The sequence below is a fragment of the Oncorhynchus tshawytscha genome, linkage group LG31 (genome assembly GCF_018296145.1).
Source record: "Oncorhynchus tshawytscha isolate Ot180627B linkage group LG31, Otsh_v2.0, whole genome shotgun sequence".
In the NCBI taxonomy this organism is placed as follows: Eukaryota; Metazoa; Chordata; class Actinopteri; order Salmoniformes; family Salmonidae; genus Oncorhynchus; species Oncorhynchus tshawytscha.
Genome location: NC_056459.1, coordinates 4,705,140 through 4,848,894, shown reverse-complemented (window position 1 = coordinate 4,848,894; position 143,755 = coordinate 4,705,140). Strand labels below are relative to the sequence as shown.

The 143,755-nt window shown below is 42.3% G+C and overlaps 2 protein-coding genes across 6 annotated transcripts; both read left to right on the top strand.

Moving 5' to 3' along the window:
• The first annotated feature begins 29,355 nt into the window (after positions 1 to 29,355).
• On the top strand, positions 29,356 to 33,607 carry abrab (actin binding Rho activating protein b). Its single transcript, XM_024395176.2, has 3 exons — positions 29,356 to 29,360; positions 31,179 to 32,099; positions 32,328 to 33,607. Exons 1-3 carry the CDS (start codon positions 29,356 to 29,358, stop codon positions 32,809 to 32,811), a joined length of 1,410 nt encoding a protein of 469 aa, XP_024250944.2. The 3' UTR covers positions 32,812 to 33,607.
• Positions 33,608 to 40,286: 6,679 nt separating this feature from the next.
• Positions 40,287 to 142,457, top strand: LOC112229931 (sterile alpha motif domain-containing protein 12). Of its 5 annotated transcripts, XR_006080550.1 has the most exons (7): positions 40,291 to 40,536; positions 40,641 to 40,831; positions 66,252 to 66,451; positions 72,085 to 72,214; positions 84,475 to 84,615; positions 138,961 to 139,854; positions 139,895 to 142,457. XR_006080550.1 is itself a non-coding variant. In XM_024396080.2 (6 exons), the coding sequence occupies exons 2-6, from the start codon at positions 40,771 to 40,773 to the stop codon at positions 84,988 to 84,990; spliced, it is 585 nt and encodes a 194-aa protein (XP_024251848.1). In that variant the 5' UTR covers positions 40,287 to 40,536; positions 40,641 to 40,770; the 3' UTR covers positions 84,991 to 85,398. The 5 variants fall into 5 exon arrangements, 4 of the variants coding, with proteins under 4 accessions (XP_024251848.1, XP_024251850.1, XP_024251849.1 ...); XM_024396080.2 differs by lacking the exons at positions 138,961 to 139,854; positions 139,895 to 142,457 and adding an exon at positions 84,938 to 85,398 and having other exon boundaries at positions 40,287 to 40,536; XM_024396081.2 differs by having other exon boundaries at positions 138,961 to 139,911.
• Positions 142,458 to 143,755: the final 1,298 nt, after the last annotated feature.

Here is a 143,755-nt window from a genome sequence, read left to right as displayed (position 1 = left end):
GACATTCTCTCTTATGACAGTACCTTGGTCTTCCACACCAAGTCAAATAGAGGAGAAACACGGAGGAGAGAGACATGAGCGAGTCCTCCTACAGGACGTTTAGGCAAATGGTGCTGAGATTATGAGGACCCATAGGTGCGGGGCAGCTGCCTTTGTCTTCACCTCAACTCGGCCCCTCTATGCGCTGCTGTCTGCAATGACAGATGGCAGAGGTGTCAAACGATGCTGTCGGGCCCTCTGGTGTATCTTCATAGTAGACATTCCTGGGGCCTAATCAGAGGTTAAACAAATTACGTCTGCCTGCAAACTGCTACTTATCCCTCAGCTCCTGCGCTGACCTGACAGCCCTTACTGGAATGTCCTCAACACAGGGGCTAGGGTGGGGGGGAGAGGGGTTCCAGAAACACAATGAACAGGAGCATTAGGGTCGGCAGCGCCGGTGGCATACTTCACACCAATAGTGTCTTGATATTTTTTTCTTTCTGCTTTTCCATTGCAAAAATAGGATGTTGATGTCTTCAGAAGTAGACAGAAGTCCAACTAGGGGCTCACATGTTCAGGATGTTAGTTGAAGTTAAGTCTGACTCTAGGCCCCTCCTAAGCCCTCCCCACCTCCTGCCTCCATGGCCTGTTGGCTGTGCTGAAGACAGATCATTTCCTGTTTGCTGAAGGGGGGCCTTGGCTGCAGACGGTGCTGGGTGCAGGCCAAATCTGATAAGAGGAAAGACAGTACCTGCAGTGTCAACACAAAAGAGCCATCTCAACCCCCTGAGACCACCTACTCACACGGAGAATATGAAAACTAAGGGGAAAGCGGACATGCATGTGTCTTTATGAAAACAGAATGTGTCCTTTGGCCCCCTCATTAACTTTTTAGATGTAAAAAGTCCTGCTAACTTCCGACTTAGATTTAGAAGAGTATTAGAATGGATATTTCCTTGAAGGAAAAAAAACTGAAAAGTTATGATGTTCAGAATACTAAGAGCCACTGGGGTTTGGAAAGCACATTTATTTTGAGATGGTTACAGAAGTTTTTTGCAAAGTACAGAGTACTTTGCTGTCATAACTGTCAAAACAAATGTAGCCACTGGCTGTTGTTACCTGCTTACGAATAGCCTAGGCCTACATAAATGATGTGTTCACCAGTACGTTCTACGGTTTTCCCTGAAGAACCCTTATCGGTTCCAGGTTCAAACCTTTTTGGTACTTTAAGGTTTCCAAAAAGGGTTCTACCTGGAAACAAAAAAGGTTTCTACTACAAGGTCAGCCCGATAAACCATTTTTCTAAGAGTATACCTTTGCTGTAACAGTTAAATTAATTACTGTTGAATCAATCATCTGGTGAAATGAAGTTAAGATGATGACTTCATTATCCCAATGGGGAAATGTTGTGTGTTCCTCTGTGTATACATAAAAACAAAATCAAGGATAGACAAAGGATGTATGGAGCTCTAGCACTCTGACTAATGGTAAGATGAATCAGTCTGAATAACCTTGGAGAACTTGAGCCAGGTCTGGCATGCTAGCCAGTTGGATACAACAGTTGGGTGCCTTCGTGGATGAAGGGTGTGAATAACAGCTGTTTACTTTCTTGGGGGAAATCAATTTTGCTTTAAACAATTGTAAGGTGTGCGTACTGACGGTAGAGAAGTCAGGTGCAGGAGATCAAAGGTTGTGTTACAACAGCGCAGTTTAATTATAAAAATCACAGTGAACAAAACCCATATTTACAATGGGACAAAAAAAACTGACATAACGTGCACAAGCACTTACAATAATCAATACCGGATAAGGACATGTGGGGAACAGAGGGTTAAATACACAACGCATAATTGATGGGATTGAAACCAGGTGGGTGGGAAGAAAAGACAAAACAAATGGAAAAATGAAAGGTGGATCGGCGATGGCTAGAAGACTGGTGACATCGACTGCCGAACGTCGCCCGAACAAGGAGAGGGACGACTTCGCAGGAAGTAGTGACAACAATGAAAGGGGGCCTTGTATTTACATGCTAATGTGCAGACGCATTTGCTGTGTTATCTGATTTACCGAAGTTGGTTAATATGGTTATATCAGAAGACTACATTTACTTAACCAATGGCAGCTGATTTACCACTGAAAAAAACAGAGGGAAATGGTCATCTGTCAAATATTAATCCACATTATTTGTAAACGATAAAAACCAGCTTGTTCAGCGCCGTGTGCATCCAACGTGTGTCCATAAAATTCCAATTGAATAACAACTACTGCATAACAATGTCTAGGATCAACCCCAAGGGGTCCTTAACTCTCTGGGATATGTGGGACGGTAGCGTCCCACCTCACCAACAGCCAGTGAAAATGCAGGGCGCCAAATTCAAAACAACAAAAATCTCATAATTAAAATTCCTCAAGCATACAAGTATTTTAAAAGATAAAAGATTTTAAAGATAAAATTCTCATTAATCCAGCAACAGTGTCTGATTTCAAAAATGCTTCACAGCGAAAGCTCCACAAATGATTATCTTAGGTCACCACCAAGTCACAGAAAAACCCAGCCATTTTTCCAGCCAAAGAGAGGAGTCACAAAGAAGCACAAATAGATCAAATTAATCACTAACCTTTGATGATCTTCATCAGATGACACTCATAGGACTTCATGTTACACAATACATGTATGTTTTGTTCGTTAAAGTGCATATTTTTATCAAAATGTTTTACATTGGCGCGTTACGTTCAAGAGTTCTAAAACATGCGGTGATATTGCAGAGTGCCACATCAATTTACAGAAATACTCATCATAAATGTTGATGAAAATACAAGTGTTATACATGGAATTAGAGAAATACTTCTCCTTAATGCAACCGCTGTGTCAGATTTCAAGAGAACTTTACGGAAAAAGCAAACCATGCAATAATCTGAGTACAGTGTTCAGACAACAAAGCAGCCAAAAAGATATCCGCCATATTGTGTAGTCAACATTAGTCAGAAATAGCATTATAAATATTCACTTACCTTTGATGATCTTCATCAGAATGCACTCCCAGGAATCCCAGTTCCACAATAAATGTTTGATTTGTTCGATAAAGTTTATAATTTATTTCCAAATAGCTTATTTTTTTAGGGTGTTTGGTAAACAAATCCAAACGCGCGTTCAGGTCCAGCCGAACGTCAGACGAAAAGTTCTAAAATTTCTGTTACAGACTGTAGAAACTTGTCAAACTAAATATGGAATCAATCTTTAGGATGTTTTTATCATGAATCTTCAATAATGTTCCAACCGGATAATTCCTATGTCTGTAGAAAAGCAATGGAACAAGAGCTAACTCTCGTGACCGCGCGTCATGAGCCTGTGGCACTCTGCCAGACACCTGGCTCAATCCCCTCTCATTCGCCCCACCTCACAGTAGAATCCTCAAACAAAGTTCTAAAGACTTTTGACATCTAGTGGAAGCCTTAGGAAGTGCAATATGACCCCATTTACACTGTATATTGGAATGGCAAATAGTTGAAAAACTACAAACCAAACAAATTTCCCACTTCCTGGTTGGATTTTTCTCAGGTTTTTGCCTGCCATATGAGTTCTGTTATACTCACAGACATCATTCAAACAGTTTTAGAAACTTCAGAGTGATTTCTATCCAATACTAATAATAATATGCATATATTAGCATCTGGGACAGAGTAGCAGACTATGCAGCTGATACAGTTCAACCGACAATAAAAACACATTTAATCCTCAAAAAGAAAGGACATAGGCACTCTTCATATGATTAATTACAATGCTTTTCTTTGTATGGTGTATTGAATGGAACAAAAATGTTACAACTCTGTCGCATTTCATCTGCATGGCCTTCATCAGGGAGTACAAAGATATGATAATACACGGTCTTCTTTTGAACAAAGCATTTTCCCATCAACCCTGATTGAAGAGGGTGTGGTTACAGAATAGTTAATAGTCAATAGTCATTGGACATCATCAAGGTAAACAATAATATACATTCAAAGGTAAATCTTTGTTTCATTGAACATGTCAGACAAATAATAGGCATTTTAAATAATTATATGAAAAGAGCCTTGGTCCTTACTTTTTGATGGATTTTACCAAGAGCGCCATTGCTCTTGGGTCTTCAGTCTTTTTGGGCACAGTTTTCCATGACCAGACACATTCCTTTATCTCCTTCTCCACGGTTCTTCAATGGGACTATCAAAACAGATGTCCCAAAATGGATCAGTTACAGGTTTGACAAGGGTTAATCGAGCCCTGGAAACTAACTCTGGTCATAAAATTCATAACGTGCAAGTCTACTGAAAATCGCTACATCAAGTATTGACATTGACGCACACAATTCCAAGTCATTCCCTTGTTCATTGTAGCAGACTCTGAAATCCAAAACCTTCCCGGTGGTCTCTGTAGAATTGTCAAGATTAGGTGTTAGGTCATGCATTTTTGGTCGATGGCTCTTTCTTCGAAAATGAAGGAATCATTGTTTTCCTCCAAATGTGCAAAGCCATTTTTTTAAGGGGGGATGATCCATATCAACTTTATGTACTTCAGAGATTTGTTACACTTGTGTTGGACCTGTACCATTTGTAAAATAAATCTGCACCCCTCATGAAATAAACAATGTTATTTTAAAAATCCAAGATGCTATTGCGACACAGATGACTGCCTGTGAACTGGTCTGAAAACACCAAAAGGTCAACGATCCTCAATCTTACATTCTTTACTTTTGCAAAGAAAGTGGTTGCTATTGGTTGCTATTGGTTTTTAAGAGTAATATATATTCCTGTCTGGCTATGGGGAGAAAACCCACAAGAATGTTGCGCTAGAGCAATGTTGGGTTGCATCAGCTAGGAGTAAAAAAAACTCCTGTTTGGTTTAAGCAAAATAAATGGAAAGGAACTCACGTATAAACAGAGGTGAGGTTAGGGACCCAAAATACCCCCCTCCATCTTGAAGAACTCAATATATGTTCATCATGACAGATGGTTTGTGGTAGTGGAAATTACAGCTGTTTTAGAATGGTGCGTGAGCGAGGTGAGGCGTGGCTACTCTTTCCAATGCTAGCGAAGTCCAAATCAGACCCTGGGCTGCCCCTCTATAATGACCTTGAGTCAAGTTTTAGGGCTCCGCTGTGACACATTGCTGGATTTTAGCTGGGAAGGGCCTTCCTTTGTTTGTTTAATCTAATTATGACTTATTATATCCAAGATATTCTTTACATTACAAAGCATGAATTGACTGGTATGGGGAGGGGGGTGTTGTCTGTTTTCTTTGCTTTTCACTGAATATGATACATGAAGCATGAAACAATGAAAACGTCAATGTTGTTAGGTGGAAACGTTCAAGTGACTGTACATTTCAAAATCTATTACACATCGATGTTGATACAAAAATAATGGATTATGTGTTGAACTATACAGCTCCCTCCAACTCAATAAAAATAATACACTGCTCAAAAAAATAAAGGGAACACTTAAACAACACAATCTAACTCCAAGTCAATCACACTTCTGTGAAATCAAACTGCCCACTTGGGAAGCAACACTGATTGACAAATGGAATAGACAACAGGTGGAAATTATAGGCAATTAGCAAGACACCCCCAATAAAGGAGTGGTTCTGCAGGGGGTGACCACAGACCACTTCTCAGTTCCTATGCTTCCTGGCTGATGTTTTGGTCATTTTTGAATGCTGGCGGTGCTTTCACTCTAGTGGTAGCATGAGACGGAGTCTACAACCCACACAAGTGGCTCAGGTAGTGCAGCTCATCCAGGATGGCACATCAATGCGAGCTGTGGCAAGAAGGTTTGCTGTGTCTGTCAGCGTAGTGTCCAGAGCATGGAGGCGCTACCAGGAGACAGGCCAGTACATCAGGAGACGTGGAGGAGGCCGTAGGAGGGCAACAACCCAGCAGCAGGACCGCTACCTCCGCCTTTGTGCAAGATGAGCAGGAGGAGCACTGCCAGAGCCCTGCAAAATGACCTCCAGCAGGCCACAAATGTGCATGTGTCTGCTCAAACGGTCAGAAACAGACTCCATGAGGGTGGTATGAGGGCCCGACGTCCACAGGTGGGGGTTGTGCTTATAGCCCAACACCGTGCAGGACGTTTGGCATTTGCCAGAGAACACCAAGATTGGCAAATTCACCACTGGCGCCCTGTGCTCTTCACAGATGAAAGCAGGTTCACACTGAGCATATGTGACAGACGTGACAGAGTCTGGAGACGCCGTGGAGAACGTTCTGCTGCCTGCAACATCCTCCAGCATGACCGGTTTGGCGGTGGGTCAGTCATGGTGTGGGGTGGCATTTCTTTGGGGGGCCGCACAGCCCTCCATGTGCTCGCCAGAGGTAGCCTGACTGCCATTAGGTACCGAGATGAGATCCTCAGACCCCTTGTGAGACCATTTGCTGGTGCGGTTGGCCCTGGGTTCCTCCTAATGCAAGACAATGCTAGACCTCATGTGGCTGGAGTGTGTCAGCAGTTCCTGCAAGAGGAAGGCATTCATGCTATGGACTGGCCCGCCCGTTCCCCAGACCTGAATCCAATTGAGCACATCTGGGACATCATGTCTCGCTCCATTCACCAACACCACGTTGCACCACAGAATGTCCAGGAGTTTTAGGATGCTTTAGCCACCTCATCAGGAGCATGCCCAGGTGTTGTAGGGAGATCATACAGGCACGTGGAGGCCACACACACTACTGAGCCTCATTTTGACTTGTTTTAAGGACATTACATTAAAGTTGGATCAGCCTGTAGTGTGGTTTTCCATTTTAATTTTGAGTGTGACTCCAAATCCAGACGTCCATGGGTTGATAAATTTGATTTCCATTGATAATGTTTGTGTGATTTTGTTGTCAGCACATTCAACTATGTAAAGAAAAAAGTATTCAATAAGAATATTTCATTCATTCAGATCTAGGATGTGTTATTTTAGTGTTCCCTTTATTTTTTTGAGCAGTGTATATGTGCTGCACGTGGACACGAAGGATGAAAAGCGTGCGGCTGATTATGAAATGCTCTGGACCTGACAGAGACCCTGGCGTGGCCGCAGATAACGAGGTGTGATGGCTGACAAAGACACACGCCCTGAGCAACACCTCTTTACAAGACCACATATTACAAAGGAGAAGCCCCTCATCCAAAGACAACCTCATGCTTCACTTAAAAACTGATTAGGCTGTTATGCACACAATAACATCACCACAGGAATAAACTGGGCTTCAATGATATGATACTCCCCCACTTAACACACTGCTTGACTAGTTGGGCCCAAGCTTGCTGTACAACATTAAAACCCATTCAGTCTGTCTACAAACAGGCTCTCAAAGTGCTTTATAGAAAGCCCAATAGCTATTCTCACTGTTACATCCTCAGAAAGCATGAGCTCCTGAGTTAGGAAAATCTTGTGCAATACACTGACGCATGTCTTGTATTCAAGATCCTAAATGGCCTAATCCACCCCATTAAGTACTTTTGTCAAACAGAAAAAAAACCTCTGTGAGAGCTTCCCATGTCTGAAACACACTGCAAACAGACACACATAACTGAACCACCTATCACCCCTTCACAGAAAAGGGCAATCAGATTGAACATAACGTGTTATCTGTTGTCTGTAGCTTGTGAGGTGTGGGAACACTGTTGGTTTTATGTACACTGAACAAAAATATAAACGCAACATGTGTTGGTTCCATGTCTCAGTTTCTGAAATAAAAAATTCCAGAAATGTTCCATTTGTACAATATTCTTATTACTCTCAAATTTTCTGCACACATTTATTTACATCCCTGTTAGTGAGCATTTCTCATTTGCCAAGATAATCCATCCACCTGCCAGGTGTGGCATATCAACAAGCTGATTAAACAGCATGATCATTACACAGATGCACCTTGTGCTGGGAACAATAAAAGGCCACGTTAAAATATGCAGTTTTCTCACACAACACAATGCCACAGATGTCTCAAGTTTTGATTGAGCGTGCAATTGGCATGCTGACTGCAGGAATGTCCACCAGAGCTGTTGTTCATTTCCCTACCATGAGCCACCTCCAACGTCGTTTTTGAGTATTTGGCAGTATGTCCAACCGGCCTCACATCTGCCGGGCCTGAATGCCAAGCGTCATGTCTGGAGGAAACCTGGCACATCCCTATTGTGAAGCCTGGTGGTGGCCGCATCATGCTGTGGGGATGTTTTTCAGCGGCAGGGACTGGGAGACTAGTCAGGATCGAGGGAAAGATGAACGGAGCAAAGAACAGACAGATCCTTGATGAAAACCTGCTCCAGAAAACTCAGGTTCTCAGACAGGGGCGAAGGTTCACCTTCCAACAGGACAACAATTCTAAGCACGCAGCCAACACAATGCAGGAGTGGCTTTGGGACAGGTCTCTGAATGTCCTTGAGTGGCCCAGCCTGAGCCCAGGCGTGAACCTGATCTAACATCTCTGGAGAGACCTGAAAATCGCTGTGCAGTGACACTCCCCATCCAACCTGACAGAACTTGAGTGGATCTGCAGAGAAGAATGGGAGAAAATCCCCAAATACAGGTGTGCCAAACAAGCATCATACCCAAGAAGACTTGAGGCTGTAACTGCTTCCAAAGGTGCTTCAACAAAGTACTGAGTAAAGGGTCTGAATACTTGTGATATGTGATATTTGTTTATTATTATTTATTAACTAGCAAACATTTCTAAAAACCCTTTGCTTTGTCATTATAGGATAGGGGGGGAGTGAGGGGGGAACAATTTAATACATTTTAGAATACGCTGTAACGTAACAAATGTGGAAAAAGTCAAGACTCTGAATACTTTCCGAATGCACTGTATGTCCATGAAGGCAGGATAAACTGACTAGGCATTAGGATAGAAAATAATAAGATATTTGAGGTAGATATGTACATGAAGGCAGGGTAAAGTGACTAGGCATTAGGATAGAAAATAATAAGATATTTGAGGTAGATATGTACATGAAGGCAGGGTAAAGTGACTAGGCATCAGGATAGATAATAATAAGGTATTTGAGGTAGATATGTACATGAAGGCAGGGTAAAGTGACTAGGCATCAGGATAGATAATAATAAGGTATTTGTGGTAGATATGTACATGAAGGTAGGGTAAAGTGACTAGACATCAGGATAGATAATAATAAGGTATGTGAGGTAGATATGTACATGAAGGCAGGGTAAAGTGACTAGGCATCAGGATAGATACTAATAAGGTATTAGAGGTAGATATGTAAATGAAGGCAGGGTAAAGTGACTAGGCATCAGGATAGATACTAATAAGGTATTAGAGGTAGATATGTAAATGAAGGCAGGGTAAAGTGACTAGGCATCAGGATAGATCATAATAAGGTATTTGAGGTAGATATTACTTTTTGAAATGATTATTATTTCACCTTTATTTAACCAGGTAGGCTAGTTGAGAACAAGTTCTCATTTGCAACTGTGACCTGGCCAAGATAAAGCAAAGCAGTGTGACACAGACAACAACACAGAGTTACACATGGAGTAAACAATAAACAAGCCAATAACACAATAAACAAGTCAATGACACAGTAGAAAAAAGAAAGTCTATATACAGTGTGTGCAAAAGGCATGAGGAGGTAGGCAATAAATAGTCCATAGGAGCGAATAATTACAATTTAGCAGATTAACACTGGAGTGATAAATGAGCAGATGATGATGTGCAAGTAGAGATACTGGTGTGCAAAAGAGCAGAAAAGTAAATCAAATAAAAACAGTATGGGGATGAGGTAGGTAGATTGGGTGGGCTATTTACAGATGGTCTATGTACAGTTGCAGCGATCGGTTAGCTGCTCAGATAGTTGATGTTTAAAGTTGGTGAGGGAAATATAAGTCTCCAACTTCAGCGATTTTTGCAATTCGTTCCAGTCACTGGCAGCAGAGAACTGGAAGGAAAGGCAGCCAAATGAGGTGTTGGCTTTGGGGATGATCAGTGAGATTTACCTGCTGGAACGGGTGCTACGGGTGGGTGTTGTTATCGTGACAGATAAGATAAGGCGGAGCTTTACCTAGCATAGACTTATAGATGACCTGGAGCCAGTGGGTCTGGCGACGAATATGTAGCGAGGGCCAGCCGACTAGAGCATACAGGTCGCAGTGGTGGGTGGTATAAGGTGATTTGGTAACAAAACGGATGGCACTGTGATAGACTGCATCCAGTTTGCTGAGTAGAGTATTGGAAGCTATTTTGTAGATGACATCGCCGAAGTCGAGGATCGGTAGGATAGTCAGTTTTACTAGGGTAAGTTTGGCGGCGTGAGTGAAGGAGGCTTTGTTTTGCGAATGAAGGCAGGGTAAAGTGAAGGCAGGGTAAATGAAGAACAGAGCAGCAGCAACAAATTATAAGTGCAAAGTGTGTGTGTGTGTGTGTGTGTGTGTGTGTGTGTGTGTGTGTGTGTGTGTGTGTGTGTGTGTGTGTGTGTGTGTGTGTGTGTGTGTGTGTGTGTGTGTGTGTGTGTGTTTGTGTGTGTGTGTGTGTGTGCTATCTAGGCCCTGAAAGAGTTATTCGGCTGTCCCATAGGAGAACCCTTTGAAGAACCATTTTTGGTTGTAGGTAGAACCCAAAAGTGTTCTACATGGAACCAAAAGTGTTCTCCAATGGGGAAAGCCAAAGAACCTATTTGGAACTCTTTGTTCTAAGACTGTGTTTTTGTGTTGTGTCGTTCTGTGTGTGTGTGTGGGGGGGGTTGTGTCAGAGTGTCAATGTAGTGTGTGTGAGTGAGTGTGTATATGGATTGTATATATATTCTAGTGAGTGTGTGTGGGGTCAGTGCAAGATAGAGTCGGTGAAGATAGTTTGGGTACTTGACTATTTGGTTTGGGGGTAGAATCTATCTTAGAGCCTGTTGGTCCGAGAACCGATGCTTTGGTACCGTTTGCTTGATGGTAGCAGAGTGAACAGTCTTTGGCTTGGATGGATGGAGTCTTTGGCAATTTATCGGGCCTTCCTTTTATTTATTATTATTTATTTTTTTCAAGCTCTATCAAGTTGATTGTTGATCGTTGTTAGACAGCCATTTTCAAGTCTTGCCATAGATTTTCAAAACAATTTAAGTAAAACAGTAACTAGGCCACTCAGGAACACTCAATTGTCGTCTTCATAAGCAACTCCAGTGTAGATTTGGCTTTTAGGGTACTGTCCTGCTGAAAGGTAAAATTGTTTCCCATTGTCTGAAAGTAGACTGAATCAGGTTTTCCTTTAGGATTTTTCCTGTGTGTATAGCTGTATTCTGTTTATTTTTATCCTTAAAAACTGATGACAAGCAGAACCATAACATGGTGCAGCCACCACCATGCTTGAAAATATGAAGAGTGTTACTCAGTGATGTGTTGTGTTGGATATGCCCCAGACATAATGCTTTGTATTCAGGACAAAAAGTTCATTTAGGCACAGTCAGCTGGTGGTTTACTAGTGTCAACGGGTTGCTGGTTCAAGCCTTGCTAGTGCTGCCCCCCCTACTTTGCTACATTGATATCATAAATGGGATAGTCCCAGGGGTCTGTCTATCTTGGGCCTTTGTTGGACATTTTCCCCTGTCGGCATTAGGATGGGAGAGTCTACTGACCTTGTATTTCAGGGGAGGATTAGTATATTGTCTGTCTCAATAGTGAATGTGAAATACCTCTGTAGGATATTGGCATGGACTGACGGACTAGTCTCCTGCCCTGTTGGCTAAGATGGTCTGCTTTGACTTATTTACATATGTTTTTGTGCAGAATGTTATAATAAGAATGGCAATAAATCAAAGATGGCAGCATGTCAAGTCATTTGTCTGTGACTAGTAGATTTTAACCTACCTACCAATAACCTATTAATTTATGGTTGAGTAAATCCCCAATTTCCTTGTTGTGTTGTGCAAACTATTTTGTTTTGCTGGTGTAAAGATTGCGGGTCTTCAACTCGGACACATTTTCTTTTTTAAATCGCTCTTTGCACTTCTTTACTTGAAGTTTATCAAAGTAACCCTATCTCTGGCTAGCCTGAGTTCTTTCTTCAGCTTTCCCTCTGCTGAGTGTCGCATACAAGCTGCTCATCTTCCCTCTCCGCCTGGCTGTCAGAGGCAGCTCAACAATCCCCAACCCATTTGTGGCATGATGTGAACAGTACGAACTCATGTTTCTACCAAAGTCTAATGGTTTTTAATGTCTGTTTTGTATTGTCTGGAAACTGACTTGTAGAATTCACTTGCAGTAGGTCTCTTGTTAAAAAAAAGAGAAGGCGTGCAAGGTTATTAAGAGTTTTAATGGCAGGCTTTCTTTCATGATTTGTTATATTTTGACTCGAGCAAGATTGATCTTATTCCTGATGTGGAAACTGCCTGGGAATTCTTTCATGATGGTTTTTCCCCAAATAGTAAACAAACATGCCCCATTCCACAGGTTCAGAGTTAAAGGGCGGGATAATCCATGGTTTTCTTCTGAGCTGTTTTGTACTATTCACAATCGTAATCTAGCCTGGGCTTAAGCAAGGAAATCATGTTCTGATGCTGATTGGCTTCTTTTTAGACAGTTATGAATCAAGTGTTCTTTTCTTCTCGGGAAGGCCAAGTCTGAATATTTTATGTCTGTTACCACTGATAACCTGAATGACCCTAGAAAGTTTTGGAAGGCTATTAAGTCTATGTCTGGAAACAGTCATGTTAATGAATTACCGTCATGTGTATTGAAGGACTTTGATGCTGTATATGACAAAAATGAACTGCTGAATTGTTTCAATGAGCACTTTCGTATCATCTGGTAGGCTGTTTCATTCAGTGCCCTCTGTCTCTGTACAGCCCTGTGTAGATGACCCAGCGAGAGCTGGTCAAACCTTTAGCTTTTTGCTATTCTCAGTGCAGGAGGTACATAAAAAACTGAAATCCTCCGATCAGAGAAAGCCTGCAGGTCCTGATCTTGATCCCTGCTTTTTAAATCTGGCAGCTGATTTCATAGCTGAACCACTTACATATCTGTTCAATCTAACCCTGTAATGTAATGACATTCCAAAGATCTGGAAATCAGCATTTGTCTGACCACTTTTAAAAGGGGGGATCCAACTCTTTTAAATAATTATAGGCCAATATCAAAGCTGTCTCCCTTGGTGAAAATACTTGAAACCCTTGTGAGTGAACAGCTAAAATAGTTTTTACATACTAACTCTATTTTATCAATGTACCAATTGGGCTTCAGGAAGAAGCATAGCACAATTACAGCAGCCATGAAGGTTTTAAATGATATCACTGAAGCACTTGACAAAAAACAGCACTGTGTCTCACTTTTTATTGATCTCTCTAAGGCTTTTGATACAGTTGATCATGCTATACTGAGGCAGAGATTGTCTAGTGTAGGTCTTTCGGAGTTTGCTAACTATCTGTCTGATAGAACTCAGGGCACTCAATTTGATGGGCTCATGTATGGTAAATTGTATGTCTGTAATGCTGTGCCCCAGGGCTCTGCACTTGGTCCCCACTTATTCACTATTTATATAAATAATTTAGACTAAAATGTGGAAAATGTGCAACTTCACTGTTATTTATTGTTGTGCCTCATGTCTCACAAAAGCTTTCCAAAACTTGCAAACTGCTTTTTATACTGTTCAACAACCCTGTCAAGGGTTATCCTCCATACTGAAGCTTATCCTCTATACTGACAAAACTAAACTAATGGTGTTTTCTAAAGCAATAAATAGATCTCTGAATCTTTCACCTATTACTACCTGTCAGGGCAATGAGATTGAGAATGTAACCTCATATAAATATCTTGGAATTTTAATTGATGATGGCCTCTATTTTAAATTGCATATTCACGACTTACAAAACAATTGAAGCTGAAGTTGGGATTTTATTTTAGGAATAAGACCTGTTTTTCTTTTGAAGCCAGAAGGAGGCTAGTATCAGGTACATTTATGTCTTTACTAGACTATGGGGATATTTTATATATGAATGCTTCCGCTCAGTGTTTGAGATCAATTGACACCCTTTACCATGGCGCATTGAGATTTATGTTGGCGGCAGGTAGCCTAGTGGCTAGAGTGTTGGACTTGTAACTGAAAGGTTGCAAGATTAAATCCCCGAGCTGACAAGGTAAAAATCGGTTGTTCTGCCCCTGAACAAGGCAGTTAACCAACTGTTCCTTGGATGTCATTGAAATTAAGAATTTGTTCTTAAAACTTATTCGGGATAGGGGGCAGCATTTTCACTTTTGAATAAATAGCGTGCCCAAATTCAACTTCCTACTACTCATCCCCAGAATACAAGATATGCATTTTATTAGTTGATTTGGATGGAAAACACTCTGAAGTTTCTAAAACTGTTTGAATCATATCTGTGAGTATAACAGAACTTATGTAGCAGGCAAAACCCCGAGGTCACTGTCTATTCAATGAGTTTTCATTGGGAAACCAGATTTCTAAGGGACTTGCTTGCAGTTCCTACCGCTTCCACTGGATGTCATAAGTCTTTAGAAACTGGTTGAGGTTATTCCTTTGTGTAATGAAGAAGTACGGCCATCTGAATGAGTGTCACGTTATGTGTACTTTTTGAGAGGCGCATGACTCGAAAAGTAGCGTCAGTTTGTTGTCTTCCTGTATTGAACACAGATAGTCCCGTCTTCAATTTGATCGATTATTAACATTTAAAAATACCTAAAGTTGTATTACAAAAGTAGTTTGAAATGTTTTGGCAAAGTTTACAGGTAACTTTTGAGATATTTTGTATTGACGTTGTGCAAATTGGAAGCTGTGTTTTTCTGGATCAAACGCGCCAAATAAATTGACATTTTGGATATATATCGACAGAATTAATCGAACAAAAGGACCACTTGTGATGTTTATGGGACATATTGGAGTGCCAACAAAAGAAGCTTGTCAAAGGTAAGGCATGAATTATATTTTATTTCTGCGTTTTGTGTCGCGCCTGCAGGGTTGAAATATGCTAATATCTCTCTTTGTTTACTGTTGTGCTATCATCAGATCAGATCATCAGCATCTTATGCTTTCGCCGAAAATACTTTTTGAAATCTGACATGTTGGCTGGATTCACAACATGTGTAGCTTTAATTTGGTATCTTACATGTGTGATTTAATGAAAGTTAGATTTTTATAGTATTTTATTTGAATTTGGCGCTCTGCATTTTCCCTGGCTATTGGCCAAGAGGGACGCAAGCGTCCCGCCTATCCCAGAGAGGTTTTAACCTCTTGAGTGTAGGGGGCAGTATTTTGATGTTTGGATGAAAAACGTACCCATATTAAACTGCCTACTTCTCAGGCCCAGAATCTAGAATATGCATATAATTGTCAGATTATGATAGAAAGTAGAACACTGGAATGGTAGATTTGCAGTGGAATAATGTGCAAAGTAGGAATAATGGGGTGCGAAGGAGCAAAATAAATGAATACAGTAGGGGGTAGTTGTTTGGGCTAAATTATAGATGGACTATGTACAGGTTCAGTAATCTGTGAGCTGCTCTGATAGCTGGTGCTTAAAGCTAGTGAGGGAGATAAGTGTTTCCAGTTTCAGAGATTTTTGTAGTTCGTTCCAGTCATTGGCAGCAGAGAACTGGAAGGAGAGGCAGCTGTAATATTTGTGTTGTGGAGAAATGACCAGGCAGGAGACAGGAGTAGTTAGTTTTCGTTTAGTCAAAACCCCTCGTGCTCTACAGTTCCCGGCACCCCAGTGCGCATGTGCATTTCCTATTAGGTGTAGTAACGTAACACTGCCATAATGCATTACTGCTTAGTAACAGCACCGTAACTAATATAAACATATGTAGATCCCAGATACTACAGCAGCCAAAGGAGGAATTGGCTTTGGGGGTGACCAGAGAGATATATGTAGTGTAGTCATATATGTAGTGTAGTCATTAGTGCACCACTAATGTAGTCATCTAGTGGTGTTGATTAACTTGGATATTCACATTACTTACTACTATTATGCATATCAGAATGTATTTGGTTGTAACAGAGCGTAAATGGTAGTTGATTCAAAAATCTTTGCCTTAATGCATATATATGCCCAGTTCATTTTCATACAAGAGTCATTTCACATCAAATATAAAGGAAAAAATACTGTTAATATAAAACAATGATGGCTTTTTTGTTTTATTTCCAATACTGAAAAGGACTGGAATAGGCCAGTTAACCACACAGTTTAATACATGCACAAAATGCTCCTCTTTCACTAAAAGCGGCAGGTAGCTGTCAAGGATTTCCTCCTCTTCTTCCGAAGAGGAGAGGCGAAACGGATCAGAGGACCAATATGCGGCGTGGTAAGTGTCCATGGTTCTTTTAATATGTAAACTTACACATGAACAACTGATACAACAAAACAAGAAACGTGTGAAACCCTAAACAGCCCTATCTGGTGCAAAACACAAAGACAGGAACAATCACCCACAAACACACAGTGACACCCAGGCTACCTAAGTATGATTCTCAATCAGAGACAACTAATGACACCTGCCTCTGATTGAGAACCATACTAGGCCGAAACATAGAAAACCCCAAATCATAGAAAATCAAACATAGACTGCCCACCCAACTCACGCCCTGACCATACTAACTAAATACAAAACACAGGAAATAAAGGTCAGAACGTGACAGTAGCCTAGGGGTTAAAGTGTTCGGCCAGTAACCTAAAGGTTACTGAATTAAAATCTCCAAGGTAAAAATCTGTCATTCTGCCCCTGAACAAGGCTGTTCCCCTGTAGGCCATCATTGTAAATCAGAATTTGTTCTTAGCTGACTTGCCAAGTTAAATAAATGATGGTTGTGATTTTCACTTTTTAAATTCACTTTTTACTTTAACTCCCATGTGTGGGCGTGGGCACAGGTGGGCGTGGGCACAGGTGGGCGTGGGCACAGATGGGCCTGGTACTGTGATGGGGAACATAAGGGTCTGAAGGCAAAGGTACAAGCCGTTGCACCACACCTAATAGTCACTCATTGTGTTATACAGAGTGAACCTCTTGCTTCCAAGGCTCTTGATAAATGAGCTTAGTAGCGTGCTTCAAATAGCAATACAAATTGTGAACTTCTTAAAAAGGCACACCTCATGAATACGAGACTGTTTGCTGTTCTGTGCAGGGTAATGGCATCTGAGCACAAAAGCAATGATCATTCATCACATCCGAGGATTTATTGGACATTTCAGGAGTCACTTTAAAGAGGAGAGACAGAAAACAACACTTCTGGATTAAACAAGCGTTCATTGCCACCACCGCTGACAGCATCCTGTCATCGGAGCTAGAGGATTCCCTCCTGGACCTATCCAGTGACAGGACCCTTCACACAGGCATTGCCTCAACCCCGCTGGATTTATTCTGCCGTTCAATTGCAGGAGAATTCCCGGGATTATCTGACATCGCATTGCATAAACTGATTCCTTTTGGATCAAGCAACCTCTGGGAACACTTTTGCCGCACTTACTTTAAAAAACAAAATGAAAATGCTGTGTTCCCAGCACCAGGCTCATTCATTGGAGTGAGTACAGATGGATTAAGAATAGGTTTATGGATAGAGAGATTCTGGAAATTACCAATGTAAATGGCCAAAGAAAATAGTATGAAGTGAAATGCAAACGAATACATCTATGGTAATCTAAGGTAATTGATCACGGCCCCTTCCTGTGTTTGTGAATGTATCAGTTTCCTCAGGGCAATGACTAGAGGTCATCATGGGGTGACACTGCCCCAGTGTCCAGGCACAAGTGGAGCAGACCGAGGGAGAGAGACCCTCACCTCGGCTCCAGCCCCAACCTCACCCGCCAGCAGCTCGTCTGCCTGAGGTAAGCAGTGTGACATCACACACACGCTGTAAGTAAAACCTCTCAAGGACACAGAGAAACTGCAAAGTGAAAACACGTGAAGACGGCAGGTGTGAAATTGTGGGTAAACTGGAGAATGTGTTTTGTGTGTGTGTATATGCCAGACATGAGCACTCACTCACGCTCCCTTGATCCGTCTCTCCGTCCCAGGCGACCAAACCTCAGCAACAGCTGCTACTGTACATGAACTCCACCCTGCAGTGTCTGTTGGCCTTGAAAGCCTTCTTCCAGGACTTCTGCAAGCTTGCATTCTCTGCAGGTGCCCTCACACACACAAACACACACACACCACACACTTGGATGTCTTGCCTCTTGCAACTTTGCAATTCTGCTTATTGCCACACGCTCTCCTTACGCACACACATTATTTAACCAACAGTTTTTGTGACAAAAACTATCGGTAGAGTTGAAACGCGAAGGAAACACATTGAACTTTAGATTTGTATTCGGTACATGACAACTTAAGCGAAAACGTATGTTTTGTGTGCACTAACGTCATCACGCACTGATTTGTATCTGCAACGTCAGTTTAGTGGAAACACCAGTGGTGGTAAAATATGCAGATTTTCTTTATGCATATTTTTGAATATTCCCATGACAATCTGTCACCAATTGGATGAAAACCTCTACCTTTTTCGAGGAAAGTGTTACTTGCAATGATATATGGTTGTTTTACCTACCTTAGCTTAGGGCTGGGCCGTATACCATATTTAACTATATACCGGTATTGATGCACGGACCGGTTTGGGTTTTTACTTTACCTTCTACAACAGTATTTGAATGTTTGGTTCGTTAAATGTGATATGCCGTGCGTAACACCCATTTTTATCATTTACTCTGCTACTTGAGTCATCTCTTTCGTCTCTCTCTCTCTCCATGCCGCTTTCCACACAGCCCCGCAACCTGTCACTCAAGGAGCGCATTTGTTGTTGCTCGACCACAAGACACTTGCGTTCAGTCTGCATAGTCAATGCAACACCTGCAACAATGTTGATGACAACGATGCTGTTTCCACTTTGCGTCTTAATATAAATCCACAAGGGTTCTATAATTACACTATTAGGTTGTGTTTCTTACATCGGCAAAGAGCTAGTTTGTGTTTCTTTAGCAAGTTTTGGCTAAATCATGTTAGCCGCTAAAGCTAATTGCTAGTTAGCTAGCTAGCTAGCTAATAAATGTATTAAGTTAGAGCAGACGTAGCTAGCTATACAGCCTGACTCCTGCCTGGCATTTTCATTTGTTGTCATGTCAAACAACATTGTATTCAAATTGCCCACTATTATATTCAAACTATAGAATTATAATAATCATTATGTTTCCATGATTCCAAAACAGTGTTTTGATCTGGGGAAATTGCAATTGCAACATTTGGTAAAAAGCAAGGCCTCAATTTGTTTTCCCATATCGTGCAGCCTATGTAGCAGTGCGGAAAGGATCTCAAATGAGTGCAGAAAATGCAGAAATTGATGATTGCAGAAATACTTTTTCGGTTCAAGTTTAATTGAACAGTATAGAACAATCACAATGGAGAAAGACCCATTGAAATCACTTAGAATGTATGTGTTGCAACCCTAGGGTCACGCTCTACTCATAAAGCAAATTTCTCATTTTTATTATTTAAAAACATCAGATACCGTCATACCGTCAATGTTTTTTTTTAAAAAATACAATGATATTGACTTGCCTAGTTAAAAATAAATAATAATGATATGATAGGATATTTTGGCCATATTGCCCCACCCTACCTTAGCTGAATGTATGTCGCTCTGGATAGAGCGGCTGCTAAATGACCAACATGTAAATGTTTAGGACACCCATGAGTTCATGAGCACCTTGCTGGGTCAGATGGCATCTCTAGCCCCGGTGCTGCAGAAGGTGACGGCAGCGATGGATGGGACCTACACCTGCCCGGTGGAAACCCACTTCGGGTTCCAAATGCTCAGCACCAGGATCTGCAGCAGGTTAAATCTACACTCACAAACAGAGGGGACAAAATAAACATAAACACACTAACACATATGCACTGTAGATCTCTTGTTTTGGTCTCTATAACTGTGTGTGATTCTCCTGTTTTTTGTATTCAGGCTGTGGAAAGCAGACGACACCCAGCTGTCTACGGAAGTTGTGCCTGGTGGCTCAGTGAAAGCCAGCCTCAAGCTCTACCAAAGAAATCAGTGGCACTCCAATACATTAAATAGTGTTAAGATAGTAGGATACAGGTCATGTCTAGTGCTTAATCTATTTTGATAGTTTGGGCCAACCCTTAACGACATTGTTTTTGAAAGAATTGCGCTTCCATTTGGTTATTTACAGTGTAATGTGAAATGTGTCAGATTAGTGTTTCATCTCTACCTACCTCCTCTGCTGTAGGAGGAAGAGCTGTCGTTTAGGTGTGACTGTAGGGGGAAGGCTTCTGGTCAGCGCTGGTGTTTCCAGTCCCTGTAACAGTGAGTGAGCTCTGCACTGTTGTCTGTCATCTTGAGATACAGTACCTGTCTGCATGTACAATACACTCAGCAAGTTAACATTCGGCCATTTGAAATCCATTAATTAACTCAGTTAGATTTTCGTGCTTGAACTCAAAATGAACAATTGTTATTATCAATCTGTTAATGTTACTGAAAAGATTACCACAATTTGCAGATAGCCTGTTTGCTATCGTAAAGGTGTAAGAAATTATAGCTAGGTAAGTTACTTACTGCAGAGTAGAGCTAGCCATGATCTAACTAAACTCAGCAAAAAAATAAACGTCCTCTCACTGTCAACTGCGTTTATTTTCAGCAAACTTAACGTGTAAATATTTGAACATAACTATGAACATAATATATGAACATAACAAGATTCAACAACTGAGACAAAAAACTGAACAAGTTCCAAAGACATGTGACCAACAGAAATGGAATAATGTGTCCCAGAACAAAGGGGGGTTCAAAATTAAAAGTAGCCGTCAGTATCTGGTGTGGCCACCAGCTGCATTAAGTACTGCTGTGCATCTCCTCCTCATGGACTGCACCAGATTTGCCAGTTCTTGCTGTGAGATGTTACCCCACTCTTCCACCAAGGCACCTGCAAGTTCCCAGACATTTCTGTGGGGAATGGCCCTAGCCCTCACCCTCCGATCCAACAGGTCCCAGACGTGCTTGAGATCCGGGCTCTTCGCTGGCCATGGCAGAACACTGGCATTCCTGTCTGGCAGGAAATCACTCACAGAACGAGCAATATGGCTGGTGGCATTGTCATGCTGGAGGGTCATGTCATGAAGAGTACCACATGAGGGAGGAGGATGTCATTGCCTGCAATGACAATAAGCTCATTCCGATGATGCTGTGACATACCGCCCCTGACCATGACGGACCCTCCACCTCCAAATCGATCCCGCTCCAGAGTACAGGCCTCTGTGTAACGCGGATAAACGCAAATCCGACCATCACCCCTGGTGAGTCAAAACCGCGACTCAGTGAAAAGATTGCCAGTCCTGTCTGGACCAACGACGGTGGGTTTGTGCCCATAGGCAACGTTGTTACCGGTGATGTCTGGTGTGGACCTGCCTTACAACAGGCCTACAAGCCCTCAGTCCAGCCTCTCTCAGCCTATTGTGGACAGTCTGAGCACTGATGGAGGGATTGTGCATTCCTGGTGTAGCTCGGGCAGTTGTTGTTGCTATCCTGTACCTGTCCCGCTGGTGTGATATTCAATTGTACCAATCCTGTGCAGGTGTTGCTATACGTGGTCTGCCACTGCGAGGACAATCAGTTGTCCATCCTGTCTCCCTGTAGTGCTGTCTTAGTCGTCTCACAGTACGGACATTGCAATTTATTGCCCTGGCCACATCCGCAGTCCTCATGCATCCTTGCAGCATGCCTAAGGCACGTTCACACAGATGAGCAGGGACCCTGGGCATATTTCTTTTGGTGTTTTTCAGAGTCAGTAGAAAGGCCTCTTTAGTGTCCTAAGTATTCATAACTGTGACTTTAATTACCTACCGCCTGTAAGCTGTTAGTGTCTTAACGACTGTTCCACAGGTGCATGTTCATTAATTGTTGATGGGTCATTGAACAAGCATGGGAAACAGAAATCCCTTATTTACATAAGTATTCAGACCCTTTGCTATGTGACTCGATATTGAGCTCAGGTGCATCCTGTTTCCATTGATCAGCCTTGAAATGTTTCTGCAGCTTGATTGGAGTTCACCTGTGCTAAATTCAATTGATTGGACATGATTTGAAAAGGCAGACACCTGTCTATATAAGGTCCCACAGTTGACAGTACATGTCACAGCAAAAATAAAGCCAGGAGGTCGAAGGAATTGTCCACAGAGCTCCGAGACAGGATTGTGTCGAGGCACAAATCTGGGGAAAATAACCCAAAAATGTCTGCAGCATTGGAGGTCCCCAATAACTCAGTGGCCTCCATCATTCTTAAATGGAAAAAGTTTGGAACCACCAAGAATCTTCCTAGAGCTGGCCACTCGGCCAAACTGAGCAATCGGGGGAGAAGGGTCTTGGTCAGGGAGGTGACCAAGAACCCAATGGTTCCTCTGTGGAGATGGGAGAACCTTCCAGAAGGACAACCATTTCTGCAGCACTCCACCAATCAGGCTTTTATGGTAGAGTGGCCAAACGGAAGCCACTCCTCAGTAAAAGGCACATGACAGCCTGCTTGGAGTTTGCCAAAAGGCACCTAAAGACTCTCAAACCATGAGAAACAAGATTCTCTGGCCTGATGAAACCATGATGGAACTCTTTGGCCTGAATGCCAACCGTAACGTCTAAAGGAAACCTGGCACCATCCCTACGGTGAAGAATGGTTGTGGCAGCATCATGCTGTGGGGATGTTTTTCAGCGGCAGGAACTAGGAGACTAGTCAGGATCGAGGCAAAGAAGAATGGAGCGAAGTACAGCGATATCCTTGATAAAAACTTGCTCCAAAGCGCTCAGCACCTCAGACTGGGGTGAAGGTTCACCTTCCAACAGGACAATGACCCAAAGCACACAGCCAAGACAACGCAGGAATGGCTTCGGGATAAGTCTCTGAATGTCCTTGAGTGGCCCAGCCAGAGCCCGAACTTGAACCTGATGGAACATTTCTGGAAAGACCTGAAAATAGCCATGCAGCAATGTTCCCCATCCAATCTGACAGAACTTGAGAGGATCTGCAGAGAAGAATGGAAGAAACTCCCCAATTACAGATATGCCAAGTTTGTAGCTTCATACCCAAGAAGACTCGAGGTTGTAATTTTTGCCAAAGGTGCATCAACAAAGTACTGGATAAAGGGTCTGAATAATAATAATAATTATTATTATTGTTAAATAAATTAGCAAAAATGTCTTAACCTGTTTTTGCTTTGTCATTATGGGGTATTGTGTGTAGTTTGATGAGGGGGGAAAAAACATTTAATACATTTTAGAATAAAGCTGTAACCTAACAAAATGTGGAAAAAGTCAAGGGTTCTGAATACTTTCCGAAGGCACTGTATATCTAGGGAAAGAGGGATACCTAGTCAGTTGCACAACTGAATCCATTCAACCAAAATGTGTCTTCCGCATTTAACACAAACCCTCTGAATCAGAGAGTTGCGGGGGGCTGTCTTAATCAGCGACCGGGAGCAATTATTGTGAGTTAACTCCTTGCTCAAGGGCAGATTTTTCTACCTTGCCGGTTCAGGAATTTGAATCGGGAACCTTTTGGTTACTGGCCCAAACGCTCTTAATCTCCAGGCTACCTGCTGCCCCTAGAGTATCAAGTATATCAGAGAATTTGCAATAACTGAAGCCGATGCTTAGGCCAGGTCTCTTTTGAAAAATAGATTTTTATCTCAATGAGAAAAACCTGTATAAACAAAGGTTACATAAAATACAAATGCACAGCACATGATACAAGACTAATTATGGCAAAATGCTATCATGTTTTTATAGCCGCTAGGCTACATACTGAGGAGGAAGGCCCTCCTAACATCTAACATCATCTAGCCTCTCAAAAACACTGAACCCGCATGTTTCTTTAAACTTTATTTCTTCTTGCTCCTTTTCTTTATTCATATTCTCTAAAACATGTCTAATAAATTCAAAATGAAGACGCCTTAGCTCTGCTCTGGACCCTTAATGAGATCATATGGCTACACAAGCCCAGTCATTCATCCTGTCAGTCTCCGTGCAGGAGACGATGTGATGTCCTCCTCTATCTGGATGGCACAAGCTGACCACAGGCCTGCACTTACAGACAATTTAACGTCCCGTCCGTCTATTTATGAGGGCTGTTTGAGACGGCCAAACAGAATTAATAACACACTTCGCCTTCGGGAAGTATTAGTGAATTACAGGGACTGGCTGACCCAGTTTACGTCTCAGGGCTAAGGCAGATGCGTAGACCTGACTGGCTCTGTCTTCGGAGTCACTGACGAGATAGGAGAAGATGTTGTTGTGGTTGTGTCGGAGAAAAGAGGAGAAATGGATGTCTGTACTTGTCAAGTTTACTTACAAAAGACACTTTGTCAACCGCAAATGTTTGACCGTTGTTGGTGTTGCAGTCTGCATTGGAAACGACACCTCATTCATCAAATTCTGAGCAGAAAAAAAGTACCGTCCAAGAGAAATAAATACGTCCAAGAGAAATAATATCCTATGATTTTGGCTTTGTTCCAATACTAAGGACAGCATACAAGATTCCGAGGCAATCAAAATAACATGGCTAAAAGCATCTATCTTTTACCAGTGCTCTGAGTTAATAAGGCATGTTAATCACAGGCAGATTAGAACAGAACATTTTATTCTGCATACGCAGCCCACTAAGGGCACCGCACAAATCAGCATCACCCGCAGGGGTCACAGAGTGCCCGAGAGGTCGCTTCTCCACCACCTTCGATCCTAATCCTGCACAATTAATCTCGATGGTCAACCAAAACAAAACCAGCTGAAGAGCTGCCGACTCTAAAGAATAAAAGGCAAATAAGACAGAGGACTAGCAGCAATCGTTTAGATACACACTAGGAAATGCAGGTGCACTCACTGTTCTGGCCCTTCCCTCTGGCCTAGATGCGGTGTCTGAACCACCAGTCCAGGTGGCCTAAAAGACCAGACCGGAATGGACTTCAAAAAGTTCAAAAATAAATGTATAGTGTTTACACCTGCAACCATCTCTTTGAATAGCAAATGTAATTAATCAGTTTATGAGCGGAGCCAGAATGAAAACCATCTGATTTGCCTGGTCCACTCTGGGTATGGGCTACCACACTCTGATGAATGGCAAGCTGGGGCAGCAGTAGGTGAGGTGATATTTATTAGTCTGTGATATACAGCACAAGCAGCATTAAGGGTTGTGTCCGGTCTGAGTACATGGTAAGCACTAGCCTGATCCACCATCCTGAAACAATGTAAGCTTGCGAGATCAGGATGGTGGATCAGGCTAGGTAACAACAGCTCTAGTTCAACATGCCTTTCTCTGTCTTTCTGTCTGTTTCTCTAACTCCTCATAAACCATATACATAATTTGTCCATCTCTGACTCACTCACCCACTCAATCCCCCTGTAGGTTATTTGACCACTGAAGACAGAACATTTTTCTCCAGCATCTTTCTCTAGCGCTTACAGAGCTTTACAGACTCAACACTGACCTTATGGGGACCTCTGCTGGTGTTTTACTGAGCTCACCGTTCTCAACAACTGCTGCTTTTTAGAGTTCTGGTGTGATGAATATAGTTGGTGAATGTGTATTTGCAACAATACCTTGACCAGGTGATCTTCCTACTTTTGTCACTAGATGTCAGCAGAAACTGTTGGATGATTTTCTTTAGTTTTTGTCAATTGCTAAAACACAATTTCTGAAACCTTGCTCCATTTCCTGAAAACATTAAACACAAAACCTCATCTTCAAGCACTATTTACATAACCTCTGACTCCTCTCCAAAATGTAAAATTCACCTCGAAACAGTTTTACCTGTGTTCAAAATCAAACACTGCTCTCAAATCATAAACAAAGCGATCAAAATTATATACACTTTCAAGCAGTCAGTAAACAATACACCGAAAAATAGAAAACACATTGTTCAAAACATACAATTCTCAGGGAGAAGTACATTTTTAATCTAAAAAAATAGTCATATTTTCCGTCATTGTCTTTTGATGAACGAAAGCATGTTCTATCATAGTAGCTCAAAATTGATCAGAAATTACTATTCTCCTTTGCAATTTTGTTTTTTGTTCTTCCTCCTCCTTATACCCCTATTTTTACAGTACTGTACCCTGCATCTCACAAACTCGTCCTTTGTCTCTGTGATACTGTAATTCTTGTTCTTTGTTGATATGAACCTGCAACCAGTCAAAATCTATTGAGCAGTCAGTACTGTTAATAAATGGAAAGCACAATGTTCAGGGCCATACAATTTGTCCATTGTACAGTATACAGCCTACAATGCACTGTACTACATTATACAATACTAAAAGGGACAAAAATCAAAGGAGTAAACATGTGATCAATGTGCTTCTTCTTGTCTTTGTGCTGGGTCAGGCCAGAGCACTTCGTCGACATCACAAGCGATATTGTCCCTCCTGAGGCAACGGGGGAAGAAGCCTCTTGTGTGCCGTATCCAGCCCTGACATGATTCCTCACCTATATCACCACAGGCTAAATCCATGGCTTGCAGCAGATTTACTCTGATGTAGGGTTGTCTATCATACACTTTCCATCTCCAAGAGGAGAAACTCTCCTCAATCGGATTCAGGAAAGGCAAGTATGGAGAGAGGTACAAGTTCATAAACTGCCCATTGAGGTTAAACCATTCCCTTACCCGAGCAGCTCGGTGGAAACTGACATTGTCCCACACTATCACATATGTGGGAATGGGATTCTCATTTAGCTTTTGACCCTGCTGCTCTTGAACCTGCTGCTCAAATAAAATATATCTTAGATTGGCAATAAATCTTAGAAGGTGCTGGGTGTTATATGGCCCGAGTGTAACAAGGTGATGTAGAACACAATGGTTGCTGATAGCAGCACAGATTGTGACATTGCCACCTCGTTGACCAGGGACTTCAACAATGGCCCGCTGTCCAATCATGTTTCGGCCTCTCCTTCTCCTCTTTGTTAGATTGAAGCCTGCTTCATCGACAAAGATGAACTCATGGGGTCTGTCCAAGGATCCCAAGTCAAATATTGTCTGTGTAGAAATACAATATACTGTATGTAGGATTTTGCAAGTCGTACAGAGACTGTGCTATACTGTAGAGTACAATTAGGCTTCTGATTCACATACATTGTATGTACTGAAGAGTAATGTCATTCACATAGTATGTTTTAGTACTGTAGACAATCTGGATTACAGTAAATGTTTCTGAATGTACACTTACTTGCACATACTGAGCTCGCAGTTCTTTCACCCTTGGTGAGTTGCGCTCAAAAGGTACTCTGTATACTTGTTTCATTCGCATCCTGTTACGATGGAGGACACGGTCAATTGTGGAAATGCTCACACTGTCGATTCCCTGGAAGTGTGTGTTGTCTTGTATCATTCGTTCCTGGATTTCTCTGAGTCGTATTGCATTATCTTGAAGGACCATGCCAACTATAACGGCCTCTTGCTCCCGAGTGAATATAGCTGTCCTTCCACCTGCATGTGGCAGCCTTGCAATTCTACAAAAAGTAGTTGTGCCGTTACAAAACATATTCATGCAGTACAATACATACAGTGATTAACTTTACAAATGTCTATTAAAACAGCTGCATATAGTGTAGCACAGTAAATTTGCAATTACAAAAATACAGTAGTATACTGTACCTGTTCTCTTCTCTGAATGTCCTTACTATGGTGGACACAGAAAATCGGCTCAAATTGGGTTGCACTCTAAGTCCTGCTTCCCTCATTGTCAGTCCATGGACAAGAACATGGTCTATAACTATGGTTCGAATTTCATCAGATATTTCCACTCTTTGTCTTCCTCTTCCTCTTCGTCCTCCTTTTCCTCTTTCTTGCCCTCCTCATCCTCTTCCTCCTCGTCGCCCACCTCGCATACGCACTCATGCTCGTCCTCTCACATTGTTTCTTCTATCTATTCTCAGACTTTCTCCTTCCCACCTTCAACAACCTGTTTGCTCTCTGAACTGGCTTATATTGGTTGTGTCGCATCATTTGAAACAGGTTAAATCAATTTTGAGTGGTTGTGTTCAATCAATGACATGTGTTCTCTATTTGTATTTGATTGTTGCCACTTGTGTTTACCAGTATGGATGACAATGTGCATTAGAGTGCAGAATGTGTTTTGAGAATGAGAATGTGTTTAGAGTTTTGCTGAAAAGTCTAAGTGAGATCTGTAAATTGTGTTTTACCATGTGAAATGGTTTAAGGTATTGACAACAGACTGCATAATTAGCTAAATGAGTCCAGGCAACTGAGAACTTTGTTCAGCCAATGGGTTTTAGTGTTTTAGCAATTGAGAAAAACTGTATGAGATGTATGTTTTAGACAAACAATCAATTTTTCCAAAAATATAATTGAATTCAAAACTCTAAACTGTCTTGACATGGGTTCTTTAAGGTGTAAACTTTACAATGACATTTGCTAAACTTTCACAGACTTCTATCTACAACTTAATCTGAGTACCCAGATATATTTTATATAGGCATTTCCCAAAAAAAACAATACCCAGGCCTAAAGTACCAATAACCGCCCAAAAATGTCACACTGCTAAATTCTTATAATTTTACAGATTTTTTTTTATAGTAAAAATAACATTATCATGATTTCATGTGATTTGAATATGAATTATATTTAGAAATCCTCTTCAAAAATGAACAATGTGACAGAGTAGACCTATCATCCACATAAATGCAATTGAGAGGTAATCCACATATTTGTCCATAAGGTGGCGCTCTAACCTGCTTAAGAGGTTATCTGGTATTCGGAATGACCTGAAGAGGTATACAGGAGCCCTCTGTTCATGCTCACTGACACACTTCCACACCGTGTGACTGACTGCCAACAGCTGCCTCTCGCCAGCTTGCTGGCCTGTGTATCTTCGGACAGATTCTATTAATATATCCCTTTCCTCTCATTGACCCATACAAATATCAAGACTAACACACACACAGATTAACATAAACATCCACACATGTACACCTTCACATTAGGTTACGTCTAGAGAGCTGTCATACACATGTATACATCTAAAACTCACATGCCCATTTTCTAACATGAAATGTAGAGTCTTGAAGCACTGGGTGCAATGCCAGAGGCAGTGCTCCTCCGACCCTCCCTGTTTCTAAACTTTGATCTCTCTACCAGGTGCATTGCAAGACTAAACCCTACATGCGTAAGCAGTAGCTCCTCGTCATCTCCAGGTATCACATTCTTTCCTGGTTAGAGTCCGTGTGCCTTTGGTCCTTGGGTCAAATGTCTCCTCCGGTCTTTGACACCCCCTCTGGTCCCTGTGACACACAACAAACTGCCAGTGCAGGTGTTGCTGCTCTCAGCTTCTTGCCTAAGCACACTCCACACAGTATATTTGCATGACATGCACGGTGTGGATATATATCATCAATCTATCTGTTCCGGTGACAATGCAGTAAGTGTTTATGCTTATGGAAATAGAACCTGGCACTGGCAGAAAACGTGCAAGCTAGAGCAGAATTTGAGCTGTGCTGTAAAGCTAATGTTCTCGTGTGTGTTTCTGCTAGGTGATCTCTTTTACCGATGCTGTCGAATCCAATTGTATCTTTCTGTATCGCACCAACCCTCACTGTCTTTCTGTCTGTCACTGACCCGTTTTGAGCCTGAACTTGACTTGATTGATTGTCCACTGGGCACCGATGTCATTTCAACATCTAGTTTTGATTTACATTTGGTTGAGTTGTCAACTAACAGGAATTCACCATGTCAATTTTTTTTAGGTTAAACGTTGGGTGAAAAAAAGACGAAATTCCCTGACGTTGATGACTTTTTGCCAGTCTAATCAGTTTTACACGTTGATTCAACGTCATCACATAGATTGTTTTATTTTATTGAAATGACGTGGAAACCACGTTGATTCAACCAGTTTTTGTCCAGTGGGTGACTTGCCCTCATTTATTTTAGTTGTCAAGTTTCTGAATTACTGTGAGTGTTTATACGTTTTTTTCCCTTCTATCAGCCCCCCCCATTTTAGATGCAGTCTTGTTCTTGAGCGCTAATGTCCCCTTTCTTAGATTCCCTTTTCCTGCAAAAGTCATTGTGATTTTGAATACATTACGTCATGCCTTCGCCAACACAAATATTGGTGACGCATGCGGCCAGACAGGCCACCCCAACTGGATTGAGACCGTTAAGCAGGATTTCCTCTATGGGATTTGCTCATTATCATTATCATTCTTATTACAAGGTCATCTGAACCACTAGCAGTATTTTGATAGCACTTTTCTAGACAGCAGCTGCTGCATTGTCATATGTCATACTGTACAGGCAGTTTGGCTTTGGGGTAGTGATTAGCAATCACCACCAGTGTCATGTAGTGACATTTGTAAGTAGTACCATCATTGAAAATGCAAATGTGGATCTCATTCATGTTTGCTCTCGCTGTGTAATATACTGATGGTGTGTTATTTTTGCAATATCATGTACAAAAGGATGCCCTTGGGCCTCCATATACAGTAACTGTATGGTCTTTGCGGTTGTCATGTCACATTGGATAATGCTCATGAACACTGCGTAGATTACGGTCTGGGAGCAGAACACAAGCATGGTTTCCTTGAGAACATAGTGCAAGTCGTGAGAGCAGGCAGTGATGCATCCCCATGTATTCCTCACACCAAACAAAGATCAGCTAGTCTTTGCAGTTAGATACACGCTTGCGCCGGTCCTTTAAGAGCTCAGCACACCTTTGCTCTGTTGCCCTGTTTACCTCCAGATATGGCCCATGGTCTGTGGGGAAATGTGAGCACACCAATCCCTCTAGGTTGGCAAGTGTCAGGGAAAGACGATCAGCGGGGAGGCGGGGTTGTCTCAAATACTTTCCAACGTCATGTAGAGTTCACACCTCCCATTTTAAGCCAGAGTTAGGGTAGAAGGCAACAGGGCAGGCAATTGGGGTCAGAGAGACAGTCCCACAGAGAAAGAGAGTGAAGCTTCATGAACATAAGCAACTAATCTGGTAAGATTAGTCGAACATTTTTTTTCTTAAAGCGTAACCTGACACTGACTGCACAGGCTGGCCAGGGGAAGTCTTCCACCAACAAGAACATCAAGAAGCTGCGCACCATCTGCATGGTGTCCAGCCTGACCTAGAGCTGGCAACACTGGGTGTCCGAGGTCAAGGACAAGCAGGCCAAGGAGCCTTTCGCCTGGGCTCCTGACTCCCTAAGAGAGCTTTGGGACGAACCACCAAAGACGCCAAGCACCACTAAATTAGGAACTTGGGAGAAGGTCCCGGTCAGGATCTCACCACTGGCACCAACATACCTGCTGATCAGAACAATCCTTCAGCTGACCAGCAGGAGTCCCAAGGCAGTTCTCCTCCTTCCCAATTGGTGGGTAAAAGGAAGACTCTGCTAGTGCTTCAAGGGGAGTCCCGGATCAAGACCAAGCAGGTGGTGAAGACTGTGACCAGCGGCATTCAGTTGAGGAGTGTGGGCAATACATTTCTGACTGAGCGGATCTGTAAGGAGGCTCCACCACCAGGGGAGGAGATAGACAGGATGCTGAGCAAGAGGGGGTCGCCCACACTCCGCAGAAAGTGCTCCAATGTGTTGGAGCTGACCTGCAGCTGGAAGGAGAAGGAGCGGAATGTACCGTCAGAGGGAGAATTTGGAGATGGGCGCACCTGTAGCGTGGACACAGAGGATAGTCGGTACTCTGAGGCAGAGGAAAGGGCCCTTGAGGCAGAGAGCGGCCAAGGTAAACCTGGACAGATAGACAGCTCTAAACCTGGACAGACAAACAGCACTGAAGCTGGACAGACAAACAGCACTGAAGCTGGACAGACAGACAGCTCTAAACCTGGACAGACAAACAGCACTGAAGCTGGACAGACAGACAGCTCTAAACCTGGACAGACAAACAGCACTGAAGCTGGACAGAAAGACAGCTCTAAACCTGGACAGAAAAACAGCTCTAAACCTGGACAGACAGACAGCTCTAAACCTGGACAGACAGACAGCTCTAAACCTGGACAGACAGGCAGCTCTAAACCTGGACAGACAGACACCTCTAAACCTGTAAAGACAGATAGCACTGGGTCATCCGGGGAGGCCAAGCAGAGGGACAATGACAGCGTCTCACCGAAAGGGAAAATTGAGTCATGGGTGAGGGTCAAAATACCCTCCATCTCAGTGTGAGTTCAATGTTCTTTCTTCGTGTTCAAGTGATGGTGCGTGACGGCCCGTCATTGAACATTGCCCCCAAATATGATAATGCTAATACACCTGCGGCATATGATTTTTGTACAGCACATTTCTTCTCAAATAAAACGGTATAGTGCAAAACCCGTTCTGAGCTTTACAGCGGAAATGTATGTGGCCATGGGTTTTTTTGTAAATATTTTTGTGATTGTCCTTCACAGGGGCAGAAAGGAGTTGGATGACGCCAACAGGATCAACGCTCTCTCAAGGAAGTACAGTGCCGTGGGCGATCTGAAGAGCCGCTGGCAGAACTGGTCCTCGACGCACACCGTCAACCAGAAGCTCAACCCCTTCAGTGAGGACTTTGACTATGAATACTCCATGTCCCTACGCCTCCGCAAGGGCGAGGAGGGTTACGGACGTCCCAAAGAAGGCACGAAAACAGCCGAACGGGCCAGGCGAGCCGAGCAACACATCCACGGTGAGATAGCCGACATGTGCTATGTGATCAGGACTATGAATGACCCAGATCCCGACGGGAAGACCCGCGTCACTTTCAGAGAACTGTTTGATAGATACGTACGCATCTCTGACAAGGTGGTGGGAATTCTTCTGAGAGCCAGGAGGCATGGGAAGGTGGCGTTCAAGGGGGAGATGCTGTGGCAAGGGCAGGATGACGGTGTTATCATCACCCTGTTGGTGTGACGTCATCTGCGGTGGAACCATACAGAACAAAGGTCATTTTTAACATTGAATGATTATGCGCTGATAGATGTGGATATGTTTCTCAATAGGAACTTAGACAATTTGCTGCTATGGTTTACTGAAGATTTGATATCAGTATCTGACTCAATATTATATGTTATTTTGTTGCTTACAGCTTTTACTAGCTTTTAAAGAACAGTTTTCTATGTCTTTATGTTATATCTGAACTCATGAATCATGTTAGAACATGTATTAATATATGCCTAATAAATAGCTTCTTTGACTTGAGGAACATTGTGTAGTTTAAACAGGGATTGAGTTTCATGATGCACAGCACAAGCCAACTCTGATGAGATTTAGGAGACATGAAATCTGAGACACACCATGCAGGGGAGGCTGGTGGGAGGAGCTATAGGAGGACTTGTCATTGTAATGGCTGGAATGGAATCAATGGAATGGTAACAAACACATGGAAACTATTTTTATTAAACTACTTTTATTTGAATAACCATACTTTCTATTTGTCAATCTATCAATCTATTCATTTGAATGTAATTGTTATGAAGGGAGTTAATAGTAGAAATAAAGAAAAACCCTTGAATGAGTAGGTGTTCTTTTGACCGGTAAAGTATTATGTTTTCATGCATTTTCAAGAGGACCATAATTGAAATAACTAACTTTTTTGTGTCATCCTTGATTATTTTAATGTCATTGTACTGTATCCACATGTGTGGTTATATTGTGTTTAAAATTGTAAAATAAATCAAATCAAATAAATATTACAGGAATGTAATAATTTAAATGTAGAGGTTTGTTCTTTATGAATGCAGAATCCACCTGACCTTCCTCCTTTGTGTTCATAGCAAATTATGTAAGAAAGGCTATCTCCAGACAGGAACTTAATATTACAGTACTTGATGCATCTTGTGGCAAACAATTTATTATTATTATTTATTCTTTTTTCTTGGTAGTCTACCACTATCCAGTTTTTGGTTGATTTGTATTCATTTATCTGCCTTTCTTTTTGCTTTGAAATTGAAAGTAGAATTGGTTACACCTGTGTCTATCACCTAAATAGTCATCCAGCACGTGATCCCAATAAGCCCAATCAGGGTCACCTGGATACTAGAACTAACCCAAGGGTGCTCTCCAGTGGCAACCTCGGGTAGTACACTCAAGGGAGAAAATCTGACCTGTGACAGGCACAAGCAGACAAATAACGGCGCAAATAACGGCGCAGTACAACAGTGGTGTGCAGATCGGCATCTCGGAATGCACAACTCATCGGTCCTTGTCATGGGTGAGGCTATTGCAGCAGACGACCACACCGGGTTCCACTCCTATCAGCTAAAAACAAGAAGAAGTGGCTCCAGTGGGCATGTGATCGCCAAGACAGGACAACTGAGGAGTGGAAAAACATTGTCTGGAACATGACAGTGAGTTCAGATTACTTGACCGGCCTGCGCAGTCCCCAGACCTCAACCCTATAGAGCATCTTTGGGATGAGATGGAAAGGGCCGACCAATCTGCAGTAACTGCGTGATGCCATCGCGGGAGCATGGACCGACAACCCTGCGGAACGTTTCCGACACGTTGTAGAATACCCCGAATAATTCAGGCTGTTCTGGAGGCAAAGGGGGTTCCGACCCAGTACTAGATAGGCGTACCTATAATGAACTGTCCAGTGAGTGTATAATAATAATAAATGCCATTCAGCAGAAACTTTTATCCAAATCGAGTTGCAGTCATACCATTTGAACGGTTCTGAAATAGTTTGACCTTTAGAATTGTGTAGTAGGCTTGCATAAATGCCATTTGCATCGGTGTAAAGTGTACTTAAGTAAAAATACTTTAAAGTATGTACTACTAGTTTTTGGGGGTATCTGTAGTTTACTTTCTAATTTTGCCAACTTTTACTCCACTACATTTCTTTCAAACAGCTTGGAAAATTCCAGAAAATAATGTCATGGCTTTAGAAGTTTCTGATAATTGGCTAATTGACATCATTTGAGTCAATTGGAGGTGTACCTGTGGGTGTATTTCAAGGCCTACCTTCAAATTCAGTGCCTCTTTGCTTGACATGATGGGAAAATCAACAGAAATCAGCCAAGACCTCAGAAAATAAATTGTAGACCTCCACAAGTCTGGTTCATCCTTGGGAGCAATTTCCAAACGCCTGAAGGTACCACGTTCACCTGTACAAACAATAGAATGCAAGTATAAACACCATGGGACCACGCAGCCGGCACACCGCTCAGGAAGGAGACGCGTTCTGTCTCCTAGAGATGAACGTACTTTGGTGCAAAAAGTGTAAATCAATCAAAGAACAACAGCAAAGGACCTTGTGAAGATGCTGGAGGAAACAGGTACAAAAGTATCTATATCCACAGTAAAACGAGTCCTATATCGACATAACCTGAAAGGCCACTCAGCAAGGAAGAAGCCACTGCTCCAAAACCGCCATAAAAAAGCCAGAATATGGTTTACAACTGCACATGGGGACAAAGATCGTACTTTTTGGAGAAATATCTTCTGGTCTGATGAAACAAAAATAGAACTGTTTGCCCATAATGACCATTGTTATGTTTAGAGGGAAAGGGGGAGGCTTGCAAGCCGAAGAACACCATCCCAACCGTGAAGCACGGAGGTGACAGTGTTGATTCACATCAATGCGCTATGTAGATATTAATAATAAATGATATCTGTATTGCCGTAGACTACAGTCGTGGCCAAAAGTTTTGAGAATGACACAAATATTAATTTCCTCACAGTTTGCTGCTTCAGTGTCTTTAGGTATTTTGGTCACATGTTACTATGCAATACTGAAGAATAATTACGCGCATTTCATAAGTGTCAAAGGCTTTTGACAGTTACATGAAGTCAGTGGTGGGCCGTCAGGGCCAGCAAGGCCTTCTCTGCTGGCCTAAACATCATCAGAATATATATATTTTTTAAATATATTTTCCCACAAATATGTATTAAATTATTCCCCAGAGTAAGAGTTATACTCTTCATTTCATAGCTGTCCTCTTGGTTGCACTGCTTCCAGCCCCAGGTTGAGATTTGGAGGGCTGGTCTTTATGTTAGATCTTTTATCCAATCATATTCAGCCATCATGTGTTGCCAGGGGTCTAAAAATCTGCCCTCAGGCCTTCAGAATCAACAGTGCGGGCACTTGTAGCTTAAAGTGAATGGAAATTAAAATGTAGTGTCAACCAATCAGCTTTAGAGTTGGCTATTGTACGCCTGCTGGCTGGCTCCAGTGTTACACAGGAGCCAGCTAGCAGGCGCAGTGCGTGCACGTCTTTTGATTGGATTACCAATATTGAGAGGCAGGTCTTATATGGGCAGGTCTGTGCAGAATCTCAGAACTAGGAAACTGAATTTGATAAACAAATTAATTAGCGTACTACTAAGCTGTTTTTTCAACCCACAATGGCGGAAGGAGAAGATATCGATTTGGTCGAGGATATAATTATAACGCCATTCTCAAGACAAACTTTTCAAGAAAAGTTAGACATTGTCAGGAGAGGCCGACGCTACAAAGCCTGTCACAGGCGGGAAAGGGGTTAGTTCGCCACTTTCAAAGTTTCAACTACGAGCGCTATCAATGGCTCATAGGCTCCGAGAAGCACTGCAAACTGTACTGCTGGGAATGCCTATTATTTGCAAGTGATCGATTTGGTGTTTGGAGCCACACTGGCTTTGCAAACTTGAGTTGTCTAACCAAGGCAGCAATGAGACACCAAAGTATGGCTGGGCACTTTACAAGCAATGGTGCTTTTGAAAACGTTTGGGGACACCCGAGTGGATCTACAGCTCAACGAACAAGCGCGCAGGGCAACGGAGCTGCACAATGAAAAGGTATTTTACTCTTCCCCCTGCAATTCTCTGAATAAAAATGTCAATTTCAAGGTGACGCAAACGCCTGGTTATACGTTTCTGTCTAAATGTATAGTGTCTAGAGCCATGGCACCATAATGATGGTAATAAGAGGTGGATTAATTCGGGTGGGACTGTGTAGGACTTCACTGAAGGCCCAGGCCCACGGCACGCCACTGCATGAAGTTGATACAAAGAGTCAATATTTGCAGTGTTGACCCTTCTTTTTCAAGACCTCTGCAATCCGCCCTGGCATGCTGTCAATTAACTTCTAGGCCACATCCTGACTGATGGCAGCTCATTCTTGCAAATTCAATGCTGGGAGTTAGTCAGAATTTGTGGGTTTTTGTTTGTCCACCCGCCTTTTTAGGATTGGCCACAAGTTCTCAATGGGATTAAGGTCTGGGGAGTTTCCTGGCCATGGACCCAAAATATCAATGTTTTGTTCCCCGAGCCACTTAGTTATCAATTTTGCCTTGTAGCAAGGTGCTCCATCATGCTGGAAAAGGCACTGTTTGTCACCAAACTGTTCCTGGATGGTTGGGAGAAGTTTCTCTCGGAGGATATGTTGGTACCGTTCTTTATTCATGGCTGTGGTCTTAGGCAAAATTGTGAGTGAGCCCACTCCCTTGGCTGAGAAGTAACCCCACACATGCATGATCTCAGGATGCTTTACTGTTGGCAAGACACAGGACTGATGGTAGCGCTCACCTCGTCTTCTCCGGACAAGCTATATTCTGGACGCCCCAAACCAATCAGAAAGGGGATTCATCAGAGAAAAGGACTTTACCCCAGTCCTCAGCAGTCCAATCCCTGTACCTTTTGCAGAAAATCAGTCTGTCCCTGATGTTTTTCCTGGAGAGAAGTGGCTTCTTTGCTGCCCTTCTTGACACCAGGCCATCCTCCAAAAGTCTTTGTCTCACTGTGCGTGAAGATGCACTCACACCTGCCTGCTGCCATTCCTGAGCAAGCTCTGTACTGCTGGTGCCCTGATCCCAAAGCTGAATCAACATTAGGAGACAGTCCTGGCGCTTGCTGGACTTTGTTGGGCGCCCTGAAGCCTTCATCACAACAATTGAACCGCTCTCCTTGAAGTTCTTGATGATCCGATAAATGTTTGATTTAGGTGCAATCTTACTAGCAGCAATATCCTTGCCTGTGAAGCCCTTTTTGTGCAAAGCAATGATGATGGCACGTGTTTCCTTGCAGGTAACCATAGTTGACAGAGGAAGAACAATAATTCCAAGCACCACTCTCCTTTTGAAGCTTCCAGTCTGTTATTCGAACTCAATCAGCATGACAGAGTGATCTCCAGCCTTGTCCTCGTCAACACTCACACCTGTGTTAACAAGAGAATCACTGACATGATGTAAAGCTGGTCCTTTTGTGGCAGGGCTGAAATGCAGTGGACATGTTTTCTGGGTATTCAGTTAATTTGTATGGCAAAGAGGGACTTTGCAATTAATTGCAATTCCTCTGTTCACTCTTCATAACATTCTGGAATATATGCAAATTGCCATCATATAAACTGAGGCAGCAGATTTTGTGAAAATGTATATTTGTGTCATTCTCAAAACTTTTGGCCATGACTGTACACCACTGCTGTCATCCTTACCTCCAAGCGATTATTCAAGTTGGATAATCTTTGGATGAAGACAGGAGAAGACATAGCTTGGACTGTAGCCTACAAAAGCCTATTCCTGCTCTTTTCCCACGATCCATCAAACACAATTTGTGTCATCATAGTGGTCTCTGACTTGTGGTCAGACTCACTCAGGTAGAACAAACTTAAACTTGAGCCTTTTTTCAATGCTGATTTGAATGTCATTGAGAAAACAAAGAAGTGTCAATTATTTTTTATCCGCAAAGATCCTTTCTGAATTTAAAAGTCATTCTCGGAGTAATCATGTTGTTTTTTCAAAAGTATCTAATATGATTACAATATTTTTGATGGTAACAGATTACAGTTACCATTTTTTTGTAATCCCTTACCGGTAATCTGTTACTCCCCAACCCTGCCGACAGGCGGGACGAAGGACACTGTCTAGCTAGCTACCGTTGTCGCCCCCGTCCTTTCTTCTGTGGAGTTTATTGGCGGCTGGCATCCAAAGTTATTGTGTATTAAAGCCACCTACTGTACTAGAGTGCCACGCCTCCTGCTTGTCCTAACTTAAAAATTGACCAATAGAAATATAAAGAGAGGTTCCTGCAGACGCAGGAACGCCCCAAATTGCGGGCCGCAATTGCACCCTTCTTGGATGCCTCCCTGGCGTGAGCCAGGTGCCCCTTTCAAAGCCCACTGCAAAGTCAGCTCAAAACAAAAGTGAAGTAGGCTAAATTAAGCATGAGGAGTAATGAGTATGATTCTGTTTACTTTTCACATGCAAAAGTGATTGCAAAAAAAAAAAAACTTTATGCCATCTCAATTAAAAATAGATTGACCGAGTGGCACAGATTACTGTTTGATTTGAGAAGGTCGCTCCTCCCTCCCTGTCTTTTCCCGTTCACGTCATGGGCCATAGATGGTGCACCATGGCTCAGGTTAATAGAACTCACTCAGCGATGGGTTTCTTGCTTTCTTGAAAGGTAGGCTTAGAAGAGTTGCCAACAACCGGATGCAGGTTTTCAGGTTTTCAGGGATACTGCTAATTCAACCTAGCTTCATTTTCCACTGAAAACCAAATAGGTTTCCACAGCCACAAAGTAAAAATGGTCTATATCGTAATAATTAATGAAAACTAAAATTAGCTTTTTGTTCTTTAATTAAGGTTAGGGTTAGGCATATGGTAAGCAGTGTTGTTAGGGTTCAAATAAAATTTTAAGAAGATTTATAAATAGACTGGGTGACAGCTACTTTAGGTTACTTTAGAGAGGAAGAGGTGAAGCAAGAGGTTTTACTCCACCCAAAAGCTTTCCATGAACATAACCCCACGAAGTGAGACATTTTTGTAAGGAGCTTAATGAGTATTGAATTTGGTCAACAAAAAATATAATTGCCAATTTTATATTTGAGGCTTATTTGATCGAATTTATGTTTTGTAATGTTTAGGCTGTTGCATATAAGTGGATGCACGTGTTATTTCGGCAATTTACCCAAAAACCCTTTATATAAGAGTTGTGCCTGGGGTCATAGAGATAGATAGACGCCACGTCACCATTTTAAAGTAGTCAACTGGGTGGCGATTCCTATGAGTTGAGAGGAATCAGACAACGAAGAAGAAGAAAATGTACTACTTTAAAATGGAGATCGTCTCAATGGCACTGCCCATGCTGTCACAGACACTAAAATGGCACTGATACAAAGATGAGTCCTCTATCTCAATGGCATGTTGTTCACAAACGTATCTGCCCTCTCATTAGCTAGAATGGTTCCTCCCGCCTGCCTTCCATCTTTGAGGACATGTATTTCCATTTTTAGAGCAGTCACTCTTGTCCATATAATAGACAATATTCGGTTACCGGTCAATTCTAAAAGCCTGTGTATTGCCGTTGCCGAGCTCCTCACATTTTTGGCCTGGTCATCTATTCCAACAGTGCAATCCGTATGGATAACACAATGGTGTTTGCGGAGACGGAAAGTCCATTCACATCACGTGCTATATAGAGCAGTATTAATGCGCAGGCGTCAGTCAGTATTTGAAACCCCATGCAGCTTTGCTTAGAAAGAGCTGTGCTGAAAATACTACAGAATAGGTCTTCTGTCTTCAATAATGATATACAGCCTATGCAGGTGGGGATACATTTTGAGCAACCATTGGCATAATTAGTCTAAATGTGTGACGTGGGCTGTTATCGTGTTGTGCTCGAGGTCTGCACCTGTTCACTAGGACACTGAAGCCCCCGGTGAGTGTTCCGTATGCGTAGGGAAACATCACTTTGTTTTGACATTTTAAACCCTTTTACTTGCATTAATTACATGGCGCGTTATTTCTACCGAATATTTACAGTGAAGGTTGGTTTAGCAGTTAACAGGAGTTATGCCATCTAGACCCGTGAACGGCTTTTGTTCAGACCAGTGATATTCGGTGAAGAAGGCAAGAAGCTGTAGCCAAGTCATAGTGTGCAGTTCCAACTGCGATGTTCGGCCAGTCACCTCACGTTCTTGGAGGCATCTTGTGGATTCAGAATCCAATGAGAGGTATGTTTGGTGGGCTCATAACCTATGGTAATGCAACCCTTCTCTGTGTCAGGTGGGATGAGAATTATTGTGGACAGGTTGCTGACATCGTGATCATTCATTTCTACCATGCACTGATGCTACCATAATTGTCGATACGAACCAGTCTCTCCTGTTCCACTTCTCAGGTGAAAATGTAACTTGGTTTAGTGTCATCAACACGCACCATTTAATCACAATTTTAAAATGCAACATTTGTTTCTATTTAAGCTGATAACATTACACACCGACTGTGTCGTCATGCGTATTATTCATGTGTTGTCCTGGGTCACCTCCGCATCTCCTGGGATATTTTATGGAGAGGTGAGGAATGAAGTCTAAAGTCCTATTTGGCAGGTATGACCAGACTGCACACGCAGGACTATTCAACATGCCTATACGTTTAAATCTTGTAAAACCATATTACATTCTCTCAAGGACCACCTTCACTGTGGTACCTTTTGCTATATTTGCAGATAAATTATTCCTTCATCTGTAGAAATTATTGACACTGCAATCAATTGCTTTGCAGATATTGTGTGTAGACATTTGAAGTGCACATCAGAGGCATTTCTAATCTCACACAAGGTCAGCTCTTATCCTGCTAAAGCTGCCCAAACATCCTTTTAATGCACTGGAGATTACATTTGTATATTTCTTACACAGAATGCTCAGCTTTTACACACTTTTAGTGAGGATGCACCTATATCTAGAAAACATTTTAATTATTACTAATACCATATAGGGCCTATGTACATAGAGACAAAATGTAGCTTGGTCCTACTCTCTAACCTGCAAACATGTCCTGTAATTAATAAAAAATTACATGTAGGATGTTCTGTGATGAGTCCTCACTGTGCTAGTATGAGTTTAAACAACCTGGATTCAGAGGTAGATGTAAGATTGTAATTGTAAATCCTGGACACTCCAATTAGTATGATATGTTACATTTCATATGGTATGTATTCATTTGTGGATGTCCATCATTCATTTTGTATGATATGTTACGAGTTGCAATTTGAACGAAATGGGTTACGAGTTGCTATTTGTTGTGGCTAATGTTAGCTAGGCTAGGGTTTAAGGTTAGGGTTAGGTTAACCTTTCTGGCGCAGGCGTTCCGCTAGCGACCCACCTCGGCAATATCCGGTGAAATTGCAATACCATGCAAAAAAAGCATACCATGCAATTATCTGGGGACAGCGCCTCGCTTACAAAAGTATACAAACATTTTACAACCAAGTAAAGTAATTACAAAAGTCAGAAATGGCTATTAAAATTAATCACTTACCTTTGAAGATCTTCATATGGTTGCAGTCACAAGAGTCCCAGCTACACAATAAATATTCATTTTGTTTGATAAAGACTCTGTGTTGTTGGCGTGTTTTGTTCAGTAATCCACTGGCTCAAAGGCGGTCAAAACATGCAGACGAATACATCCTAATAGTACCGGTGAAGTTTGTCTCAACATGTCAAGCAATGTTTATAATTAATCCTCAGGTTGTCAATTGTCAGAATAATCGATAATTTTTAAACTGGACAATAGTGTATTCAATAGAAAGAAAAAACAACGAAGTGTGCGTACTCGGTCACACGCGCAAACCAACACTGCATGATTCTACAGTCCATTCTATAAGTCTGGCTGTACATTTGACTGGCTTACTTACTGAAAATTGAGAAATTGTGACTAAACTCAACAAAAAGAAGAGAACTTTATTATGAAGCCAAGCTCAATGATATAAAGAATAACGGGAAAAAAACTTGAAGTACTTTAAATGAAATTATGGGCAGGAAGACTATTTAAACTCCATTTTTCATCAAATCAGATGGCTTATTCATCACAAAACATTTGCTGTTGCCAATTATTTAAATTATTATTTCATTGGCAAACTTGGGCAGGAAATTCCCACAACAAACAGTGAGGTATTATATTCATGCATAAGAAAAGCAGTGCAAGTTTGAATTTTGTAAAGTTAGTGTGGAAGAGGTGGAAAAATTGTTAATGATCAATAATGACAAACCTCCTGGCATTGACAATTTAGATGGAAAACTACTAAGGATGGTAGGAGTGGCTATAGAGTCAGCTATCTGTCATATTTTTAATCTGAGCCTAGAGGAATGTCTTTGTCCTCAGGCCTGGAGGGAATTCAAAGTAATTCTGCTTCCCAAGAGTGGTAAAGCAGCCTTTACTGGTTCTAACAGCAGACCTATAAGCTTGCTGCTAGCTCTTATCAAACTGTTGGAAAAACTTGTTTGACCAAATACAATGCTATTTCTCTGTAAACAAATTAACAACGGTCTTTCAGCACGCGTATAGAGAAGGGCTTTCAACATGTACTGCACTGACACAAATGACTGATGATTAGTTGAAAGAAATTGATAATAAGAAGATTGTGGGAGCTGTACTTTTAGATATCAGTGCAGCTTTTGATAGTATTGACCATAACCTGTTGAAAAAACATGTTGGCTTTTCAACCTCAGCTCTCAATCCATCTGACTGAACTCAAAGGGTTTTCTTTAATTGAAGTGTCTCTAATGTCAAACATGTAAAGTGTGGTGTACCGCAGGGCAGCTCTCTAGGCCCTCTACTCTTTTCTATTTTTACCAATGACCTGCCACTGGCAATAAAACAAAGCATGTATGCTGATGATTCAACCATATACGCATCAGCAACCACAGCTAATGAAGTTACTGAAATCCTTAACAAAGAGTTGTAGTCTGTTTTGGAATGGGTGACCAGTAATAAACTGGTCCTGTACATCTCTAAAACTAAGAGCATTGTATTTGGTACAAATCATTCCATAAGTGCTAGACCTCAGCTGAATCTGGTAATGAATGGTGTGGCTGTTGAACAAGTTGAGGAGACTAAATTACTTGGTGTTGCTTTAGATTGTAAACTGTCATGGTCAAAATCTACAGATTTAATGGTTGCAAAGATGGGGCGAGGTCTAGCCGTAATAAAGAGATGCTCTGCTTTTTTTGACACCGTGCTTTTTGGAGTGTTCTACAGGCTCTAGTTTTGTCTACTCTTGATTATTGTGTGGTCCAGTGCGGCAAGGAAATACCTAGTTAAGCTGCAGCTGGCCCAGAACAGAATGTTTTGCTCGTAATTGTAATCAGAGGGTTGATATAAATACTATGCATGCCAGTCTCTCTTAGCTAAGAGTTGACTGGCTGAATCACTACTTTTTATAAGAAACATTGTGTGGAAAATCCCAAATTGTTTGCGTAGTCAACTTACACACACTTATCCCACCAGACATGCCACCAGGGGTCTTTTCATAGTCCCCAAATCCAGAACAAATTCAAGAAAATGTACAGTATTATATAGAGCCCTTATTAGAAGTCGACTGATTAATCGGAATGGCCGATTAATTAGGGCCGATTTTCAAGTTTTCATAACAATCGGCATTTTTGGACACCGATCATGGCCGATTGCATTGCACTTCACGAGGAGACTGTGTGGCAGGCTGAATACCTGTTATGCGAGTGCAGCAAGGAGCCATGGTAAGGTGCTAGCTTGCATTAAACGTATCTGTTTTTTATAAATCTTAACATAATCAAGTTAACTACACATGGTTGATATTACAAGTTTAGCTAGCTTGTCCTGCGTTGCATATAATCGATGAGGTGCCTGTTAATTTATCATTGAATCATAGCCTACTTCGCCAAACAGGTGATTTAACAAGCGCATTCACGAAAAAAGCACTGTCGTTGCACTAATGTGTACCTAATTAACATCAATGCCTTTCTTAAAATCAATACACAAGTATATATTTTTAAACCTGCATATTTAGTTAATATTGCCTGCTAACATGAATTTCTTTTAGAGTCAGGGTATATGCAACAGTTTGGGCTGCCTGGCTCGTTGCGAACTAATTTGCCAGAATTTTACGTAATTATGACATAACATTTAAGGTTTTGCAATGTAACATGAATATTTAGACTTATGGATGCCACCCGTTAGCTAAAATACGGAACGGTTCCGTATTTCACTGAAAGAATAAATGTTTCATTTTCGAAATTATAGTTTCCAGATTTGACCATATTAATGACCTAAGGCTCGTATTTCTGTGTTATGTTATAATTAAGTCTATGATTTGATAGAGCATTCTGACTGAGCGGTGGTAATCAGCAGCAGGTTCGTAAGCATTCATTCTAACAGCACTTTTGTGCGTTTGCCAGCAGCTCTTCGCAATGCTTCAAGCATTGCGCTGTTTATGACTTCAAGCCTATCAACTCCCGAGATTAGGTTGGTGTAACCAATGTGAAATGGCTAGCTGGTTAGTGGGGTGTGCGCTAATAGCGTTTCAAAAGTCACTCGCTCTGAGACTTGTAGTAGTTGTTCCCCTTGCTCTGCAAGGGCCGCGGCTTTTGTGGAGCAATGGGTAACAATGCTTCAGAGGGTGGCTGTCGATCTGTTCCTGGTTCGAGCCCAGGTAGGGGCGAGGAGAGGGACGGAAGCTATACTGTTACACTGGTAATACTAAAGTGCTTATAAGAACATCCAATAGTCAATACCAATACTATACCATTTGTGTATGAAATACAAATTGTATAGAGACAAATATTCCTATAATAACCTAAATCTTCTTACCTGGGAATATTGAAGACTCATGTTAAAAGGAACCACCAGTTTTCTCATGTTCTGAGCAAGGAACTTAAACGTTAGCTTTCTTACATGGCACCTATTGCACTTTTACTTTCTTCTCCAACACTTTGTTTTTGCATTATTTAAACCAAATAATTATTTATTTGAGGCTAAATTGATTTGATGTATTATATTAAGTTAAAATAAGTGTTCATTCAGTATTGTTGTAATTACCATTATTACAAATAAAATTTAAAAATCAGGCAATTAATCAGTATGTCACGAGAGACTGACCAAGGCGCAGCGAATGTTGAGTTCCACATAACTTATTCATAGTAAAACTTAGCAACAACAATAAACTAAACAACGAAACGTGACTACGTGGTACACAAAACAATATCCCACAAACACGTGGGAAAAATGATACCTTAATATGATCCCCAATTAGAGACAAAGATTACCAGCTGCCTCTAATTGGGAATCATACAAATCACCAACATAAAAATTATAACCTAGAACCCCACATAGAAATAATAAACTAGAATACCCCCCAGTCATGCCCTGACCTACTACACCATAGAGAAACAAGGGCTCTCTATGGTCAGGGCGTGACCGTATCGGCTTTTTTTGGTCCTCCAATAATCGGTATTGGCGTTGAAAAATCATAATCGGTCGACCTCTAGCCCTTATTGCATGGAACTTCCTTCCATCTCATATTGCTCAAATAAACCGCAAACCTGGTTTCAATAAACAGATAAAGCAACACCTCGCAGGACAACGCCTCTCCCCTATTTGACCTAGATAGTTTGTGTATGCATTGATATGTAGGCTATGTGTGCCTTTAAAAAAAAATGTATGTAGTTTTGGCCTTGAGCTGTTCTTGTCTAATGATGTTCTGTATTATGTTTTGTGTGGACCCCAGGAAGAGTAGCTGCTGCTTTTGCAACAGCTAATGGGGATCCTAATAAAATAGCAAATGTAACAAATCATACTAATTGTGTCCTGGATTTACATTTACTATGATTTATGTTTACATGCATGTCTGTGTGAAAAAAAATAATATACATACATATATATATATACACACACACAGTTGTTTGTAGGTGATCAAATACTTATTTTCCACCATAATTTGAAAATAAATTCATAAAAAAATCCTACAATGTGATTTTCTGGATTTTGTTCCCTCATCTTGTCTGTCATAGTTGAAGTGTACCTATGATGAAAATTACAGGCTTCTCATCTTTTTAAGTGGGAGAACTTGCACAATTGGTGGCTGACTAAATACTTTTTTGCCCCACTGTATATGTATATATATATATATATATGTGTGTGTGTGTGTCTATGAAACCAGGCTGGTTTTAAAAAACAGTAGCATCCTTATGTTGGGAGTTGCACCTTGGTAGCAATGTGATGTAGCCTGGTCCAAGATGTGTGTGCTTTCATGTCAACTCATTGTCATGTTTTGATGTGAGGAAGTTGAGTAAAATGGTGATTCTGCAATGTTATAGTACGAACTGCTACCAACTCTTAGATTGGTGAATGCAGGTACAGTATTAATCATGTATAACACGTGAGACAATTATTAGCTGTTTGAAAATGCCGTTTTTAGAAGGACCTTGGTTTATTTAAATGTTTAAGTCATGAATTTATATTTTTGTTTAATTTATTCATATAGTGCCTTGCGAAAGTATTCGGCCCCCTTGAACTTTGCGACCTTTTGCCACATTTCAGGCTTCAAACATAAAGATAAAACTGTATTTTTTTTGTGAAGAATCAACAACAAGTGGGACACAATCATGAAGTGGAACGACATTTATTGGATATTTCAAACTTTTTTAACAAATCAAAAACTGAAATTGGGAGTGCAAAATTATTCAGCCCCTTTACTTTCAGTGCAGCAAACTCTCTCCAGAAGTTCAGTGAGAATCTCTGAATGATCCAATGTTGACCTAAATGACTAATGATGATAAATACATATTTCGCAAGGCACTGTATTTGATCTAAAACAAAATCTAGCGAAGTATTTTCCGCACAGTAGTGCATAACCCGCAAGTGATAAAACACAGCATTACTTCAACTGCTTGATCTCCAGTCGAGACACCTTGATCTTAGAGTTATTTAGTCGCATGAAATCTATTCTAGCAGACTCTGTCTAAAATGCTAGGAATGGCGAGGTGATGTTATTGCTGTGAGTGAAGATCCTGTGGTGAAGCAGGCATACTGTCTTGGAGATGAGGTATATCATGACCGTCTGAGACAGTTATGAATCACACACACTCGAAAGACCAATTACATCTTGTTCGTGAGAAAGCCTATGGGCAGACACCCTACCTCCCTCAATCGACACACACATACACAGCCTTGATAAAAGACCCGTGCCATTACAAATTTGCACTGAGTTCCACTGTTGTGCTTGATGATGGCTCTACGAGATGAAGGCCAACTCATCACAGCACTGAGAAACATGTAGAGGACTTAATTCTCATTAAGTTGTCTGTGATATCATAACTGGTGTCGTTCCATGACAAATGATACGTACACAGTCATGGCATAATGTCCCGTTGCATGATCTACTGTATGAGAGTGGATGCTTATCTTGCACATACTGACATAAGTTGTTATGACTGCTTATGTCATCTGTTGCATAGTACTTGGGACACTGAACAGCTTTGTGGCTGAGGGTTCCAGTGAACTGTTACAGAACATTGCTTTAGCCTACAATTGGATGCCCTGGCCGATCCATCTGACCGATGCTCTCAAACTTTGGCCGAGCCTATCCATTCCCTTCAGTCAGGCCTCTATTTCTGCTCAGCCTCTCTAATGCACCCTACACTGACCCTCCTCACTGTGCATCAGGGTTCGCACAAGGTGCTTAAAGTACTTGAATTTGGCACTCTGAAATCGAAGTACTGGAATACCTTGAAAATCAGACATTTTCTCAAGTTGCTACTTAAATTTAAATGGAGAGAACAGAAAATAATCAAATATGTTAATATGAGAAATATTAGAAACGTTTGATCTTGCAAATTCATTTCCAGGCAGTCTACCAAGTTTTATTTCCTCGTGTATCGTGCTCTGGTTGCCAGGCGAACTCGCTCATTCTACCCACACTGCCACTCAGCCAGGCAGGTACAGAACTGACTGATTATGCGCCGCCAAATCTCACATCGATCGCTAAAATACTGGGCAAATGTAGATTCAATCTTCCCTGACAGGATATTGATGTTTATGAATGGGTGAAACTCCGCCCACGACCATAGACCGAGAGGTGAAACGAACTACCTCAGCCCAGACTTAGTGGCAAGTATCAGTGGGAATTTTTAAACATCCCTCGACTCATGCCGTGTCAACAGACAATCCCCCCCAAACCAAAAAAAACTGACTCTCTGGGAATGAGTGTACAACTGGTAAATTGTTGCTGATATTTCAGTCAAATGTCTAGCTAAAGTTGAACGGCGCCTGATCTCAACAGGAGCAGTTGACCGAAATTAAGCTAGCTATAATCAAAAGATTTTCTACTATAAGTTCTCATAACAAAATAAATGTTCTTTATAGAGAGTAGTGAGCCAGACGGGGGTGAGTCAGGCTGCAATGAAGGATGCAAAGGAGAGAGAGAGAGGAAGTGTTGAAGCAAGCAGGGAGATAGTATTACAGTGGTTCCCAAACTTGGGTTCCGGGATCAATGTGGGCTCCTCTATAATGTAAATGGGTTCTCCTGAGAGAATCTTGTCAAACACATGAATAAATTTCTCTTCAAATGGGTAAGGAATACATTTTAGAGTCCTCTAAAGGCCTTTTTACACTGTCAGAATTAACTTTCGTGTTGGGACAGCCTGTTGGACCAAATATTTTGTGAAATATAAAGACCATATAAACGCAATTTAATATTTTCATGTACGCTGAACTAAATAAATGCAAAAGATTTTATTAGTTACAGGTCCTATAAGGAAATCGGTTAACATCATCAGTACTGACTTGCCACTCATGTATTAAGTAAATAAGTAATGAAACACTTACTGAGTAGAAGTGGAATGTGTTGCGGGATTCATCCAGTGGCATTGAGGAGTATACCACCTCAGTCATCTGCTTCATCAATTAGTGCACCGTGACCGTACATACATATCCCAACGAGAAGCCATGATGGCCAGATAGATTACCAGGATGTATTCACTGACATTTTCAACCGCTCCCTGACTGAAACATGTAGGTATTACAGATTCGAACAGACCACCATAGTCCCTGTGCCCAAGGAAGGGAAGGTGACCTGCCTGAATGATTACCGCCCCGTAGCACTCAAGTCGGTAGCCATGAAGTGCTTTGAAAGGCTGGTCATGGCTCACATCAACAGCATCCTCCCGGATACACTAGACCCACTCCAATTCGCATACCGCCCCAACAGATCCACAGATGATGCAATCTCAATCGCACTCCACACTGCCCTTTCCCACCTGGAAAACAACCTCTTCCCTCAATGTGAGCAAGACGAAGGATCTGATCGTGGACTACAGGAAAAGGCGGGCCGAACAGGCCCCCATTAACATCAACGGGCTGTAGTGGAGCGGGTCCAGAGTCTCAAGTTCCTTGGTGTTCACATCACCAACACTATCATGGTCCAAACACACCAAGACCGTTGTGACGAGGGCACAACAAAACCTTTTCCCTCTCAGGAGACTGAAACGATTTGGCATGGGTCCCCAGATCCTCAAAGTTCAACAGCTGCAACAGCGAGAGCATCCTGACCGGTTGCATCACCGCCTGGTATGGTAGCTGTTCGGCATCTGACCGTAAGGCACTACAGAGGGTAGTGCATACGGCCCAGTACATCACTGGGGCCCAAGCTTCCTGCCATCCAGGACCTATATAATAACCGGTGTCAGAGGAAAGCCCTTGCAATTGTCAGACTCCAGTCACCCAAGTCATGGACAGTTTATTTTTTTTTGTTTTGTTTTTTTGTTTTGTTTATTTCCCTCTCTGCTACCTCACGGCAAGCTGTACCATATTCTCGGACCAAAAGGCTCCTTAACAGCTTCTAACCCCACTGCTGATTTAATTGCTGAACAATTAATCAAATGGCCACAGGACTATTTACATTGAACGCCCCCCCATTTGTTTTCTACACTGCTGTTACTCGCTGTTTATCTATTTGTAGTCACTTCCCCCTACCTACTTGTATCTATTACCTCCACTAACCTTTACCCCTGCAACTGACTCTGTACCAGTACTAGAAGTTGACCAATAGTTGTTTTTATTTTTTTATACATGCATGCATACAGTTGAAGTTGGAATTTTACATACACTTAGGTTGGAATCATTAACTTGTTTTTCAACCTCTACAAATATCTTGTTAACTTGTTATGGCTGCAATCCCGATATTGGGATAAGTGTCATCAACAACCGCTGAATAGCATAGCGCTACATACAATAAATATTTATATTCATGAAATCCCAAGTGCAATATAGGAAAACCCAGTTTAGCCTTTTGTTAATCCACCTGTCGTGTCAGATTTTGAAATTATGCTTTACAGCAAAAGCAATCCAAGCGTTTGTGTAAGTTTATCGATCGCACGATAAAACATTAAGTACACTTAGCATCAGGTAGCTCGGTCACAAATCAGAAAAGCAATTAAATTAATCGTTTACCTTTTGATCTTTGGATGTTTTCACTCACAAGACTCTGTTACACAACAAAAGTTCCTTTTGTTCCATAAAGATTATTTTTAGATCCAAAATACCTCTGTTTGTTTGTCGCGTTATGTTCAGATATCCGGAACGAGCGGTCACGACAACGCAGACAAATTTCAAATAGTTTCCATAATGTCCACAGAAACATGTCAAATGTTTTTTATAATCAATCCTCAGGTTGTTGTTAAAAATATATAATCGATAATATATCAAATATATCAACCGCAAATGTCTTTCACAGTAGGAGAGGGAAAAGCAATACCTATCCAAACTCGCGAGCAAAACTCATGTGACCACTTGACGCAATGTTATTGTTCTGGCTCATTTTTCAAAATAAAAGCCTGAAACTATGTCTGAAGACTGACACCTTGAGGAAGCGATAAGAAAAGGAATCTGGCTCATATCCCTTTTAAATGGAGCAAAGGGAGGCTATGGAACTTGGGAGTTTTCAAAATAGAAGCCACTTCCTGCTTTGATTTTCCTCAGGGTTTCGCCTGCAATGTCAGTTCTGTCATACTCACAGAAAATATTTTGACAGTTTTGGAAACTTTAGAGTTTTCTATCCAATACTAATAATAATATGCATATATTAGCAACTGAGACTGAGGCGCTGGCCGTTTACAATGGGCACCTTTTCATCTAAGCTACTCAATACTGCCCCTGCAGCCATAAAAAGTTAACAAACTATAGTTTTGGCAATGACACAAGTAATGTTTCCAACAATTGTTTAAATTATTCAACTTTTAATTCATTATCTCAATTCCAGTGGGTCAGAAGTTTACATACACTGAGGTGAATGCCTTAAATTTCTCTGGGATATGTGGGATGCTAGCGTCCCATTTTAAAGAAACTTCTCGTTAATCCAGCCACTGTGTCAGATTTCAAAAAGGCTTTACGGCGAAAGCACACTTTGCGATTATGTTTGGTCAGCGCCAAGTTACAGAAACATACAGCCATTTTCCAAAAAAGGAGAGGTGTCACAAAACTCAGAAATAGCGTTATAAATATTCACTTACCTTTGATCTTCATCGGAATGCACTCCCAGGAGTCCCAGTTCCACAATAAATGTTTGTGTTTCGATAAAGTCCATCATATATGTCCAAATACCTCCCTTTTTGTTCGCGTTTAGCCCAGTAATCAAATGCGCGATCACTTAGTTCAGACAAAGTCAAAAAAGTTATATTACAGTTCGTAGAAACATGTCAAACAATGTATAGAATCAATCTTTAGGATGTTTTTATCACAAATCTTCAATGTTTCAACCAGACAATTCCTTAGTCTTTAGAAATGCGATGGAATGCAGCCAACTCTCACGGGCGTGCACCTGACTGAGCTCATGGCATTCTGCCAGACCTCTGACTCAAACAGCTCTTATTCTCTCCCCCTTCACAGTAGAAGCCTGAAACAAGGTTCTAAAGACCGTTGACATCTAGTGGAAGCCGTTGGAAGTGCAATATGACCCCTTAGACACTGTATATTGGATAGGCAAAGATTTGAAAAACTACAAACTCCAGGTTTGCCATATGAGTTCCGTTATACTCAGACATCATTCAAACAGTTTTAGAAACGTCAGAGTGTTTTCTATCCAAATCTACTAATTATATACATATTCTAGCTTTTGGGCCTGAGTAGCAGGCAGTTTACTCTGGGAACCTTATTCATCCAAGCTACTCAATGCTGCCCACGTTCCTAAAGAAGTTAAACAGCTTGGAAAATTCCAGAAAATGATGTCATGGCTTTAAAAGCTTCTGATAGGCTAATTGACATAATTTGAGTCAATTGGAGGTGTACCTGTGGGTGTATTTCAAGGCCTACCTTTAAACTCAGTGCCTCTTTGCTTGACATCGTGGAAAAATCAAAATAAATCAGCCAAGACCTCAGATAACAAATGGTAGACTTCAACAAGTCTGGTTCATCTTTGGGAGCAATTTCCAAATGCCTGAAGGTACCACGTTCATCTGTACAAACAATAGTACGCAAATATAAACACCATGGGACCACACAGCTGTCATACCGCTCAGGAAGAAGACGTGTTCTGTCTAGAGATTAACGTACTTTGGTGTGGAAAGTGCAAATCAATCCCAGAACATCAGCAAAGGACCTTGTAAAGATGCTGTAGGAAAAGGGGACAAAAGTATTCATGTGCACAGTAAAACCAGTCCTATATCGACGTAACCTGAAAGGCCGCTCAGCAAGGAAGAAGCCAGTGCTCCAAAACCGCCATAAAAAAGCCAGACTACGGTTTGCAACTGCATATGGGGACAAAGATTGTACTTTTTGGAGAAATGTCCTCTGGTCTGATGAAGCAAAAAAATGGAACTGTTTGGCCATAATGACCATTGTTATGTTGGGAGGAACATGGGGATGCTTGGAAGCCGAAGAACACCATCCCAACCGTGAAGCACGGGGGTGGCATTATGTTGTGGGGGTGCTTTGCTGCAGGAGTGACTGGTGCACTTTACAAAATAGATGGCATCATGAGGAGAGAAAATGATGTGGAGATATTGAAGCGACATCTCAAGACATCAGTCAGGAAGTTAAAGCTTGGTTGCAAATGGGTCTTCCAAATGGACAATGCACACTTCCAAAGTTGTGGCAAAATGGCTTAAGGACAATAAAGTCAAGGTATTGGACTGGCCATCACAAAGCCCTGATCTCAATCCTATAGAAAATGTGTTGGAAAAACGGAAAAGGCGTGTGTGAGCAAGGAGGCCTACAAACCTGACTAAATTACTCCAGCTCTGTCAGGAGGAATGGGCCAAAATTCACCCAACGTATTGTGGGAAGCTTGTGGAAGGTTACCCAGAACGTTTGACCCAAGTTAAACAATTTAAAGGCAATGCTACCAAATACTAATTGAGTGTATGTAAACTTCTGACCTACTGGGAATTTGATGAAAGAAATAAAAGCTGAAGTAACACACACAATTACAACAATACTGAATTTACACTTTTAAACATAATATAATACATAAAATCAATTTAGTCTGAAACAATTTGGTTTAAATAATGCAGAAACACTGTGCTGGAAAAGAAAGTATAAGTGCTATATGTGCCATGTAAAAAGCTAACGTTTAAGTTCCTTGCTCATAACATATGAAAGCTGGTGGTTCCTTTTAACATGAGTCTTCAATATTCCCAGGTAAGGAGTTTTAGTCCTATAATAACTACAACCTATTTCTCTCTATACCATTTTGTATTTAATTTACCTATGACTATTGACTACTTATAGGCACTATAGTATTGCCAGCCTAATCTCGGGAGTTGATAGGCTTGAAGTCATAAACAGCGCTTAGCTTCAAGTATTGCGAATAGCTGCTGGCAATCGCAGGAAATTGCTGTTTGAATGAATGCTTACAAGCCTGCTGCTGCCTACCACCGCTCAGACAGACTGCTCTATCAAATCATAGACTTAATTATAATAAACTCACAGAAATACGAGCCTTAGTTTCCAGATTTGACCATATTAATGACCTATCATTTTGAAAACACGTTCTTTATTCAAAGGAGATGGGAATCATATTCATGACAAAAATAGGTCCTACTTTCTTACGTTTCTTTACCCCCTAGTATTTCCACTTAGTTTTGCGCTATATTCAAACTGTTAGTTACATTGTTTCCCCCCACCCCATTTGGTCTGGTTGAGTTGACAAAAGTCCTAAACAAAACCACGTGTCCATGAACATTTGTTTATTAGACAAACATGCTCAAGTTAAATCCATGTATGATGATCATGAAGCGTCACTTGTGTCCAAATATTACTTTCACTTTGTTCTTCCAACAACGTGTGAGAAAAGAGCGCAATAGCCACTATAACTGCGACGTGAATAGCCTATAGCTCCCGTCTCCCTAATCTGCATCGGATGCGCTGCTACTCACACCGTTTCAGAGATCAAGTTATGATACCGTTTTTGTATTATATCAAATGCTCGCACTCAAACAACCGATAATAATGCATGACTGTTTGGTCGGGACTGCGTTTCCATCTGCAGCGATCCTCTCCCGGTGCGAATTGAACCGAGCCCACCCTTTTCGAGCGAACGGTGGTGCATTGTTTTAGTGAGCTCCCGAGTGTGGACAGTGTTCACACCAGTCCAAACGAACTAAGGGGGTAAATGCACCAGAGTTCGGAAAAACCACACCCTCTTAGAGGTCATTCATGCCCTTGACTGAATTGATTATTGTGACAGACAGCTAAAAAATGTTTTGCTGATGTTATAGTACACATGGGACACCATAGCAGTTACGTGTTCTCGGTGCCTTGCATCAATTGCATATTTATCAGGTCTAAAATTAGACTGAGTTACATCATCCTTGTATCGCTGTGCGGGAATCTGCCTCAGTACATAGTGTGCGTCAGTGAAAAAAAGGATGCCTTCCAATTTAAATCGAATCAGTAATTGGGAGTTACACAAGCTTAGTCGGAGGAATAGGAGGTTCTCTAATCAGTGACTGACTAAATATAGGCTGCTCTGTGAATATGAAGACCGTCTTTGTGAAACCATAATGAATCTGTCATGATATCTTATCCATCCTAACTGCTTTTATTGAATACAATATGGCTGAAGCGATTAGTAATGTTGTAGTCAAATAAAAAAAATTGAATCAAACTGTCACTTGTGCCGAATACAGCAAGTGTAGACCTTACCGTAAAATGCTTACTTACAAGCCCTTAACCAACTGTGCTGTTCAAGAAGAGTTAAGAAAATATTTACCAAATAAACAAAAGTTTTAAAAAATAACAATATACAGGGGGTTAGAGGTAGACCGATTTAATTGTCAGGGACGATTTCATGGTTTCATAACAATCGGCATTTTTGGACGCTGATTATGGCCGATTACATTCAAAAGGACCTTGTGGCTGCAAGGAGCCACGGTAAGTTGCTAGCTAGCGTTAAACTTAACCTTTATAAGAAAACAATCTTAACATAATCACTAGTTAACTACACCTGGTTGATATTACTAGTCTAACTAGCTTGTCCTGCGTTGAATATGATCAATGCGGTGCCTGTTAATTTATCATCAAATCACAGCCTACTTCGCCAAACTGGTGACGATTTAACAAAAGTGCATTCACGAAAAAAGCACTGTCATTGCACCAATGTACATAACGTCAATGCCTTTCTTAAAATCAGTACACAAGTATATATTTTTTTAAACCTGCATATTTAGTTAAAATAAATGCATGTTATCAGGCAATATTAACTAGGGGAAATGGTCACTTCTCTTGCGTTCCAGTGTAAGCAGAGTCCGGGTATATACAGCAGTTTGGGCCGCTTGGCTTGTTGCGAACTGTGTTTCTTCCTAACAAAAACGAATTAATTTGCCATAATTGTATATAATTATGACATAACATTGAATGTTGTGCAATGTAACCTCAATATTTAGACTTAGGGTTGCCACCCGTTCGATAAAATACGCAACGGTTCCGTATTTCACTGAAAGAATAAACATTTGTTTTCAAAATGATATCAACCACCCGAGCCACTGCCTGTTCACCCTGCTGTCATCCAGAAGGCGAGGTCAGTACAGGTGCATCAAAGCTGGGACCGAGAGACTGAAAAACAGCTTCTATCTCAAGGCCATCAGACTGTTAAACAGCCACCACTAACATTGAGTGGCTACTGCCAACACACTGTCAATGACACTGACTCTACTCCAGCCACTTTAATAATGGGAATTGATGGGAAATGATGTAAATATATCACTAGCCACTTTAAACAATGCTACCTTATATAATGTTACTTACCCTACATTATTCATCTCATATGCATACGTAGATACTGTACTCTATATCATCGACTGCATCCTTATGTAATACATGTATCACTAGCCACTTTAACTATGCCACTTGGTTTACATACTCATCTCATATGTATATACTGTACTCGATATCATCTACTGTATCTTGCCTATGCTGCTCTGTACCATCACTCATTCATATATCCTTATGTACATATTCTTTATCCCCTTACACTGTGTATAAGAGTAGTTTTTTTGGAATTGTTAGTTAGATTACTTGTTCGTTATTACTGCATTGTCGGAACTAGAAGCACAAGCATTTCGCTACACTCGCATTAACATCTGCTAACCATGTGTATGTGACAAATAAATTTGATTTGATAGTTTCCGGATTTGACCATATTAATGACCTAGGGCTCGTATTTCTCTGTTTATTATATTATAATTTAAGTCTGATATTTTATAGAGCAGTCTGACTGAGCGGTGGTAGGCAGCAGCAGGCTCGTAAGCATTCATTCAAACAGCACTTTCCTGTGTTTACCAGCAGCTCTTCGCAATACTTGAATCACAGTGCTGTTTATTGACATCAAGCCTATCAACTCCCGAGATTAGGCTGGCAATACTAAAGTGCCTATAAGAACATTCAATAGTCAAAGGTAAATGACATACAAATGGTATAGAGAGAAATAAGTCATAACTACAACCTAAAACTTCTTAACTGGGAATATTGAAGACTCGTTAAAAGGAACCACCAGCTTTCATATGTTCTGAGCAAGGAACTTAAACGTTAGCTTTTTTACATGGCACATATTGCACTTATACTTTCTTCTCCAACACAGTGTTTCTGCATTTTATTCCAAGTTGAACATGTTTAATTATTTATTTGAGACTAAATTGATTTGATTTATGTATTATTAAGTTAAAATACGTGTTCATTCAGTATTGTTGTAATTGCCATTATTATATATTATTGAGAGAGAAAAATCTGCCGATTTTTAATGTAATAATCCTAATCAGTCAACCTCCTAATTTAGGTTTATCATACCTGCTGAAGTCGTAAAAAGTACAGAAGCCCAAAAGCTTACTTTTCTGTCACAATTGTTTTTGGCACTTTTTTTGTTTATGTTGCCGTTGCTAAATTGGGAGTGTTGTGCCGTTCTGGGAGTGTTGTGTTCTGCTGAAATATTAAACACTGTCCTTATGCTCCGACTCGAGCATATCATCTATTTTTGTGTAGATCAGATCCTAGACCTTGTCAGTACTGTCAGGCACATGGTTTACAGCATCAAAGGTTGTTTGTGTACTCTAATACAGTGCATTCAAAAACTATTCAGACCCCTAGACTTTTTCCACATTTTGTTAGGTTACAGCCTTATTGAAAAATTGATTAAATAGTTTTTTCCCTCAGTCTACCCACAATACCCCATAATGACAAAGCAAAAACAGATTTTTAGATTTTGTTTTGCAAATATATATTTTTTTTAAAGATAATATTTTACATAAATATTCAGACCCTTTTCTCAGTACTTTGTTGAAGCACCTTCGGCAGCGATTAAGGCCTTGTCTTCTTGGGTATGACGCTACAAGCTTGGCACACCTGTAATTGGGGAGTTTCTCTCATTCTTCTCTGCAGATCCTCTCAAGCTCTGTCAGATTGCTGCACAGCTATTTTCAGGAAAAATTTGGAGACTTGTCCCGAAGCAACTCCTGTATTGTATTGGCTGTGTGGTTAGGGTCGTTGTCCTGTTGGAAAGTGAACCTTCGCCCCAGTCTGAGGTCCTGAGCGCTGGAGCAGGTTTTTATAAAGGTTATTTTACTTTGCTCCGTTCATCTTTACCTTGATCTTGACTAGTCGCCTAGTCCCTGCCGCTGAAAAACATCCCCACAACATGATACTGCCCCCACTATCCTTCACCATAGGGATGGTATTGGGCAAGTGATGAGCGGTGCCTGGTTTCCTCCAGATGCGACGCTTGACATTCAGGCCAAAGAGTTGTTGGAGCCAACTCATGTATTGCAAGGTTGTATATGACCTATGTGGACAGAATTGACCTATGAATCTTAATGTGCTAATTACCTATACGGTAACAATATTGACTCATGCCTGAACTTTGCAGCAGCTGAGTTGACACCTCAATCCTGTAGTGACAAAGCTAAGCCATGCATGCCAAGGCTCTGTTAGCTGCGATGACTAAATGCATCTCAATGCAAGCAGCACAGTTGACCTATAAATCTTGAGGCCCTGTACAAACAGCCTGTGGCAAAGAACTAGGCCAGAGCAACCTGGCGTGACCGAAGTAGAGTAGCTGGCATCTATCTGAGGGTAAATCCATTTGAATTAAATTACTTTTTGACAGCATCTCTTTTGATTTTAACTAAACCTTCCATACATATTTGCCTATTGTAGAAGTGCTCCGAAAGTGACTTTTTGGACCTGAATGCCAAAACATTCAAGATGCTCAAAGATGACCTAATTTTGCATATCCCACAATACCATGAGACATCCATGTCTTCATCACTGGAAAAGATAAAGGGTTGAGATTGATATAATTTAAGAGGTTACAAACAGGGTTATCAAACTATTTTATAATTTCTACGTTTCATAATTTCTACATTCTTTGTTTTTACAAATTTTCTATATTGTAGAATAATAGTGAAAACAAACTACGAAATAACACACATGAATCATGTCGTAACTCAGTGTTAGAAAATATATTTTGATTTGTTTGTTAGATTCTTCAAATCACCACCCCTTTGCCTTGACAGCTTTGCATGACAGCTTTGCACACTCTTGGCATTCTCTCAACCAGCTTCACCTGGAATGCTTTTGCAACAGTCTTAAAGGAGTTCCCACATATGCTGAGTACTTGTTAGCTGCTTTAACTTCACTCTGCGGTCCAACTCATCCCAAACCATCTCAATTGGGTTGAGGTCGGATGATTGTGGAGGCCAGGTCATCTGATGCAGCACTCCATCAATCTCCTCCTTGGTCAAATAGCCCTTACACAGCTTGGAGGTGTGTTGGGTCATTGTCCTGTTGAAAAATAAATGATAGTCCTAAGTGCAAACCAGAAAGGATGGCGTATCGCTGCAGAATGCTGTGGTAGCCATGCGTGTTAAGTGTGCCTTGAATTCTAAATAAATCATGCAATTTCTGGGGCTGGTACTGTAACTCTAATGAACTTATCCTCTGCAGCAGAGGTAACTCAGGGTCTTACATTCCTGTGGCAGTCCTCATGAGAGCCAGTTTCATCATGGAGCTTGATGGGTTTTTGCAACTGCACTTGGAAGACAATTTCAAGTTCTCAATTTTTTCGCATTGACAGACCTTCATCTGTTACGTTAACGTTTGAGACAACATGCTCTAGCATACAGGGTGGGTGTCATATTTTGGCTGCTAAATTCACTGAAATGGGAATCAAATGTTTGTTTCAACTTTCAAATTGTACCACAAAAATGGCGATCCACACATCAGAGAATGTTGACTTGAATGGGAATATCTGTTTTAAATTATACTGTAAATCTTCCATAGGATACCTATTGAAATCATAGAAATATATGTATTTCAATGCTGTACCAGTTAAATTGCAGTGGTCAGAAGGGTTTGGTCCATTCTATGAATTCAATTTCTATGATTTTAAAATGACACCCACACTGTATTCAAGAGCATGTTGTATCTCAACCGATGGCGGGCACAACACAGAAACATCAGATTATGTAAAGTCGGGTATAAATCACATCATACTACAAAAATCTGAGGACGTTAAAAGGTTAAAATCCAAAATGTAAAATATTTACTGACCATTTCAAGAAATGTATTAAATAGTTTTGACTACCCTGTTTTGTAATATATATTTTTTATTATATCAAACTTGACCGTTTAACTTGTCCTGTGATAAAGACATGGACGTCTCATGGTGGGGTATGTAATAAAGCTCTTTTTGTGAGGAAAAACTCATTCTGATTGGCTGGGCCTGGCTGCCAAGTGGGTGGGCCTGGCTGCCCACACACATGGCTGCACCTCTACAGTCATGGCCAAAAGTTTTGAGAATGACACAAATATTAATTTTCACAAAGTCTGCTGCCTCAGTTTGTATGATGGCAATTTGCATATACTCCAGAATGTTATGAGTGATCAGATGAATTGCAATTAATTGCAAAGTCCCTATTTGCCATACAAATTAACTGAATACCCAGAAAACATTTCCACTGAATTTCAGCCCTGCCACAAAAGGACCAGCTGACATGTCAGTGATTCTCTCGTTATCACAGGTGTGAGTGTTGACGAGGACAAGGCTGGAGACCACTCTGTCATGCTGATTGAGTTCGAATAACAGACTGGAAGCTTCAAAAGGAGGGAATCATTGCTTGGAATTATTGTTCTTCCTCTGTCAATCATGGTTACCTGCAAAGAAACACGCGCCGTCAGTCAGTTTGGTGACGAACAATGCCTTTTCCAGCATGATGGAGCACCTTGCCATTAGGCAAAAGTGATAACTAAGTGGCTCAGGTAACAAAACATCAATATTTTGGGTCCATGGCCAGGAAACTCCCCAGGCCTTAATCCCATTGAGAACTTGTGGTCAATCCTCAAGAGGCAGGTGGACAAATAAAACCCCAGAAATTCTGACAAACTCAAAGTATCGATTATGCAAGAATGGGCTGCCATCAGTCAGGATGTGGCCCAGAAGTTAATTGACAGTATGCCAGGGCGTATTGCGGAGGACTTGAAAAAGAAGGGTCAACACTTTTAATATTGACTCTTTGCATCAACTTCATGTAACTGTCAATAAAAGACTTTGACACTTAGGAAACACTTGTTACTATGGAATACTGAAGTATAATTACATCTGACAAAAATATCTAAAGACACGGAAGCAGCCAACTTTGTGAAAATGAATGTCATTCTCAAAATTTTGTCCACGACTGTACAGATTTATGGATTTGAATTATTTCAATTAACTGATTTCCTTATGGAATGTAACTCAGTCTTTTTGAAATTGTTGCATTTTTATATTTTTTGTTAAGTATAGTAACCGAGACGACCTACTCATCTCTGCTGTTGTGACAAAGTTGACCCATGCATTTCAATGCCCCTGTCACGACTTCTGCCGAAGTCGTTGCCTCTCCTTGTTCGGGCGGTGCTCGGCGTTCGACGTCACCCGTCTTCTAGCCATCATTGATCCTTTTTTCATTTTCCATTGGTTTTGTCTTGTCTTCCCACACACCTGTTTTCAATCCCATTCATTACCTGTTGTGTATTTAACCCTCTGTTTCCCCTCATGTCTTTGTCAGAGATTGTTTTATTGTCAGTGTAGTGTGATTGTTGTATAGGTGCGCGTCGGGTCCTCGTACCCATGTTTGTGTGTTTACGTACATTTAGTGTTATGGAGCATACTCCGTGGACTTTATTAAAAGACTCCATTTTACACTCCATTTGACTCTCCTGCGCCTGACTTCCCTGCCACCTATTACACCTATGCATGACAGCCCCGTTGGCTGAGATGACCTATGCAGCTAGCCATGACAAAGTATTGATAGACAGTCCCACTCAACCCCCCCCTCCCCCTCCCGTCCCATCCTCTCATTGGCTTAGTCAATGAGTCATCTGAGGTGAAGATCCCCATATGGGACAACAAGCTCCTTTTCCGCTCAAAGATGTTCCAATTACTACTTTAGGCAAGTGTGTAACAAGGATCTGACTGTGCCTTCCCCCTGCTGATGGAAAATGTGCTATTGAAAGTCCTTAGGGTAGTCAGTTGTGGAGACTCACTTGTGCTTTATACTTTTTGGAGAGATTAGGAGACTTTTTTTTTTCTGACAGCATGCATAAATATATGACAGAGTGAACCACAGATGGAGGATTCTAAAAGACTGCATGCAAATATACAACACCCATTACCCACACTCCGTCGGTCCATAAAATCCCAAAATAGTTGTTTGCTTTCAGAGCATCTACAGAGAAGTAAAGATTTTTCTGCAGCTTATGAAAAGGCTTATTTGTGGTTAGCGATCAAAGCTACTGTTTTTAAAAGGGCAGCATGTAAGTGAGTCTATGGAGCCCCCCACGGGTCTCCCTGTAGGGAGAAAGGGCGAGAGCTCACCCCCCTGTACGCCCCCTAGCGGATCACTAATTAACTTCACCTTTGGGGAAATGTCCTGGGAGTTGGCGGCTGAGGCCCCTAATGTAGTGTACAGGGCTCCAGTCAGCTAGTCTTTCTCCAGGCCTGGTTTCTGGTTCATAGTGTATGCACATACTCTGCTCTATTTGGAGGGTGAAGCCGGAGTGCTTCGGCGACCAGCTCACACTGAGCAAACTTCACTTCTGATTATATCGGCTTCACTTTAGATCTGTTGGCCCAGATATGGCTCTGGATGCCTGTGTAGGGAAAATAGAACTAGTATTTTTTTTAAAATATTGTATTTATAGTACAAATGGACGTTTAATAGCCTACTTGTGCTTCCACAACCTTTTACCACCTTGTTTACCCCTTGTTCCAATCCAAACTTTGATGTTGGATTGCATGGATGATGATTTCAAATCAAATCCAAGTTTATTTGTCACTTGCGCCGAATACAACAGGTGTAGCCCTTACAGTGAAATGCTTATTTACAGGCTCTAACCAATAGTGCAAAAAAGGTGTCCGGTGAACAATAGGTAAGTAAAAAGACAGGCTATATACAGTAGCGAGGCTACATACAGACACCGGTTAGTCAGGCTGATTTGAGGTAGTATGTACATGTAGATATGGTTAAAGTGACTATGCATATATGATGAACAGAGAGTAGCAGCAGCGTAAAAAGAAGGGTTGGGGGGGGCACGCAATGCAAATAGTCCAGGTAGCCATTTGTTTACCTGTTCAGGAGTCTTATGGGGGTAAAAACTGTTGAAGTCTTTTTGTCCTAGACTTGGCACTCCGGTACCGCTTGACATGCGGTAGTAGAGAGAACATTCTATGACTGGGGTGGCTGGGGTCTTTGACAATTTTTAGGGCCTTCCTCTGACACCGCCTGGTGTAGAGGTCCTGGATGGCAGGCAGCTTAGCCCCAGTGATGTGCTGGACCGTACACACTACCCTCTGTAGTGCCTTGCGGTCAGAGGCTGAGCAATTGCCGTACCAGGCAGTGATGCAACCATGCTCTCGATGTTGCAGCTGTAGAACCTTTTGAAGATCTCAGGACCTGGGGGCTTCATGGATGATCTGGGGGCTTCATGAAGCCTGACTTTTAAAAAAAACATCTGAGGGAAAATTTAATGCTCATTGTATATCTTAAAGGGAAATTTGAGATGGAAGTTGTGTATGACTTAAAATCAGGGTCTATGCTCACCCCGTCCTTAGCTCTCTTCTATTACTTTGTACTGTACAAGGAGCTAAAATAAGTAAAGAAACCCCTCCAAGATTATGTTGTGGAAACTATACCATTACAACAGCGTGATATGAGTCCTTATACAGGTGATACAACATAGCAGCCCTGTGTACGACCTTCAGATAAATGACCAACCTTTGTCCTTCCAAAGACCACTGATACAGTAATTCCAACTGCCAAGATGGTGGTTCTAAGCATTTTCCATGCATCTCTTGCTCCCTTTCCCCGTCATTGACTCGGCCTCATTGAGAGAGCAGACGGCTGAGAGCAGACGGGGGGAGAGCAGACGGCTGCGGCTCTCTTCCATCACCATTTGCGCATGTCGGTCGGAGAGGAAAGGAGTGAGGGTGAACGTTCTGGACTATTGCAGAAAAAAAAAAATCATTTTCCTCAACCCCCACCTACCCCACTGAGCCCTCTTCCTCAACAGGACAGAGAGCCAGGCAACTCCATCTTTCTCTCTCCTTTCATCCCTCCCCTCCATTTTTCTCTCTCGTTCAATATATTTCCATATTGCTGTAATTTTACAGATTTAACATAATTCACTGCTGCTCCAGAATGGTTGAACACCAGTCCTACAATTGCGTTACGATATATTAGAGGGGGAGCGCAAAAGAACGAGCGAGGCGACAAGCGCGCAGGAGGATAGCTAGCTCCGTGCCATGCATCCTAAATAGCCTTTGGTTAAAACATGGCCCGCGTGTACATGTGTATTGCCCTTTTCTATTTAAAGGGGAATGCATCATGGTTTCTGCCTAGTTTCAGCTTGAAACTGAAAGTACACCAGATGTGTCTGGTAATCACCTAGTCTTGTCTACTGCTATTGATAATGAAGTGGCATTGTAAGTGTTCAATAGAGTTCAGGTCACATGTAATTGCTGCGATTCTGTGTTTTTTTTAAATAGTTTACTATTGCATGGATTTAACTGCCTCTGGTTCATGTCTGGCTGTCTAATTTGCATTTTATTTCAATCAGCTCAAATTTGAAACAAACACTTCTCTCATATTTGAATGATTTATTAGTTAGTCTTGTAGCCTATAATTGTCCGTCAAATCAAGCAGGACGTTGTCCAGTAACCCTTTGTGGTAATCTCTGCTGTACGTTGTGGTGCCATCAAGAGGATCAGAAGGGCGTCTCGCCGCCTTTTACTCTACTAGGAGGAAAAATGCTTTAAAAAAACAACTAATTTTGAGTTTTTCCTTATTGGGTTTCCTGTAATTTCTCAGTAACAGCTGCCTAAACTTGTTCTGGGCCACTATCTGCCACCTGGCATCGTGCCAACATGATTTACGTCCAAAAATCTGACCCTGATGTGTCTTTTTAATCTCCCCGCAACGCATATTTGCCTGTCGCAGGAAATTAATGGAAATCATTAGAAGTTATTATGCAGCTTGTGTAGTTTGTGTACCCTCAAAAAAATAGTGTGGGGTCAGAGTTTTGCTGCCAAAATTGTGTTTAAAAAAAAATATATATTTATTGAAAGAGATCACAGTCAGGAAAACCGTTATAATCTTTGACCTCAAACATAAGGTTGCGTTTTATTTGTTTTGGATCATTTTCAAAAGCCTGATGGATGGTAAAACTACTTTAGTCTACCATGGTAACTCCTGTCAGTACTTTCTGTTTTCTGACTTCAAATAGTGCCTGCGATCTACTTTTATCAATATGTGTAATTATGTCATGATTGTCAGTGTTATAAAAGCTTTACACAAATGTTAGGGCTAATTGTTGAGTCTTCTCCAAGTTAGATATTGTTGGCCACTCTACCAAATTGTTATGTACCGCCCTCTAGTGATGTTCTTGTAGTATAACATGCATCAAGAACTCAAATGTGGTAACGCTGGTACCTTTGCTACTGGTATTCAAGTACTTACTTTTCCATTGTTTTTAATTTTTTTATTTGTTGCATTTCTGAACTATTACCAACCAGCAAGATGGTTGGTACACACGTCTATACTGTACAAATGCATGTCATATAGTTTAACTTTGTGTCCGTCCCCTCCTCATTTATCCCTGCAGCTGTCCACTGCAACCTGAGCCAGAATGGGATCGACCACCAGATGATGTGCCCGGACGACGTGACCTCACACCTGGAGGAGCAGCCCCTGGACCAAGGCGCCGTGCTGGACGACGACAGCCCCACCTATCAGGACGTGAGCCCCGGGTACCAGCGCCACTCACTGCCCCAGCGCTCCGTCTCCGAGTCAGAACTCTCCCGGGTAAGAACAGGTGGACTTCAATGTAGCCTTTCTCAACCCAGTCATTCCATATATTTTATGTATCATAACCCTAGCACAACTGATTCAAATGGCTGATTAGTTGACTAGGTGTTGGAGCACATAAAATATATGGTACAGCTAGTGTCAAAGTCTGCTCTAACGAATGACAGGATAGGTACCAGGCTGGGGTGACCACTTGTACCACGATCATTGGTCTGTAATAGATTTGTAGGTTAATTTTGGGATATTAGTAACAGGTCCCACCCTTGTGCTGTACGGTTGCACATTTTTACAGACTTTCAAGAATGTAATTCTAACCAATTTTAATTGCCCATCTTGATTTCAATAATTACATCCTTACTACACACTTTCTGGCACCTAACCATTGCGGTCTGAGAACTATTTACTTAGATTAAAGGTTGTCGTCAGTGGAGATTTGTTTTTATTTCCTCTCCAAAAATAGCATCCTGTCGAGGCAACGGACCGGACATTTCCTCCTCTTTCTGCCTCTGAAGGGAGATGAGAAAGAAAATGACAGATAATTATCTGGCTAACTGGAACTGCTTTCACCCAGACAATATGTCCTTCGAGAAGCTCCACATAGCTACACCTTTGATTGGAAAAACTGGGATGCTTTTTGTCTCACTGCGTGGCGCAGGCCTTCTATGTTCCTACAGTATACAAGTAAGAGTGATAAACCACCATGTAGGTTAATTTGAAAAAGAATGTCATGACTGCATGGACTCCTCATTAGAAACCTATAGGAGTAATGTTAGGATGTCTTAATGCCAAACTATTTTCAACCATGCACGTTGTACAGTTTCCGTCTGTTGAGTTCATGACTTCGATCCCCTTTTTAACACTACTGAGCCAAGCTGTACTGCTCTGGCCAGGCTACACATACCTCTAGTTGCTGGAACATGTTTGAAAATAAAATGTCAGAGCCAGCACAGTAAGGTGCAGTTCAGCCAATAGGGAAACTCTGTGGCTAAGCAACAGCATCGACTAAAAGCATGACCTGGTAGCACGTGGTGCTTGCAATGCCAGCATAGTGGGTTCCATTCCCAGGATCACCCATCTGTAAAATGTATGCGCACATGACTGTAAGCTGCTTTGGATAAGTGTCTACTAAATGACGTGTTATATACTGAACAAAATATAAACGCAACATGAAACAATTTTTATGATTTTACTGAGTTACAGTTCATATAAGGAAATCGGTCAATTGAAATGAATTCATTAGGCCCTAATCTATGGATTTGACAACTCTGCATGGGTGCTGCCATGACTGGGCTCCCCAGTGGGTGAACCTATGACCTCCCAGGCCCACCCTTGGCAGCGCCCATGCAGAGTCGCGAAATCTATAGATTAGGTCATAATGAATTTATTTCAAACGACCAATTTCCTTTATATGAACAGCAAATCAGAATCAGTTTTTCCCCATGAAAGGTCTTTATGACAGCCAGAAATACTCCTCCGATGATCCCGCAGGTGACGAAGCTGGATGTCGAGAGCTGGCATGGTTACACATGGTCTGCGGTTGTGAGGCCAGGTGGACGTACTGCCAAATTCTCTTAAATGACGAAGGCGGTTTGTGGTAGAGAAATTAACATTAAATTCTCTGGCAACAGCTCTGTTGGACATTCCTGCAGTCAGCATGCCAATTGCACACGAGACATCTGTGGCATTGTGTTGCGTGACAAAACTGCACATTTTAGAGTGGCCTTTTATTGTCCCCAGCACAAGGTAATGATCATGCTGTATTCTTTAAAAAAAACAACGTTTGACCCCTTTTTCTAGTCTTGTCCCATCAATGCAACTGCCGTAGGGACTCGGGAGAGTCGAAGGTCGAGAGCTGGCATGGTTCCACATGGCTGCACTGCTTCTTGACACACTGCTCGCTTAACCCTGAAGCCAGCCGCACCCAATGTGTTGCAGGAAACACCGTACAACTGGTTAGCGCGCATACACCCGGCCCGCCACAGGAGTCGCTAGAGAGATATGTGACAAGGGAATCCCGGCCGGCCAAACCTTCCCCTAACCGGGACAACGCTGGGCCAATTGTGTGTCGCCTCGTGGGTCACCCATTAAAAGCCAGTGTGGTGTATGTTCTTTCTTTGTGTCCCAATAGTCTGTTTCCGCACTGCTTGTAAATCCAATATGTGTGTGAGGGGTATATATTATGTATAACCTACCTAAAAAGAGATTGCTATGTGCACAGTTAAGATCAGGAATATTGCCTCTGCGTCTTGAAACAGGTCAGATCAGGAATATTGCCTCTGCGTCTTGAAACAGGTCAGATCAGGAATATTGCCTCTGCGTCTTGAAACAGGTCAGATCAGGAATATTGCCTCTGCGTCTTGAAACAGGTCAGATCAGGAATATTGTCTGCGTATTGAAACAGGTCATGTTTACCTATAATTAAATTGAAAAAATGTGTGTGTAGGCTTGTCTACCATATGAATCCTCTCTTTGTGTCAGACTGGGTTCAAGTGACTTTTGTTTATTTGTATGTATCTGGTGTATGTTATTTTACTGCTCTAGGGGTGTAATTATTGGTTGGATAACCTTATTTACTATTATGTATAGATTCATTTTTTTATTTTAAAAAAATCGCTGAGGCGCAATGCAGAGAACGCCGGAAGAATGATCATTTAATTACCATAGTGAATTATTGTAATGTTTGTTTCAATTAATCCCATAAGGGTTGGTTTGCCAATTCTCGATTTCACACGAAAATAAAATGTCATTCGTTCCAATTTCAACCCGGAAGTGTCTTTAAAATGGTTATTAATTTACTTAGCTTGTTATTTCTCCCTTGCCGCACGGCCTACCGTCCACATATAGAGACAGCCTAGCCTGATTTATCCCCGCAATGAAATTGAATAATTAGCGACTTTTCTGCGCCTTTGAGCTTTCGGGGAGAGAGAAACTATGGGCCCAGGCCATGCCTGCCGCAATGCCGAACTAGGTCATTGAGCTACGGAGGGGATAGGGAGGGAACGAGACGGGCTCAATGTCTCAAATATACACCTATTCGGTCAGCGTGACGCTAATCGTTATTCCCTCATCACTGAGGAAATAATTGTGTACTGTATCAATGGAATGATGCGGTGTGGTCATTTATTCGCTAGGTGGCGCTGTATGTTTGAGAATGCCAGAGCTGTATACTGCCCTACCAAGGAAAAGAGCAGTAACTGCTTATAGAGTGAAACTGAGAAAAATGACTATTTTTATTGTCCAGCCAAGTGAATTGTAAGCACAATCATTGGAGATCTGTTGTCATACTATGAGGTTATTTTTTATTTTATTAATATTGACCCTGACCTCTGACTCTAGACGGCAGGTACTGCCTTCTTGCTTGATACAACCACTGGTTTCCATGCTGATTTAAAAATATATTTTTTACACAAACTTGTTAATGTATTTATTTGTGGCTGTCAGTGTCATATAGTTTGATTCTTGTATCAGCAAAGAACAATGCATAATACCAAGGTAAACTGTAGACACTGCAGCCCAAAGCTCAGTGAAACCAAGGTAATTGACAGTAACTGAAGTTCGTGATGGCAGTTAGTGCAAACATGACCCCCACACACACACACACTCGCACACATTTTCTATGCAACACAATGGAGTCAGGATATATGTCTACATGATAAAGCATGTAGTTGAGTATAAAAAAAAAAGTCAACTCATTTTTGATCAAATGCACAGTAGCTGCTCCTTTGCTTAGTAGGGCAGTTTAGTGTACTTACTAGGCTACACATGGTAGTGGAGCTATGACAACACCACGAGAACCCCTGAAATGCCTTTTACATTATTGTAATAATGGTATTACTTTAAATGAATGTAAGTAATGTATTTAACCACCTGTAAGGCTTTCAGTATCCTACTCATTACACCTGGTAGTAGTCTGTGTGTTGCTGTGGGTGTACTGTATGTTTCAATTTTGGCTTTGTGGGTTGAAATTCTCTTATTTGTTGGGTGTTTTGTTTTTGAAGTTGTCCTTGCTCTGTTGCTAAGGTAACATGAGAAACACCTGAAATGCATATTGTGTTTTTAAATATGCCAAGGACAGATTGACTGTGTTGTGTTTGCGAGCGTGTGCACACAGGCATATTCTCACTTAGAAATCAAGCTAGCTTTTTCTCGCGTCGCACACCAGCGCTGTCACTCAAGTCTCTAATTGGCTCGGTCTCAAGCGCATTTATGTGGACTTTTCCTTTCCTCTTTCTATTTCCTCTCTCTCTCGCTCTCTTACGTTTCATGGCTGGCGGGCATAGCCTCACACAATGTTATAGTCCCAGAAACACAGCTCTGTGCTACATTACAGTACGATGTCATATTGACTCAGGAACTGTTGCAGTTCCCACCAAGCTCACCATGGGCAGTTCACATTACACACACTCTCCCTGAGCAGTAGTGAGCAAAGCCTCTGACTTAATCCCTCTCTCCTGTCATCTATCGATCCTCTTTCCAGCCTTGTCTCTTCTCTTTAACCCTCTCTGTCACACGCACACCATACGCGTGTGTGTGTGTGTGTGTGTGTGTGTGTGTGTGTGTACATATGCCCCTTCTCTCTCTCTGCCCCTTCTCGCTCTCTCCCTTTTTCCCCATTCCTCCCTACTGGCTCATCATGGTAGTGTTTCTGGATATGCCATCCAGAACGACACTAGCTCCTTCCCCTTCCTGCACTGTACTCTATCATACGCCCCAGGCTGCCAGTCAGAGTTAATTAGTGCTGAGCTGTATTTAATGGTTAACGTGGGATTTTGTTGCCCCTCAGCGGAGGTCTCCTATCGCTTCCTTACCTGCAGATTCAGCGTCTCTGTGGCCTGCCAAAGCAGTCATGTCGGTCGTCAGTCTGTACTCTAACTATGCTTGGCACGTGGAGAATGACTGTCTTCCCCGGTGGTGCTCTCTCTATATCTGTCTCGCTTCCCTGTCTCTCTCTAGTCAGTCAGGTACAGACAGACAGGGCAATGCTGTGGGTACTGTGTTATGCTAGCCTAGATGGAGGCATGTTTTATCGCTGTGCCGCACAGCGAGCCACCGCTGACTGGAGTGGGAGGGAGATGGGAGGAAGGGGGTGGCTCTGTAATTTTAGTAGCCCCTCAATCAAAAGGAAGCGACGCCAGCACTTTAGCTACAGTGGCGGGTTGTTCAGCGGGACGCAGACTGAATGCCTGTGGGATTAGGCAACATAACTATCCACCTGGCTGCATGTTGTTGTCGGATCAAATTATCTACAGTATGTCCTCTTTGGTCTGATTTTAAATAGTACTATACCATGATTCCATTTAGTGCTGCTTGTGTAACATATGTTATCTGCTCAGGACCATATCCGTAGACATTGCTATATCATTGGTATTGGCATGGACTGTGTAATTTCTAACCCTAGGCATACATAGTTCATAGGCTAGCTACTCTTGTGTACTGCTGTCTATTACTGACATGCAGATCATCCATGAGGATGAAACAAATGGCCCTTGCAGATAAGTATTGGTTGGTATTGTTTGTGTATGCACTGTATAGGTAGTCTCTCGTGTGTTACTGGTATAGTGTATTAATGCGTACTGTATGTGCCATCAATATTGGACTTAATAAGTCATCTGTCTTTCCCCTCCATGCAGCCGGGGAATGTAAAGCTGTCCAAGCCAGTGGTCCTGTGGACCCAGCAGGACGTGTGCAAGTGGCTGAAGAAGCACTGCCCCAAGCAGCACCAGATCTACAGTGACTCCTTCAAGCAGCATGACATCACAGGTGCGCCAGCCAAAGCCCGAGTATCTGCTGTCGCGGTTCCCGTCATGTCAATCATAACCTCCTCCAATGAGCCCCTCGGCAAGGTCACACCCGCCCACCCGCTAACAACCCACCTGCCGCATAATGGCGAGACGGCTAATTGCCACGCACTCAACCTCTCGGCGCACGACTGATTTTACATGACAATGTTTGTTTATTTGTGAGGTACTGACGCCCTCTCGACTCGCCGTGACTGGCGAAATTGAGCACTTCATCCATGATGCACTTACGCCACAAGGAAACTGAGATGGCTGGGGCTATGTGCTGAACCAGAGCACACTGTAGCGGCATTCCATAAAGATGTGGATGAGGCTACTTTCTATTAACGGTAATAGGATCTAGCTACATGCAGTGATAATCCCATGTCAGTAACATGTACAGTGCATACAAAGTATTCAGACCCCTTGACTTCTCCCACATTTTGGTACTTTACAGCCGTATTCTAAAATGGACTTTAAAATCGTTTTTCCCCCCTCATCAATCTACACAATATACCCCATAATGACAAAGCAAAAACCGTTTTTTAGAAATGTTTGCTAATTTATAAAAAAAATAAACTAAGTATTTGGACCCTTTACTCAGTACTTTGTTGCAGCACCTTTGGCAGCGAATACAGCCTCGGGTCTTCTTGGGTATGACGCTACAAGCTTGGCACACCTGTATTTGGGGAGTTTCTCTCATTCTTCTCTGCAGATCCTCTCAAGCTCTGTCAGGTTGGATGGGTAGCTTCACTGCACAGCTATTTTCAGGCCTCTCCAGAGATAAATGATCGGGTTCAAGTCCGGGCTCTGGCTGGGCCACTCAAGGACATTGAGACTTGTCCCGAAGCCACTCCTACGTTTGTCTTGGCCATGTGCTTAGGGTTGTTGTCCTGTTGGAAGGATACCCTTCATCCCAGTCTGAGGTCCTGAGTGCTCTGGAGCAGGTTTTCATCAAGGATCTTTCAGTACTTTGCTCCGTTCATCTTTCCCTCGATCCTGACTAGTCTCAGTTCCTGCCGCTGAAAAACATCCCCACAGCATGATGCTGCCACCACCATGCTTCACCATAGGGAAAGGGCCAGGTTACCTCCAGATGTGACGCTTGGCATTCAGGCCAAAGAGTTCAATCTTGGTTTCATCAGACCAGAGAATCTTGTTTCTCATGGTCTGAGGGTCTTTAGGTGCCTTTTGGCAAACTCCAAGCGGGGTGTCATGTGCCTTTTTTACTCTGAGGAGTGCCTTCCGTCTGACCACTCTACCATAAAGGCCTGATTGGTGGTGCTGCAGAGATGGTTGTCTTTCTGGAAGGTTCTCCATCTCCACAGAGGAACTCTGGAGCTCTGAGTAACCATCACCTCCTTGACCAAGGCTCTTCTCCCCCAATTGTTCAGTTTGGCCAGGCGGCCAGCTCTTGGAAGAGTCTTGGTGGTTCCAAACTTCTCCCATTTAAGAATGCTGTAGGCCACTGTGTTCTTGAGGACCTTCAATGCTGCAGACATTTTTTGGTACCCTTCCCCAGATCTGTGCCTCGACATAATCCTGTCTCGGAGCTCTACGGACAGTTCCTTTGACCTCATGGCTTGGTTTTTAGTCTGACCTTCACTGTCAACTGTGGGATATTATATAGACAGGTGTGTGCCTTTCCAAATTATGTCCAATCAATTGAATTTACCACAGGTGGACTCCTCCAATCGATCAATGGAAACAGGATGCCCCTGAGTTCAATTTCGAGTCTCATAGCAAACGGTCTGAATAATTATGTATATAAGGTATTTCAGTTTTTATAAATTGGCAAATATTCCTTAAAACCAGTTTTTGCCTTGTCATTATGGGGCAGTGTGTGTGTAGGTTGAGAATTTTATTTGATCAATTTTAGAATAAGGCTGTAACGTAACATTGTGGAAAAGTGAAGGGGTCTGAATACTTTCCGAATGCACTGTACGTAAACAAATCAAATCTAAAATGATGCTCTGTGTAAAGAATTAAGGGCCCTTTGCCGTCCGTTTCATTTTCCTCATGACCATTACCACGACTTCAAACTTCTGTGGCGATAACCTTCGATATAAGATAGTAGATCATCTTAGCACGTTGTCTGTAAATTATGCATTTCCTCATTAGCCCGCCGATAATGGAACAAACAGTGACTCAGATGTTGTCTCACAATTAGTGTAATTACCTGCAGTTGTGAGGTGTTGTTGTCTCAGGATCAATTAGCGATAACGATATGCACAAAACACACTAGTAATTTCGCTCATCATCCCATCCAGCATTAATGAACAGAATCCAATTTAAAACAAGCGGGCACACAATGCAATTTGCAGCCCAATCAATCTCTTGGAAATATCATGCGCATCTTTTTCCACTCAATTAGAATCAACAAGAGGACTCAAATCATGATAAATGTAGTATTGTGCTCGAGAACAACTGTGTAAACAAACAAGTTGAATAGGTGTGTGTGTTTATTTATATATATATATATACTGCTCAAAAAAATAAAGGGAACACTAAAATAACACATCCTAGATCTGAATGAAATACTCTTATTAAATTCTTCTTTACATAGTTGAATGTGCTGACAATAAAATCACACAAATTATCAATGGAAATCAAATTTATCAACCCATGGAGGTCTGGATTTGGAGTCACACTCGAAATTTAAAGTGGAAAACCACACTACAGGCTGATCCAACTTTGATATAGTGTCCTTAAAACAAGTCAAAATGAGGCTCAGTAGTGTGTGTGTGTGGCCTCCACGTGCCTGTATGACCTCCCTACAATGCCTGGGCATGCTCCTGATGAGGTGGCGGATGGTCTCCTGAGGGATCTCCTTCCAGACCTGGACTAAAGCATCCGCCAACTCCTGGACAGTCTTTGGTGCAACGTGGCGTTGGTGGATGGAGCGAGACATGATGTCCCAGATGTGCTCAATTGGATTCAGGTCTGGGGAACGGGCAGGCCAGTCCATAGCATCAATGCCTTCCTCTTGCAGGAACTGCTGACACACTCCAGCCACATGAGGTCTAGCATTGTCTTGCATTAGGAGGAACCCAGGGCCAACCGCACCAGCATATGGTCTCACAAGGGGTCTGAGGATCTCATCTCGGTACCTAATGGCAGTCAGGCTACCTCTGGCGAGCACATGGAGGGCTGTGCGGCCCCCCCAAAGAAATGCCACCCCACACCATGACTGACCCACCGCCAAACCGGTCATGCTGGAGGATGTTGCAGGCAGCAGAACGTTCTCCACGGCGTCTCCAGACTGTCAAGTCTGCCACATGTGCTCAGTGTGAACCTGCTTTCATCTGTGAAGAGCACAGGGCGCCAGTGGCGAATTTGCCAATCTTGGTGTTCTCTGGCAAATGCCAAACGTCCTGCACGGTGTTTGGCTGTAAGCACAACCCCCACCTGTGGACATCGGGCCTTCATACCACCCTCATGGAGTCTGTTTCTGACCGTTTGAGCAGACACATGCACATTTGTGGCCTGCTGGAGGTCATTTTGCAGGGCTCTGGCAGTGCTCCTCCTGCTCCTCTTGCACAAAGGCGGAGGTAGCGGTCCTGCTGCTGGGTTATTGCCCTCCTACGGCCTCCTCCACGTCTCCTGATGTACTGGCCTGTCTCCTGGTAGCGCCTCCATGCTCTGGACACTACGCTGACAGACACAGCAAACCTTCTTGCCACCGCTCGCATTGATGTGCCATCCTGGATGAGCTGCACTACCTGAGCCACTTGTGTGGATTGTAGACTCCGTCTCATGCTACCACTAGAGTGAAAGCACCGCCAGCATTCAAAAGTGACCAAAACATCAGCCAGGAAGCACAGGAACTGAGAAGTGGTCTGTGCTCACCACCTGCAGAACCACTCCTTTATTGGGGGTGTCTTGCTAATTGCCTATAATTTCCACTTGTTGTCTATTCCAATTGCACAACAGCATGTGAAATGTATTGTCAATCAGTGTTGCTGGACAGTATGATTTCACAGAAGTGTGATTGACTTGGAGTTACCTTGTGGTGTTTAAGTGTTCCCTTTATTTTTTTGAGCAGTGTATATCACACACTACCATTCAAAAGTTTGGGGTCACGTCGAAATTTCCTTGTTTTTGAAAGAAAAGTGTTTTTTTGTCCGTTTTAAAATAACATCAAATTGATCAGAAATACAGTGTAGACATTAATGTTGTAATTGACTATTGTAGCTGGAAACGGCAGATTTATTAATGGAATATCTACGTAGGCGTACAGAGGCCCATTATCAGCAACCGTCACTCCTGTGTTCCAATGGCACGTTGTGCTAGCCAATCAAAGTTTATAATTTAAAAAGCTAATTGATAGTTAGAAAACCCTTTTGCAATTATGTCAGCACAGCTGAAAACTGTTAGCTGATTTTTAAAGCAGCAAGAACCTTCTTTTGACTAGTTGAGTATCTGGAGCGTCAGTATTTCTGTGTTCGATTTAAAGGCTCAAAATGGCCAGAAACAAAGACCTTTCTTCTGAAACTCGTCGGTCTATTCTTGTTCTGAGAAATGAAGGCTATTCCATGCGAGAAATTGGCAAGAAACTGAAGATCGCGTATAACGCTGTGTACGACTCCCTTCACAGAACTGCTCAAACTAACAGGGATGTAAAGAAATGTTTGCACAAAATTTGTTTTTTTGTGAGTATGAAACATTTCTGGGATTTATTTCAGCTCATGAATCAACACTTCACTTGTTGGATTTTTACATTTTTGTTTTGTAAACCAAGATTGGTTGAGTCAATGCATTGTCACACTCTGGCTGGGGCTAGGAAATTGAGTTGGAAATTGAAAATCATGTTGTGTGTTGTTTTGTTTCTGGTCTGATTAGGTGAAGGCCCTCTGTTTTGATAGGACTTCCTCTGCAATGGTAACTATAGTAACAGAGTAGTACTACTAGTAGAAAACCTAAGCCTCTTGTAGGACGTCAATACGACTCAATTTCATTGGTCTTGGCCCACTGTTCCTCCTCGGAAGTATCAAATCAATATACGGCAGCGTACCCAAACCATAACTCTTACACATCCCCCATTTTATGCCTTAGCTCTGACGGTACAATGTATTTTCCATCCATGGGCTTTGCAGCAGTGCTATATTTCCACTTCTTTGAATGACTTCAATATGCAGCCGCCAGTTGCCATCCCCTACCAGTGTCATCGAGCATCAGTCAAAATCAAAATCAGTGTTTCCCCATCTGACCGCCTCGATTGCCAAGATTTCCCCCCTTTTGATGCAACCACAAGATAGCCTCCGAATTTGACTTTAACGGAGCTGTCGTTAAAATTGCATTAAAGCATATTAAGGCGTAATTAGATATTAGTACCTAATCTTGTGTAATTACAAAGACTAAGTCGCGGCGGCGAGCAAAGAGAGTGGTGTGGTAAATGAGTTATGTACACATTCGACTGATACCGTATGTGTAATCAGTAAAGAGGTGCACTGACATATGTAATCAGAAGAGGAAAGGGGAAGATTAAAGGGTTGACGACTATTGAATCACACACCCCTGTCATGGAGCAGTGGCTTGACTGAATTAGAACATGGTGATCCAATGGCCTCCACTTCAGACAGACCAAGAGATGCAGCTGTAGATACGAGACAGTTGATCTGTATCCCAAATGGCACTGTATTCCATATGTATTGCACAATTTTTATATATATATGGAATAGAGTGCCGTTTTGGACAGACCCTTTGTGTTAGACGGTCTTTGGATTGCAGTCAAAATGAAAGCATCCAGCAAAATGTTGTATAACGTAACTGTAGGGAAATGGTGTAGCCTGCACCAGTGTTGGTTCTATTTAAAGGTTCACCTCTGCAAGAGCATGCTGTAAGAAGGATAGCAGTATTTTATTGTAGTACTAAATGTTGTTTGATGTATCACCAAGTGCTATAACAGCCTTCACTCTTCTAGGAAGGCTTTCCACTAACTGTTGGAACATTGCTGTGGGGTCTTTCTACCATTCAGCCACAAGCAATAGTGAGGTCGGGCCCTGATTTATTTTTTTTTTTTTTGGGGGGGGAACTATTAAGCCTGGCTCGCAGTCGGCGTTCCAATTCATCGCAAATGTGTTCGATGGGGTTGAGGTCAGTGCTCTGCAAGCTTTACACTACTCAAGCTGACACTTTGCATTGTGCATGTTGATCTTAGGCTTGTGTGCGGCTGCCCGGAAATGGAAACCCATAACCTGGCCTCCACAATCAACCCAATTGAGATGGTTTAGGATGAGTTTGTCCGCAGAGGGAAGGAAATATCTACATAGGCGTACAGAAGCCTATTTATCAGCAACCATCACTCCTGTGTTCCAATGGCACATTGTGTTAGCTAATCCAAGTTTTATAATTTTAAAAGGATAATTGATCATTAGAAAACCCTTTTGCGATTTATGTTAGCACAGCTGAAAATGGTTGTGCTGATTTTAAAGAAGCAATAAAACTGGCCTGTAGGCGAGTTGAGTATCTGGATCATCAGCATCAGCAGTTCGATTACAGGCTCAAAATGGCCAAAATGGTCTATTCTTTTTCTGAGAAATGAAAGCTAGTCCATGTGAGAAATTTCCAATAAACTGAAGATCTCGTACAACGCAGTGTACTCTTCCCTTCAAAGAACAGTGCAAACTGTCTCTAACCAGAATAGAAAGAGTGGGAGGCCCCGGTGCACAACTGGCTGGGTTGTGTTTCGGAGGACGCACGGCTCTCGACCTTGGCCTCTCCGAGTCCGTACGGGAGTTTCAGCGACGAGACAAGACAAACTACCAATTGGATACCACAAAATTGGGGAGAAATGGGGGTAAAAGTGCCAGCATCGGTCTGCTGTGGTGTGTATATAGACAGCTTGGTAAATAGTGTAGTCTACAACCTATCGTGAGATACTCTACCTCAGGTGAGCAAAACCTCTAGACTTCCTCAATATTAGATTTTGTGCACCAGCTGTTATTTACAAATAGACACAGACCGCCACCCTTTGTCTTACCGGAGGCAGCTGTTTGATCTTGCCGATGGACTGAACCTAGCCAGCGACATGTTATCCATGTCGTCGTTCACGACTCTGTGAAACCACTTTAATATCTACCCGACCTACTTCCCCGATGTCTGTTCTTCGTGCAAATGATGGGGGTTTTGGCCTTGTCAGGTGTCTGAAGTAAATCCTTTGCATCCGACTCTTTTTTTTTTTTTAAAGAAGAAATCTTTGTCCAGTACGAGGTGATTAATCGCTGTTCTGATATCCAGAAGCTCTTTTCGGTCATAAGAGACGGTGGCAGAAACATTGTGTACAAAATAAGTTACAAATTACTCGAACAAACACACAATAGCACAATTGATTAAACGGCAGCCATCTCCTCTGGCTCCATTACTAGACCCATCAACAATGATGGTGAGAAAAGCATTGCGAGCGATAGGCCGACCAAAAAGGAACAAACGTATAGTAAGTGATCAGATTGCATCTGGAGAGCCACCTAATTGTATGATCATGTTGATCCTTTCACAATGGAAATGCTATATATGACATTTTTCCTCACGTCTCTGTGCTAGTTAATAAACAATGATTAGTAATTGGATACTGTAGATGGGCAGTGACTCTGAATTAGCATCCTGCTGAGGTTGCAGTGTGATTGTGCTGCTGATTATCCCTCTGCTACTGTGCTTGGCTTCATTAAGGATGAGGGCTGCATCCCCTTGAGAATGATGCCCCTATTTGCTCCAGTCAGAAATAGCATTAGCATCTAATTTGGAACCCATTGTAACTCATCTCAGCGCATAGCCCATCTCATTGCCATTTGGGAGCAGCACTTTACAATATCGTGCCTAGGTTACTGAGAGAGTCACATCATGGTCACCCATGTATTTGTAATGTGTGCCAGTAAGCCAAGCACTAGTAAAGGATGATATACACAGTAAGTTGTGAATGTTAACTCTTGCATTTATTTAGACAACAGTGGGCCACATTAAATGGGCTTGTGGGCCGGATCTGGCTCGCGGTCCACCAATTTGAGACCCCTGTTATAGAATGGTCTATTGATAAGGATGTGTGTGCTGCATGTTGTGAATTATTGCACATGTGGAGGGTAACCAGAGACATTCAGTAGTCTATACCCCCCCACACAAACACACACAGCTGTGTCTGAAGGTTTTACCTGAGAACTATCTGCAGTTCACAGCCAGCCCAGCTCTTACTGTAGATCCCATGTACGTTCACTGACTAGTCGTTTGGAGAGAGTTGTGAGATGGAGAGAAAGTGAAGTTCATTTTGTGCTTTTGTGCCCCTGTCCTCACCCACAGAGCAGTAATTAGCATGGCTTTTGGTTCACACGTAAAAAGGGACAGGTCCCGCAGGGGTGTGTGTGTGTGTGTACACGTGCACTCTAAGCCCCCATTCATCAAAGCAGTGGTTGACTGTGCCAGGCCATAGCTGTAGATTAATCTGCCTGCAGCCCCACACAGAGACCCGCACTCCCCCTGCCCATTATTCTAACGCTTGGTCCGTGTGTGTGCACACTGTAGGTTTGTATCCATAGATTTAAGAATATGCTGACTTGAATACATACGGTCTTTTACAGCATCTGTACCTGTTTTTTTTTTATAGGGGGTTGCCTTTTTCAACAGTAACTAATATTTGGGTGAGAAGGAGGCCTCATTCAGGCAGGTTTGCGGTAATGGTATAGAGGGGTGGACAGTGAGAGGGCAGACCTAACACCGCCAGCCAACAAGCTACAGGGGAGACCAACTGGAGAGTGGGAGGGGAATTTTAAATCCAATCGATATAGTGCAACTGAAGAGGCAGAAGTGCCTTAAGTCATTTTTGTCAGTCAGTTGGCCAAATATAAGTGAATACAGGAGATGAAGTAAAAAGGAAACTTTGTTTTGTTCTCTGGCAGTGTTCCAATCACAGATGGTCTAGAGACTCTAGAGGAAAGGAAATTGAAATAGAATCCCTCTTACCTTTGCTGGGGTCCAAGAGTGCTCTGTGTGTGTGTGTGTGTGTGTGTGTGTGTGTGTGTGTGTGTGTTAGGGATGGGCACGGTTAATCGAATATCGAACAGACGTTAGTATTCGATTACTTCAGTGAGTGTTCAGTGAAAAAGCTTTGTCTAAAATGAAATGATCCTTGTGACACTTTTACCTACAAGGATATACCATGACATTTGAAATTCTTAATTTAACAAAGCAAACTTGAATGTAGTTTATGAAACGTTGAGTTGAGCTACTGCTGCGCATTTGGCCCTCCAGGCTGTTCTGACATCGGTATGCTATTTTCCCTACTTTAAACGGCAATAACAGGCGCTCGCCTGTCAGCGGTTCCACTAGACCTGAAACTGATCAATGCAAAACACCTTTTTTGTAACAATCACTTCTATCATGGCAAAAATCAGACTTCTCTTTTGCTGTTGCTTACAAATTCCCGGAGAAATCACTGTCCTCGGTTTACCTCAGCCATGTGCATTTGCGTCATTCTGATTGGTTGAGACAGTCGAGCAATTTTTTATTTAAAGAAAGTTTCGACAAAAGGAAATCACAAAAACTGAATCGTGAAATAATTTCAAATGCCTATCCCTAGTGTGTGTGCCTGTGTGGGAGGACTGCTTGGTGACATAGTATAGCTATCTGCCTTTACCACAAATAGTATAGCTAATCTAATATAGCTAATCTTTTGACATTTCTTTTGAACCACTCTCTAAATTCAACCAAGTTACCTGCCATGACGTGACCCATTAGGAAATAGTTACTCCAACCCCAACACTGTATCAATTGTCCACCATTTTGGAGACACTGCCTTGTCATAGCACTCCACTCAACCCCAAGTTGTCTATTCAGTCCTCAACAAGTCTCCTCTTTTCTCATTTTATGAACTTTTTTTCCCCTTTTTTTCTTTCTTCAAATCCACTCCTAGTCCCTCTTAACTTTCTCTCACTCTCTCTCTCCATCTCATCCCCTCTTCTCTCTCTTCAGGCATTCTCCCCTCATCCTCTACTCCTCTGTGCTCTCTCTGCCTGGCCATGCTACACTGCTCTGTGTATTAATTGTGGTTTGATAAATTCCCTACTGTGGCTTTGTGGGATTGTGGAGTCAATGACTCAGAACTGCAGCGGCGAGAAACTCCACAGAGGCGTTTCGCCCGGCTGCTACCGGAAGGAGAGGAAAGGAGCTATGTTGGCACCGCCGCCAAGAAACTAGCAGCTTGACTCCAAATTGCTCTCATCTTGAGGCATCTTAAGCGGGCCGCCTTTTAACTCTGAGATATTGATAATTAAAGATGCGTTATTATAGCAGCTGTTTAGTCATTGATCTGGAAAGCTTTATCTCTCATACATCCTGTATGGTTGTGTTTGTTTATAGAACCGATAGCCATGAGGTAAAGCTAAAGAGGTGCCTCTGTTGCCAAGCAGATTTGCGTAGGATTTCGGATGAGGTGCCAAGTGATGGTTGGTCATTATTTATAGACTCCTCAGGTGATCCTTTTACAGTCACTTTGTCGTTCTAGTTCTCTCTCACGTCCCATTTTACTGGCCCTCATAGGTTCTCCTGTCTATAGTTAGCTACTCTGTAATGGGCATCATTAAAACCGTAGCTGGCATTTCAACATATTTTATTTATTTTTTACACTTTTGCCATTCTTTGGCCATAGTCACCCACAAATACCAAATACACAGACTACTTTAGCTTTGTTAACTGCTCACTGTGTGTTGAGGCATGGTTGCATAAGGTGTAAAACTGCAATAAATCACCAAAAGTTACTTTCTCACAAGACATTATAGCCAACGATGCTTTCACACAACACCCCTTGTCAACAAAAAAAATCAATCTTGAATAGTGAGCCGCGTCACAGGTTAAAAAAAAAGTGAATATACAAAGGCGTTAAGGAACAAGTCGTTATGAAATCCCATCAAATCTAGAGTATGTAATGACTGCAGTAAGTACAGTACTGTTGGAGCTCGGGATGAAAGAGGGAGAGCATGTGACAGTCACGCCACCATAGCCCTGCTTTGAGACCATGAACCAGGTAAAGTTAGCAGGCTGCCAGCCAATCAGGAGGAGCAAATCAGAGGCCCGAGTCATTAGGGTAAACGAGCGAGGGGGATTTACAGGAGTCGGGCTAATGCATAGTAATCGGCAGGAATTATTTTCTATCTAGCTCCCCAATCCCGCACATTGCCACAAAGGCCTTCCACAACGAGTCTAATTAATTAGACTCTACTTTCTCCACTGCATTTCTATCACTGGCCAAAATCACCTACTTTCTAAGAAATTATATTGAAGATTAAATTAGGGATTTTAAAATCAAGGTCTCCCAGAAGAAGGTGCCTATGGGCGAAATACGATTAATAATTATGCTAAAGTGCATTATGTAGCCAGATGAAGACAGTTTCAAGGAATAAGTGAGTCATCGTTGGCTGCTTCCTGCTAGCATACCCAAGCATAAATTGAATAACATGTATTGAATGGTTAGAGGATAGAGAATTATCTATTCATAGATTGAGAATAAAGTCACCTTGACAATGTCTATGCATAATGGAAATGGAAAATGGGATATTTCTTGTGCTGCTTATTGTATGTAACAGTGCAGTTGAAGGCAGCATTCAGAGAGAGCGAGTCCTTTTTGTTCAGTTATGCTTTAGTTCACTTTGAGGTACTACTGAGATCCTTTTCCAAACAATGTTTATCAATTTCATTAAATATTTATTCTGTAAATACACTGACTGGACAAAACATTAGGAACACCTTCCTAATATTGAGTTGCACCCTCAGAACAGCCTCAGTTTGACGGGACATGGACTCTATAAGGTGTCAATGTTGGCTGGATTTAATTTGGGTGGTGGACCATTCTTGATACACATGGGAGATTTGAGTGTGGAAAAACCCAGCAGTGTTGCAGTTTTTGACACATCAGTTCCAGTTCGCCTGGCACCTACTACAGTAACCCATTCAAAGGCACTTAAATCTCTTCTTGTCCGTTCACCCTCTGAAATGCACACATACACAATCCATGTCTCAATTGTCCTCCCCTTCATCTACATTGACTGAAGCGGATTTAACTGTAACGTTAATAAACAAGGACCATAGACTAACCAGGTGAATCCAGGTGAAAGCTATGTCATGGAAAGAGCAAATGTTTTGTGTACTTGGTCTTCCTTGTGCCCCTTTTATGGTGTTTGCTTTGGGTGGGTGAGATGGGGGAGTCTGTTTATCTCATGAGGAGGGGTTGAGTTTAACCTCTCGCTCTCTCGCTCTCTCCAGGGCGGGCTCTGATGAGATTGACAGACAGGAAGCTGGAGCGAATGGGCATCATGCAGGAGGGCCAACGGCAGTACATCCTCCAGCAGGTCCTGCAGCTCCGCGTCAGAGAAGAGGTCCGCACTCTGCAGCTACTCACGCAAGGTACAACTCTCCCCATGGTAGCGTCTCAAATGGCACCCTATTCCCTATGTAGTGCACTACTTTTCTCCAATGGTAGGAACAGTAGGGTGACAATTGGGATTGCACCTCTGTCAATGGCCATGATGGAGCCGGTGTGACCAGCTTTACAGTGATAGCCTATGAAACGATAGGTCATTTCACTCACCCGATTGCATGGTCGTGCGGCTTTACATTCAATTGGTTTTAATTGTTCTCTCGGCACTCTTTGTGGCCAAAGCCAGCCACCTGCACCAATCAACACTACAGCCAATTTACAGTATGTGTGTATGTCTCCCCATCTCAGATCGTCCAATCACAACACTGACCCCCTACACCCTGACAGCCAGTCATTCTTAGTGATTCGTCTCTCCTCAGCGTTCAGCACCACTCATCACCCACATCACCTGTAACTAAAATCATCATCATCATCCCCATCAACTTGTCTCTGGATCTCAATACAGAACTCCTTTTGCTTCAGGGGCGAAATCCAAATACCGGGAAACTGTTCGCGTCTCAAATTCTTGTGGTGTTTCTCTTTGATGCTCCTTTCTTGTTGCCACTGGTTTCTCCCTTGCCACTGGTTGAGGGAGAGCATGATGCTACACTACTGCTGGGGGAGCGGGGCCCCTTGTGTCCCTAGAAAGGCTGAACTTGTGCTACTAGAACTGCTGCTGTGGGAATTAGAACGGGGAGGGAGAAATGGGGAGTGGAGTGGAAAGGAGGAAGTGTGAAATGAAGGGAAGGAGCTGGTCAAAGGAGAACTAGATTTACTGCGGGAAGGGCCGGGTGGGTCATTTAGTGGGGGAAGCGAACACTGAACTAAGATAAGAGACGGAGAGAGCCTTGAACAGAGGAGAGCTGTTGTATTTTAGACACTTTTTTTTTGGAATAAAGGTGTGGGAAGGCAAGACCTAACGGTCAGGGAAGTTGTGGGAAATGACAAAAGGGCAGCGTGAAAGAGGAGTTTGTGAGAAAAGGAGAGACTGGAAATGAGGAGAGCGGTGGTGTAATTATTGCAGTGTGCCCAGGCAGAATTAGCCAGACGGACAGTGATTAACCTTAAAGGAGCAGTGGGCCATGGGAGGAAAATAATTAGATTCCGCTCCCCTCTCATCGTCTCCACGCAGAGGGAGGATTCTGAAGGACAGTTTGGTAAAGTGGCATTGTTTTCCAAAACTGGGCCATTCCATTACATATACTTTCATAACATTGTTTGTTTGTTCACATTCAAGTACAGTGCCTTCAGAAAGTATTCATAACCCTTGACTTATTCCACATTTTGTTGTTACAACCTGAATTCAAAATAGATTCAATACTGAACCAGATTTTTTTTATCCTGAAAAACACCCCAGTCCTTAACGATTACAAGCATTCCCATAACATGATGCAGCTACCACTATGCTTTAAAATATGGAGACTGGCACTCTGTAATGTATTGGATTTTACCCAAACAACACAATACTTTGTATTCAGAGAAACAATTAGGTTAGTATTGTGGAGTAACTACAATGTTGTTGGTCCATCCTTGATTTTCTCCTATAACTGTTTTAAAATCACCATTGGCCTCCTGTTGAAATCCCTGAGTGGTTTCTTTCTTCTCCGGCAACTGAGTTAGGAAGGACCCATGTATCTTTGTAGTGACTGGGTGTATTGATACACCATCCAAAGTGTAGTAACTTTACCATGCTAAAAGGCATATTCAATGTTTACTTTTATTTTTACCCATTTACCAATAGGTGCCCATCCTTTGCGAGGCATTGGAAAACCTCCCTGGTCTTTGTGATTGAAATGCACTGCTCGACTGAGGGACCTTACAAATAACCATATGTGTGGGGTACAGAGGCAGTCATTCAAGAATCATGTTAAACACAGGCCTCCCGGGTGGTGCAGTGGTCTAAGGCACTGCATCGCAATGCTAGCTGTGCCACCAGAGATTCTGTGTTCGAGCCCAGGCTCTGTCGCAGCCGGCCGCGACCGGGAGGTCCATGGGGCGACGCAAAATTGGCCTAGCGTCGTCCGGGTTAGGGAGGGTTAGGCATATCCTTGTCTCATCGCGGATTTACCGCCCAAATAGGTCCACAGACGATGCAATCTCAACCACACTGCACACTCTGGACAAGAGGAACACCTATGTGAGAAGGCTGTTCATCGACTACAGCTCGGCATTCAACACCATAGTACCCTCCAAGCTCGTCATCAAGCTCGAGACCCTGGGTCTCGACCCCGCCCTGTGCAACTGGGTACTGGACTTCCTGAAGGGCCGCCCCCAGGTGGTGAGGGTAGGCAACATCTCCACCCCACTGATCCTCAACACTGGGGCCCCACAAGGGTGCGTTCTGAGCCCTCTCCTGTACTCCCTGTTCACCCACGACTGCTTGGCCACGCACGCCTCCAACTCAATCATCAAGTTTGCGGACGACACAACAGTGGTAGGCTTGATTACCAACAACGACGAGACGGCCTACAGGGAGGAGGTGAGGGCCCTCGGAGTGTGGTGTCAGGAAAATAACCTCCCACTCAACGTCAACAAAACTAAGGAGATGATTGTGGACTTCAGGAAACAGCAGATGGAACACAGCAGATGGAACCCCTATCCACATCGATGGAACAGTAGTGGAGAGGGTAGCAAGTTTTAAGTTCCTCGGCATACACATCACAGACAAACTGAATTGGTCCACTCACACAGACAGCATCAGGAGAGGAGATAGGAGGCTGAAGAAATTTGGCTTGTCACCAAAAGCACTCACAAACTTCTACAGATGCACAATCGAGAGCATCCTGGCGGGCTGTATCACCGCCTGGTACGGCAACTGCTCCGCCCTCAACCGTAAGGCTCTCCAGAGGGTAGTGAGGTCTGCACAACGCATCACCGGGGGCAAACTACCTGCCCTCCAGGACACCTACACCACCCGATGTTACAGGAAGGCCATAAAGATCATCAAGGACATCAACCACCCGAGCCACTGCCTGTTCACCCCGCTATCATCCAGAAGGCGAGGTCAGTACAGGTGCATCAAAGCTGGGACCGAGAGACTGAAAAACAGCTTCTACCTCAAGGCCATCAGACTGTTAAACAGCCACCACTAACATTGAGTGGCTGCTGCCAACACACTGACACTGACTCAACTCCAGCCACTTTAATAATGGGAATTGATGGGAAATTATGTAAATATATCACTAGCCACTTTAAACAATGCTATCTTATATAATGTTACTTACCCTACATTATTCATCTCATATGCATACTTATATACTGTACTCTATATCATCGACTGCATCCTTATGTAATACATGTATCACTAGCCACTTTGTTTACATACTCATCTCATATGTATATACTGTACTCGATACCATCTACTGTATCTTGCCTATGCTGCTCTGTACCATCACTCATTCATATATCCTTATGTACATATTCTTTATCCCCTTACACTGTGTGTAAGACAGTAGTTTTGGAATTGTTAGTTAGATTACTTGTTGGTTATTACTGCATTGTCGGAACTAGAAGCACAAGCATTTCGCTACACTCGCATTAATATCTGCTAACCATGTGTATGTGACAAATAAAATTTGATTTGATTTGACTAGCGACTCCTGTGGCGGGCCGGGCGCAGTGCACGCTGACCAGGTCACTAGGTACAGTGTTTCCTCTTCCGACCTTTCTAGCTGTTAATTTTTTATTAATTTGTAAACATTTCTAAAAACATAATTCCACTTTGATATTATGGAATGTTGTGTGTGAGGACCAGTGACACACAATCTACATTTTAAACACAACAAAATGTGGAAGAAGTTGGTGTGAATACTTTCTGAAGGCACTGTACATGGATGTTCAAAGTGGATCCTCGGTGGGTCCAAGCCTGATGTCTTTGCTGTCAATCTCCATAAATGGAGTTTGCACAAATACCAACTGCATCAGTTACAGGAAAAATCCTTTCATTTTACAGTGTTAAATAAAATGTATCATTTATCAAAATTGTGGAAATCTATTGCAGCTCCAAGTCCACTACAAAATCCTCAATACAATGGTCTCTAGAGTATCACAGTATCAATCATAATACCCATAAAACCTAGCGGTCAAACAGGGACAATATTCCAATTGTTTTTTCCACCATTCATTTTTCCCATAGGTGTTTTTGGAAACACTTGACATAAGGGCTGTGTTTCGTGTAGTCTGACCCTTACGTGATGTTTTGATAACTATGTAAATCTCTCTAGGACAACGTGACTAATATAGTCGCTTGTATTTACCCCCCAAAAAAAAAAAGCTATGCTAATTAGCTGCTAATGTGGCCATCATAAAGAACTACAAATACCATAGATGATCTGGATGAGACCGATGAATCGAGGCCAAAGTAAGAATCTCTAACTATCTAATTGGCTACATTTCTTTAAATGGACAATTCTATGAACTGTCTTATGCAAGTTTTAAATTGACACAATACCTCCTTAAATTAACAAAGGTATCAGCTAGAGATAACATTCAGAAGCTTGCAGGGATTTGTAGTTTTTGCATGATGCCTACTTTGATGCTAATTAGCTTTTTCGAATCAGAGTAAATGGAGCCAAGTATATTGATAAGTCACCTTGTCATAGTTTTAAATGGTTATCAATACGTCATGCCAGGGTAAGCCTTCACGAAACACAGCCCTAATTTTAAAGTGTTTTTTCCCTATGGTGGAAAAATGATTTAGAACCATTTCCCTGTTTGAACGCTAGGTTTGATGGATATTATGACACCTCCACTGTGGGGGCTCTATGGGCTGGCTGGCTAGCTTCTCCCACTTTCTGATGCTGTTGAATTGTCTGATTTCTAATTGCAATTGTTCTTTTCAAGAATGAATCGGTGCCCACATTTCTTTTTAAAACGGGTTGGATGTTAAAGATGTAAAATTGTGATTTGAATAGAAATATTTAACCTAGCAGAAGAGCGTATTCCGACCACATTTACTGGACTTATAGTGTTTGCCACCTTGACTTAGTTAAGACACTGCTGATGGTGAAAAATTAAATGTCCTTGCTTGTTGTTAACCTTTTTGACAAGCAACCATAAAGGGAAAAATGAAATCAATTTAGTACTAAAGTGTACAAGGTTGATGGAAAACTAGAATAACTGTTAATGTTTTTATTTGATCTGTTTTTGTTTTTATACAATGGGCTGTATTCATTCTCCCCGAATTGTCTTCGCTCCATAGAATGGAAATTTAGCGGTTGGTTGTTCAAGAAGATTGTCCCCTCCTGTATTGAATATCTTTGCCAAAAACAATGCATCGTTTTTTTCCTTCTCCCTGATAGTAAGCCTTTATTAGAGGCAAACCTCATTTAACATACCATTGGATGCATTACTCTTCAACTTGAATTGCACCGCTTAAAGAACTTGATACGAAGTTATCTGTCAAGTGTATTGGAGTACTCTGTGGCGATGGATATAGCGGGATATTCATCAGTTAAATGTTAGACGAACAGTATAATCATTAGCAGTAATAACTCAATTCTCCGTAGCCTAACTCCACTTCTTACAATATTGTCTTTGCTACAGGTTCATTAGTAAAGACCGGTCTCTGCACTCACTTCATTCTTAAGCAAGTGTCTTCTCTCTCTAATGAAGTCTTTCCCCCCAAGGCCTTCAGTGAAAAGAATACATTTGCACTGTCGTCTAAAGTGCAGAGTTTCCTTGCTCCAGAATCCCTAATGAATTAACTCTCCCTGATCTGTGGCCTCGGATAGGAATGTCATTCGCCTGGTGATCTTTAATCAATAGTGTTTCATGGGCATCTTTTATTGAATGTATTCTTACCTCTGGAATCTTCAGTGTATAGAGTCTTTGCTTTGTGATTTTTCTTTTAAAATGTTGTATTACTCAAACCACCTTCCGGACTGGATTGGCACAGAATTAGAAATTAGAATACTAATAATAGTGATTCATTAGGATCTCTATAGTTTGACACCCCTGATTTTTAGAGTCTTGACTCTGGAGTCTTTAGTGAATATAGTCTTTACTTCAAAGGAGTCTTCGGTAGGTAGTGTCTTTCCTTGGAGTCTTTAGTGAATATAGTCTTTTACTCTGGAGAAGGAGGCTGAACTGAGTAGTCTTATTTTCTGAGCTCCCTGCACGGCAGACTTCAGTCCTCTGTGGAGTCAATAGCCCCGGAAAACTCCTCCGTCTCCCACCTCTTTCGCTCTCCCCTAAAAGAGACCCTATCTGCACCGGAAAGTCGTCGAGAGATGATTGAGGTGAAGAAAAAGTCAAATGCATTTTTAGATGTAATTCTTACCTACAAGACCGAAGCTGAGCACTATAATATCACTATTTAATGAAGTCCTCAGTTCTGTTGCTCCCTATTTTTAAATGTGTAACAGCATGAATGCCTTAGGTACCAATCGGGGCTCATATTCGAAAGGTTAGGAGTCATTATGTAGCAAAGTAATGTGGCCACACTGTTCGTGAAATTGCCTCTGAGCCCTCGCTCATTAGTCGCTAACGTCTGAAAGCTCGGCTACCCACAGTGAGAGACAATGTATCTACACAGCTAATAAATGTTCTGAAATACAGGGAATAATTATTTCTGTCTTTGAAGGCAGACTCCATTTACTCCATTTGTTTTGCACCGCATTGAATGCGGCCACGGTAATCAGCCGCCCCTCAGTTGGTATTGAGTGAGAAATGTCACCCAGGTGTTTTTAAACAAGCCTGGAACAAAACACTGGTATTTTGAAAGTAATAGTTCTACCTTTTTTGATAACCTCCGGTGACAAGTCCCCTCAATATGGAGTGAAGGCTCCCTGCTTAGGTTACAATTTAGAGTACTGTTCTCGAGTGTGCGGCGGCCATTTTCTTTCTCCTTTTTGTTTCCCTGCCTACTTGCACAGAGGGAGTTGAAGAATGTCAAGGTTAGCCGCTGCAGCACGTCATCTGGTTTTATCCAGGGAGAAGGAAATACAAGAATACAACAAAACCTTCTTCTAACCTGCCTCCCTGTCTCCCAAGGATGTCAGACCTGTAGGGCAGTGAAGCATGAACAACACGTGCAGATCTGTTAATGAAGCTGAAGGAGAGAGGGCACCCCTGTAGAATTCAAAAGATGGAATACCCAGAGCAGAGGGGGCATGCAGGTAGAATAGCCAGAGGCACTGATTGTACTGTTGTCATACGTGAGGCTCTCTGCAGCATCACCTTTGACCTGTGAACCTGGTAGAAGCACAGATTCTGATATCTTTAGCTGATGATAGACTCAGGCAAAGGCTTTATTAGTTTTGTCATGTCCTACAATGGACCTTTGCAGACAGCATGGACATTGACTTTATCCAAAACAAGTTTATCGTCAGCTTAATAGACTGTTTATTATAGATTTAACCTTTCAAACTGTTACTCTGCAAGTCTCTGCACTGAACTTTGCAACTACAATGACCCGGCAGGTCGATTTATTTTTTTTTTTTTTCCAAAAAGCTCAGTCGTTTAAAAAAAAAAGATCCTCTAATATCCGCGGTTTTTCACCGTGTGGAGCCGCACTCATCAATATATATGGAGCAACAATGAGCAATAAAAAGGCCCTGCCCTACCTAGCTGGTTCCACTCAGTCTGCAGACAGCCATTCCCAACCACCACCGGCCACTCAGGAGTTCAGGTGTCTGCCTGCCTAGGCAGTCATTCACATGAAGTCAGCTTCCCAGAATTCACCCATGATCTAGCCAACCTGGATCAATAGCAAGCAGGACGCTTTACTGTTAACAACGCCAGCCATTACATATCTCTGGGCCCTGGCTGCTGACACCAACCCTATATGGAGGTTTTTTTAAAATATATTTTTTTAACCTTTAACAGATATAATAGTCAGTTGAAAAAAAGTTGGGTACAAGACCGTGTACATATCTGACTGTGTTAGGCAAAATCACGACATATCCCATTGAGCCAAGCGGGGAGAGGAAGTTGTCACAGTTCCGAGACCAGTCAAAAACATCCTGCTAACCCTACGCCAATGACGCTGGTGGATCTCAAAACTGAACTTGGATCCAAGTCGCAATGATATCCTTCACCTCAGTCTTATGACCGATACTGTATCTCGAACCAGTCATGACTATTCAACAAAACAAGCTTTCTTTACGGCAAATTTCTTAGTTGCATGATTGTTTAACTAGCAAAGGTGTTTTGAAGTTGAGGGTGCAGTATTTATGAAGTTTGGCAATGAGGATGAAAATGAGCATTTGTTCAGCTAGCTGGGGAAAATTAGCTTGGGCTAATTCGGGTAGCAAAAAGTTTGATTAAACAATTGACTGAGAAATTGACTGAAACAAATAAATTAGATTACTTATATTTAAGGAGAGCAAATCGATATACAATTTTGAAATGAACTAACTCAATAGTAAAAGAAAGATTCATGGTGATGTCGCTTCCGGATAGAGTAGATTCCTCCTCCTCACCACTCTATCCAGTATAGAGGTTTTGGTGGGTTTATGTGTTGCTATGGTGACAAAGTCGTGGATTGTGTGTCATAGATCATTAATGTAGTTTGGAGCGTAGCCATTCTTTTCTTGTACTGGTCTTGCTTATTTGGAGGTCTTTTTTAAATTTGATGTCTTGTTGTAATTTAGTGTCTAGTTCTTTCGCTCTTCTATCTTGGCACCTTTTTTTAGTAGCTGGTCAATCTTTATCTCAAGGTGTTTGTCTCCATTTTGGTCTTTTCAGTTAACCTCTATCGATCTTAACTCATAGGCGTGGAATAGATGGGATATGTTAGCACATGTTGCCATAGGTTCACATGAATGGCTGTAAACATTTGAAGACACAGGGAGAGCGAGAGAGCAAGGGCATTTTGAGGAAACATAGGTGTCTCAAGGGGGTGTATAAAAGGAAATGATGTATAGAATGCTGGATAGTTTGTTCTCAGGATTTATGATTCCGCAATTAGCGGTAGCCGCGGCGCTACACCTGATGATCCATTATCATTGTAACATCTCATGTCGAGGGCAAATTTGATTGATGTCAGTAATTATCTTTTTAGCCAGTAGTTCTCAAAGTAGCGCTCGAGACAAAACGTGTCCCCGAAAATGTCTCTCTCGCGTGTCACTGAGCCTTTGGGCCCGCCCTGCAACCTCATTGGATGGCAATCGAATTGCTAGGGGGCTGGCCCACATGGGCCAAGCTTGCAGTACTCAAAATGGCACCACACAGGCTGAACACTTTAAAGAGACTTTGAGGACCACCACAGGAATGTAAAGACCCAGAGTTCCCTCTGCTGCAGAGGAAGATAAGTTCCTTAGCGTTACCATCCTCAAATTGCTTCCCAAATAAATGCTTCACAGAGTTCAAGTAAGGCACATCTCAACATCAACTGTTCCGATAAGACTGCATGAATCAGGCCTTCATGGTCGAATTGCTGCAAGGAAACCACAACCTAAAGGACACCAATAAGAAAACTTGCTTGGGCCAAGAAACACGAACAATGGCCATTAGACCGGTGGAAATCTGTCCTGGAGAACAAATTTGAGATTTTTGGTTCCAGCCGCTGTGTTTTTGTGAGACGCAGAATATGTGAACGGGTGATCTCTGCATGTGTGGTTCCCACTGTGAAGCATGGAGGAGGTTGTGTGGGGGTGCTTTGGTAACACTCAGTGATTTTTATTTAGAATTCAAGGCACACTGAACCAGCATGGCTACCACAGCATTCTGCAGCAAACGCCACCCCATCTGGGTTGCGCTTAGTGGGACTAGCATTTGTTTTTCAACAGGACAATGACCCAACACACCTCCAGGCTGTGTAAGGGCTATTTGACCTAGAAGGAGAGTGATAGAGTGCTGCATCAGATGACCTGGCCTCCACAATCACCCCACCTCAACCCAATTGAGATGGTTTGGGATGAATTGGACCGCAGGGTGAAGGATAAGCAGCCAACAAGTGCTCAGCATATGTGGGAACTCCTTCAAGACTGTTGGGAAAGCATTCCAGGTGAAGCTGGTTGAGAGAATGTCAAGAGTGTGCAAAGCCTTCATCAATACAAAGGGTGACTACTTAGAATCTCAAATATATTCTGATTTGTTAAACACCTTTTTTTTTTTACTACAGTACATGATTCCATGTGTTATTTCATAGTTGATGTCTTCACAATTATTCTGCAATGTAGAAAATAGTACAAATAAAGACTGGGAGACTAGTCAGGATCGAGGAAATGATGACCGGCGCAAATTACAGACATCCTTGATGAAAAACTGCTCCAGAACGCTCAGGACCTCAGACTAGAACGAAGGTATACCATCCAACAGGCAGATGACCCTAAGCACACAGCCAATACATCGCAGGAGTGGCTTCGGGTCAAGTCTCTAAATGTCGCCAAGTGGCCCAGACAGAGCCTAGACTTGAATCCCATCCAACATCTCTGGAGAGACCTGAAAATGGCTGTGCAGCAACGCTCCCCATCCAACCTGGCATGGCTTCAGGGTCTGCAGAGATGAATGTGAGAAACCCCCCAAATACGCTTGTAGCATCATACTCAAGAAGACTCAAGGCTGAAATCTCTGTCAAAGGTGCTTCAACAAGGTACTGAGTAAGGATCTGAGTACTTAAGTATGTCATATTTATTTTTATTGGCAAAATATCTAAACCTGTTTTTGCTTTATTTTTTATTTTTTTATTTATCCGTTATTTTACCAGGTAAGTTGACTGAGAACACATTCTCATTTACAGCAACGACCTGGGGAATAGTTACAGGGGAGAGGAGGGGGATGAATGAGCCAATTGTAAAACTGGGGATTATTAGGTGACCGTGATGGTTTGAGGGTCAGATTGGGAATTTAGCCAGGACACCGGGGTTAACACCTATAACACATTATAGTGTATTATGTGTAGATTAATGGGGGGCGTGGGGGGAAATTTAATACATTTTAGAGTAAGGTTACGTAACAATGTGGAAAAATTCAAGGGGTCTGAATACATGTATTTTTTTTGTAGAACTTTCACATTTAAAAAAAAAACATTGTTCATATTTTTGCTCATGTTTAGCTCACATAATATAATTTAAAAGTAGGCATAAGGTGTCTAATAGACTAAACATGGCAAAAACAAATGTAGACATTAATAAATGCATTTCTATAGCTTGCAAAATATTTTTTACAATGGTTGGGGAGTGCCAAGATGGTGGCTTTAAAGCAGTGCCCCCCTGTCAGTCATCTAATGTATTTTTAAATCATTGGAGGGATGCAACACCGTTCTGCCGTGAGAAATTCCAGAATTAGGTGTTTTGTTTATGGTGTTCGGGAAAACGCTGTCTCAGGCACTGCTCCAGGATCTCCCATGAGTGTTCAATTGGGTTGAGATCTGGTGACTGAGATTGCCATGGCATATAGTTTAGATTAGTTTTAATACCCATCAAACCATTCAGTGACCTCTCGTGCCTTGTGGATGGGAGCAGTATCGTGGCTTAGTCATGACGGGCCCAGGTGAACCCAAAAAATTCCGGGCCCCTATCTCCACCCATATTTCCCTTTTTTTAATTAAAACAATTTTGTTGGTAAAGATGTGTTAATATTGTTAAGCATTATAACAACAGAGGAGAACCTAATCGAAGGGCACATTTGAAGCTGTTACCGGCAATATAGCCAATACAAAATCAAATCGTATACATTCAGCAACATGGACGACGGTCAGAAATGAACCCGTCAATCAGCACCACAGAAAGAACAAAGTGGTCAAACACCCTATTTTATCTGCAAATAATAGGGAATAGCCTATATTATAAAACATAAATATATAGATCAATCTCTTGACTGAAACGCAGCTAATGACCTATTGCATGCTCGCAGAAGTTATGCACGGCGGCAAAAATGTCATACCGGTATTTCAAATGATCTGCCTCCCGCAGAGGCCTATAGCAAAAACAACCCGCCAGAAAATCAATCAAGTGGAGCATTCAAACCGATGAATTAAATGGCAGCATGCCTTTTTAACAGTATATGATGCGTATGTGCTTATTATTATTCTTACAGCCTAGTTAAGCGTATAGGCTATGATGGCAATGAAATGGCTCAGCGGCCATGCACCAGAACATGGTTTCCTAAGACCGATTGAGCATAGTCGTAGATTGACGAGCAATGTAAATGAATCTCAATAAAGCATGATTTATATAGGCTGTCTGGGTAGCCTGCCTTGTAAAAATATACGCTTACGTATTCATTTTGATTGGCATTCGACGGGCCTTGCGCTCTGTTCAGTCGTTGACTATGGCATTCAAATCCATGGTCCTGGCCCTGGTGTTTTCAGTGGACAGAATGGCCAACCCACGCAGTCTCTCCTGTCCCATGCTGCTCCTCCAGGTATGATTTTAATTATTTTCAGTTTGGAAACGGAGCGCTCGGAACTGGTTACCTTTTTACTGGCAGAGTCGTAAAAAGGAGCATCGCTGTAACTACTTCCCCAAATGTAGCAGTGACTGAATCCACAATGAGCATCTTTGGCCAGGTCTCTCACTGTAGTGTGCTTTGCTATATCCTTCTTAAAACAGGCCCTGAAAGAGAGTAATTGGCCATCTATATTGCTGATATATCTTTGCTGTAATGTTCAGCCAGCCAGGGTAGTGGGATGGATGGATGGAGTCTGCCTCTGTTGCCCACTGACTTTTACATCTGTTTGACAGCTGATGGATAATGATGTCAAGGTTTGCATTAGACGTTGACTTTAAAACTACTCTCCCCATCAGACAGTCGCTCGTCCTCGCATAGCGCATCAAAATGACGCCTCGCCTTCCTTCTCCGATTGTCTTCAAATGCGTTCTGAGCTCCCCATTTGTCGGCAAGGGTCTTTGCAGTGACTTTGGCCTTTTCAAAATCCGGTGGGAATCCGGACAGGACCTAATATCATGTCCTTGAGTAGGCTGACTGCTCTTTTCAGGTCTGCGTCTTTGGCCTGAAGCATTTTGGAGACGACGTTCACATTTTCTAAAACCGTAGTTTGCAGAACGAGAAAAAAAAAAGTATTCTGAAAAAATCAAATATACCACTCAACATTGACCATCTCTTTATGCCTTGCCCGAAGAAGGTGTATAACAGTTCAGCAGTATCATAAAACTGTTTAATCTCTGAAACATTTGACGGTCGTCGCTGAGAGGCAGGTTAAGACTATGCGCTGTGCAAGGCACATAAACAGCAAGCGGCTCTCTTTCGGATATTCTGGCCTGCACACCCGAAATAGACCCAGCTCATGTCAGCAGCTCCATCATACCCCTGCCGAGGACATTTTGAAATATCCAGCCCCTTATCCTCTAAACTGCCCAGGATTTTTTGTTAAAGCTCAGGTGCTGATGTGTCAGCAGTCTCCAGAAGTCCCCATGATGGTCAGATCTGTGGCGACATTATCTGCATCCCTTATCACGCTCACATAGCGATAAACTTGGCTTAACTGGTCTACTTTGGATACATCTGGTGTGCTGTCCATAATAATCGGGGGAATGGGGCTTCCTGCATCTCTCCCTGATTGTCACACTCGCTCGGCTAAGATATAATACAGCTCATTTTGGATCTGAGGACTGAGATAGTTAACGGATCCTGCGGGGCGTTTTGAACGTTCTTTCAGAACTGGGTCGTAAAATGACAGCAGTTCAATTATACTGAGAAAATTCCCACTGTTGGCCTGCCTCAGCTTTTTACGGTGCCCTCTGAATGCCAAATTACCTGATGCAAGTGTGAGAGTTACATTAACTATGCGCTCCCAACACCTGTCGCCAGAAATTTGCTGCGTTACGCACGCCTCTCTCCATTTCTGCGTCAATAGTGCCATTGCGCTTCCATTGCTCATATACCAAACAGGCCCCCATCTGAATCTGGGATGTCTCATGACATGCTATTTTTGATGTTAGATGGCGCCAAAAATTTGCAAAAAACAGTCCGATTTCGACAGAAATATGGCTGAGACGCAAAGAAAGTTCAAGGAGAGGGGCTACAAGAATGATCAGATTAATATTGCCATTGAGAAAATTCAAAACAAAACGAGACATGACCTTTTTCAAGGTCAGTCTCGCAAAAAGACGCATTCTTGTGTTCTAACTACCCGCTATTCAAAGTGCTCTGAACAAATTAAGGGAATTGTTTACAAACATTGGCACATCCTAAAATCCGATGATAGTCTCGGTAATGTGTTTTCGGACCTTCCCTTGGTCGTATTCTCGCGGGGCAGAAATCTCAGAGACCAATTGGTAAACTCTGATTTACCACCCCAAGATATTCCTGAACAAAGTCTATTTGCGCCCCTACTGGATGGAAATTACAAATGTAATGGCTGTGCTCAATGCAATGGCACTTATAAATGTAGATCCTTCAAACACCCACAAACAGGGAAATCGATCCCAATAAAAGGTGTTATTACGTGCTCCACTAAGGCAGTTATTTATCTTATAACTTGTCCTTGTGGTAAAAATTATGTAGGTAAAACAAAGCGCAAATTAAAAGTACGTATCTCAGAGCATCGTAGCACCATTAGGTGTAAAAACTTTACTTATCCAGTTGCGGCCCACTTCTTGGAGGCAGGCCACTCGATCTCGTCTCTGCGTTATATTGGCATCGAACATGTCACCCTCCCCTAGGAGAGGGGGTGACCTTGATAATTTATTGTTAAAACGAGAGGCTGCCTGGATCTTTAATCTAAAGACCCTTGCGCCCTTCGGTCTCAACGTAGACTTTGATCTGAAGCCATTCTTGTGATTATTGTGACTTTGCCATTGTAATTGTGTGTAAACTTGTATAGTCAAATTAATCTATGATTGTATGCTATCCATTTGTTTGTATGCTGTTCTTTGTATGACATTTTAATATTTGATTATTAACCAATGATATTAGGCCACTCCTGGCCATGATTACAGACACCTGTGTCTTTTGACACTATATAAACGAGTCATCCCGCAGTGTTTGTGATTATACCCTGATGAAGACAGCTTGGCTGTCGAAACGTTGGTATTCAATTTTTGCATCTGAGCTCCAAGAGTGTGCGGCTCTCTTTTATTTTCAAGATGGCGCCAATCTCTCACCCCATTAACTCCGATCTCCGAACAGCCAGAAAGGCTCACAATGCATGCAATATAGCTTGGACGAATAACATAGCCATGTACGTGGTAATTTGATTCCAGCCTTGGTTGTAGTGGTGTAATACAAACACCGCCTTTCGTCATCTCTTGGAAATGGGCCAGTAGGCTTACGTGAGCCTAATACAATAACGTGCCGTTTGACTTTTGCATCCACATTTGTTGCATAACGCCCCCCTGTCAGTTGGATAGGTAAAAAGGCTGTCTGTCCCATTTTCCACCTGTTTCCTCTGCCGCCACGATTCTAGCCTCGCCCTGCTCCTCTTCCTCCCCGCCCGGCCCGGGGATAGCTTGTCCTGCCTGGCTTGTGCTCAGGGTCGTATCCTCCGATACCTGACAACCTGTATCACCCTCTGTCAAAGTTGCTTCTTCTGGCACGATGGAACAGCTTGGCCTTTTTCTCACTTGAGACGCTAAAAGCTGCTGCTGGCGACGATTAACCTACATCCTCTTCTGGTCCTGCTATTTTGCTTGTGCTAGCAATGGCTGCACTTGAACTGAATTTGAAAACAATCTAAAATAACTAATTTTGATACCTCCTTTGCTTTCAAATTTTGTGTTGATACTTTGCTGATTTTTAAATCAGCAATGTCTATTCTTGACTTTCTCAAAAAAAAATTTGGGGGGGGCCGTTGTCTTTTAGCTAGCTCAACTGTTGCTTAAAACAATGACTGAAACCAACACCGCTTCGGAGAGTATTTTCACAATGAATCCCAGAATGCATTTCATTATCTTAACATTGTATTGAAACTATTGAATAATATGATTTATTTATCAAATGAATTTGATTTATTGTCAGCAAATCGCAGTGGGCCTATTTATATTATGGGCCCTGGTGCGACCGCTTCGGTTGCTTCGGCTGAAGCTACGCCACTGAATGGGAGCATTGTAATCCTACCTCGGAGAGAGGGCGAGAGATCTAGTTACTGGGTAGTAGTCAGAAATGCATTGATCCCAGCTGTTTCAACATAGGGCACACTTGATTATGAAATACTGGTAGGCTAACTGGTTTTGCTGTTTTGATGAGATTAGATTTGGCCTCTTGGTTTACAGAATAAATAGTAGGCGAGAAATGACTTATCTTTATAACCGAGACTAAATTAATTCACAGGACTTGGAGGTTCAGAGATCTTCTAACATTTGTATGACTTTATAAATATTTACAGGCAAGGGTTGCCAAGAGGGTGAAATATAAATTTAAAAGTTTCATATTATAATTCTCTCGCTCCATTATTCCCCTCTGCGTCAATTTTGCGTGTGTGTGTGTGTGCATGCACGCCTAGGTTGGTTTGCTTGCTCGTTTGATACGACATCCCTGACTATACCCCTGTAATGCTACTTAATATTTCAGTTTGTGTGTCAGGTATCATTGTCTATGTGCATCATCAATTATCCGGATCTGCATGTGCACGCACCACTGTGCACGCCGTCGGAGCCACCGCAGGCTTAACTTGCCCTCTATTAAAGATTTACGCTCTCCGTGGGGAATTATTAAACCCCAGAGCCCCCACTTCGTGACGCTCGGTTTGTAGCATTGTGCCAAGATTAAAGGAGGTTCATTGAAAGGTCTTTTAACCATTCTGGATGATTGATCTCGTTCCAGCCGTAAGAATGCCAGTCCTCTGTCTCTCGGCCCTAGTTCTCTCTTTCTCGAACCCTTGTCGTGGAAATTCAGTACAGAGAGAGACTTGGTCTTGGTCATTTCTTCAAACAATCTTTATTTAATATTGATTAATTATTGCAATAATGAGCATCGGCCCACCAGTCTTGACTGACTGTTAGGCTGAGAGTCTAGCCTTGACAGACGATGCACAGTTTTTATATAGCTGATACCAAGATTGCTTAGTCAGTCACTTCTAACCTTCCAATAAGCCACCTTGGTTATCTACACAGGATGGTCTTTTACTTAGTTTCCCAGATGCCAGGAAGATAAGACAATGCGGCATTGTTCTTAACTCTTCCAGGCTCTCTCTCTCTCTCTCTCTCTCTCGAGTCGCACACACCACATCTTGTCTATAGAATGCTAGCTTTTAGGTTATCACCACCAACACAAGTCAAGTGTTGGCTTCAAGCTATCTGTAGTCGAACCCATGTTCTCAATACCCAGGCTAGGTGCTGGAGTGGAGACCATGAAACACAGCATTAGCAGGACAGAAATATCTTGGTGTTCGTTAAGAAAATAATTGTTACATAGCCAACAAATAAGGTGAATACATCATTTTTTCCCCTGACACCCTTTTTTGGCCCCGCTCGTCTAGCAGTCATGTTTGAGGGACACTCCTGTAATTACACCCTTTGATTATCCTCCATACTGAACTCCTCATCCTGAGAGAGGGAGAGATTTGCTGATGATACAGACCTGGGCTGCCTCAGTGCCTCTGCCAGGCAGCACCACAGTGATGAAGAGGTGTGCCACGCTGAGATATTCAAATCAAAGTCAAATAACAATTTTATTGGCCACATACACATGGTTAGCAGATGCAAGTGTTGCGAAATGCTCATGCTTCTAGTTCCAACAGTGCAGTAATATCTAACAATTCTCAACTAACTAATATACACAAATATAAAGGGGTGAATGAGAATATGTACAAATAAATATATGGATGAGCGATGGCCGAGCGGCATAGGCAAGGTGCACTTGAACTGACGGTATAAAATACAGTATACAGTGCCTTGCGAAAGTATTCGGCCCCCTTGAACTTTGCGACCTTTTGCCAAATTTCAGGCTTCAAACATAAAGATATAAAACTGTATTTTTTTGTGAAGAATCAACAAGTGGGACACAATCATGAAGTGGAACGACATTTATTGGATATTTCAAACTTTTTTAACAAATAAAAAACTGAAAAATTGGGCATGCAAAATTATTCAGCCCCTTTACTTTCAGTGCAGCAAACTCTCTCCAGAAGTTCAGTGAGGATCTCTGAATGATCCAATGTTGACCTAAATGACTAATGATGATAAATACAATCCACCTGTGTGTAATCAAGTCTCCGTATAAATGCACCTGCACTGTGATAGTCTCAGAGGTCCGTTAAAAGCGCAGAGAGCATCATGAAGAACAAGGAACACACCAGGCAGGTCCGAGATACTGTTGTGAAGAAGTTTAAAGCCGGATTTGGATACAAAAATTTCCCAAGCTTTAAACATCCCAAGGAGCACTGTGCAAGCGATAATATTGAAATGGAAGGAGTATCAGACCACTGCAAATCTACCAAGACCTGGCCGTCCCTCTAAACTTTCAGCTCATACAAGGAGAAGACTGATCAGAGATGCAGCCAAGAGGCCCATGATCACTCTGGATGAACTGCAGAGATCTACAGCTGAGGTGGGAGACTCTGTCCATAGGACAACAATCAGTCGTATATTACACAAATCTGGCCTTTATGGAAGAGTGGCAAGAAGAAAGCCATTTCTTAAAGATATCCATAAAAAGTGTCGTTTAAAGTTTGCCACAAGCCACCTGGGAGACACACCAAACATGTGGAAGAAGGTGCTCTGGTCAGATGAAACCAAAATTGAACTTTTTGGCAACAATGCAAAACGTTATGTTTGGCGTAAAAGCAACACAGCTCATCACCCTGAGCACACCATCCCCACTGTCAAACATGGTGGTGGCAGCATCATGGTTTGGGCCTGCTTTTCTTCAGCAGGGACAGGGAAGATGGTTAAAATTGATGGGAAGATGGATGGAGCCAAATACAGGACCATTCTGGAAGAAAACCTGATGGAGTCTGCAAAAGACCTGAGACTGGGAAGGAGAATTGTCTTCCAACAAGACAATGATCCAAAACATAAAGCAAAATCTACAATGGAATGGTTCAAAAATAAACATATCCAGGTGTTAGAATGGCCAAGTCAAAGTCCAGACCTGAATCCAATCGAGAATCTGTGGAAAGAACTGAAAACTGCTGTTCACAAATGCTCTCCATCCAACCTCACTGAGCTCGAGCTGTTTTGCAAGGAGGAATGGGAAAAAATGTCAGTCTCTCGATGTGCAAAACTGATAGAGACATACCCCAAGTGACTTACAGCTGTAATCGCAGCAAAAGGTGGCGCTACAAAGTATTAACTTAAGGGGGCTGAATAATTTTGCACGCCCAATTTTTCAGTTTTTGATTTGTTAAAGTTTGAAATATCCAATAAATGTCGTTCCACTTCATGATTGTGTCCCACTTGTTGTTGATTCTTCACAAAAAAATACAGTTTTATATCTTTATGTTTGAAGCCTGAAATGTGGCAAAAGGTCGCAAAGTTCAAGGGGGCCGAATACTTTCGCAAGGCACTGTACATGTGATAAGAGTAATGTAAGATATGAAGACATTATTAAAGTGGCGTTATTTATTGGCATTGTTTAAAGGGAATTTTGATAAATGCACAAAATCGCCAGTCAAAATGGACGTTCTACCACAGCCACCATATTATTTTTGGGAAGCCTATTTGACTCGAAGTTCGGACGTATAAAGTTTGTATGTGAACTCTTTCTAAGATGCATCCTTTTAGTTTTTCCGAACTTACTTCACTCATGTATAAGCGTAGAGGGAGGCTTGTGCTGCAGATGCTAGAGAAATAATGAAGAGAAATTATAGATAAAATGTATCAGTGCTCATCGGCCATTGGACATGAACATTACAAAACAAGTTGGGAATCGCAAATTCAACAATGAGTGGTTTGGAAGGAATCTGTGACAATGGCTAACAGTAAGCATTGCAAAGCATTCACTAGCCTGCTATTCAGTGGAGTGGTTGTGGTCCCAAGTCTGGGATTAAGTTTCTCTCTTTCAAGTTTAAAATGATTAACATTCAACATTGGCCTTGATGTCAATGAAGCATGATTTATGCCGTGCTCAAAACAACTAACTCGGAACTGTGAAACCTTGAGTTCAAGATGACTGGGAATTCTGGAAAAAACTAGCTACGACTGGGAAATACGTTTTTGAAACGTCATCCAACTCGGAATTGTAAGTCTGGAAACTGAAGATCAATGACGTCATGATTCCACCATGTTTTTTCCGAGTTCACAGTTGTCTTGAAAGCACCATAAATCCAGAGAACGCCAGACTTTGATGACAAAATTTGCGCACGAAGGACCGCTGTGCCACCTTCCTGTTCAAGTAAGCACAGCACAACAATGTGAGTCCAAAAATGTATTGTATGATGCTCCATAAATGATGTAGTATGCCAGGGAGTTATGTATACTGTAGCAAAGACGTAATACTAAATGTATGTTGTGTAGTTAGCTTAGTAGCCCATTTGACCTACTTACCTTAATTTCGCCTACTGTTCTGACTTGGTGGGGCACATGTACTGTTTTGCCGATAACCTTTTTGTGTGAGAAATGTAATAATTTAATATTGTAAGAGCTTTCATTGTATGCTTAAATGCACCCTTTATTTATCCTACATTTCTGACTCTGTGTACAGGGAGAACACTAAGAACGGCCCATGTTCTGAATTCTGTCACTGTACATTTCAAAAGTGCTAAACAAATAGTTATGCTGACTACGTCCGTCCTAGCTCGCTCATTAATGTCTTAATCGAAATTACGGATTGCCTCTCATCTGCTTCTTGTCCCCTCATGCCATAGTTTCTACATTTCAATTGTCATTAGAAACCACATTTGTTTACGCAAGTCAGCCATATCAGCGATGTTTTTTTTAAAGACCGTAAAGGAGGCTGAATGAACTGTTTCGCTGTCAGACAAAGCTCCGCTGATAGCCAGGTGTAGCAGTGGTAAGATGTTTTGACAGCTTTATGTAGGCCCTAACAGTTTTTGTGCATCATTTGTCACCATTATAGTGCAATTAGTTTATTATTTAGTGTTGTGGTGTGGCTTTGCTGGCATGCATCCCACTTTTTTACCCCCCACCAAAATGTACATGCTAAAATCGTCACTGTTCATATATCATGGGATTTCCACAGAGTCGGGCTGGTTTGACCACACAATTTGTCACAGGAGGCAACCCAGTAAAGTGGAAATGGATTCTTCAGTGAAGTTCCATGTCGTAATCAGAAACCAGGGGTAAGCAACACTCCTGGAGTGCTGCAGTTACTGCAGGATTTTGTTCCAACTAGGCACCATACTTGACCATCTAAGCTAATTGATCAGTTCAGTGATTGCCTAAATTCAACACACTTTCGTAGTTCACAACAATGTCATGTGAATCAAAGTTACTCTATCATTTAGAGGTCGACCGATTTATGATTTTTCAATGCCGATGCCGATTATTGGAGGACCAAAAAAGCCGATACCGCTTTAATCTGCCGGTTTAAAAAAATATATATATTTTTAATTTTTTTTTAAATGTATTTATTTGTAATAATGACAATTACAACAATACTGAATTAACACTTATTTTAACTTAATATAATCAATTTAGCCTCAAATAATGAAACATGTTCAATTTGGTTTAAATAATGCAAAAACAAAGTGTTGGAGAAGAAAGTAAAAGTGCAATATGTGCCATGTAAGAAAGCTAATGTTTTAGTTCCTTGCTCAGAACATGAGAACATATGAAAGCTGGTGGTTCCTTTTAACACGAGTCTTCAATATTGTTTTAGGTTGTAGTTATTATAGGAATTATAGGACTATTTCTCTCTATACCATTTGTATTTCAGTAACTATTGGATGTTCTTATAGGCACTTTAGTATTGCCAGTGTAACAGTATAGCTTCCGTCCCTCTCCTCGCCGCTACCTGGGCTCGAACCAGGAACACATCGACAACAGCCACCCTCGAAGCAGCGTTACCCATGCAGAGCAAGGGGAACAAATACTACTGACATTTGAAACGCTATTAGCGCGCACCCTGCTAACTAGCTAGCCATTTCACATTGGTTACACGAGCCTAATCTCGGGAGTTGATTGGCTTGAAGTCATAAACAGCTCAATGCTTGACGCACAACGAAGAGCTGCTGGCAAAACGCACAAAAGTGCTGTTTGAATTAATGCTTACGAACCTGCTGCTGCCTACCATCGCTCAGTCAGACTGCTCTATCAAATCATAGACTTAGTTAACATAATAACACACAGAAATACGAACCTTAGGTCATTAATATGGTCAAATCCAGAAACTATCATCTCGAAAACGAGACGTTTATTCTTTCAGTGAAATACGGAACCGTTCGGTATTTCATCTAAGGGGTGGCATCCATAAGTCTAAATATTCCGGTTGCACAACCTTCAATGTTATGTCATAATTACGTAAAATTCTGGCAATTTAGGCAGCCCAAACTGTTGCATATACACTGACAATGTATATGTGTGTGCAATGAACGCAAGAGAAGTGACACAATTTCACCTGATTAATATTGCCTGCTAACCTGGATTTCTTTAAGATAAATATGCAGGTTTAAAAATATATACTTCCGTGTATTGATTTTAAGAAAGACATTGATGTTCATGGTTAGGTACACATTGGAGCAACGATACGCACCGCATCAATTATATGCAAAGCAGGACACGCTAGATAAACTAGTAATATCATCAACCATGTGTAGTTAACTAGTGATTATGATTGATTGTTTTTTATAAGATAAGTTTAATGCTAGCTAGCAACTTACCTTGGCCTACGGCATTCGCGTAACAGGCGGTCTCCTCGTGGAGTGCAATGAGAGGCAGGTGGTTAGAGCGTTGGACTAGTTAACTGTAAGGTTGCAAGGTTGAATCCCCCGAGCTGTCAAGGTGAAAATCTGTCGTTCTGCCCCTGAACGAGGCAGTTAACCCATCGTTCCTAGGCCGTCATTGAAAATAAGAATGTGTTCTTAACTGACTTGCCTAGTTAAATAAAGATTAAATAAATATCAATTTTTTTTTTAATTAATCGGCAAAATCAGACTGCCCAAAAGCACACTGCCCTATCCCATCTGGACAAGAGGAATATCTATGTAAGAATGCTGTTTATTGACTATAGCTCAGCATTCAACACCATAGTACCCTCCAAGAGCACCCTGGCTCTGAACCCCGCCATGTGCAACTGGGTCCTTGACATCCTCATGGGCTGTCCCCAGGTGGTGAAGGTAGGAAAAAACACCTCCACTTCGCTGATCCTTAACACTGGGGCCCCTCAGGGGTGTGTGCTCAGCCCTCTCCTGTACTCCCTGTTTGCCCACGACTGCGTGGCCATGCACGCCTCCAACTCAATCATCAAGTTTGCAGACAACAAAACAGTAGGCCTGATTACCAACAATGACGAGACAGCCTACAGGGAGGCGGTGAGGGCCCTCGGGGTGTGGTGCCTTGAAACAGCAGAGGGAGCACCCCCCCGCCCCCATCCACATCGACAGGATCGCAGTGGAGAAGGTGGAAAGCTTCAAATACCATCACTGACAAACTGAAATGGTCCACCCACATAGACATACATTGTGGTGAAGGCACAACAGCAGACAGAGTACATTTGGCTTGGCACCTAAAACCTTCAAACTTTTACTGATGCACAATTGAGAGCAGGCTGTATCACCGCCTTGTACGGACTCTTCAGAGGGTGGCGCTGTTTGCCCAACGCATCACCAGAGGCAAGCGATCTGCCCTCCAGGACACCTACAGTACCCTATGTCACAAAGGCCAAAAAGATCAAGGACAGCAACCACCTGAGCCACTGCCTGTTCACCCCACTATCATCCAGAAGGTGAGGTCAGTACAGGTGCATCAAAGCTGGGACAGCTTCTATCTCATGGCCATCAGACTGTTAAATAGCCATCACTAGCACATAAGAGGCTGCGACCCTATATACATAGACTTGAAATCACTGGCCACTTTAATAATGGAACACTAGTCACTTTAATGTTTTTACATATTTTGCATTACTCGTCTCATGTGTATATACTGGATTCTATCCTATTCTACTTTATGTTAGTCTATACCACTCTGACATATATATATATATATATGTCATGCCTTTAGATTGTGTGCATTGTTGGACCTAGAAAGACAAGCATTTCGCTTCACCCGCAATAACATCTGCTAAACGTGTGTGTGTGTCATATCATTTTGCTCTTTAGCTAAATGCTAAAGAGCAAAAACAACATAACAAACTAGTTGCAAAAACAGGCAAATCCAGCACATAGTTATACAAGCATGCATAGCTAGTGGCTTTGGAATTTCATTTTCAGGGAGTGTGGACATTTTACAAGCAAAAGTGAATGAAAGAAATTATGCAGCCGTCTAAGGCACTACATCTCTGTGCTAGAGGCGTCACTACTGACACTGGTTCGATCCCGGACTGTATCACAACCGGCCGTGATCGGGAGTCCCACAGGGCAGTGCACAATTGGCCCAGCGTCGTTCGGGCTAGGGGAGGGTTTGGCCCGGGTAGGCTGTGACTGTAAAATAAGAATTTGTTGTTAACTGACTTGCCTAGTTCATGGTTAAATAAAAGAACATGTTTAAGGAGCAGAGGGGAGAAGAGGAGAAACAAAACACTAGTTAGAAGCACAGGTGGAAAATGTCAGCTGTACAGAACTCATCCAGAGCACTTTGACTTCGGTCAAAGCTATTATACGATATCTGATGGCAAACATTTAGTAGTGAATTGTATACAAGTGTAACTTCATCACCTCATGTGCACAGCACGAGACTCACTGATGGATATAGACGGCTGTGGTCTCAGCAGCTCTCGCCATCTCCCGTTGTGCTATTTACAAACAAACACGTGACTGGCTCAACTGTTCGGGGGAACTACGGTAAGCTTCATCATATGACAGGTCAAATGAACGCGATCTGCTTTATCTCTTAATGTGTTGCACAAGTTGACTGCAGGTATTAACTTAAGTAGCTTCAAATGTTCACATTTCATTGAAAAAGGTTTTTGACTGTATTGAAAAACCATCCCGTGGCTTTTTCCAAATACGATGTACGTCCAAGCCTAGAGTTGTCCAACCCCACGCTGTTTGAAGGAGGAATATATATATATAATGTCATGGAGGGGTGTGTGTGTGTCATTCCCTAACTTACATTTCCACACATTGTCTCGCTTTTTTTAATGTGCCTCCATCTAATCACACAGTCACCCGTGAAAACATTGCTGGTGCTGTAACTTAATTACGGTGGTTGAGTGAGATCTTTACGGTGTGGTCTGGAGTCCTTTCAGGAGCTGCGGCACAGCGGATGGCGTTTTCAGCTGGCTTCGCCGTCCGGCCTCATCCGCACCACAGCTCTTTTTAATGAAACATCTTGGCAGCGTAGCGCGTAGTGATTACGGGAGAAAATGCAGCCGGCGTTCGTTGACAACCGGCGACAAATCAAACTCGCCCTCACCCGAGCCGCTCAAAGGGCCCCCGCCGAGCCGAGGGCTCATCACAACACCGCCACGGCCCGCTGCCATTAGGAACACAGAGACCGAATCAATTTCATTAAGGTCTTCACCTACATGTCACCTCTGTATTTACACCAAGCCCGCCTGCTCACCGTAATTATGCAGAGAGGGAGAGAGAGAAATAAAATGTATGTTGCTATACTTTCGTTTCAATTCCTCTTTAGTCCATTGTGTTCTCTCTAATAGTTCCATTTATTGTCATTTGTTACACTCCAGGCAATGAGTCATAAAGGCATTTGAATGTAAAGCAAATGTACAAGAAGTGCTCTCACTCGTTCTCTCTTCCTCTGTTCTCACTCACTCACTCACTCACTCACTCACTCACTCACTCACTCATATATATTAGCTCAGGAGTGTTTGGCTCGTAGAATATTATGAATGATTACATGGCAGACTTTCTAGTGTCCCTACTATAAAGTTGGCACAGGGAAACCATAACTGGGTGGAATGAGTCAGGTTGGCCAACATGCCAGCTGTGTTCTTTGGCACGACCGTCCTGTACATTGAACACTCGGAGCGTATATGACAAACTTACCCCACAGATATTTATGGGGGAGATATTATTTCTCATTAAGCGCACATTAAATCATAATCCGATTTCACCTCTGTGTTGAGGCCCACAGATAGAGCTGAGGTTAGCTAGCCAGTCTGTGTTACCAAGCCCAGACAGCTAACTTCAGTCACGGCTACTATAGCTAAACTCATATCAAAAGTATCTAATGCTTTTAGGTGTTAGTCCAGCCCATGTTCTGCTCAGATCAGAGTTTTGTATTCAACGTTATGCACTGTACACTCTCTGGCTCTCTCAAAAGGACTCCATGTCCCAGAGGAACATGTTTCCCTGTTGTAGTAATCTATGTTTTGGTCATTAAAACGAATGCGAGTCAGGAAAAGTGGCGCAGAGGGAGTTCTTTGATCATTAAACTAAGTGAGTATTGTTGTTCAAACTTTACATTGGTTTCATTAGGAACCAAACTGTCAGTTATCCGAACTTGTCCAAAAGGAAACGGGAGTTTTCCGTTGCAAAGCGTTTTGCAATGACACGCCATAATAATGGATACGAGCCTGATCTTATAACGGCAATTGAGGGAGTAAATTGGCCTCTTTCACAATCACAACAGTGTTAGACTATCATGGAAATGTCAGATAATTACGTCAAAGCTCATCACAATTAACTTCTTTTATTACACAACGCATTCTTGTACTGCCTTTAATAGATCCAGGAAGCCCATATTGAGTAGCTTATCTCTCTATAGGTGCACACAGTGGCAGTAGCCAGCTCCTCATCTGCTGTCTATGAAATAGACAACATTTTATGAGTTGAGCTGCATTACATTCTGGCCTCCACAGAGACGTATCAACTAGCTGTCTCCTATCAGCTCACAGTAATACAGTATATTGGCAATTTAAGTTTTGAGTCTGTCGACAAATGACCTTTTTGAAATGTTCTGGTTCTGGACTGAGAGAAAGGGGGATTCCTTCAGCTCCTCCACACCAGCTGCATACTTTTACTCAGAGTAGCAGCGGACGTATGCACCCTCACTTATTCATCACCTCCAGATTTGCAGGGGAGCTATGACAGAAAGTACTTCAACTCCCGCCTCATCTCTCAAGAACATTTTTCATCTTCCGAAAAGAACATGAGACGTCAGTTTTTCCTCCAGCCGCCACATTCCCCAGCAAAACTCGTCTCTCTGTCTCTGTCTCTGTCTGTGTCTGTCTTTGTCTTTGTCTCTGTCTCTGTCTCTGTCTCTGTCTGTCTTTGTCTGTGTCTGTCTCTCTGTCTGTCTGTCTGTCTCTCTCTGTCTGTCTGTCTGTCTCTCTCTGTCTCTCTCTCTGTCTCTCTCTCTGTCTCTCTCTCTGTCTCTCTCTCTGTCTCTCTCTCTGTCTCTCTCTCTGTCTCTCTCTCTGTCTCTCTCTCTGTCTCTCTCTCTGTCTCTCTCTCTGTCTCTCTCTCTGTCTCTCTCTCTGTCTCTCTCTCTGTCTCTCTCTCTGTCTCTCTCTCTGTCTCTCTCTCTGTCTCTCTGTCTCTCTGTCTCTCTCTCTGTCTCTCTCTCTGTCTCTCTGTCTCTCTCTCTGTCTCTCTCTCTGTCTCTCTCTCTGTCTCTCTCTCTGTCTCTCTCTCTGTCTCTCTCTCTGTCTCTCTCTCTGTCTCTCTCTCTGTCTCTCTCTCTGTCTCTCTCTCTGTCTCTCTCTCTGTCTCTCTCTCTGTCTCTCTCTCTTTGTTTCTCTCTGTCTCTCTCAAAACTACTTTTGAACTTTTTTCTTCTTAATCCCATTGCCTAAAATGAACCTGGTACGGTCTGAAGCCCAGCCGGTCCAGGAGAATCTGTGTGGTGTCTGCAGTAGAGAGAATTAGAGTACTTCTGTTTGCCCTCCGCTCTCTCCAGCCAAGTGGAAATTAACAGAGAAAGAGACGGGCAGAGGAAGGGGGAGAGCGAGTGTGAGGAGTTAAAAGGCTGTAACAGTACCAGCACTCTCTCCACCCTGAACCAGACGAATCCAGTTTGTGCGAAGATTGCTTTATAGCCAGTCTCTCTCTCTGCGCGCGCACGCTTCATTTCCCTGCCTTCATTTGGAATGCCATTATTGTTGTGAATGTGTATCTATTTGTGTGTGTGTGCAAGACCATCATTTTGCTATCCCAGCATTGGCCAAACGCACCTCGTATGTTGTATTATTTGAGATCATATCGTGCGCTTAATGCACAGACATTGAGAATGAAAATGCGTGACGATGGGGAGAGCAGTGGAGGGAGACGGGAAGACTGAGAAAGACAGAGGGAGGAGAGGGACAGACAGATTGAGGCAGAGAATGAGAGAAGTGGATGAGAGAGGGCGACAGAGAGACTGCTTTAAGCGGCAGAGACTCTGGGGAAATACCCAAGCAATATCCCGACAAGCCGGGCTCTGCCACCCTGCCCCACACAATTACAATATATCTGACAAAGATATTGAGCGCAGATCCCTTGCCATTTCTGTTGATGCGCCCAGCCGTCAAGAGGCCGGGTTTTATATAAAAGTACAAAAAATGGCATTAATACTATTTTATTGAAAAGAAGGTCCAGCCAGCCGAGGAGAATAACAATGAGTGTTTCTCCAGAGTCCTCTGCTCCTCAGATAGCAGGTGGAAGTTCGGCCGGATCACGTTGTTCAGTTAGGCTCATTACTCATTGTGCAAAAATAGAAATGGAGATTTCTAGGGGCTGCTACCTTGACATTTAGATAGAATAAATAGAAAATACATCTGTATATACTGCAAGAAAAGCAAGGGGTTGACTGAAGCGCTAGTCACTTCCTAGCCTCTCAGGCTGTGCTATTGGGAAGGCGACCTTTCCCGTCACGCCACCTCAGACATGCACTTCGGTGACATTCGCAGAGGGGCCCGGTCTACGCTGAGCTGTACGGACGCTGAGCTGTCCGTATTAGAAGAGAGACAGGCTTTAGGGCAAGAGACAAGGCAACCTGTCAATGTCTGTTCGACTCTGTCCTCTGTCCTCAGAGTCAAATAGACTATGGCCCGGGCAGTCAGCTACTGCACAGCTATGTCTAAGGGACGGTGTCTTCCCCATGGCATTTTACTGAAGACACTGAAATTCTGTCCGTCAGAATTTGGGACTGGATGTATACATTTAAGGATGTATACATTTAAGAGGTTCTGCATTAGCTTTTTTAAAAAGGTATATTTTTATTTTAAAAAACATATTTCGTTTTTTAGACAATCGACCGATAAAAGACAATAGAGAACTTTAACATTTCATAGACATGGCTCCACTTAAGTAGACATGACGTTCGCTGGGACTTGATGCCCAATCTTCAATATAAAGGAAAAAGACTAGTAAAGACCAAAAAATACCTATTCAGACATACTGTACATAAAATTTCAACAAACATGAATGAGATTATACTAATCAAACCCACATGTTCCCACAATATCCATACCCATCTTGTTTGTTCCCATATTTTTTTATTCAAATTTGTCATCCTTTTGGATATTTCTAGGGCTTGTAGTAGTACTATATTGAAATAATGCATTAACGATGGAGGATCATTTGATTTCCAATTGAAGTCAAAGTTTTCAAAATGATTAAGAGGCTGATTTTTAAACAGCATGATCATTACAGAGGTGCACCTTGTGCAGGGGATAATAAAAGGCCACTCTTAAGGTATCTTAAAAGCAGTCAGCAATGGCATGCTGACTGCAAGAATGTCCACCAGAGCTTTTGCCAGAGAATTGAATGTTCATTTCTCTATCATAAGCCACCTCCAAATGTTGTTTTAGAGAATTTGTCAGTACGTCCAACTGGCCTCACACCCGCAGACCATGTGTAACCACGCCAGCCCAGGACCTCCACATCCGGCTTCTTCGCCTGCGGATCGTCTGAGACTAGCCACCTGGACAGTTGATGTATCTGTGGGTTTGTACAACCTAATAATTTCTGCATAAACTATGAGAATCCATCTCAGGGAAGCCCATCTGCGTGCTCGTCATCCTCACAAGGGTCTTGACCTGACCGCAGTTCGGCATCGTAACTGATTTCAGTCGGCAAATGCTCACCTTCAATGGCCACTGGCACGCTGGAGAAGTGTACTCTTCATGAATGAATCTCGGTTTCAACTGTACCGGGCAGATTGCGGACCAGCGTGTAGGGCGTCGTGTGGGCGAACAGTTTGCTGTTGTGAACAGAGTGCCCCGTGATGGCGTAATGGTATAGACCGGTATAAGCTATGGACAACGCAATCTGAATGCACAGAGATACCGGGACGAGATCCTGAGGCCCATTGTCATGCCATTCATCCGCATGATAATGCACGGCCCCAAATCCAATTTTATTAGTCACATACACATATTTAGCAGATGTTATTGCGGGTGTAGCGAAATGCTTGTGTTCCTAGCTCCAACAGTTAGGTGTATTGTTCTATCTAAATGTAATTGAGAAATATATCAATATCAGGATGTGCAATGTTGGAATGGCATTGACTAAAATACAGGATATACATATGAAATGAGCAAAGCCGTATGTAAACATTTAATAAAGTGACCAGTGATTCCATGTCTATGTACATAGGGTAGCAACCTCTAAGGTGCCGGGTTGAGTAGCTGGCTAGTGATGGCTATTTAAGTCTGATGGCCTTGAGATAGAAGCTGTTTTTCAGTCTCGGTCCCAGCTTTGATGCACCTGTACTGATCTCGCCTTCTGGATGATAGCGGGGTGAACAGGCCGTCGCTCGGGTGGTTGATTTCCTTGATTTATATTTTTGGCCTTCCTGTGACATCGGATGCTGTAGGTGTCCTGGAGGGCAGGCAGTGTGCCCCCGGTGATGTGTTGGGCAAAGTTCACCACCCTCTGGAGAGCCCTGTGGCAGCGGGCAGTGCAGTTGCCGTACCAGGCAGTTATACAGCCCGACAGAATGCTTTCAATTGTGCAACATGTCAAAAAGATCTGTTCACAATTCCTGTAAGCTAAAAATGTCCCTGTTCATCCATGGCCTGCATACTCACTCACTCATATTGAGCATGTTTGGGATGCTCTGGTTTCAGATCCTGCAATTTCGCACAGCCGTTGAAGAAGAGTGGGAAACCATTCTACAAGCCACAATCAACAGCACGAACAACTCTATGTGAAGGAGCTGTGTCGCACTGCAGATACCAAGCCCCTATTTTTTTTTTTAACTTATTATTATTCTTTTTTTTTTTTGCTACAGTATCTGTGACCATCAGATTCATATCTGTATTCCCAGTCATGTGAAATCCATAGATTAGGGCCTAATTTGTTTCAATCGACTGATTTCCTTAAATAACCTAACTCTGGGAAAAATCTTTGAGAATGTTGTGTGTAGCTTACTTTTTCTTTTTTTTTTCAGTGTACATCGCAAAACCTCTAGCCAACTTTCTAACTCCGCCCGTAACTTTTGGACTTCATAGCACTCCCAGAATAAATGAATTATCGAGTCATTGTTTTAAGCTTAAGACATGTCTCTGCCGTTGTGCTGTATAATTTGTGAACTTTTGTCTCTATATATGATAAATTAGTTTATACTGGATTTAGCATACCTTTTTTTTTACTGTAATTATGTTCCAACACTCCCTCCTGTGCCATTATCACTTCTCTTTAGGTCTTGGTTCCAATAAGGTCTATTTTGTGATGTGGTGCTTTCTGCAGAGGATATTGCAGCACTGTGGGTTTGACTTATGTAGATAGCCCTAAATGGAATTTGTGAATGCAGGATTGTACCAATCCTGTTTAATGATGTATATTACATGTGATTTGTACCCAATTTTCAAGGTATTTTTCTATCCATTTTCACATTTTGACCCTTTTCATTAACCCTTATGAACCTTTAACAAAAAAATACTGTTGCTTTGAAGTCAACCCAATGCTTTGAAAATGACCCTTACTGCCTCTGAACCATAAATTACCTTAATCTCGAGACATTACTGTCCTTAATGCATTTACCATGGACTACTGTCATATTCTGTCAAATTGTAGATTGGTCTTTTAGGTTATACGTTGTATACTACTGCTAGATACTATACTGTAAATGTAGAATAATGCTATGGTATACTTCTACTACTACACTTCACAATTGGTGACCGGGGGATGGATATCCGTGTCCTAAATCTTATTTGGTCTTATTGGGGTCAAGGGGATCATAAAGTCCAGGACAGAGATCACGCACGTGCGCACACACACACCTAAAGTGTTGACTCCACTGCCACCAGAATGGAGGCTCTGACACTTGGACTATATAGACCTAGATTTGAGAAAATATGTAGCATTATAACGAGCCTTCATAACACTATATGCACAGTGACCACTTTTCAGAACTCATTCAAGTAATACTGAACAATAATATTAACAAAAAATGCAACAATTTTAGTTCATATAAGGAAATCAGTTATTTAAAATAAATTCATTACGCCCTAATCTATGGATTTCACATGACTGGGAATATAGATATGCATCTGTTGGTCACAGATACCTTGAAAAGAAGGTAGGGGCGTGGATCAGAAAACCAGTCAGTGTCTGGTGTGACCACCATTTGCCTCATGCAGCGTGACACATCTCCTCCACAGAGTTGATCAGGCTGTTGATTGTGGCCTGTGGAATGTTGTCCCACTCCTCTTCAATGGCTTTGCAAAGTTGCTGGATATTGGCGGCAACTGGAACACGCTGTCATACACGTCAATCCAGAGCATCCCAAACGTGTTCAATGGGTGACGTCTGGTGTGTATGCAGGCCGTGGAAGAACTGTGACATTTTCAGCTTCCAGGAATTGTGTACAGATCCTTGCGACATGGGGTCGTGCATTATCATGCTGAAACATGAGGTGATGGCAAAGGATTAATGGCACGACAATGGGCCTCAGGATCTCGTCACGGAATCTCTGTCCATTCAAATTGCCACCAGTAAAATGCAATTGTGTTTGTTGTCCGTAGCTTAAGCCTGCCCATACCATAACCCACTGCCACCTTGGGGCACTCTGTTCACAACGTTGACATCAGCAAACCGCTCATCCACACAATGCCATACACGTGGTCTGCGGTTGTGAGGCTGGTTGGAAGTACCAAATTCTCTAAAACGACATTGTAGAGAAATTATATTTTTTGTCAACGGCTCTGGTGGACATTCCTGCAGTCAGCATACCAATTGCACGCTCCTTCAAAACTTGAGACATCTGTGGCATTGTGTTGTGACAAAACTGCACATTTTAGAGTAGCCTTTTATTGTCCCCAACAGAAGGTGCACCTGTGTAATGATCATGCTGTTTAACCAGCTTCTTGATATGCCACACCTGTCATGTAGATGGGTCTTGACGAAGGAGAAATGCACACTAACAGGGATGTGAACAAATTTGTGCACAAATTGAGAGATATGTTTTGTGCTCATGGAAAATTTCTGGGATCTTTTATTTCAGCTCATGACACATGGGACCAACATGTTGCTTTTCTCAAACCCTTCTTGTAAGGGTTGATACATTTTGTTAGGGCAAATCAAGTCTGCAATTTTTCAAGTGGAAAACTTATAAACTTTAGAAGCCTTTTTAAACCTTGAATACACTGAAAGTGTGCATTTCCTACAAAAACCTGATCACATTTAAGATCCTACATCTGTAAATGCTTTAGCACACTATGCAAAACTAATATACGAACTAGGTGTATATACAGGCGGAATTCATTATAGATGCGTGTAGATATAGTATTAATTCACTGAATATATTTACGGGAGCGATACATTTACTCTGTTAAGGATTGGCTTTAGATACAATTAGGTTAAATGGAATCGACGCGAGACAGACGGCATAGATCTAGTGTACGTACATATTTTAAGATTATAATATGCATACAGTAAATACTGAACTTATTGATAGGTCCTTCCTCTTACACACACACACAGCAGCTGGATATGGAGGGGAATCCTCATGGGGCTTCGAGGGTTGAGAGAATGTGCGTGTGTTACAGATTTGTAAAGGACCTACATCAGGGAACTGTTTGATCCAGTGCTTCCTTTGACCTACAGAAACTCTATTTAAAAGTGTGTGTGTGTGTGTGTATGATGGAACATCATGTTCTACACACCATTCTGACATGGCTTAAATTCTGAATATGTTTTGCTCTGGGTGGTTGATGGGGACGTAACCCCTGCACCCCCATATTTTGTGTGCGTTAGGGCACAATCTAATTTATTGAATTAGCTTATTTGACGATTTCAGCCACACCGTTGCTGACTGGTGTATAAAATCGAGCACACAGCCATGCGATCTCCATGGACAAACATTGGCAGTAGAATGGCCTTACTAAAGAGCTCAGTGACTTTCAACGTCGCACCGTGATAGGATGCCACCTTTCCAACAAGTGGGTTTGTCAAAAGGGGGACCAACTCCAAAAATAATGCCCATGGTTCCTTGCAGGTAACCGTGGTTGACAGAGGAAGAACATTGATTCCAAGCACCACCCTCCTTTTGAAGCTTCCAGTCTGTTATTCGAACTCAATCAGCATAACCGAGTGATCGGCAGTCTTGTCCTTGTCAACACTCACACCTGTGTTAATGAGAGAATCATTGACATGTCAGCTGGTCTTTTTGTGGCAGGGCTGAAATGCAGTGGAAATGTTTTTTGGGGGATTCAGGTCATTTGCATGGCAAATAGGGACTTTGCCATTCATCTGATCACTCTTCATAACATTCTGGAGTATATGCAAATTGCCATCATAGAAATTGAGGCAGTAGACTTTGAAAATTAATATTTGTGTCCTTCTCAAAACTTGCTCTAAGAGCAATCGGGACCTCCGACTGGGACGAAGGTTCACCTTCTTACTGGACAACAACTCCCTAAGCACACCACCAGGACAACGCAGGAATGGCTTTGGGACAAGTCTCTGAATGTTCTTGAATGGCCCAGCCAGAGCCTGGACTTGAACACGATCAAACATCGCTGGAGAGACCTGAAAATAGCTGTGCAGGGACGCTCCCCATCCAACCTGACAGAGCTTGAGAGGATCTACAGAGAAGAATGGTAGGAACTCCCTAAATACAGGTGTGCCAAGCTTGTAGCGTCATACCCAAGAAGACTCGAGGCTGTAATCGCTGTCAAAGGTGCTTTAACAAAGTACTGAGTAAAGGGTCTGAATACTTATGTAAATGTGATATATGTTTTTTATACATTTGCAAAAATTATCTAAAAACCTGTTTTTTGCTTTGAGGTATTGTGTGTAGATTGAGGGAAAACGATTGAATCCATTTTAGAATAAGGCTGTAACGGAATACTTTCTGAATAAACTGTATTCTGAGTTTACATGCTGTTCAGTTGGGTCAAATGCCATCAACAGAATATTCCAAACAAGAACCATTTTTTTATTTAGCCTTTATTTAACTAGGCACGTCAGTTAAGAACAAATTCTTATTTACTGAGGCCTCCCGGTTGGCGCAGTGGTCTAGGGCACTGCATTGCAGTGCTAGCAGTGCGACCAGAGACCCTGGTTTCGTGCCCAGGCTCTGTCGCAGCCGGCCGCAACCGGGGTGACGCACAATTGGCCTAGCGTCGTCCTGGTTAGGGAGGGTTTGGCCGGTAGTGATATCCTTGGCTCATCGCGCACTAGCGACTCCTGTGGCGGGCTGGGCGCAAGTGCACGCTAACCAGGTCACCAGGTGCACGGTGTTTCCTCCGACACATTGGTGCGGCTGGCTTCCCGGTTGGATGCGCGCTGTGTTAAGAAGCAGTGTGGCTTGGTTGGGTTGTGTTTCGGAGGACGCATGGCTTTCGACCTTTGTCTCTCCCGAGCCCGTACGGGAGTTGTAGCGATGAGACAAGATAGTAAGAGTCTTGGATACTACGAAATTGGGGAGAAAAGGGGGTAAGTAAAAATACAACAATCTATTCTTATTTACTTTTGACAGCCTACACCGGCCAAACCCGGACGGCCATATGGGACGGCCAGTTGTGGTACAGCCTGGATGCTGCTTTCCACTTTGCTTCTTAATATACAGTACATTAGTATTCACACTCCTTGAGTTTTCACACATTGTGTTACAGCCTGAATTTAAAATGGATGAAATTGAGATTTTGTGTCACTGGCCTACACAACCGCACAATGTCAAAGTGGAATCATGTTTTTTTAGACTTTTTTTTGTTCAAATTAGATGAGATTTTTTTTTTCTTCCAATATCGTGTGTGTGGTGTAATGTTGGCCACCTCCGAGAGGAGCTGCCGCTCAGCCTAGCCCAGTGTTTGCAGAAGTGAAGTCTTTTTAGCCTCCATTAGCCTCCTCCGGTAGAGGTGGGATTAGCAGAATACAAATGCTATATTCTCAGGTCTCCACTGACTAGGATCACAGGTGACCTGGCTGGGCAAGTCAGTATTCCATGTCTGAGGATGTGAGATGGGAGACGGGAGATGATGTGGAAACCAGCCATTAGGGGCAACAGTGAGTTACCTTCAAGTAGGTTTTGGTTTTGCTAGGGTGTTGTTGACTGGGATGGTGGATGGGCGTAAGCAATCTGCCTCTCGTAGTCTTGCTTCAGAAATAGACGTTTCATACCTATTTTGCAAATGTCACATTTCTAAGTGTTTTTAAAGTTGAAGTTTAAGCAACAAAAAAAAACGTAAAGGTTAACCATTCGGAGTTAATGGCTAAGGGTTTGGGATCGTTTTTATTTTTTTTTAAGCCAGTCCCAAACCCTTAACCCTTCGTGCCTAAACTTAACCCTAACCTTAAATTCCGTTACACTTACAAATTTGACATTTGTAGCAACTTCGAAATGTCACGTGAGAGAAACGTGGATGAATGTTTAATTCTGACCTGAAGTTGGAATTGCCACCTCTCGTCCTCTCCACAGAACTGCTGACAAAGGACTTGCGGAGAAATATGATTTTGGGGGCAGCAGGTGTTTAAGGAATGCTAAGCACCTCTGTTTTCAATATATTATATGCAAACTATTAGTGATCGGAATACACAAAAGGTATTTGGCAGGGTTTAATGGTTGCGTTGTGACTAGAGAGCGTTTTTGAGGCTTGTGTTTGACCTTGAACATTTAAGGTCTTGGACTCGCGCATGCTTCATTTGTCTGACGTACCATGTCGTGTATTTATAATGGAACGTGGCTTCTGTCAATGGTCGAGCCTGGCAACATGTACTTTCTGCATTTCTTATACGGGAGCAAGTTCAAGTGCCACCAATGCTACACTGTAGAAAACGGTACTGGCAGTTGGAGGCTTTCTGACGGACAATACCGTCTTAATTTCTATAAAAGAGCCACGGGGAGGGAGAGACCATTTACCCCCGTTTGTACATCGTTACAACACTGTGTATATACGTAGTATGACGTTTGTAATGTCTTTATTCTTTTGGAACTTCTGTGAGGTGTAATGTTTACTCTTCATTTTTGTTTATTTTTACATCTACTTCACTTGCTTTGGCAATATGAAAAATATGTTTCCCATGCCAATACAGCCCCATGAATTGAATTGAGAGAGTTGTTGTGCAAGGCCATAAAGATGGAGGTAACACCGAGGACACAGACAGACTTCTAGCCATCTTCTATCACCACTCAACCTCTTCCTCCAGTCTCATCAGCTCTGTTCCTTTTCTCCTTCCCCACAGCATTCTCTTCTCCATCAGTCTCTCTCCTCCCATCGTCCCTCTCTCCTCCCATCGTCCCTGTCTTCAGTGTCTCTCACTCACGCTCACAGCAACACTGTCTGACAGACTGATAGCAGATCTCTGTGTTGATGGAGGAACACACCCACTCTGTCACTGTCTGGTCTCTGCTCTGCAGTACTGCTAGCTAGATGTCAGCGGGATTATAGTTCTATCAGACAGAGAGATATTCCATGGAGGCATTGCCCGGACTTGTTTCTGTCTGTGGAACTGCAATGAAAGTGAACAGAGTTACGGTGAGCGTTGTACAAGTAACCAGTATCTTACCATAATCTGATATGAAGCTATAGCACAGAGCTGACAGATACTGCTTTGAAAAGAAAGCAGTATGCACACACACACACACACACACACACACACACACACAGACTTCTCTCCATCCAGAGTGACATCAGTTAACTAGTTTGTGTTAGGAAACTGCTTTCTGATTCCCAGGAGACTCTTTGCATAATGTATAGGGGACTATATACCCTGTTCAAATTGATGGTTATTTAAGCCTGCGTTAGGCCTGACTGCAGATCACTGGCAACATAAATAGCCAAACTTGGCTCTACATTCGCTCGTCATCACCCCTATTGTTGACAACTTCCCTTGGCCATTTTTACAGACGTATTCCATATACAATGTCATTGGTCTGGAGGGAGAGGCTCGTCACTGGGGAAATAAATGCACTTTACCCTGAGAGCCAATGACTCGTGTGGCAACCCCGAGCACGCGTGCACACACACACACACACACACAGCACCATGTATTGTTCTCCAGGGGGAAGCCATAATCTAAATCTAATTGTTTTATAGCGAAACAGGAGAAAAACAGCAGACTAGAATCAGGAGTCAGTCTCAGGGGTTTGAATGTTGAACGGGTTAGGCTCTGCATCCAGGGAAAAGAACACCAAATCTACATTGTGCTGGAGCTGTTGGAACTACGACCCACATCCTGGCATCTGTGGCCTGTGAAGGAAAAAAAGCCATTTGTGCTCTGTAATAGCTTCCAGGTGATGTACAGTCAACGAGTGCTGGTTTGTTGTTTCCAAAGAATATGCATAACGTAGGAAGGTTGTAGTTTGTGCTTATCGGCGTCCTCCGGCTGCTGACATGCCATGTAAACCAAAACCCACGGGTTCCATTTCAATTTAACGACACTGTCTGTATTCTTTTGATTTGTTTATATGCAATGTAACTGTAAACAAGTGTTTGCCGTCATCAAAAGGCCGAACCGGTCACATAAAAACCACAGTTTACCCTGTGTGCATTCCTCTGACTGATGATGTGACGTACAGCCCTCATTTCCTCTCCAATCTCTTCCCCTCTGTCCCTCTCACACTGCACTCGCTCTTTCCCTCTCATTTTCACTCTCCTCCGCCTCCAGCTCTCCCTCTCTCTCGCTCTGAGCGGTCGGTGTGTGTGTGGCTGCGTTACAATGATGTAAAACGCTCCGTTTTTATCATGGCAGCTCCCAAATTGCCCTGAAGTGGCTTGTTGTGTAATTGCAGGTTGGGGCAAAGAGGGGAAGGAGTCAACTCACTCCCGCTGACACCGTGGCCTCATCCTCCTCGGCAGGGAAAAAAGAAACGCTCCTCTCGGTCTTTAACTCCCCTTAAGCGCCTCGTCTAGGCCGCTGCCTCCATCACGGGCACACCTTGATTAAGATCTGGAGCCAGGCAGCAATTACCCACCAGCCAGGTTGGTGGTGTCTTGCAGGGGGGGAGGAGAGATGGAAAGATTGGGAGAGAAAGAGGACCGGGAGTATCTGTCAGGACCAGGAATTGTACTGCTGCCGCCATCTCTTTGCCATCAACTGTCAGCCGTCGCTGATAAAGACAACCCAGACAAAGGATCTTCATGTGTATTCCCCCCTCTCTCCTTTCTTCCCTCGTCTTGCTTTGTTGCCATTGTCACCCGTCTTCCCTCCCCCCACTTTCTTCAAATTAGCGCCTGCATTTACCTATCAGTCAGTAGACTTTAGGCTGGAGTGTGGGAGCAGATGGAGAGCGGTATAAACTGTCATTCTCATTAGATTGCCTCAACCCTCCTAGACACACACACACGCAGCCACCACACTGACTGACTTAGTCACTTGTGTTTTCAGGTGACTGTTTTGTCGTCGTCTGACGTATCGGATCCGTTTTATTTTGGGTGATTTGCAGAGCCGATTGGCTTTCTGCTTCAACGCTGCCAGGTGTCAGGCCGTCGGTGCACGACCTACCTGCTCTCCACTGTTCCATGACGGCAAACTCATCTTCCCTTTCAAGTCTTAATGAATCTTCTCATTTTACGCTGGTGGGGTTTATCCTCGTTTTTCGCCCAGTCTAACTTCGTTTCCCTGCGATCAGGGTTGATCGAGTACATTACTTATGCATTTGCAGAAGGGCTTTTTACTTACAGATGTTAATCACCAAGCTTGTTACATTAAGAGCAACCATTGAAATAGGAGGGGGGGGGGTTTAATAAAAGGGGTAAGAACAGTAGGCGATACATTTTAAAGATAGCTAGCAGGCTAGGGCTATACAAGATACCCCCAAAAAATAAAGGAGGCGACGAGGACAAAACAATAGTATTCATCGGAAGACGTCGCGAAGCAAATCGTGTTAGTATGCTTATTTTGACACTCATCTTGTGGGGATACACACACCTGGATGCACTTGACCAGTTATATGTTGAAGAGCATGAGCATAGACGCTTACAAAGTCATGTTCTCATTCTTACCACGTCACGTTCTCGCACGTAGAAGTGTTAGTGTGAGGCTGAATGTCAGAAGGCTGACATGGACTTCCTAATTGGTCAGGAAAGGCGATTTAATGAGCCAATGTGAGATGGGCATGGCTTTTAGTCTTCGAGTCCTAGTTTTAAATCAGATTCGTATTGCATTGCGCTAACGACTAATTATTGTGTTTTCAAATTAGCACCAAGGCGCTCTTGTGGGGGGAAAAAGTGACAGATTAGTCATTTAAAAAAACTTAATTTACTTAAATAATTAACACGGTGAACGTTTCACTGGATGCCAAATCTCAGGATGTGATCGACTACTCTACTGACGGCACTGTCAAAGTGCCGTCCGTAGAGCATTTCTCGCTCTCTTTCTCAATTAACCGTTTTTACATTAGTCCATTTGGCAGACTCTTTTTACCCAGAATGACTCACAGTAAGTGCATCATCTTAAGGGAGCTAGTTGAGACAACCACATAAGTCAAAGTAGGCAAAACATCTCTTCAATAAAGCAGCTATCAGAAAAGTTGGCACTTGTAAGAAGAGACAAGTGCAAGAAAGGCAAGGGTGTTATTTTTTTTTTTTTTTTTGGGGGGGGCTCCTTTAGATATCTACAAAGCCTACAGTTCTATACATTATCCTAATACTGTATAAAGGTACATGGAATAAGCATAGGCCTACGTATGACATTTGCAGCTATAAATGCATAATCGTTAGATACACGCTTAATTGTCAGACTGTTGTACACTGCTCTGTATTTGCATATGGGCTAGGCACTGCATCTTCATTCTACTCTAGTTGTTAAACCTCTGTTTGTTTTTGGGGGTTTTGAATAGATTTGTTTTTTGTGCTGGATTTTGAAAAATCTGCGATTTTGAATTCCCTCTTTCTGCCCCTAATATAGAATTGTGGGGGAAGCAGTATGCCCCATTTCCTGTAAAAGGAGTGATTGTCATAGGTGCTTAAGTAGAAAATTGATTTGCAATTGTCTCCCTGCTTCACTGCCTTCTTTCAAGGCTCTCAACAGACAGTCAGAGGGAGGATGGGGGGGAGGAGAAGGAGATGTAAAAGAGGAAGATGTGTAATTGCGGATCACAAGGGTAGCGTCTTGTGTCCTCTTCTCATACCCTCCTCCCCTACTCTTGTTTTTTTTATATATATTTTTTTAATCTCTCACTCTTTCACCCACCCCTGTTGCTGCTCCCTCACGTTTACTCTCTTGCTGTATTCCATCTGTCTGTCTGTCTGTCTGTCTGTCTCCATAGCTGACGTGGCTTAAGTTTGACATTTCACCATCATCGCCTAGCAGGAGGAGTAGAACCAAAGTTGCATGCGCTGCTTGGTTAGTGTGATAGGCGGGTGCGACCTATCCTCTCCCTCCTTTAGTAAACACAGGCTTCTCTCAGTCACACTGGGCCCTGATTGGCCCGGGGGTGGAGGGGGAGGAGCTGCTGCTGTCCACTCGCAGGACAGATGTCTCAGGCTGTGATTAGTCATTGGGTGTGGGCGGTGAGAACAGGTGACACATTGATCTGGACCGCGTGAGAACGAATGGTGCCACGCCGATGAGTCATGATTTGAGCGCAAACGGTACTTTTTTTTCTCTGTCACTTCTCCATCAGTCCATATCCCCCAGAAATGTGTATTGAGCCACTACTGAGGCTCATACATTTTGAAGTAAGTTTTACTCGCTCACTAATATACTGTAAGTTCGACAATTGATATGATTGTTGATATTTGGCAAGTGACTCCCTGTCTCATCCAATAGACCTAGAGTGGATGAGATTAGTTCTACCCCGTACTGTCCAAAGGTATTTGTGTAGTTGGAGTGCTGCTGTATATAACGCAAATCTATTAGTACTTATAAGCAGTATCTTGTAGTAGTATAAGCCTAATACTGTAGTAGTATAAGACCATACATTCCATTCGCCCCTCACTAGACTCATTCACCAACTGTCTTTTTTATATAACTGGCTTGCTTGCAGATACCATACTGTCATCAGGCTCCCTCTGTGTTCTTAGTGGGGCTTGGCTTGATCCAGCGACATCATGTACCCACAGGTAAATATATTACTTTATATCAGCGCCACGGTACTGTAACAGTGTAGCGCCACACATCACTGAACAGCTCCATAGAGCTCTACAGCAGAAAGGCCACATAGACTTGAGGGCATGCTGGGACACGCTGCAGTGGTGGATGGGTAATGACGACGGCCTCGCTAGGTGACACTTACTCCCCTGAGGTCTCTCCCCGGCACGATACGAGTATTAATATTTATCATACGGTAGCCCGCAGATGCCCCTGCCCATATCCACCGGGACCTACACATAGCTTGGCACTTGCATAATATCCCATTTTTACCACAGGTTAATATATATACAGTTCTACGGCAGTTAAGGTGATTGTGCCCTCTTGCTCAAGGGTACAGGGAGAGCATTGGTAACATTCGCATCCCCCCCCCCCACTGGGAATCGAACTTGCGTGAGTCTTCGGTGGTCACGTGTCTGGCTCCCACAGCTGTTTCCATAATTCACCTGTGTTGCGACAGAGTTATGCGGCCCCATAATGTTCCCTTTGAACCCTCCCTCGTTGGGGCCTGTAATTATCATGTCATAGACTGCTGTAATGGCTTTACTACGTCTGTATGTGCCAAGTGAGATGCCACCGCCGCAAGTCTGCTTTCAGAAGTTTGTAAGCTAATCGTTAGCGTAAGCTAGCTAGCCAAGAGTGTGGTGTGTGTGTGTGTGTGTGTGTGTGTGTGTCAAGTCACTCGTCATAACCTGGTGTCTGGTCGGTACCAGGGCCAAGAGTTTTAGTATGATGACCTACAACATCTGTTGTGTCGCACTTGCGACAAGCCCAAACTAAAGACAAGCCTTATGATGCAGGGTTCAGCTTTATGGTTTGCTGCACCTTGTCCCTACTTTCAGTAAGGACATGAGAGATTCGTCAGTGGGCGGTCGATGCATGGTTTTCATTTAGGTAACAGAATCAAAGAGTTTAGTAATGAAGTCCAGACTTTCCCATTTCTCCACCTTTTTTTCCCCTTCCCACCTCTCTAACACATACATGAGGGGGGGGGGACAAAAAAACGGTTGTAATTAACCCAAAATGAGTCAATTCAACTCACACCCACATGCAAAAGCACCAAGTTGCTCACGCAGAACTAATTGTTTTGTCGAATTGATTCCTTATTTCATTGCGAGACCCAGTGAAATTAATTTCTACATGAAACGCAGCTCCACTCTGGGAATAAGAGCGCCACAGAAAGTTTTCCAGGACTGAAGGCCTCCAAATGAGATTTTTTGTTGTTGTTGATTGGTGATATGATTGCGTGGGAGGATTTGGATGTTCTCCTCGGCCCACTCCTATTACCGCCCAGTCTTGGAACTTGTTCCATTTAGACTAGAATGTACAGACAAATCTGTATATTAGGAACTGGTTTGTCTTGTTGCCTGGTGACGCAAGCACCCCACTGGATTTTACTACTGCTACTTCAACCGAGAAAAGCAATTGTAAGAAAGTAGATGACATTACAAGTGATAGTAGATAATGAATGCATTATCCTGGTTAGATTCAATTAAATAAATGTATGCTTTTTTATCGTGCGAGACTAGTGTCCAAGGGATACTGCTGTATATATGTTTTTTATTTCTTCTAGCTAACTAAATAAACACAGTGGAAGGTTATAACCTGTGTAGAGGGAGGAAAGCATTCCACAATACCTCACACAACCCATGAGCCAAGACTACCGCCTTGTCGTGCAAAGCTGTTTTCCTCTCACACCCTCTCTCTCCTTCCACATTTGACCTTGTTGAAACGAATTTTGCACTCAGCCGAGAGACATTGAGTACATTCTGCCATTTGAGTTGGCAGAATGGGAGACAAATCAGATCCCATTACCACGCGGATATAAAGAGTTGTCAACCCCGCAGGATGTGAGGTCATCGCACACAAATGCCATGCGGCTCAAAGTTGTTGTGGAGATCAAAATGCCGAGGCCCAAACATTGTGATTCCTTCCTGGACTCACTTCCTCATCTTCCCCAACGAACTCCATCCCTTCCGTTGAGTCATCATTTCTACAGAAAAATACATTAGCTTCAGTGACGACTGGCTGATGGTCCCCTTAACCTTAGCTATTCCCCCTTTCTTAAAATTGGACGACATAAGATCATGTCTTATACTGGTTGACTTTGAAGGACTCCTATCACAATCACATTGACTTTGAATTGAGTTGTCGTCAACATCAAATGTGTTGACATCGAAGAGACCTTTTTTGTCTGGGTGAGGAAGCTAAAGGATTCAAAGTGTCTCATCAAGACTGAGCTCTAAGAATACTTGGTGGTCTTGCAGACATATTCCATAGACAGTGAATGGAAGATTTTTTTTTTTAATCATGTGAAAGTTACCCATGAACAAAAATATAAATGCAACATGTAACAATTTCAAAGATTTTACTGAGTTTACAGTTCATCTAACAAAATAATTCAATTGAAATGCATTCATTAGGCCCTAATCTATGGATTTCACATGACTGGGAATACAGATATGCATCTGTTGATCAGATACCTTTAAAAAAAAAAGGGAGGGGCGTGGATCAGCTGTCGTTCACCGATCCAGAGCATCCCAAACATGCTTGATGGGTGACATGTCTGAATATGCAGGCCATGTAATAACTGGTCATTTTCAGCTGCCATGAATTGTGTATAGATCCTTGTGACATGGGGCCGTACATTATCATGCTGAAACCGGGAGGTGATCGCGACGGATGTGTGGCACAACAATGGGCCTCAGGATCTCATCACGGTATCTCTGTGCCTTCAAATTGCAATCGATAAAATGCTATTATGTTTGTTGTCCGTAGCTTAAGCCTGCCCATACCATAATCCCAACACCACCATGGGGCTCGCTGTTTAAAACATTGACATCAGCAAACCTGCGCGGGTACAGTTGAAATTGGGATTCTTCCGTGAAGAACACACTTCTTCTCCAGCGTGCCAATGGCCATTGGAGGTGAGCATTTATCCACGTCAGTTATGACGCCAAACTGCAGTCGGGTCAAGACCCTGGTGATGATGACTAGCACGCAGATGAGCTTCCCTAAGACCGTCTGACAGTTTATGCAGAACTTCCTTGGTTGTGCAAACCCACAGTTTCATCAGAAATAATCCTCCGCACCCCCCCAGATGATCCCGTAGTGAAAGAAGCTGGATGTGGAGGACCTGGGCTGGGGTGGTTACACTTGGTCTGCGGTTGAGACCTGTTGGACATACTGCGAAATTCTCTAAAATGACGAGGCGGATTATGGTGAAGAAATTAAGAAATTAATTGCATGCTCCCTCAAAATATAGGACCAACACTTTACATATTGCATTTATATTTTTGTTCAGTGTATACAGCTGAAGTCGGAAGTTTACATTGCATACACTTAGGTTGGAGTCATTAAAACTAGTTTTTCAACCACTCCACAAATGTCTTGTTAACAAACTATAGTTTCTATAGTTTTGGCAAGTCTGTTAGGACATCTACTTTGCATGACACAAGTCATTTTTCCAACAATTGTTTACAGACAGATTATTTCACCTATAATTCACTGTATCACAATTCCAGTGGGTCAGAAGTTTACGTACACTAAGTTGACTGTGCATTTAAACAGCTTGGAAAATTCCAGAAAATGTCATGGCTTTAGAAGCTTCTGATAGGCTAATTGACATTTGAGAATTAGAGGTGTACTTGTGGATGTATTTCAAGGCCTACCTTCAAACTCAGTGCTTCTTTGCTTGACATCATGGGAAAATCAAAGGAAATCAGCCAAGACGTCAGGAAAAAAAATTGTAGACCTCCACAAGTCTGGTTCATCCTTGGGAGCAATTTCCAAACGCCTGAAGGTACCACGTTCATCTGTAACAAACAATAGTGCGCAAGTATAAACACCATGGGACCACACAGCCGTCATACTGCACAAGAAGGAGATGAACGTACTTTGGTGCGAAAAGTACAAATCACTCCCAGAACAACAGCAAGGGACCCTGTGAAGATACTAGAGGAAACAGGCACAAAAGTTTCTATATCCACAGTAAAATGAGTCCTATATCGACAACCTGAAAGGCCGATCAGCAAAGAAGAATCCAATGCTCCTAAACCTCCATATAAAAGCCAGACTACGGTTTGCAACTGCACATGGGGACAAAGATCGTACTTTCTGGAGAAATGTCCTCTGGTCTGATGAAACAAAAATAGAACTGTTTGGCCATAATGACCATCGTTGTGTTTGGTGGAAAAGGGGGAGGCTTGCAAGCCGAAGAACACCATCCCAACCGTGAAGCACGGGGTGGCAGCATCATGTTGTGGAAGTGCTTTGTTGCAGGAGGGTCTGGTGCACTTCACAAAATAGATTGCATCATGAGGAGAGAACATTATGTGGATATATTGAAGCAACATGTCAAGACATCAGTCAGGAAGTTAAAGCTTGGTCGCAAATGGGTCTTCCAAATGGACAATGACCCCAAGCATACTTCCATAGATGTGGCAAAATGGCTTAAGGACAACGAAGTCAAGGTATTGGAGTGGCCATCACAAAGACCTGACCTCAATCCTATAGAACTTTTGTGGGCAGAACTGAAAAGCATGTGAGCAAGGAGGCCTACAAACCTGACTCAGTTACACCAGCTCTGTCAGGAGGAATGGGCCAAAATTCACCCAAATTATTGTGGGAAACTTGTGGAAGGCTACCCAAAACGTTTGACCCAAGTTAAACCATTTTAAAGGCAATGCTACCAAATACTAATTGAGTGTATGTAAACTTCTGACCCACTGGGAATGTGATGAAAGAAATAAAAGCTGAAAGAAATAATTCTCTCTACTATTATTCTGACATTTCACATTCTTAAAATGAAAGTGATGATCCTAACTGACCTGAGACAGGGAATTTTTACTCGGATTAAATGTATTTGGCTATGATGTATGTAAACTTCCGACTTCAACTGTATATCCTAGATTTAAAAGACAATGAATGTAGCTTTGGAAGCTGCAGTGCGTTGTAACCCTAATTGATGTAGCACAAGACGCCGTGCTCGCATTGCCCTGGCATTCCTTGGATGGAACTAAAGTGGAAGACATTGAGGTGTTGTAGGGAGCGAGCCGAAAGTCTCACGCCTGGAACAGACAGGGAAAGCAATTCTATTCTCTAGGCGCACAATGCAGGATGGTGCGCTCCAGCTAAATAAATGATCAGGGGGCTATTTTTAAGCCGAAGTGTAACTGCTGTAGCCCTCCGAGCAGGAGCCGCGAAGAGGCTGCCGAGAGCCACATCAGGGAATAGCTCTCCATCTTTCTCCCCTCTCTCTCGCTCCCTCAATCTACCCTTGCCTCTCTCTCGCTCTCTCTCTCTCGCTCTCTCTCTCGCTCTATCTCTCTCGCGCTCTCTCTCCTTCCTTCCTTTTCTCCCAACCCACCCTGCCTGCCACCTCTTATTCTCTTTTTCTCGCTTTATTGGTTTCGTTCCCAGCTTCATTCGCTCTCCACCTCTTTCTTCTTTACCCTTTTCATATGTAAAAAGGTTTTTCTACTGTGCTAGGGTATTTTGCTTATTGCCCAGACTATAGAGACTCCGGGCGTTCTATTCTATTGTAATAAACAATAACAGTTTTTTGAACTAGACAGGGAGGAGAAACATGTAAGAGCCACCCCAAACGTAGTACAGAGCAGGAGTAGAGCGACATTAGAGCATATTGAGCCATGCACTGCCGCACAATCATATCGTATGCGTATTAGCCCTCCTGTAACAGCTTTCCTCCTATGGGAGATAGGAGAAACTTAGAAAAGTTTGAGACTTGAAGGCCCTACATGTTTGGCAGCTTTAGATGCGTGTTTTGGTGTGGGTGACGGGACGCTCCCGTGCTGGTGTTTAATAGCACATAATAGCCCGCCGTTAATCATGGGCGCAGGGTTAGGTTCTACAAGGTTAATGACGCCTGTAGCAGAGCTCTCGAGTGTGTCCCATTCCTCAGGTATTTATCAGTGTCAGGAGAAACCTGCGCTGCGCGGTAGACCTGGGCCAGGCTGCAGCCCCCATCCCTCTCCTACCTCTCTCTGCTTCCCTAACTTTGCAGAAGGAACAAGGAGTGGTGCCAAAACTGCAGACGAATACCTGAGCCCCAAAATAAAAGCAATTGTTCAGCAAACTGCGATGTGTGAGCTGTCGACGATGCTGTAGCAACAAGCTGTACCAGAGATGGCTAGTCTCGGTAATCTAGATGCAAACATTTCACAAACTACTTGATAACGATACAATATATATTACGTAGTCTGGCCATAAGATCCCTGTATAAATCAAATGTCATTTGTCACATGTTTCGTAAACAACAGGTGTAGACTTAAGTGAAATGCAGAGTTGAAGATAAAATAGAAATAGTGACATGAGAAATGAACACAGTGAATAACAATAACAAGTCAAAAATAACTTGGCTGTATACAGGGAGTACCAGCACTGAGTTGATGTGTAGAGGTACGAGGTAATTGAGGTAGCTATAGTGCCTTCAGAAAGTATTCCCAGCCTGAATTTAAAATGGATTCAATTGAAATTGTGGGTAACTGGTTTACACACTACCCCATAATGTCAAAGTACAATTGTTTTTTGACATTTTAAATGTCTAGAGTCAAGTATCAAACCTTTTGGTTATGACAAGCCTAAATAAGTTGCAGGAGTAAAGATTTGCTTAACTAAGTTGCATGGACTCATTCTGTGTGTAATAATTCTGTTCATGCTTTTTGAATGACTACCTCATCTCTGTACCCCACACATATTATCTGTAAGGTCCCTCACTCGAGCAGATTCAACTACAAAGACCAAGGAGGTTTTCCAATGCCTCACAAAGAAGGGCACCTATTGGTAGATGGGTACAAATAAAAAAGCAGACATTGAATATCCGTTTGAGCATGGTGAAGTTATTAAATACACTTTGGATGGTGTATCAATACACCCAGTCACTACAAAGATACAGGCGTCCTTCCTAACTCAGTTGCCAGAGCGAGAGAGAGAGGAAAACAGTAATGTGTGTGTGGTGTGTGCGCATAGTCCATGAAAGAGTTAGTAAAAAAATATATAAAAGTGGTCATTGCAGGTAGTCCAGGTAGCAAGTTGATTAGCTATTTAGCAGCCTTGTTTAGCAGTTAGCTAATGCTAATACAGCTAGCGCTTGTGCTACAACTGGTTTTATAGCTGTAACCAATGTTTGAGATATAGCAAGTACACTACTAGCTACAACCAATATCTTTTGCATTCGCCAATGGTGGAGCTACAATATACAACTCTTGTGCTTTAATGCAAGAACACTGTAACCGCCCTGAAAGTGGAGGATCATGAAGCGGTCGCCACCATCGTCAAACCTCTCAGGACCACCTACAGTGGCCCTCGTGGGACATTTACAGTACAGTACTTTCAGCAATTCTGCACTCACACCTTTGTTTGTTTGTGTGGTTTTTTTTGTGTGTGTGTTGCATCACTGAAAGAGAGGAGAAGAGGAGAAGTGAGTTCTGTGCTAAAGAAGAGAACAGAGCACTGGTAATGAGTTAAGTACAGTAGGGTCCTCTGGCGAGTACCATTACATGTCGTAAATAACTTAGAGCATGGAGGCATCATGGCATCGTACTAGGATGATGTACAGGTAACTACCAAAATAAAGGAAACCCCAATATAAAGTGTCTTAGACTGTTGGGCCACCACGAGTCAGAACAGCTTCAATGCACCTTGGCATAGAACTATTGGAGGGATGCTACACCATTCTTCCATTTGGTTTTGTTGATGGTGGTGGAAAATGCGGTCTCGGGCACGGCTCCAGAATCCTCCCATAAGTGTTCAATTGGGTTGAGTTCTGGTGATTGAGAAGGCCATGGCATATGGTTTACATAGTTTTCATGCTTATCAACCATTCAGTGACCACTCGTGTCCTATGGATGGGGGGGTGGGGGGATTGTCATACTATGGGGGCATAGCCATGGTAGCCAAATAATGGCCTGCTCAGCATTTTTATACATGACCCTAAGCATGATGGGATGTTAATTGCTTAATTAATTCCGGAACCATAGAAGCACCTGCTTTCAATATACTTGGTATCCCTCATTTACTCTAGTGTTTCTTATATTTTGTCAGTTACTTGTATTATGATTTCCTGCCACACACACACATATACATACACACCCTTCCCTTACCCCAAACCCCCAATCAGGCCCATATTCCCCCAAACGTCATCCTAATAACAAACATTGACAGTATGAGTACTGGTGGGGATTTTCAGTTGCAGGAATAAATATGACGAACAGAAACCTGAGTGGCGAAAGTCATAAAGGCAGAATGACTGACTCCCTCCACATAAAATAACGTATTTACTTAACCTCTCAGGGTTATGCTGATGAGCAGGGTTTTTTTTCTGTTTTAAGAGGGCAAAACTTGCATTTTTTTGTTTATGTTGTGAAATCAGGGCAGGAGTAAATAAGGAAACTCTCACAAACAGCCCGAGAACAGGATGACCTATTTTGAAGGCACGCTGTGGAACAAAGCTTTGTTAAACCCTATCTGTGAACCACAGAGTCTCCGAACAATATCATTTGTGTGCGTGTGTGTGTTACTGCAAACAGTCAAGGATTTAAGCTCACAGCCAAAGTGATGGAACTGAACCCAAGGGCCCCTCTGTTCCCTGGAATAACTGCTGCTGCAGTAATGAGTTTATGGACCAACCACATGGTAGACCAGATACTATAAATACATTTACTGATCATTGGCTTGCTCTGAGCACATCAGAAGAAGGGCCAGATTAGACAATCTCATGGTCACCGAAACAGCCTTTCTTAGACGGCATGAAACCCGAACCGAGGGGAAAAGAGACAGTCAAAAACCAGATCACGCACCCGGAAAAAATGGATACCATCCAATCGCAAACCAGACCCCATCCCCAAGAACTCGACACGCTCCAATCACAAACCCTCGTTCCTTTCTTTTTTTTAATAGGGGGTAGATCAGCTTTAATATTGCAGATAGATTGTAGCTTCCATCAATGTAATTGTCTGCATCACTTCCAATCCCCCATATGTTTTTGCATACAGAAGTCAGAAGTTTACACACACCTTAGCCAAATACATTTAAACTCTCTTTTTCACAATTCCTGATGTTTAATCCTAGTAATAATTCCCTGTTTTAGGTCAGTTAGATCACCAATTTATTTTAAGAATGAAATGTCAGAATAATAGTAGAGAGAAGGATTTATTTCAGCTTTTATTTCTTTTATCGCATTCCCAGTGGGTCAGAAGATTACATACTCAATTAGTATTTGGTAGCATTGCCTTTAAATTGTTTAACTTGGGTCAAATGTTTTGGGTAGCCTTCCACAAGCTTCCCACAATAATTTGGGTGAATTTTGGCCCATTCCTCCTGACAGAGCAGGTGTAACTGAGTCAGGTTTGTAGGCCTCCTTACTCGCACACGCTTTTTCAATTCTGCCCACAAATGTTCTATAGGTTTGAGGTCAGGGCTTTGTGATGGCCACTCCAATACCTTGACTTTGTTGTCCTTAACTTCACTAGCATTTGGAATTTTGGATGAAAAGCGTGCCCAAATTAAACTGCCTGCTACTCAGGTCCAGAAGCTAGGATATGCATATAATTAGTAGATTTAGATAGAAAATACTCAAGTTTCAAACTTTTAAACTAATGTCGGTGAGTATAACAGAAATGTTATGACAGTCGAAAACCTGAGGAAAATCCAACCAGGAAGTAGTATTATTTCAAAAGCCTGTTTTTCCATTGAAAGCCGATCCACCATACAAAGACCTAGAACCCAGTTCACGGTCTTTGTGGCTTCCTCGACATGTGGCCAGTCTTTAGGCATTGTTTCAGGCTTTTACTCTGAAAAATGAGGGAGATACAGCACTTTCAATGAGAGGCAGGTGGAAATTTCCAGACATGAGCCCAGCGCGTGATCGGGAGCGCGCCTTTCTTGTTTACCTTTTCTATTGACAAAGCTTTTGTCCGGTTGAAATAATGATTATTTATGAGAAAAACAACCCGATTGATTTTAAACATCGTTTGACATGTTTCTACTAACTTTTATTGTACGTTTTTGACTTTTCGTCTTGATGTTGAGAGCGCGCATTGTGCCTTTTGGATTTTAATACATTTTTGGACATAAACGGGGACATTATCGAACAAAACTTACATTTATTGTCTAACATGGAGACCTAGGAGTGCCACCAGATGAAGATCAACAAAGGTAAGTGATTAATTTTAACGCTATTCTGACTTTTGTGACACGTCTCCTTGGTTGGAAAATGGCTGTATGGTTTTGTAGCTAGGCGCTGACCTAACATAATCAAGTAGTGTGCTTTCACCGTAAGCCTTTTTGAAATCTGACACAGCGGTTGCATTAAGGAGAAGTTTATCAAGGACAACAAAGTCAAGGTATTGGAGAGGCCATCGCAATGCCCTGACCTCAGACCTATAGAACATTTGTGGGCAGAATTGAAAAAGCCTGTGCAAGCAAGGAGGCCAACAAACCCGACTCGGTTACACCAGCTCTGGCAGGAGGAAGGGGCCAATATTCACCCAACTTATTGTGGGAAGCTTGTGGAAGGCTACCTGAAACATTTGACCCAAGTTAAACAATTTAAAGGCAATGCTACCAAATACTAATTGAGTGTATGTAAACTTCTGACCCACTGGGAATGTTATGAAAGAAATAAAAGCTGAAATAAATCCTTCTTTCTAATATTATTCTGACATTTCACATTCTTAAAATAAAGTGGTGATCCTAACTGACCTAAGACAAGGAATTTTTACTCAGATTAAATGTCAGGAATTGTGAAAAATGGTGTTTAAATGTATTTAACTAAGGTGTATGTAAACTTCAGACTGTATCTACCTCAAATGCCTTATTATTATCTATCCTGATGTCTAGTCCCTTTACCCTGCCTTCATGTACATATTTCCCTCAAATACCTCTTACCTCTGCACATTGATCTGGTACTGGTACTCCCTGTATACAGCTTCATTCTTGTGTATTTTATTTATCGTGTTACAATTTAGATATTTTTTTACTTTGCATCGTTGGGAAGGGCTCGTAAGCAAGCATTTCACGGTAGTCTACACCAATTGTATTTGGTGCATGTGACAACTTTTTAAATTTATAGTGGTGTCTGACTTGCTCAAGCGGAACAAATTCAAATTGTGCCCTTATTTCAATGGTGATTTGAATGCACAAGTTAGGAATAACAGAAGTTAGGAATATTTTTGGGCGAATTTAGAAGTAATCATCAACTTTTTCAAAAGTATCTTGTCTGATAACAAAATTCTTGTTGGTAACATGTAATCTGTTACTCCCCAACCTTGCATATAAAGACCTACACACTTGTATTTATTTAGAGCTCTGGTATGTTCTAAAACGTTGAGTATGTCGTTTGATACACAGCCACAAAGCCTATATGTGATAAATATTGCATAAGCACTTGCTTTCATTTCAATAAAAAAAAATGGTGGTTTAATAACAGTGTGCCGGTCTTTCAGAGACTGATTCAGACTCATCAGAGAGACTTGGCATGTGTCCCCCGTACCATGTCACACGTCGTAGCCAAGCTTTAAATGTCACTTATCTTCTCTCCCCTGATCCGCCTGGTGTGTGTGTGTGCTTTTTCTCTCTTTCTCTCACTCACTCACACACACAGCTCTCCACCTCTCTTTGTGTGCCTGGGAGCGCAGTGCTGCTCCACTGTGTTGATTCTCTGCTGCTACTGCCATTTTATAATTATGTCTCCCCTCCTTTTCTTCTCTCTTTTATCCTTTCTCTCTTTATCTCTTTCTTTCTCCTCTATTTTGTTAATTCCCCCTGATCCATATTTCTACCTCCCCTTGCCTGACACTTGTAATCACAATTATTTTTTAATTTTTCCATTTCCTCCTAAATTTCTCTGTATATTTTTGTTCCCATTTTTGCTTCCTTTTTGTCTGTTTATCCATTTCTCACTTCCGCCCTCTTTTAATCATCTCTTCTCTCTCGTTCGCTCTCTTTCTCTTCCTCTCGGCCTCTTTCTCTCTCTCCTTCTCTGCAGCATCTCTGGAGGGATCTCCGTAGCCCAGGCGTTCTTGGAAACCAGCTGCCAACAGGACCCGGTCTCCCTCTGATCCTGGGCTTCCTACATCTGACCCTTGACCACCTCCCACCACCAATCAAAGCCGTCCTAACCCCAATCTCATACCTAACTCCAATCTTAATCCTAACCTTGATTTTAACCCCATGCTTAATTTCAAACCTTCAAACAAGTCAAGTCATTGGCCTGTCCAGTGACTTATCACAGACAGACAATCATTTTCTTGCCTTTAACCAAGAGTTTCCACTATATTTGTCCCTATCCCATCCCAACTCTCTTACCCCTTCTGAATTACCACCAGGGCTCTATTCTGAGAACAAGCATCAAAAATGTATCCATCCTCAACTGACGATCCCACTACAAGGACTGTGGAGAACAATGAGAAAACAAACACGTCAAAGATGGCGTCCACTTCCAACAACCTTCTCACTGTATAGTAAACCCTCCAGTGTAGAACAGACCTTAAGTGTGAATAGTACCCCCACGATACACCACCGAGCAGGTGTGTAACATTCTAGTGACTTCTAATGGTGACTTTAGAGACATTGGGTACACCAGCCTTCCTCTCTCTCTCTGTCCTCACTGACTATATCGCCAGAGCAGTGAGAGGGCGCTACATTTTGCATTCCCTTCCCCTCTCTGTCCCTCTTTTTCTGACTGTTGTCTGCATTGATTCTGTGCCCTGTCAGAGTTTGGGCTTGCCTAGTGAAAATTACATCTGTTGTCCCGTCTGTCTTTTCCTCGCACCTTTCCCCACGTTCACTCTGTGGGTCGCTTTCTCAGCGGGGTCAGCAAGCCTTCACTGTGAATACGTCCAGGTGTGGCATGAAGCGGGAGAACCTGCTAAACCAAAAGGTACTAAATGTGATGGTGAAAAGACCTGGCAAACCAAAAGGTACTAAATGTGATGGTGAAAAGACCTGGCAAACCAAAAGGTACTAAATGTGATGGTGAAAAGACCTGCCAAACCAAAAGGTACTAAATGTGATGGTGAAAAGACCTGCCAAACCAAAAGGTACTAAATGTGATTGTGAAAAGACCTGCCAAACCAAAAGGTACTAAATGTGATGGTGAAAAGACCTGGCAAACCAAAAGGTACTAAATGTGATAGTGAAAAGACCTGGCAAACCAAAAGGTACTAAATGTGATGGTGAAAAGACCTGCCAAACCAAAAGGTACTAAATGTGATGGTGAAAAGACCTGCCAAACCAAAAGGTACTAAATGTGATAGTGAAAAGACCTGGCAAACCAAAAGGTACTAAATGTGATGGTGAAAAGACCTGCCAAACCAAAAGGTACTAAATGTGATGGTGAAAAGACCTGGCAAACCAAAAGGTACTAAATGTGATAGTGAAAAGACCTGGCAAACCAAAAGGTACTAAATGTGATGGTGAAAAGACCTGCCAAACCAAAAGGTACTAAATGTGATGGTGAAAAGACCTGCCAAACCAAAAGGTACTAAATGTGATAGTGAAAAGACCTGCCAAACCAAAAGGTTCTAAATGTGATGGTGAAAAGACCTGGCAAACCAAAAGGTACTAAATGTGATGGTGAAAAGACCTGGCAAACCAAAAGGTACTAAATGTGATGGTGAAAAGACCTGCCAAACCAAAAGGTACTAAATGTGATGGTGAAAAGACCTGCCAAACCAAAAGGTACTAAATGTGATAGTGAAAAGTCCTGGCAACATAAATGGAACACGGTATGGTATTGCGAGGACCTGGCTAAAGTGCTTTTGAGCCAGGGAAAATGAAATGACGGATAACCTACACGGGACAATTGGTTGGTTGAGGGAGAGAACGAGGCAAGTGCTTCTCTACTGATGATGAAAAAGATTCTCTCACATATCTCACTGCTTGAGACTATTTTTAGATATGAGGTATATTGAAAATAGTGTAGAAAGGAAAATGTACCGTGGGCAAAAAAAACCCAAATCATCCAAATGTCTGTCAAGTCTCAGAGAGAGACGTGGTATGTAATCTCTCGGGTACTGTTTTTTATGAGAAACTAACTCTTTGCTGTGACTGTTCATGTGAAATGGCCATTCACTGGTGATAAAAAGGCATTTTACCGGTCGTGCCAACAAACCTGTTGCTTGGGCCATCGTGACCTATATGTGTGTTTTCACACCTTGTAGCCAGTAATGAACTTTAACTAAAGCCAGTATGCTGGAGTGATTCCTATTACCCATGTATCACTACCAGTGTAGCATGACCTATTGTTACCATCACAACAACCTCCTCCCTGTGAATATGAATAAATGGGGATCGAAAAAATTGAAATGGCCACCAAGAAACCAAAGGGGGAGAATTCCAGCCCTGGAGAGCCTTTGATTTAGCGGAATTTAATTGCAACATTGGGTCTTGTGTGTTACGAGCGTCCATTGTTTGGTTTGGAGCTTGCCTTATGCTCTCTAGTGGTTGGTTGGCCCAGTAGTAGCAGATTCGTATTGATTAAACCTTCAGGACTGCGTTGCCCTCCAGGCCTGGAATAGCCCAATCCCTGACATTGGAGAGGTAAGGAATGCTGATACTTGGTCACATGGGATGAAGTTGTCCATATCAAAATACAAGTGGCTATTTCATGCTTCGGTGGAGCTCTGGTGTCAGTGTCTCTCTTGGACTGTGTGGGCTGCCTGCCCTGCCTGGCTGCTTCCAGTCTAGAAGGCTGGCGCTCTGATTTCACATCATCTGGATGTCAATAGCCAAACTGGGAGGAGCGGTCTACAGAGTTTTAACACAAGGCAGTGTTTTGTTGAGGACAGTATTGTATTCAGTGTTTGGGTAAGGGGAAAAACCCTCCTGCAACTGTAACATGTCTGGATGGAGCAGACCCACCATAACTTGGCTGGTGGGGTGTTTTGGGGAAGGGAAGTATGATTACTTTGTGTGCCGTAGCCAACCATGTGACTTTCAAGGCATTTCAAACCTGGGTCATGTTCATTAGGGAATACCATAACAAAACGTTTTGCAACAGAAAACAAAAACGATGGTTTCTTATTGGACAAGTCCAGGTAGTCCCTCCCTGTTTGTCTGTTTTCTCCTGTTTGGTTCCTAATGAACACGACCCTGCCCGCTCTGCCAAGGTGCCCGAGGACTTGCCTGAACTGGCTCTTTCCACAATCTCCTGATTTATTTTTTTAGGCATTTGGAATTTTTTCGTTGGCACTTTACTAGTACACTGTTACACAAAATAAACCTTATATTGAGCCTCACTTTCTTATTGCACAAGAAAAACATGCATGCAAATAGAAGCAGACATACAAGGAATTGTGTCACTACACATAGTCAGACATTACATTCACAGGTGTATATGCATCCATCACGTTCTCATTATTCATGAGTCATTCAGTACAGTATCGTGGTAGCATCCACATTAGTGTAGAAGTGTTTAGAAACATTCTATTCTTATTTACATTTTTATTCAACGAGGCAAGTCAGTTAAGAACAATGACGGCCTACACCGGCCAAACCCGGGCGCCGCTGGGCCAATTGTGCGCCGCCCTTTGGGACTCCCAATCACGGCCGGTCGTGATACAGCCTGGATTCGAACCAGGGTGTCTGACGCCTCAAGCACTGAGATGCAGTGCCTTAGACCGCTGCGCCACTCAGGAGACAATAAAAGTGACTCACTAATGACGTTATACATTATTTACCATTTATTTCTATCGGGCCGAAAATGATCTGAAACGCAACTACAACAAACAGTAAAAGTTTCTAGTCACAAGCTTGACGTAGTCATTGTGTGCTAGAAAATATGGGACCAAATACTAAACTTTAATACACATTTAAATTAATTTGTCCCAATACCTTAGTCCCCCCATTTTAGGGGACCAATGATTTCCAGCCCTGTAATTTCTAAACAGTTCACCTGATATGGATGAAAATACCCTCAAATTAAAGCTGACAGTCTGCACTTTAATCATTTAAATCCAAATTGCTGGAATACAGAGCCAAGAAAACAACAACAAAATTGTCACTGTCCCAATACTTTTGGTGCTCACTGTATTTGGAAAGGTCTAGGCAATGGGGAATGTCTAATTTGATTTATTTAGTGTTTTTTTACAATATTGCAGAGAATGAAGTTGGGTTACTTCTAAGTAACTTTGGGTTGCTTAGATTTAGATTTTGTTTAGGTGTGGATTGAGACCTATACGTTCATATCAGTTGTGTTACTCCCTTTGTATTCACCATTCCTTATTTCTATTGTGGATAGTTTCTGTGAACCAATGGAAAGGCTACAAAACAATGAGCAAACCAGATTTTGTATTGAATACATGGACTTGGATTGTGATGATACCGATGAATGAATCTTGCACACGATGTTCTTTATTTTATATTTTTATCAGGAATAATGTTTGACTTGCCGTGTATGATCAAATATGCATAAAAGGAGAGTAGTTCTGCACCTTTCGTATAGTTGTTCTTCCAATATTGATCATGATTTAGTATCTGCAAAGAAAATGTATTGATCTAATGGGATTGTTAAGACTTTTGTCTGCTTGGACTCGAAAGATAAATATGGTTGCAGGCAGTGGTGTTATTTTCATGAATCTATTTGCAATTTTTGACGGTAGACTATAATGTCGTTTTTTTATTTTTATGTATTTGTTTTGAGAAGGCAGCTACATTTTGAAAACGCATTTACTGTTTTGCAAAAGGCCACAGTTCTGCCTTGTGGAACTCTGTTTTGGAAAAGGCCACAGTTCTGCCTTGTGGAACTCTGTTTTGGAAAAGGCCACAGTTCTGCCTTGTGG

Excerpts from the sequence above, each read along its gene's own strand:
- abrab (XM_024395176.2), top strand. Across the intron at positions 32,100-32,327 it reads AAAATACCCTCCATCTCAGT|GGGCAGAAAGGAGTTGGATG; the intron begins GTGAGTTCAATG and ends TGTCCTTCACAG.
- LOC112229931 (XM_024396080.2), top strand. The coding sequence starts at position 40,771 with ATGTTCGGCCAGTCACCTCACGTTCTTGGAGGCATCTTGTGGATTCAG. Across the intron at positions 72,215-84,474 it reads CAAGCAGCATGACATCACAG|GGCGGGCTCTGATGAGATTG; the intron begins GTGCGCCAGCCA and ends CGCTCTCTCCAG. Across the intron at positions 84,616-84,937 it reads TCTGCAGCTACTCACGCAAG|ATCGTCCAATCACAACACTG; the intron begins GTACAACTCTCC and ends TCCCCATCTCAG.